This window comes from Chiloscyllium punctatum, chromosome 6 (assembly GCF_047496795.1).
Source record: "Chiloscyllium punctatum isolate Juve2018m chromosome 6, sChiPun1.3, whole genome shotgun sequence".
NCBI lineage: Eukaryota > Metazoa > Chordata > Chondrichthyes > Orectolobiformes > Hemiscylliidae > Chiloscyllium > Chiloscyllium punctatum.
The window spans coordinates 34,794,217-34,912,511 of NC_092744.1; the positions used below are offsets into that span (position 1 = coordinate 34,794,217).

A 118,295-nucleotide genomic window follows, 5' to 3' on the forward strand; every position below is an offset into this window, starting at 1 on the left:
CATGTACTGGGAGTCATCTGGGAATATTTGTAACCAATTAGACTGAAGGATTGTAAAATGAACTGTTTGAGGACTGGGAAGGAAATGTTAAGTTAGAGTGGGTGAATCCAATGTCAAATTGGGTACAGATAGAGAAATGAAAAGAGGAAAAATAAGGTTCAATTAAGATAGAGAAAAAGAGATGGAAAAGGAAAATAAAAGTAAGTTAACACTTCAAATAGAATCATAGACTTTACAGAAGGAGGCCATTTGATCCAATCTGTCTGTACCCCAGCTCCAGAAAGAACTACCCAGTTAGTCCCACTCTCCAGCCCTATTTCCGTAGCCCTCTAACTTCATCACTTTCAAACATATATCCATGCTCTCTTTTGAAACCTCCGATGGAATCTGCCTCCACCACTCTCCCAGGCAGCACTTTCTAAATCCTAACAACTCTCTGAGTGAACATCTCATTCCTAATCCTCTTGCTGACTATTTGAAATTGTGACCCATAGTTACTGAAGGACCAACTATGAAACAGAATGTCCTTCTTTACCCTATCAAGATTGTTCATAACTTTGAACACCTCAATAAGGTTACCCCTTAAACTTCTGTGCTCCCAAGGATAATAAGCCTAATTTCTCTAATCTTGGTTTGTGTCTAAAATCCCTCATTCCTGATATAATTCAAGCAAATCTCCTTTGAACTGTCTCCAGGGCTTTAATATCCTTTCAGTACTGAATGCAGTTCATATACCTATCGTATAAGTCTTTTTAGCTCCTGTTTAATTTGCCTGGCCACTCTCAGAGAATGATGCACTTGAAACTGCTCCTATACTGTCCTCAAAGTTGTCCCATTGAGCTTGTATTATCTCTCCATGTTCCTCCTACCAAAATGTATTATCTCACATTTAGACCTTAGAATCTCTACAGTGTGGAAAAAGGCCCTTCGTTCCAGCAAGCCCACACCGGCTCTCCGAAGTGTATCCCACCCCGACCCATTCCCACATTTCTCTACATTTCCCCTAACTAATGCACCTGACATTACGGGCAATTTAGCATGGCCAATTCACCTAACCTGCACATCTTTGGATTGTGGGAGGAAACCGAAGCACCCAGAGGAAACCCACACAGACATGGGGAGAATGTGCAAACTCCACACAGACAGTTGCCCAAGGCTGCAATTGAGGCTGGATCCCTGGCACTGTGAGGCAGCAGTGCTAAACACTGAACCACTGTGCCGTCCTCAATTATCTGCATTGAAATTCATCTGCCAGGTTCTGGATTAGTGGTGCTAGAAGAGCACAGCAGTTCAGGCAGCATCCAAGGAGCAGCAAAATCGACGTTTCGGGCAAAAGCCCTTCATCAGGAATAAATGCAGTGAGCTTGAAGCGTGGAGAGATAAGCTAGAGGAGGGTGGGGGTGGGGAGAGAGTAGCATAGAGTACAATGGGTGAGTGGGGGAGGAGATGAAGGTGAAAGGTCAGGGAGGAGAGGGTGGAGTGGATAGGTGGAAAAGGAACTCGGCAGGTTGGACAAGTCCGGACAAGTCAAGGGGACAGTGCTGAGCTGGAAGTTTGCAGGGCAGAGGAAATGACCTGGGAGTTGCAGTGGGAGAGGGACTCCCTCCCCACCCTCCTTTAGCTTATCTCTCCACGCTTCAAGCTCACTGCCTTTATTCCTGATGAAGGGCTTTTGCTTGAAACGTCAATTTTGCTGAACCTCGGATGCTGCCTGAACTGCTGTGCTCTTCCAACACCACTAATCCAGAATCTGGTTTCCAGCATCTGCAGTTATTGTTTTTACTTCATCTGACAGGTGTCTGCCCATTTATCCAAATTGCCAATGACCCTCTGAAATCACTCAACATCATCCCCACAACTCACTATTTTCCCGAGCTTAATATCAAGTATATATTTGGAGATTTTGCCCTTGATACCCATCTCCAAATCATGTACATAAATCAGAAAAAGCAAGGGTCACAACATTGAATGTCATTTACAATTTGTCTCCACACTGAGAAACGCCCATCTATATTTACTTTCTGTTTCCTATCTTTGTGCCAACTTCTAATCAATGCTGCAAGGATCCATCAATCCCAAACATTTCTAATTTGTTAACTGATCTGCTATGTGGCGCTGTGTCAACTGCTTTCTGAAATTCCAAAAAACACTTCCACAGCACCACCCTTATCCACTGTTACCTTGTCAACATTCATATCTGACATGGTTTGCATTGGCAAAGCCATGTTGACTGTATAGTATTAACTTAGTTTTTTCTAAGTGTATATTTACCTTATCCTGTATTATGGCCTCCACCAGTTTTCACACTATTGATGTCATCTTTAATATTTCTGACAATTAAAACCTGAAGGAATGAGATCCTACATTTGGAATTGTTAGGTTTCAATAGCAGAAATGCTAAGAGGCAGTGGTTGTCGTATTCTGGTCTGGGTAGTTTGTTGTCACAAACGCTGCTTTCTCTATGCTGAGTCTATAGCTTTTCTAATTATTGATAGTCTGGATAGACTACTGGTGAAGTTAAACAGAAGAAGCACTTCTCTTCTATAACAAGGTTATTTATTGCATAATAGAAGTAGGTAGAGCTTATATTAATTTGCCAAGTATAATTACTTGGAACTATCAGAGCTGTGCAGAATACCCTTGCTCCTCTAAGAAATTCATGCAGATCTTAACTGCCTTCATACAAAGACTGTGTGATGTCTTTAGAATGAGTGGAACTCAATGCAACACAATATTAATTCCTTCATAACCATAGCCTTATATAACAGTTGACATTTATCAGCTATTGCTCTCACAAAACTAAGTGAGTGGTGCAATTCAGATTTTTATGTTAACTGTCGACCTGTGCCATTTCTGAAGTTGCTGTAGCATTTGTGCTCAATTAACAATGAGCTCCAGTAACCTTACAACTAACTTTATAGCACATTATGAACAATTGTATGAAAGTACCTCTGTCAAACTTGTACCAGTCATGGAATCACATTTATGAAGTAATAAATATTATGAACTTACATTTACTGTATTGAGAAAGATAATTATAAATAATTCCCAAAGCATTCCTAATACAATGTTTGAAATAATGAGGTTGTGTGAAATTGCACAATTCTTGCAAAATGGTAACTTTGGTGTCCCAAACCTTTACTTCTAAGTATATTTTTTGATCACACATGTTAATAGAACAGGAAAAGAAACATGTTTTACACCTTATCATCTTCCATGTGTTTTGAAGCACATTGGTTTGTGACAGTTACAACCCCATTAAATATTTAAGTAAAACTAAAAAAACTAATGAGCATAAAATTAAAAAATAAAATAATATCTGTACTCTCTCTCATTTCCTTCTCCACCAAGTTTCTGTATGTTCACGGGGAGTCAATTTGATTAATGTTTTCTTGGAACACACAACATTTTTCTAGCAGACAGGAATCCAATAGTTCCACTGCCAAATGGAATGTTCTTTTTTTTACAATTTCCTGAGAGCATAGACCTGAAGTCAGTGCCCAGACAAGGCACATAATGTATCATGTTTAGAAAGGCAACATGACTGGAATGAGGAGAAATATATTACTAATTCTTCAAAGTTGTTAAGTGAGTGACCCAGAACATGACCAGAACCACAACCAAACCAATAATGTTCTTTTGCTTACTTTTGAAAATGTAATGAACTGGAGTCTTACAGCATTCTGGAACCAGTCAGTCAGGTGAATCTTTTGTGAAAGTAATAATAAAATGAAGGATATAAAAGACATAGACATGGCTAAAAATGTGATTGCGCTGTTATTCAGGCACAGGATTGCAATTGTGGTCTGCCCACATTGCTCCCCATTTCTACATCCTCATTTACATGATTCTAGTATGCAGCTGAGGATGATATGCAGCAATGTAGTCTGGAGAGCATATGAGGCTAACCCATGTTTTAGCTAGCTTCCAGTCCTTAAAAAGATTATAAACGTGTGATATACTGGATGCATTGAGATGCCTTCAAGCCACTTCCTCCTAAGGGAGTGCATGAAAACTGCAAAAACTCTTGCCCACAAGATGCAGCATATCAGGAGGATTTTAAGGACCTCATCTGGATAGTCAAGGTCAATGACTGCATCCCACATCATTCTTGATAATCACCAAATCACCAGCTCCTTTCACTGCTCAATGAACATAACATCCACAACTCACTCACTCAGAAGCACTCCCCAGCCTCTAGGACCCAGGCCTACTGTTTGCAAAATGAACCACACACACGCTATGACAGGCACATTACCCAAACACAATTACTGACATTCCACCCTCTCTTTTACAGGAGAAAGTGGATCATTGCCATGAGGAGACAGAAATCCAAACCAATGATGGTTGCACCATCATTTGACCTAACAATCACAATCACCAGCTCAGATGCTGGCATGCATGTAGAAACTTTTATAAAGTTGGAATTTGTAGGTGGTAAGTCATAGACATGTAAGGTTTGCAGCAAGACCAGAAGGAAGGGATCACTCATGTACTAACTCACTGGAAGAGGTGGCTGACTCAATGACAGTTATGGTCTGCACTATGGAGCAGTGTTTGGTTGGTGCTCTAAGAGAATTTATTTGTTTATAAAAGAAAAAGAGTAGCTCAAAGAAATGTTTCCTCATTTACAGTAGATACAGGAGAAATTGTCTCAGGGAATAAGAACATAGATCAGACATTGCACAATTACATTTTTGGTTGTCTTCACAGCAGAAAATGCAAGTTCATTCCAGACCAGATTGCAAATGGGCTAAAACAAGTGAAATTATTAAGGAAATTAATATCAATGGAGAAAATGCTTTGGAGAACGTTAAAGGACTAAAATCCAACAAAAATCCAACTCAAATCCCCAGAACCTGAAGTTTTAAAAGATATACTTATAGAGATAATTGATGCACTAGTACTGATTTGCCAAAATTCCTTAGGTTCAGGAACAGTCCCATCAGGTTGAAAATTGGCAAATGTTACACAAATTTTCAAGAAATGTGTGTACATTTCAGAGAGACAGAGAGAGAGAGAAGCTGATTCACAGGCCACCTAGCCTAACATCAATTATTGGGAAAATATTGGGATGATTAGAACAAGTCAACATGATTCTACAAAAGGAAGATCCTCTTTGACAAATTTACTGGAGTAAGATAGATAAAGGGTAGCCAGTAGATGTGGTATACATAAATTTCTAAAAATAATTTGGTACATTCAGTTAAAATGGGAAAGCTAAGAGCTCATGTCGTTGGGGATAATACATTAGAATGGATAGAGGGTTGGTTAATGGGCAGGAAAGAGAAAGTAGGCATAAACAGGGCATTTTCAAGTTGGCTGTTGGTGAGTAATAGGGTGGGGCCATAATGCTAGGGACTCAGGTATTCACAATATATATTAATGACATAGATGATGAGGTAGAGATTAATGTATCTAAATTTTCTGGTGAAAAAAATGAGGTGGAACGATAATCTATGGAGGAGACAAAGGAATTGCAAAGAGATATAGACAGGTTCAGTGAGTGGGTGACAAGCTGGTAGGTGGTTTCAAATCTAGGATAGTGTAACATTATTCATTTTGGTATAAGAATAGAAAAGCTGAACATTGTTGAAAAGGTATGAAACTCGTAAAGCTGATCAAAGAGACTTGTCCAAGATTCATAAAAAATTAGTACAGCAAGCAAATAGGAAGGCAAATGTTATGAGTTGAAGCATAAAAATAAATCATTTGTGTTACCATTACCCAGGACTTTGGTGAGATCCCATCTGGAGAACTGTGTGCAGTTTTGGTCGCCATGTTTGGAGAGAGGGCCTAAAATTGGAGATGAAGTCTGTGTATTACAGCAGAGATTCAAGAACAGAGAGGCTTGGATCTTTAAGCCAGTTACAGGACATCACAGCATGTGATGCTCTGGTATAAATGTACCCACCTCACCATCAATTAGTCTCTCTATAATGGAGTCCAATGGAATCAGTCAGTTATGAGTGTGTAATGTACAGAAACATCAGGAAGTTTTGAACACAGACTATGCATTTAAGTCTATGATATTTCAGCATTATAAATAGTATTGAAATAAACTAATATCTGTCTCAACAAGAAACCAGTCTTCATCGTATGTGGTACATGGCCTAACATATAGAAAATCACAAAGCATCTTGTCATTAAAAGCTAGTCATGACACACTCACTCTCCTGTTTGGAGTGCTCACTACCCATTTCACACAATTGAATTACTTTTTGATTTGATAAGGCCCCGTGAACTCACATTAAATAGTTCCCCAGAGTCAGGTAGCAGCAATAAACTGTATTTCCTGCAACAAAATTTTGCATTTTGACCTTTAAACCTGCTCTTGTTTTCATTGTTTGTTGAGAGCCCTTCAAATTCTTTTTAGCAAATTCATGATTTGGTTGGTTTCTCTCAGAAACTTTCAACACAGATTTGAAGCATAGTTTCTGAGCTTTGGTTTATCAATATCTCATTAATCATTTTAAACAGTCTTCTCACATAATGTTGATATATCTACATATTCATGAGGTGACAAGTACATCAATTACAATTCCAAAGACTCCAAACCACAACATTAATCTCATAGATTATAGTCACTGCTGAACAGAGCACTTTCAGAAAGCTATATCAGATGCAGCAGTTGTAGCAGCTTTTCACTGGGGATGGGTGCTGAAGGCTTGGGGGATGGAAGGATGCTAATTTTAAAGAGGGAGCAATTGTATTTGAAAGGAAGGCATATAGAAAAGCATGAAAGGGAAGGATCTCCTGTGGGATGGAAGTTCATCCACGGTCCAGTGCACCCTTGCTTCAGGGCAGGTCATTATCTGATCACACATGGTCATCTCATGTGGAAAAGTGGCCAGGTGAAGGCCTATGTAGACATGTTGGCTGGGGGCTTGAGGAAGTGTGATGTCTATGGCGTTCACAGGAAGGGGTACCATGATGGAGATCTGGATGTTTGGTCCTCCCCAATGTAGAAACAGAGGCTTGAAACCACTGCCGGAAGTGTATATTATTTCACCTTCCACAATGCTGGAATTTAAGAGTGAGTATTGAGAAAAAAAATGGCTGCACCCACACCCAGAGTGTGTGAGTTAAGTGTTTCATCTGTGAGGGAAGGGGCTTTGAGACTCACTAGTGTGAGGTCTTTAGAGGGCAATAACATGCCCAAACACTGCATAGGAAATAGACCTGTGGTGGAATACCCAAGCCCTCCAACCTCTCATATCCTAGTGTACTGGCTCCCTGTTTGCTGTACAGCTCACTGCCTCAACGTCGCTGACCATTTATTCAGACCTGAGAACAAATGGAGGTGTTGTAGAGGAGGGGCAATAGTGCCAGTAGGAAGCATTGACCCATATAGATCTTATTCACTTTACTTCTATGCTGCAGCAGCCTCTCAACATAGACATCAATTCTTGGTAAGTCTTGTGTGGACATCAGATTAGGCCTTAGGCTGGCACAGTCACATGTCGGCATTCTTGGGAGTGGACACTGTTGGCCAAGAAGGTTTGGCTGGGTGAACCTATGGAAAATAAAGAACATGAAAGCATGGGAAGGGTTAAAGCATGAAGACCACTGGCAATCTGTGGTCTGTGGAAGGCAGGTTGGGATAAGAATAGTGGAATGCTCTTACACAAATTAGCAGAATAAGGTTAAGGCTGAAAGGTCGCTATGGCGAGATGAGATAACACAAGTAATAAAGCAAGCTTCTTTGTTAAGTGTTATTATGATAGGATTGGGACCATAAATATTTGGGACATGACATTAAAATATCTAATTAATAGTTAGTAAGTCAGCATGAGACAGGAGACTATTGTAATAGATGGAATAGCTAAATATCTATCATGACAGGTTAGACTTGAATGGAAGATCACTGTTAGCAGAATAGCAATAAATATCTAAACGTGACATTAGAATAACAGTAAGTAGAATGTACAACTAAAGAGATAATGGGAACTAACATCACTGGTGTATTGTGTAGCTAGAGTGAGGGACTTTGATTAATATAGTTGGACATGCTGATAAGCTAACAGAAACATGATTTTTTAAAAAATCCATGGACCCTGAGGTTCGTGGGCATCCGAGAATTTGCTTTCTCAGTGTCACAGTTTTTTGTTTGCAAATAAAAGATGTACTTATTGAAGAACTGTCTGCGTCTCCTGGTGATTCTCTATATTTTCTCCACAACAAACCCAGAGGCATTTGTGCCTAGATAGCCCACAAATTCGGAAGGTTTATTGCCAAAAGTAAGTCCACTGCACAGTTTTTAGACAGTCGTTGTCAGTAAGGCATTGAGTGTGGTCAAAGGTTGTCTTTCCTAATAAGTGAGGCACTGACCATAAGATTTTCAGCCTCATAGATGCACATAAATAAAATGTACAAACAGATGTTTGAACATTGAAGAAGGGCTTATGCCCGAAACGTCGATTCTCCTGCTCCTTGGATGCTGCCTGACCTGCTGCGCTTTTCCAGCAACACATTTTTCAGCACAGATATGTGTGCACATATACAGTGGTTTGTGTGATATATTAAGACGTAGTGGAATAAATGGAACCATGTGTTAAAGCCAGATTTCTGCTTGTTATCTTGATGACGGCAAAGATTACCATGTATACAATTCTTTATTTAGACAACTTAAGAGTCAGAGTTCTAAAGGCAAATATCTCCTTAGGACATATTTGATCCATATTTAGATTGTCTCTCATCCATTTCTGTGAGAACACATTCCTGTGAGGTTCAATTGTGTTACTGAATTTTGTTCTGGTCTCATTCATCCCAGTGATGTTTTGTATGTTTGCACCAATGTCAGATTGCTTGCCCTGACAATTATTGATTTGATAAACCACAATTGCATGTCATTTATGAAGCTTTTGATCTCATCTCAGAATCAGGATCGCAGCCAACTGTTACATTTGAACACCACAGACTGATGTGCTAAAATCTTCCAGTGAAGGTTTAAGTGACAAATGCTAATGACCTTCAAATTTGCGATAGCGATGATGGTGAAAATGCGTTTGTCATTGTTATTCCTCTGAAACTAACAACAGCTTCTGGAATTTGCATATGAGTAGTCAAATAAGGAAATCCAGAAGTTGTTCTGAAAGTTCCAGCTTCTTCATTGAGTGCGATGAGGAACTGCCCCAGGCAGGTAGATATCAAGTCAAAATCAGTGAGCTGTCAAAAGCATGTCCTTTTATGTGATGAATCTTGTTGTAAAAATCCTTGAACAAATTGCAACCTGTTAAATGAGATATAACTGGGGTGTTTAAGATCATAATTGCTTTTCAATATCTAAACTAGCCTTGGAAAGCTAATTTTACATTTGTGGAATGTCAAGTTTCTCCATTACAATAAAAAAAAATATTTTAATTTATTTTAAAAGTTTGCTTAGTTCTTAATCCCATCTGTAAGTCTAATTTTATTTTTTGCTTAGAAAGAAAATTTCAGATTTCCTAGATTGATGTGATTCGCCGCTAACTTCGGTTGATGACATCAGTTTTTTATGAATGTCTGGTGATCATTCTGACTTGGCGTTAGCTTCGAGCTGACAATGGGAAAGGGAAGGTCTCATCAAAAGAATTGCTAGATCTTTACAGATTTCTTTGAGACCACTACATCACTAACCATGAACTCTGGACCAATCCTTCTGACTTTGGCATTTAAGACCTTATTGGTGGGCCTATTTACTGGATTTCTACCAGACTTCGCAAATTGCTAACAAATTATTACACAACTGACCATTTTGAGATCGCGTAGTAGGTGTGGTAAAGTAAATTCCTAATTGTTTTGGTTCAGAATGAATGTGCCTTGTTTTAGATAAATGAACTTAATCAGCTGGTTCGAGTATGTGGCTTCATAGTTACAAAGAGGTAGTGTGTACAATTTTTATGCTGTAAAAGCTTTTCTGCCCTCAAGGACTCAAATATCACTAATGCTTACATCAGATGAGAGGACCATGTGTAAACATCTACAGATTTGTGTTGAAGTTACCAGAACATTTTAGATTTTAATTTCTTCTGCAAACTTTGGCTCAAAATTGGCATTGAATGGACTTTTTACTTGGGCACAGTCTCTGCAAATTTATATTGATAAAATAACTTAAAACAAACAGCAGTAACTAATATGCTTCAGAGTTGAAGGGCAATCAAACACAAGTGCTTATATTTTATCACTATGCAGATTGTGTTACAGGGGGCCCTAGGTAACATGGCTTCAATCCAATGTTCTATTGCAAGAACTTTTTTCTGTGTTTTGAGTGCCAATTCATGGTGCTATTGAATCATTATTGAATCATGCAGTGCCATGAGGTTATGCAGGATATCAAATTACCGATGGAGTCATTACATTAAAGCAGGAGATCATTTAACCCATCATGTCTTTACTAATTCTGTTCAGTAATCCAAATGATCAAGTTCCTGCTGTATCATTACAGTGCAGGAAGTTTATTTCATTCAGGTGGTCATCCAATTTTCTTGGGAAATCATTCATCAACTCCACTCCTAGCACTGTCATAAGCAGTATGTGAAAGGTCATCAGCACCAGTTGCATATGAATGTTCTTTTTTACATTCCCCCATGTCTCACTGGAATGTGGCCCACTATGAGACCAGCAGGCTTCTCTCAAGACTGTGTTTCCGTCAGTCAGCTTTTGCTCACTATTTCATTTTTTTGATGGAGTTGTCTGATTGTTTGCTGACCTGCTCCTTTTCTCCTGAGCGCTATGTTCCTTCTCTGACAAAGACTTAGAAACCTGTTTCCTGGCCTTAACCAATGCTCCTGAGAGACATGAAGACCTAGTTGTCCGTCCCCTATGAAGAATCACTTAGTCTTCACTCAATGCCTCTTCAGCAGGATGACTCAGTGAACTATGCACTTTATATGACTGAATGTTTTATGTGTTGTTCCGCAATAGTACAATTGGTGCAAGTTCACATTGGTGTTAAATAAAGAATTCTGCAGACAATTTAAAATTCTATGTAACTAAATGCTAGCACATCCACATCAGATACAACATTCAATTTGTAACTGCATACATGGCTGCATTTATTTAAAGTTCACCAAGTAAGTGGCTTTTATAAATAGTAAGATATATTAAACTTTCAGTTCAGGGAGAGGACAGTTCACTCTTGGCTCTTGAAACCCCTCCTTAAAGTCAGTGCTTGTGTTTACGTGTCAGGTGAGGGAGCTTCAGGTTTACATGAAATCTGGATGAAGAACCAGGACTGTCAATGCATCCAGAACCCATACTATATAAGAGTTGCTGAAGCTTCCTATGTTTTATAAGAAAAGCAGTAGGAAAATCAAAGCTATTGAAAATGATACTGTTTAGATTACTTACAGTGTGGAAACAGGCCCTCAGCCCAACAAGTCCACACAGACCCTCCGAAGAGCAATGCACCCAGACCCATTCCCCTACATTTACCCCTTCACCTAAGACTACGGGCAATTTAGCATGGCTAATTCACCTAACCTGCACATTTTTGGACTGTGGGAGGAAACCGGAGCACCTGGAGGAAACCCACACAGACACAGGGAGAACATGCAAACTCCACACAGAGAGTCGCCTGAGGCGGGAATTGAAGCCGGGTCTCTGGCGCTGTGAGGCAGCAGTGCTAACCACTGTGCCACCATGCTGCCTTGATATAACTATTACAAAATACAATAAAAAACAAGGTAATTACAGCAAAGAATCAGACAATTTGACCTGCCATATATAGTAACTGTCCATGCTCAAAAATTAAGCCCCCTCAAATTTGTTTTATCTAATCTCATCAAAATATTCTTCCAATCCATTCTCCCTCATTTTTATTTGGCTTCTCCTTAAATGCTCTAGAAGAAAGTGAGGACTGCAGATGCTGGAGATCAGAGCTGAAAATGTGTTGCTGGAAAAGCACAGCAGGTTAGGCAGCATCCAAGGAGCAGGAGAATCAACGTTTCGGGCATGAGCCCTTCTTCAGGAAGGGCTCATGCCCGAAACATCGATTCGATTCTGCCTGACCTGCTGCGCTTTTCCAGCAACACATTTTCAGCTTTCTTCTCCTTAACTGCATCAATGAATGGACCAGAGGTGGCACCTTTCAGTGAGTGTGTGCTGTGCTGGACAGCTACATTAAAATGAAGGCCCTCAGAAATATGCATTAGTCGCTGTCCCAATGAGGGATCTATCTCCTGCTTTAGAATTAGAAGCATAGAATATAGAAGAGAAGTCGGCCATTTGGCCCATCAAGCCCCACCTGCCATTCAACATGATCATAACTTTTATCTCAATGTCATATTCTCACTCTCTCTCTGTCCATAGCCCTTGATAACTTTCACTCCTCGAAATCTATTCCTTTCTTAAGTATATTCAAAGACTTCACCCTCACAGCCCTCTGTGGTAGAGACTTCTACAGGTTCACCACCTTCTCTCCGAATGAAGATATTTCTCCTCATCTAAATCCAAAATGCCCTAATGCAAACAATGCCTGTTATTGATCCCTTGACCAAGAGAAAAATCATCCCTGCACGCAGTCTGAGCAGTCACGTCAGAATTTTATATCCTTTGATGAATATGTTTCCATCTCATTTTTCTAGACTCCAGCGTGTTGCTTGGGAAATGAGGCTGTCTTAGGTACACCTTGCTTAGCTGAGCTTCTAGGCCATATAATTTATTCCTGCAATTATATTAGATCATGTGAGGTGTGTCTCTAGTAATGGTGAGGACTGTATGATTCTGCGATGTTACTGAAATGCTGGAATGAAAGTTTAAAGTATCTGTCATAGAATTCGTCCAGTTTGGAAAAGGCCATTCAGCCCATTGAGACTGCATCAATCCTCCATAGAACATTCCACTCAGAATCACCCATCTCTGTAACACTGCATTTACCATGACCAATCCATCTAACGGGCACATTTTTGGACTGTGGGAGGAAACTGAAGCACCTGGTGGAAACCCACACAGGCACAGGGAGAATATGCAAACTCCACACAGTCACAAAGGCTGGAATTGAACACAGGTTCTTGGCACCTTGTTATTTGTCACTAAGCTGACTACAATTTCATCCAAACTTCATTGTCATGGTATCTTGGTCTCTCATTAAACATTGATGATAATAGAGGTTTCTGTGAACTGTTCAATCACCAAAAAATAAACTATGCAATGTATTTAAATTCCTTATCTAGGGATGTTCAATCTTGGAAAGTGCAGTAGAATACATGCCTTGAACTATTACACCACAATGAACTATGAAACTTCTCAATCAATCACATCGTGTGGGACAAAACAATGAGATTTGTGAAATGACAAACTTTTTACTGCTACTGAATCTGATTGATGAGATGAAGGATTCTGACAAATGAGTAATTAGACAAATTATTCTCCATCAGAATTATAGTCAGAATTAAGGCCTTTTCATAATTACTCTTGCAAGGGCATCTGCATCTATAAAATCTTTATTCACTAAAATTAGAAATGTATTAAAATTTGATTCTGGAAATCAGCATAAAAATAGAAATAAAAATATCACTGGTTAAACATAGGATCTGAGCTAATGGTTTGCAGTAACATTTCAATGCTTTAAATTCTTTCCTATTTCTCACTTCTCATCATTTTAGCAGCCCTTGGGACCAAGGTTTATGTTCTTCCACATCACAGTTGTAAATCCTGAGGTAATTAAACAGTTTGATAAACCCTGCTGTGTTCAGGGAAGGGTGAACTTTTGTCAAGAGTGTCTATATAGCTTCAGTCACTGTCTTAAGTTCCTAGATGAAGAATTGCTACCTGGGTGACTAGTTATTGGGTGGGCTACTTCTAACCCTTGACCTCTGCTAAAGAAGTAAGATAGCTTGCTTTATTTTCAATCATGCATATTTTCCTATATATTTTGAATTATTTCTACTTTTATTAATTCAACTGTTCAATAAATTCCACTGAATTATACTTCAGCTAGTATCAGTTTATGGCAATTAATGGAGACAGTCAACTGATATGTGGACTTGCAAACTGGTTAATAGCTAATGATATCACACAATTCCTGGAAAGTATGCTGACTCTGATAATCCAGACTATACTTTGTAATGGTTCATTGACTTGTGTTTTATTTATAACCACAACCTCACAAGCCATTAACTCAGCTGTGTTTAAAACCTTGCAAACACGAAAATGTTAATTTATTTTAGAAAATCAGATTTACATGTTTTGCTAAAATATGATTTTGCAAAACCACAATATGGAATTCTACAAGCATAACAAACCAGCAGACACATGTGTGGTGTGTTAAGATATTCTGCACGAAGAATAGATTATCTGCATAAAACACAGCAGAATGACAATTGACTCTGCCATGGATGATGGTTGATTATAATGGAGAAACAAGCAGGGACAGAAGAACAATGTTAGTCCTACATTCTTTCAATATGGTATGCTTTAGAAGTGCTTGCATTCATTCTAATACATTCTATGAACAGCTAAAAGGAGTTTCTAATTTTTGAAAATGTAATTTTACTAATTTAGGACAGATACATGATTAGCCTTGTCACCTTTATCCTTGCTTGGAATGTATCAGACATTCTACAGTTAATAAGGTTGGAGTGTTGCCGCACTAACCTAAAACATTGTTTTCCCTGTATAAAGTAATGTAAGTTGAAATAACTGCACAGAGACCAGTATCACAGCGCACACAGACCAGTATCACAGCGCGCGCACAGACCAGCCAGCTCACAGTCAGTCCCCTGAACAAAGGAGGGTCTGATCTCCTACTTATGATAGTAATAGGGCTTATCTTATTGGCTCAGGTTAATAACCCCAATCAATGGCCTCTTGGTCAATAAGGTTAACCTGGTTCCAATCACTACATAAGCGCATGAAGAAGTACAAGAAGCTGAAATGTTAATTGCAAACTAAGTGAAATAATGAGTGAAATATTGGTCAGAGTATTGAGTACAGGAGTTGGGAGGTCATGTTGTAGCTGTACAGGACATTGGTTAGGCCACTGTTGGAATATTGCATGCAGTTCTGGTCTCCTTCCTATTGGAAAGATGTTGTGAAGCTTGAAAGGGTTCAGAAAGGATTTACAAGGACGTTGCCAGGGTTGGAGGATTTGAGCTATAGGGAGAGGCTGAACAGGCTGGGGCTGTTTTCCCTGGCGCGTCAGAGGCTGAGGGGTGACCTTATAGAGGTTTACAAAATTATGAAGGGCATTGATAGGGTAAATAGGCAAAGTCTTTTCCCTGGGGTGGGGGAGTCCAGAACTAGAGGGCATAGATTTAGGGTGAGAGGAGCAAGATATAAAAGAGACCTAAGGGGCAACTTTTTCACGCAGAGGGTGGTACAGGTATGGAATGGGCTGCCAGAGGAAGTGGTGGAGGCTGATATAATTGCAACATTTAAGAGGCATTTGGATGGGTACATGAATAGGAAGGGTTTGGAGAGATATGGGCCGGGTGCTGGCAGGTGGGACTAGATTGGGTTGGGATATCTGGTCGGCATGGGCGGGTTGGACCGAAGGGTCTGTTTCCATGCTGTACATCTTTATGACTCTATGAGCTGTTATGGGAACAGATGGTGGCATTTTACCAAAGATAAGACAATATTTTGAGTTAAATGATCTGATGTTCATGAAGCAACTGTACAAGGGAACATTACAGAATATGAAGGAATTAATCTTATTTTATGCTTCTTACCTTTTCTTCTGCCTACATGTTTGCCTCCACATGATCTTTCTCCCATCAAGGTAAGAGGAAAAGATTACTTTTCAACTGAGTTTCAGGAGGGAAGATTCCAATCTCCTTTCTGTGACCTTCTTGGGGTTAAGATAAAGTTTTTTTAAAAATTGCAACTCATGAAAGCTAAATGTAATCATAATTTAATGGGCTATAATAGATGGCTGTCATCAGAGCTACAGTTTGGCACATTCACAGGATTAGCCATTTTATGGCCAAGAAAACAGAATAGGACCAAACCCAAAAGGGAGTCTGGGTGCAGCATTTCAAGCAGGAAGTTGGTAAAGACTGACCTTCTTCAACCGTGAAGTCAGTGTGACCGTTTCAGCCAAGAAATTAGGTTTTCTTCAAACAAAAGACATGATCTTTAGCCAAGACAACAAACGGCAGCTTTCTTTATTTAGTGAATCAGAAGTCAAATGTAGTTATCGAGGGAAGCAACAAGCAATTTTATGCTGACTAATCTTCTGCACCCAGGAGGATGTTAACTTGTTCTTCAGCTGAATTATTGTTTTGTGACTTTTTAACAAGGTACATGAGGTTATTATCCACAATTTACAACCACTGGTTGCTTGAAGAGAAATACATTTCTAGTCTGGTAAGAAAATATTTTTAAATAGGTTTTGGAATCAATTGTCAGTTCAATTAATTGTTGCATTATATGTTCCCTTACTTTTGGTAGGAGGATTTATATATCAGTGAAATCCCTTGAGAGATTTCATATATTAAACATGCTATGTAAATGCACTGTAAGTCCTGATGCCGATCAATCGACTGACAGAAACAGTAATACATGGGTACTAGCCATTGCCTGTTTCTTGGATTAGTGGTGCTGGAAGAGCACAGCAGTTCAGGCAGCATCCAACGAGCAGTGAAATCGACGTTTCGGGCAAAAGCCCTTCATCAGGAATAAAGGCAGTGAGCCTGAAGCATGGAGAGATAAGCTAGAGGAGGGTGGGGGTGGGGAGAGAGTAGCATAGAGTACGATGGGTGAGTGGGGGAGGAGATGAAGGTGATAGGTCAAGGAGGAGAGGGTGGAGTGGATAGGTGGAAAAGAAGATAGGCAGGTCGGACAAGTCCAGGCAAGTCAAGGTGACAGTTACTGAGCTGAAAGTTTAGAACTAGGGTGAGGTGGGGGAAGGGGAAATGAGGAAGCTGTTGAAGTCCACATTGATGCCCTGGGGTTGAAGTGTTCCGAGGCGGAAGATGAGGCGTTCTTCCTCCAGGCGTCTGGTGGTGAGGGAGCGGCGATGAAGGAGGCCCAGGACCTCCATGTCCTCGGCAGAGTGGGAGGGGGAGTTGAAATGTTGGGCCACGGGGCGGTTTGGTTGATTGGTGCAGGTGTCTCGGAGATATTCCCTAAAGTGCTCTGCTAGGAGGCGCCCAGTCTCCCCAATGTAGAGGAGACCGCATCGGGAGCAAAGGATACAATAAATGATATTGGTGGATGTGCAGGTGAAACTTTGATGGATGTGGAAGGCTCCTTTAGGGCCTTGGATAGAGGTGAGGGAGGAGGTGTGGGCACAGGTTTTACAGTTCCTGCGGTGGCAGGGGAAAGTGCTAGAATGGGAGGGTGGATGATTTGGTTGATGCGAAGGTTTGTAGGGTGGAAGGTGAGCACCAGGGGCGTTCTGTCCTTGTTACGGTTGGAGGGGTGGGGTCTGAGGGCGGAGGTGCGGGATGTGGACGAGATGCGTTGGAGGGCATCTTTAACCACGTGGGAAGGGAAATTGCGGTCTCTAAAGAAGGAGGCCATCTGGTGTGTCCTATGGTGGAACTGGTCCTCCTGGGAGCAGATATGACGGAGGCGGAGAAGGACAGAACGCCCCTGGTGCTCCCCTTCCACCCTACAAACAAGGACAGAACGCCCCTGGTGCTCACCTTCCACCCTACAAACCTTCGCATCAACCAAATCATCCACCGACATTTCTGCCACCTCCAAAAAGACCCCACCACCAGGGATATATTTCCCTCCCCACCCCTTTCCGCCTTCCGCAAAGACCGTTCCCTCCGTGACTACCTGGTCAGGTCCACACCCCCCTACGACCCACCCTCCCATTCTGGCACTTTCCCCTGCCACCGCAGGAACTGTAAAACCTGTGCCCACACCTCCTCCCTCACCTCTATCCAAGGCCCTAAAGGAGCCTTCCACATCCATCAAAGTTTCACCTGCACATCCACCAATATCATTTATTGTATCCTTTGCTCCCGATGCGGTCTCCTCTACATAGGGGAGACTGGGCGCCTCCTAGCAGAGCGCTTTAGGGAACATCTCCGAGACACCCGCACCAATCAACCAAACCGCCCCGTGGCCCAACATTTCAACTCCCCCTCCCACTCTGCCGAGGACATGGAGGTCCTGGGCCTCCTTCATCGCCGCTCCCTCACCACCAGACGCCTGGAGGAAGAACGCCTCATCTTCCGCCTCGGAACACTTCAACCCCAGGGCATCAATGTGGACTTCAACAGCTTCCTCATTTCCCCTTCCCCCACCTCACCCTAGTTCTAAACTTTCAGCTCAGTAACTGTCACCTTGACTTGCCCGGACTTGTCCTACCTGCCTGTCTTCTTTTCCACCTATCCACTCCACCCTCTCCTCCTTGTCCTATCACCTTCATCCCCTCCCCCACTCACCTATTGTACTCTATGCTACTATCTCCCCACCCCCACCCTCCTCTAGCTTATCTCTCCATGCTTCAGGCTCACTGCCTTTATTCCTGATGAAGGGCTTTTGCCGAAACGTCGATTTCGCTGCTCCTTGGATGCTGCCTGAACTGCTGTGCTCTTCCAGCACCACTAATCCAGTATTTGGTTTTCAGCATCTGCAGTCATTGTTTTTACATTGCCTGTTTCTTCCTGAGCCTAAGCTCTCATCGTCCCTCTACTAAACATTTTCTGAGCACTCATCCAACCATCACTGCACCCCTTCTTGAGCCCTCTCCAGAGCCCCAACCCAAGTCTTTGAAGGTGCTTTTCTTGATTGTTCTTCTGAATCCTCTCCCAAGTTTTTTTGTGTCGTCCTCCAGTCTCCAGTCATTGAGAACTGCAGTCTATCACCCATCATCTTATCCATTCATCCCAGTTATTGTTATTTTTACTAATCTGTCAAGAACTGATACTCCCATCATTTTAGTTATTATTCCTTGGCAATTGTGATTTCAGATTGACAAAATAACACTGCATCTCGCTACAGGCATGGCTGCCTCGATATCTCGGATAACACAATCAGCTTGTGCCAAATGCTTTAAATAAAGATTTTTGCTGTTATCTTGATGTGTTCAGTGTAAAATTATAAACATGCTGCCTGTGGTTCATCTAACTTGCAGAGAGACATTTCAAAGCTTTTTTACAAGGTGATAGCTGCATTAAACAGGACAGAGAGAGGAAGGGAAGGTGGGAGTATTTGGATGGAAATGCAATATCATACCGAAAAGCTTCCTGGCCATAGTTGTGTGACTTATGCCTGAGACACATTCACCCAAAGCAGTTCCAGGAACTAATTGTGGTAGGTATACAGCAGACCTGTGGAGGACTCTTGTGGTGCAATGGTAGTGTTCCTACCTCAGAGCTAGGAGGTCCATCTTCAACTCCCACTCCTCCAGAAATGTCTAGTAACAACTTCGAACAAGTTGATTAAAAATATTTAGAATTGTCCTGAGCAAACAGACTGTGTGATGAATGCTCCTTAAATTCGATAGTCCATCAGGGATGGAGCTTTGACTGGGGAGTTTGTTTTATTTTCCTTGGATATGGGTATCACATTTGTGGCCCGTGAATGACATTTCAGTGAGGTGCTATGCTCCTCCCATCTTACATCTTGTGTGCTGATGTGTAGACAAAGAATGGCTGCAGGTTAACTAGGAATTTTGGAGTATCTGCAACATCTCACACAGAGAGCTGCTGAAGATGCAGATAGAGCATGTTTGGGGGTCTTGATGCCAGGAAATGTGTTTGTAGGGAAACATCATGAAAGGGAACTGGGGCATATTGGGTGCTGACCTTTTGTGAATGTCACTGTGGATGATGGTTGTCTAGTTTGAGTCAACAGAAGCTGCAAACCTTTCCTTGAAGAAAGAGATCCATGATGGTGTGGAGGGTGTAAAGAGTCCAGCAATGAAAGAGGAGGGAAAACAGCCGATTCTTTTCCCCTATTGGTCTGCCTTGTTCTCGAGGGTTATCTGGAGCATTAACCACAAATTTCCTCAAAGCAGTGTCTCCTCCATGACCATAAATTCACTAGAGGTGTAGTGAGAGACTCATATACGTGAAAATAGAGGCTTTTCAGCACATCTGAATAAGTACAGTGGTGGGACAGAAGTACCTTTGAAGAAATTTTGGATATTAAGTCATTGGTTCTCTCTGTAAAGTTAAAAATCAAACAACACCAGGTTATGGTCCAACAGGTTTATTTGGAAGCATTAGCTTTTGGAGCACTGCTCCACCAACCACCCGAGCGCTCCAAAAGTTAGTACTTCCAAATAAACCTGTTGGACTATAACATGATGTTGTGTGATTTTTAACTTTGTACAACTCAGTCCAATGCTGGCATTTCCAAATTGTTCTCTCTGTAAATACTGAGTGAACTTGTTGCAGTAACTGGTGCCATCTAGTGGGTAGACTTAGTCACTAATCTAACCATTTACATTCAGATGCAGTTAATATTCCAGTTTACTTATTTTCTCAATCATTCCTGGATGTTTTCTCATGCCTTTCTACACCTCTGAGACATTTCATGAATGCAGAAAAAAGGCAACTAACCAACCCTTCAAAATAATTATTTTTCAAAGAACCGTGTTGATTGTCCCTCTATTGGAGGATTATAAGATTTGACCACAGGTCTTCATTTGACTGAAGTAAATGGTTCTTTACCTTCACTAATCTTTGGGCATGTACGGCAGGACTTCACTGAGGGTTCTAGAATGCAGGGTTTGCTTCATTTTCATTCCTTTTCTTTGGGCCGGTCTGCCAGATTGCTAAACTCTTGCGTCTCAAAATTGAATGTTGCCCATTTGAGAGTTGAGAAAACAGGATCTGGTCGGGGAGGCAGTCTTTGACCAGTGGAGTACGGTGTCCACTCCACTGAATCTGATTTTCCTGCAGTTTTGCTTGAATTCTTTCAATCTAACTTCAATAAGAAGACCATCATTTATTTGACGGGCCTCCCAGGAAAGGAAGAGGATGCAACAGAGGCATCGCTAATTGAAATTTCCTGGTGTTCTTATGAGTTGCTAGCACACAGTCAAGGTTTCCAAGTAGCACAGTGGTGAGGTGTTGGCAGGTTCTCGTAGAATTTGATGTTTGTTGACTTGCAGAGGCCTTTATTGTCAAACACTGGCTGCAGAGTCTTTAGGAGGCTGTGTGTTCTCCACTGATCTCCATGTCAGTGGTGACCTTTCGAGAGAGGCTGCAAAGGTGTCAGAGGTAGTCAACAGATTTCAGGGTCAAAGAATATGCATCATCTGGAATGAACATGATACTGAACTGAAACAGTGATAGTTCAATGTTGTTTCACAAGTAAGGGGTTCCAGACAGATAGAGAATGATGGATATTCAAAGTGGATCAAAACGAGTTCTGAAAAGGGAGTTACATTGTTTTTTGAGATCTTTCACCAGGATTGCGAACACTTCTTATTTTATTTCAAGTTTGGTATTTGTATGTTTTCCTTTCACTTATCCAAAAGAAGTGACTTTTAAGTTAATAGATTGAATTTTTTTTTAATTTAAATGACTGAGGTTAATTGCCACTAACACTGAAGGTTGTCATTGCTTGTCTGCAAAATATATATATATATCAAAAGCTAATGGATGGATTTCAAAGAACAATAGCAAGATACAGTGAACCTAGAGATAGGTGTCACAATTTAAAACTAATGGGTTGGCCATTAAGACAGAGATAAAGAGAATTATTTCCTGACAGAGAACGGTGAGTCATGTTAAAGTTATTTCATGAGATGTAGGCATCATTCACTGCGACAGCGTTTATTGTCCATCCCTAGTTGCTCTAGAGAAAAAGTGGTGGTGAGCTGCCTTTTTGAACCACTGCCATTCATTTGTTGTAAGTAGAATCACAATGCTGTTAGGGAGGGAGCTCCAGGAACTTAACCCAGTGACAGTGAAGGAATGGCAATACATTCCTAAGTCAGGATGGTGAGCAGCTTGAAGGGGAATGTGCAGATCGTGGTATTCCCATGTAGCTGCTGTCCTTCTAGATGCAAGTGGTCATCGGTTTGGAAAGTGCTATCTCAGCAGCTTTGGTAGATTTCTGCAATGCAGCTACTCAGCATCGGTGGTGGAGGGAATGATTCTTTATGGATATGATGTGAATCTAGTGGGCTGATTTGTCCTGGATGGTGTCAAGCTTCTTGTGTATTGCAGGAGTTGCACCCATTCAGAGAAGTGGTCAGTATTCCATCACAACTGACTTGTGCCTTGCAGATGGTGGACAGGCATTCAGGTGTCAGGAGGTGAGGTACTCATTGCAGGATTCCTAGCCTCAGACCCATTTTACTGTAGCCACAGTATTTATATAGCTAGTCCTGTTCCGTTTCTAGTTTAACTTCAGGATGCTGATAGTGGGAGACTCCTCAGTGATGAAATACCACTGAATGTCAAAGGGAAATGACTAGATTCTCTCGCTGGAGATGGTAGTTGCCTGGCACTTATGTGTCATGAGTGTTACTTGTCATCCAGGCCTGGATTTTGTCCAGATCTTGTTATATTTGAGCTTGGACTGCTTCAGTAACTGAGGAGACCCATATCATGCTGAACATTGTGCAATCACTGGTAAACATCACCACTTCTGAACTTATGATGGAGGGATGTTCAGTCATGAAGCAGCTGAAGATGGTTGGGCCTAAGATATTAACCTAAAGAACTCTGCAGCAATGTTCTGGAGCTGAGATGACTGACCTCCAAGAACCATAACCATCTTCACATCTGCCAGGTATGATTCCAACCAGCAGAGACTTTCTCCTGATTCCCATCAATTCCAATTTCATTAGGCTCCTTCATGCCACATTTGGCCAAATGCAACTTTGATGTCAAAGGCTGTCACTCTCTCTTCACCTTTGGAACGTAGATGTTTCTGTCCATATTTGGACCAAGGCTGTAATAAAGTCAGAAATAGAGTGGCTACGATGGAATCCATGAGCAGTTCATTGTCAAACAAGGTCAGCAATAATCAGATCCTGGGTTTGAATCCTGCCATGCAGGTAGTGGAATTTAAATTCAATAAAAATCTGGAATTAAGAGTTTAATGATGACAAATTCATTGTCAAACATTGGAAAAACCCATCTGGTTCACTAATGTCCCTTAGAGAAGGAAACTGCCATCCTTACCTCCTCTGGGCTACATGTGACACCAGACCCACAGCAATATTGTTGACTCTTAACTGCCCTCTGGGCAATTAGGGATGGGCAATAAATGTTGGCCTAGCCTCAACTTATGAATGAATGTTTTAAAAAGGCACTCCATAGCTCTATTGATGACCCCTTCTATCACTTTACTGATGTTTGAGTGTAGACTGATAGGAGAGTGATTGGGTTGGATCTATCCTGCTGTTTGTGCACAGGACATAGCTGAGCGATTTTCTACATTATCATCTCAATGCCAGAATTTCTGACTCTCCCCCTCAAAAATGCAATGGAAACAGAGTCATTAAATATTTTCAGAGCACAGGTAGACAGATTATTGAAAAGCAAGTTACTGAAAGGTTACTGTGGGTAGGTAGGAATGTGGAGTAATCAGATCAGCCATGATTATGTTGAAAAGGTTTCGAGGGTTGAGTGGCCTACTCCTGCTTCCCAGTCGGATGTTTGTATATAATCAATGGGATTTAAGACACATTCTGATTCTGGACTTTTTCAAGGATCTATCAACAGTTGGAGATGATGAGAATTGATTTTCAAATGTTCTGCCCAATGAAGACATGGTTTACATTCCCCTCAGAATGCAGCAATGCTTGGAGAATGAAGAGAAGCTTTGTAGAGCCAGTCAAATTACTGGAAGAAATAATAGAAGTGTTGGGGATGGAGGTGAAGAGCATTCAACAGAAGATCATATCTGCTCAGTGTGCAATTCTTTGACCTGAACCTTAGTGAGTTGTCAACTGATTATTATGCTTTTTATATGGCATGTGATTAATTTAGTTTTACTTTTGTATTAGGACTGGTGACAACATAACCAGATTAGATGGGGCCTGGAAATTAAAATTCTCTGTCTTCATGTTGCAGGGGATGGTGGTTTCCAATTTGGGTGAATCTCTGCCTGTACGGAAGCAAAATACTGCCAAGGCAGAAAATCTGAAATAAAGAAGTAGAAAATACTCAGCAGGTTTGTGGAGAGAAAAATGGAGTCAACAGGTAAGAACAGAGTCAAGCATCATCTGAGGATATGAAATATCGACGTTTCGGGCAAAATCCCTTCACCAGGACCGAAACGTCGATTTTCCTGCTCCTTGGATGCTGTCTGACCTGCTGTGCTTTTCCAGCACCACTCTAATCTAGACTCTGATTTCCAGCATCTGCAGTGCTTACTTTTGCCTTGGTAAGAACAGAGACTAGCGAATGAATAATTTTGTGCCAGTGTGTCAGCGTCCATCACTTCTCCCAATCCTCCTCCTATAGTTGGGAGAATGGAAAATCTGCAACAGGTGGGTAGGAAATTAAGAATACGCCATTTAAGGCCTGTGGGCCTCCTGCTGTGTCAGGAACAAACAAACCCCCTAGAGTGGGCCTGCCAGCCACAGATCAGTGTTTTAGCCCTCCTGACAGACTTACAACCCTTCATGCCTATTTAGCTAATACTGCAACCACGGCACACCCTGTGCAAGGTTCTCCTTCCACAATGGTTTCCTAGCAAATTTGGTTTTGATTATGAACCTTTAAATCCTTACCCAAAGTACTGCATACAGCTCCTTCCATAGAGATGGACATTGTAATGACCCTCCAACTTCAAAATCCCATTTGCCACACTGCCCATTTATTGACCAATTCAGGGAAACTCGCTGCAGGATGACTGTTCTCAACAGAGAGTAGGATCAGGACTCTCATTTGATCCTCATTTTGAGGATCTTGTCCGAGGTTTCAGTTTGAAGTGATTTTATCAGTGTTTCTGATGAAAGAACATAAATCTGAAAGGTCATACATTTCTATGTCCTCAGATGTTGCTAAACCAGCTGAATATTTACAGCAAATTCTATGTTTACTTTAGTATTCTACCACTTACAGTCATAGAGTCCTTACAGTATGTCAGAAAGAGGCCATTTGGCCCAAGTCCACAGTGATTCTCTGTAGAGCAATTCAGTTAGTCTTGCTCACCTGTTCTGCAAGTCTATTTCCTTTAAGAACCATTTAATTTTCTTTTGAAATCATTCGTTGCCTCTACTTCCACCACCCTTGATCCTATAAGTTCTAGCTACTTGTTCCCCAAATGCTTGGGTCCCTGTATCTCTTGCTCAAAACCTTAAATCTGTGTGCTGTATTCTTCATACCATCCCTTATCGAGAATGTGATGCTGGAAAAGCACAGCAGGTCAGGCAGCATCCGAGGAGCAGGTGAATCAATGTTTCGGGCATTAGCCCTTCATCAGGAACCATCAGTTATACCCTAATCAACTTGTCTAAAGCTGTCACTGTCTTGTATATCTCTGACAAATCTCTTCAGCATTTGTTCCAAGGAATCCAACCTCCATTTCTCTAATCAGACTTGGTACCTAAAATTACTCATCCCTGGAAGCATTCTGGCAAATCCTCCCTGTTCCAGGGACTCAGGTTCAAATCCCACCATGGCAGATGGTGAATTTTAATTCAATTTTTTAAGGATCTGTAATTAAGAGTCTAATGGTGACAATGAATCCACTGGTTGACTGATGTCCTTTAGGAAAGGAAGCTGCCATCCTTACCTGGTCTGCCCAACATGTGACTCCAGACCAAAACAATGTGGTTGACTCTTAACTGCCCTATGGACAATTAGGGATGGGCAATAAATGCTGGCCTAGCCAGTGACGCCCATGAATGATTTAATTTTTTTTAAATCTCAAGGACATCTACAACCTCCCAAAATGTGGGACTGATCACTGGAGGCAATACCCCAATTGTAGCCTAAATAGGGCATGATAAAAATTCAGTGTAATTTCCTTTCTTTTATACTCAGCATCTTTATGAAGACCAACATCCCACATAAGTTGTTAACTAATGCTTCAATATGCATCAACATCGATTTCACCAGTTTCCTTGTCTCCCCTCCCCTACCTCATCCCAGATCCAATCTTCCGACTTGGCACCACCCTCTAGAATGGTTCTAGCTGTTCATCTTCCTTCCCACCTATCTGCTCCACCCTTCCCTCCGACCTATCACTCCTACCTCTATCTACCTATCACCTTCCCAGCTACCTTCTCCCCAGCCCCACCCCCACTCTCCTATTTATCTCTCATCCCCCTTCCCCCACCTCCCAACATTCCTGATGAAGGGTTTATGCCCGAACCGTCAATTCTCGTGCTCCTTTAATGCTGCCTGACCTGCTGTGCTTTTCCAACACCATACTTTTTGACTTCAGTATGACCTTTCAACTTCAAGAATCTGTGCACATGAACTCCAAAGTGCATCTGTCCCTGCACCTACTAGACCTTCTGCAAAGATCACATTCTCTTTATAATCTTGGGAATGATTGTATGTATATAAATAATATCTAGACAATTAAATATTTCTTTTTACCAAATATTTTTAATTGTTGTAGCTGATAAATAGTTTCCAAATTTCAAAAATTTATCTGCTACAGCAATTAAAAATACCTGGTAAAAAGAATTTAGAAACTATTCCTGACTTGATATACTTCATAATAAATAAGATATACTTCTTACTGTATTGCAAGACATAGGTATTAAACTTTTGTTTGCATTTTAATCCAAGCTTATTTCATTATAGTTTGACAATCTAGTCTTAATTCGATCATTTGAAAAGAGTTGATTACTTATAAGTGAGGTAAAATGATTTAGTTGCTCATTCACCCACACTGATATGTACCACCAGCATCTCTTCATACCAATTCTAAAGCCATGATGTGATGGCTGTGTGTGGAACCAAAAGCCCCATGTGAATATGCGTCAGCCACCTGTCTCCTGCTGGGAAAATATTGCAATTATTTCTTTGAAAGGGTGCAGTCTGAGGTTTAAACCAACCATGAGAAAGTTGGGCTTGATTAGACTACATTATTCTGGTTCTGTGCTAATTAAAATAATATGGACAGTTGTCAGTTACCTGATCAGCGTTAAACTGTATGAAACAGAGTTTACAGTCACAGATTGAATTAACACTGAACTTTATTTGAACCTTTGAAATAAATTTACATCCCAGAGATAAATTCTTCTAAATGTGTGATATTAGTAAAGAGCAAGTAATTATAAAAACCTACAGAACTCCAGGCCAAGAGTTTATGCATTACATTTCTTACGTTTTGAAACTATCTTCTGAACTTGTTATATGTTAGGCATATTAGAACACACAAAATTTTATTAAGACTCATTACAATTTCAGCTGTGATATGTAATACAATGGAATATTGTTGTTTATTTTGGGTGGATTGATGAAAAATAGTTAACAAATGCGACCTCTTTTAGCTTCAGTGTTTCATAAAAAGTAAATAAGATGAGTAGCCAGATATGTTGGCTTTGAGGGAAGAATGTTGGTTTAGACAGAAGGAGAGCAAACAGGAAAGTGATTTTTCATTTTGCTTTTATTTATCTTTTCTAGTGTAATCATTTTTCAGATGATCTTTCAGCAATATGAAGCACTTGATTATATTTGTAAAATAATAAAACATATTCTTACAAAACTGATTTGTGATTTTCAGGATGATTCCATGACACAAACAATGACAGCATTTCTTGTACTATGTTTACAAACTCAGCAAATTGTGTAAAGTTTAGCTAGATAACAGTACTTCTTGTACAGGAACTTGACCTTTCAAAGAAAACAAATGCTGCTTAGTTAGAATAATTCTTATCTAAACTCTTTTTGTTGTTATTAACTGAGTTAAAACTTCACACTCTGAAGAAAAGTCTTTTTAGCTTTCAGCTTTTAAAATATCACATTTAACATGGCATAACAATAATATTTTACTTCACGATTAGAAAGTAAACGTTTATTTCACTAACAGTAACATTGTAAACTGTAACTGCATGTGTTATTGAAGTGAGACCATATGTCGTTTTGTAATCATCTTCTCTGAATAGGCTTATAACACATTCTGAGTTTATTTTATGTGACTATAAGTCATTAGTGGCTGTTTAATGGAACAAACTGTGAGATGAAAGGTTCAAGGTCACAATAGATCAATGAGGTCATACCATGGCTAAAACAAAACACGTCTATAAGTAGAACAATGTCCTTTTGTCAGAATTTAGTGCTGGAGAAATTATTTTTTGAGTGTGTATGATTTTAACAAATTCCTTTGATCTCTTCAGTTTTATTATCTGAATTTTATGGTGCTTCTGTAGTCCTTTTAATATATCTTTACACATGTCCTGTCTCTATGTAAAACTAGGAATCTAGAAAATATAGCTGAACCTCTCCAATCTTCACCATCTTTAGTATTTCACTTTTTTTTCTCGAGGATCTCCCTTGGTGAACTCCCTTTCTTTGTAATCCATAGCAAGTCCACATCATAGTTTTCAAAGAGTGTCACTATTTGTTTCATCTTTAATATTTTGAACATTAAGATGATTGCTAAATGGAACTTTTTGCTGCCATGTTGAACCATGTAGATTCAATGAATTCAACATGTGTCAATCAGCTGAGCTTCCTCATCCATGTATAGTTTCCTATTGCTTGAAAGCAATTTTAAAAATTCTTAAATTGTATAACCTCACAGTTCTCCCTTCTCAAAGACATTTATTAAAATAAAGAGGCTCAGAACAGAACAAACTTTCTCATGTAATTGTGAGGATGCAAGATTTTACGATAGTCAAAGTGATTAATTAACTGATGCTGTATGTCCTGGTCACAGTCAAACAAGTGTAACTGTTTGGGAAAGCTGATTGGAGAGCTGAATGATACTAGTGATTCCTCATTCAAGTTATCATAATTATGTACTTATAGAAATAGCAATAATGAACCTTAACTAAAACAAATATAGTTGTTTGTGCAATTGAAAATTTGCCAAATTATTTTTATTTGTTTTATGTTTAAGGAGTTTGTTGTTTTAATGAATATAGTGGGTCAAAATCTCTTCAGAAAGATTATCCTCATGCAACTTAAGTAAAATAAATGTTTAATTTTCCTTGCATTCGCACTTGTATCTATGTTTACAAAATTTGAAATGCAATCTTGACATACTTTTTTTTATCAATACATAAATGACCTCATATTCTGAGAGATGAAAAAGTACTTAAACATATATCTTCTCTGAAAGGATGTTTAGAAGCTTTTAACAATAACTCTTTATCTGTTGAAGGAGATGTACACAGTTAATATGGCAAAAGCTAAAATAGTGCTTTATGGAATGTGTTCTGAATAAAATTTTGTGTACTTTTGCAGTAGATAAAATTCTACAATACAGTTTTGTCTCTGAGAATGATTACTTTAGGCTTAGCACAATAAACAAAGATTACAATTACAATATTACAACACAATATGGTGACATCAGCCAACAACTCTCTTAAATTAGTGTAGACGATGATTCTTTTCATATCATCTTTAATTACCAGGGAGTGTGCACGACATCCCAAGCTGAATATTCTGCATTGACGAATGCTTTGACATAGAGGGCCTCTCTGTCTTTGATATTAGCTGGAGTGGCTGTACATTGTCTAAGGGCTCTTTGATAGATAAACTGTAGCTGATGCTGTGAGTTCAACCATGAATGGAGAATGCCAGACCAGGGGAATTGCATTGGAGTTAGAATATGTGAGACAACATGGCAGGAAAGTTATAAAATAAAAGCCTTAGCAATGATTTTCCTATTTTTGGTTCGGCGGCTGTTGAGTAATTCTCCGCAATGGGTACATTCTATCAAATTAATTGTAATTTTTGGCTAAGTTTTATCCCTTTCTTAATTTTCTTCCTTTAATCAACCTTTTATTTATTTTAATTAATACATTCAGTGATATTATTACACACCTCTGGAGCAAGTGAAACTTGAACCCAGGTCTCACTCAAAGGCAGGAATAGCACCACTGCCCCACCAGAACCCTTGTTTAACCCTTGACATACATCAATCCTAATGGGTTTCATATGGTTATGATTATTCTGATGCTCTGGATGTTCATCTTAGCTTCTTAAATTAACGAGCTTTGATTTCCTGTTGCTGAATTTATCTCACTAGTTTTGTGTCTTGTCTTTAAGCCCCTGGCTTTGATAATTCTTTAGGACTGGAGGCCTTTTGTCAAGATAAGTTTAATTTATTAATCTATTAATGTAAGGTTTCCCTTTGTTGAAATCATGAGACTTGAGAGTTATACTATGGACCTTCAACAATGGCTCGGCTATTCTTTTCCAACCACATGCGTTAATACAGTTTTGGGGAAGGTTGAAAATGTTAAAGTATGGAGTAGGTGCTTTGCTCATACATCATGTTTGTTTACATTTTTGCTTAAAGCTTGTGACCTTGAAGCTAATTGGTGACTGCTATGATTGCTATGTGCCCGAAGATGGTAAATTGGAGACTGAAACATTTATCAGTAAAGTGCAATCTTCCTGGGAAGTATGTTTCTTCTCTTTCTTGGTTCCTTGGATATGATAGTGACTTGCTGCCATCCTGGTTCAGTGGATTCTGAAATGGCTAATAAGTCCAAACACAATGTGGACACTCTGCCACATTCTTGGCAGATAGTGCTCAAAGGGTCAGGCAGGTGAATCCTTTTCAGGTTTGCCTCTGCATGTTCCCAGCGAAATCTACCTCTGCCTGAATGACTCAAACTCAACAATGCCCAAGAAGTTTGACACCATCCAGGACAAAGCAGCCTGCTTGATCAGCACTGCCGACAAACATTCACTCCCTCTACCACTAATGTTCAGTAGCAGCAGTGTGTTTCATCTACACATGCATTGCAGAACGTCATCAAGGCTCCTTATTTAGCACCTTCCAAACCCATGACCACTCTAATCTGGAAGGACAAGGGCAGCATACATGGTAACAACCTGCAAGTTCCTTTCCAAGCCATGTACCATCCAGTCTTGGAATTATATTACCGTTCTTCACTGTCGCTGAGTCAAAATCCTGGAATTCCCTCCCTAACAGAATCGTGGGTCAACCTACAGCACATAGACTGCAGAGGTCAACTCACCACTGCCTTCTCAAGGGCAATGAGGATGGGTAACAAATGCTGACCCAACCAGCAAGGCTTACATCCTGTGAGTGCTTTCAAAAAATGAATCTTCTCCATTTTGGTCAGCCATAAACCAAGAATTCTCCAAACAAGAGTCAACAGGGAGGTTTCACTTCTTCAGGGATGCTTTGAGAATATCTGTGAAGTATCTCACTGTGCTCCACAAATCTCCTATCAGGCATATTGTTATAAAGTGAAAGGTGGGTAATGTACCCTGACTAACCTTGACCGGTTTGCAGTAACCCTTTTTAACTTAGTCACGTTATATGGTGAGATGGACAAAAGCGTTAAGAGTCAGGGGACAACTTTATTGAACACTTTATCAAGGAAAACCAGCTTTATCAATTCCACTATTTTACTTTAATTAAGCTTTATTGATTTTTTTACAGAACTCTTCGGTTAGATGTCTTAAATCTCTAAGTAAACAGCCTCAAATCCACATTAGTTGTCTACTTCTGACACGCACTTCCGAGGATTCGTTACACCCAATCCTTAGGTCACTATCTCTGTATTAGAACTGTTGGCCTGAAAAGACAATAATATCCATCATTAAGGTTGTCCCTGAATCGTTGAGGAAACCCATGCAGACACAGGGAGAATGTGCAAACTCCACACAGTCAGTCGCCTGAAGATGGAATTGAACCCGGCTCTCTGGCGCTGTGAGGCAGCAGTGCTAACCACTGTGCCACCGTGCTTGCCACGAGGTACAAGGAGCTCTAGATGCTCAGCTGCCAATCAAAAGGGTTCTCTGGAGACACCATTGCAGAAGTTGCAAAGTAAGAACCAGCTGGATCTCCATGTTGCCCCTTTTATGCCCACCTTCATGACCTTCTCTAAGATTCTGTGGCCTGCGTCCAATTCCAGCATCAAGTGGGGGCAGGAAGATCCAATGAGGTGACTATTTTCCATGCTGGGAGATTGCAGAACATGATTTTGAACCTTGAACTGTCAAGTGCTGACCTTGTCATGCTGTGCCTCTGGCCTCCTAATGAACTGAGTGCCACCAAGTCTATGTTGTATTCTTCTAACAAAACAGGTTCACTGGAGGGGTAAACAATGTAGCCATTAGCACCTGGTCAGGCAGTTCCAGATCTGTCTGGTTTCGACAGGCAGTTGGTTGTCCAAAGCATGGATACATGGTTACTTTGATCACCTCTGCAGTTTGCAAATTGCAGAGTCCAGCTCGGTTTCAACTTGGCTTTGAATGAAAAGAAAATCAATAGTTCTGTATCAATCTTGGAGGTCATGGGTCCCCTGACCATAATATAAACAGTAGGTTCTGTGCAACAGAGTAATAAACACTCGGAAAGAGTGGTCACAGTATGATCGAATTTTGGATAAAAATGCAGGGTGAATTAGTATCATCTAAAACCAGGTCATTATGCTTGAACAAGGGAGATTATAATGGGATAAGGAAGGAGTTGGCTAAATTAGACAGGGAACACAAGTTACGTGGTGGAACAGTCAAGGGAGATTTTTCACAGTGCTCAAGGAAAGTATATTCTGGTCAAAAACAGGGATAGCAAGGGTAGGAAGAGTCAGCCTTGGATAACAAAGGAAATACAGGGAGTTATCCAATTAAAACCCCAGGCTTACTAGTAGCCAAATTATAGTGGGAAACAGAAAGACTGGGACAACTTTAAAAAGCAACAAAGAACCACGAAGCAAGCAATAAAGAAAGGACAGAGATAATGAAAGCAGCTGAAAATGTGTTGCTGGAAAAGCGCAGCAGGTCAGGCAGCATCCAAGGAGCAGGAGAATCAACGCTTCTTCAGGAAGGCTCATGCCTGAAATGTCGATTCTCCTGCTCCTTGGATGCTGCCTGACCTGCTGCGCTTTTCCAGCAACACATTTTCAGTTCTGATCTCCAGCATCTGCAGTCCTCACTTTCTCCCAGAAGATAATGAAAGCAAACTAGCACAGAATATAAAAACCAGATAGGAAAAGCTTTTATAAAAATTAAAATGGGAAAGGGTGTCTTAAGTGGATGTAGGTCCATTGCAGGATGAGAAAGGAGAATTAATATTGAGTAATACTGAAAGGCCGAGGCCTTGAATAACTATTTTGTGTCAGTCTTCACAGTGGAAGATGTGTCTAACATGCCAAAGAAGGGTATGCTATTAAGAACGTTAAGGATAAAATGGGAAGTGAGGATCTCAATTCAATTGTTATCACTAAAAGGGTAGTGTTGAGCAAACTTAAGGGTCAAAAGATAGATAAGTCCCCTGGTCCTGATGGAATGCATCCCAGGGTGCTGAAAGAAATGGCAGAAATTATAGTGGATGCATTAGTAGTAATTTACCAAAATTCACTGGATTCTGGGCAGATCCCGGTGGGCCGGAAGACAGCGAATTGTCACACCACTGTTTAAAAAAGGGTGTAGGCAAAAAGCAGGTAACAGTAGCCCAGTTAGCTTAACATGTATAGTCAGGAAAGTGCTGGAGACTATCCTTAAAGAAGAAATAGTGAGATACCTGGATAGAAAGGGTTCTATCAGGCAGACACAGCATGGATTCAGAACGGGAAAGTCGTGTTTGACAAACTTACTGAAGATCTTTGAGAAAGTAACAAGGTGGGGAACATGCGGATGTTGTATACTTGGATTTCTAGAAGGTGTTCGATAAGATGCCACATACTAGCATAGATAGAGGACTGGTTAACCATAGAAAGCAGAGAGTTGGGATAAATGGGTGTTTCGCTGGTTGGAGATCAGCGGTGAGTGGGATGCTGCAGGGGTTGGTGTTGGGCCCTCAAATGTTCACAATATATATAAATGATTTGGTGACCAAGGTAATGTATCCAAATTTGCTTATGACACTAAATTGAGTGGAAAGGCAAACTGTGCAGAGGATGTGGAGGATCTGCAGACAGACCACTGTTTAAGAAAGGCGGTAAAGACAAGCCAGGGAACTATAGACTGGTGGGCCTGACCTCGGTGGTAGGCAAGTTGTTGGAGGGAATCCTGAGGGACAGGATGTACATGTATTTGGAAAGGCAAGGACTGATTTGGGATACTCAACATGGCTTTGTGCATGGGAAATCATGCCTCACAAACTTGATTGAGTTTTTTGAAGAAGTAACAAAGAAGATTGATGAGGGCAGAGTAGTAGATGTGATCTATATGGACTTCAGTAAGGCGTTCGACAAGGTTCCCCATGGGGGACTGATTAGCAAGGTTAGATCTCATGGAATACAGAGAGAACTAGCCATTTGGGTACAGAACTGGCTCAAAGATAGAAGACAGAGGGTGGTGGTGGAGGGTTGTTTTTCAGACTGGAGGCCTGTGACCAGTGGAGTGCCACAAGGATCAGTGCTGGGCCCTCTATGTTTTGTCATTTACATAAATGATTTAGATGCGAGCATAAGAGGTACAGTTAGTAAGTTTGCAGATTACACCAAAATTGGAGGTGTAGTGAACAGCGAAGAGGGTTACCTCAGATTACAACAGGATCTGGACCAGATGGGCCAATGGGCTGAGAAATGGCAGATGGAGTTTAATTCAGATAAATGCGAGGTGCTGCATTTTGGGAAAGCAAATCTTAGCAGGACTTATACATTTAATGGTAAGGTCCTAGGGAGTGTTGCTGAACAAAGAGACCTTGGAGTGCAGGTTCATAGCTCCTTGAAAGTGGAGTCGCAGGTCGATAGGATAGTGAAGAAGGTGTTTGGTATGCTTTCCTTTATTGGTCAGAGTATTGAGTACAGGAGTTGGGAGGTCATGTTGCAGCTGTACAGGACATTGGTTAGGCCACTGTTGGAATACTGTGTGCAATTCTGGTCTCCTTCCTATCGGAAAGATGTTGTGAAATTTGAAAGAGTTCAGAAAAGATTTACAAGGGTGTTGCCAGGGTTGGAGGATCTGAGCTAAAGTGAGAGGCTGAACAGGGTGGGGCTGTTTTCCCTGGAGCGTCGGAGGCTAAAGGGTGATCTTATACAGGTTTACAAAATTATGAGGGGCATGGATAGGATAAATAGACAAAGTATTTTCCCTGGAGTGGGGGAGTCCAGAACTAGAGGCAAAGGTTTAGGGTGAGAGGGGAAAGATATAAAAGAGACCTAAGGGGCAACTTTTTCACGCAGAGGGTGGTACAGGTATGGAATGGGCTGTCAGAGGAAGTGGTGGAGGCTGATACAATTGCAACATTTAAGAGGCATTTGGATGGGTATATGAATAGGAAGGGTTTGGAGGGATATGGGCCGGGTGCTGGCAGGTGGGACTAGATTGGGTTGGAATATCTGGTCGGCATGGACGGGTTGGACCGAAGGGTCTGTTTCCATGCTGTACATCTCTATGTCTCTATGACTCTATTTAGATAGGTTAAGTGAGTGGGCAAGGGTCCGGCAGATGGAGTGCAATGTTGGTAAATGCGAGGTATCCACTTTGGAAGTAAAAATAGTAGGTTAGAGTACTATTTAAGTGGTGAAAGATTGCAGCATGCTGTTGTGAAGAAAGATTTAGGAGTGCTCGTACATGAATTGTGAAAAGTCGTTTTGCAGGTGCTCCAGGCAATCAGGAAGGAGAAAGGAATATTGACCTTCATTGTGAGAGGGATGGAATTGAAGAGCAGCTGGGAGGTTCTGCTGCAATTGTACAAGGTGTTGGTGAGACTGTACCTGGAGTATTGTGCTTAGTTCTGGTCTCCTTAATTGAGGAAGGATATAGTGGCTTTGGAGCTGGTGCAGAGGAGGTTCACCAGATTGATTCTGGAGATGAGGGCGTTACCCAATGAGAAGTTGAGCTGCCTGGGACTGTGCTCAGTAGAATTTAGAAGAATGTGAGGGGACCTTATAGAAACATATAAAATTATGGAAGTGATAGATAAGATAGAGGCAGGCAAGTTGTTTCCACCCGTGGGTGAGACTAGGACTAGGGGACATGGCCTCAAGATTAGCACGAGTAGATTTAGGATAAAGATGAGGAGGAACTGTTTTTCCCAGAGAATAGTGAATCTATGGAATTCTCTGCTCAACGAAGCAATAGAGGCAACTTCATTAAATATATTCAAGACGCCGTTGGGTGGGTTTTTGCATGGTAGGGGAATTAAGGGTTATAGAGATAATGCAGGTAGGAGGAGCTGTGATATGCATAGATCTGCCATGATCATTATGAATGGAGGAGCAGGCTCGATGGGTCAAATGGCCTACTCCTGCTTCTGTTACTAAGAAACTATGCTGGCCATGTTAGCTCAGGAGAGGATGATTTTTGATTGTATTTCTTGTCATCAGATTTGGAGGATCTCAACAAGGCAATGTTGGAGATACTTCTTAGTGCTTTGGGGTGTCTGCTGTAGGTTGTTCAAATCACTGAAGGATCTAGGAGCATTGGATTCACTGCTGCCTAGTAAACCATGGCATTAGTCTCTGGTTTGAGATCCTGTTCCTCAGATATTCTTTTTGTCAGTTGGCCAAAGGTTGAGTTTGCACTTTGGAGGAGAAGAAAAGTTCATAGACAAGTCTGGCTTCATTACAGGGAGATTTCCAAGTTATGAAAAGTGAGCCATATTTTCCTGGATCCCACCATTGATCTTATTAAATTGAGTGTTGTTATGCTGTGGAAACTGCTTAGAAGAGAATGGTTTAATTTTGTAGGTGTTCAGTGAAAGGTCTATTTTCTTATATGCTTGGGAGAAGGAGCTGACTTGGACCTGGAACTGAGTTTCTGAGTGTGCATCGTCTGAGCACCGCTTGCAAAATGAAGCTCAATGACTGACGTTGGAATGGTTTTAGGTTTGAATTGAAGCTGATGTAAGTTGAAAAAATTCCCATCTTTTCTGTAGTTTACCTCAAGGTCTGTGGGTATTTTGCTGAAGGAATGTTATCATTGTGGTGACAATCTTATTGCAGTAACTACATAGGCGTATCCCAGCTGAGTTCTACAAGTATGATCATTGCAAGAGTTGCCCTCCATAAACCCCTCCTAGGTGCTGAAGAGCTCCTTTCAGAGGTGCAATACAGTCTTCAGCCTTTGAGAGGCACCACAGATATGACAAACCACAGCAAATCCAAGAAAAATGCAAGGAACTGCACCAGCTACAGAATTTTGACCTTTTTCAATTTCATGATCTTGAAGACATATAGATTTTTGTTATAATCTGAACTGATGTTAATACTGAGACAAGTCAGGTCCCAGAATGAAATCTGGCATGACATATTTTCTTTTTCTTAATTTAATGATTTAATGTGGCGGTCTATCACTGAAACACAAATGTATAAGGTTTAACAATAAAACGGAATTATACTCCGGAAGAGAATTAAACATAAAATAATCAAACCAAGCTATCTAAATGTAATACAAGTTGAAAGATTTCGAAACACATGACAATACAAAGCCTCTGCAATGCCATCATTTCACAGTTATTCATAAAACAGAGAAATTTCTCTTCCCTGTCAAATCTATAGGTTTAATTTAGCTACTTGCTTCCTCCCAGTTCCTGTTTTGTGAGATGCAAAGTCTTTTCTTTGAATCCCCAAACAACTGAGATTTAAGACTTTCTCAGCTTTGAGTTGCTGAAGCAGACTTCTAATCAAACACTCCTGGCCTGAAAGTTTCCACAAACCACATTCCTTCATCAGGTGACTTATTTCCTTAACTGTTCTGAGCAATCTCCTTTTATTTTTGGACAGCCTATGCACACTTCTAACTACGTTATGTATCCTTTGAGCTAGCCAAGAGCTTTCTAATCTCTGAGTTCTCTCTCTTTTAAATCTTCAGCTATTCTAAACCCAAAAGCAAGTTCATGTCTTTTGATGCTTTCTTTCTCCTGTCTTCAAACCCCACAATACAAACAAGGCTGCATTGGCTGACATCCAGTGCTTGCATAGTGGCAACATTTCTGAAATAATTGAAAATAAACTATCAAACCCTTAAAAATGAAAGAAAAATGAGAAGGGAGATAGGTAACAAAATAACACTGTGATCAAAGTAGATTTTTTTTAAAAGTTTAAAAATTGGCTTGATAGTGCACATGTGTATGCAAATGTGCATTTAAAAAAGTCAGAGATAAGCATATGCAGTCAGAATTTATAATCAGATCATTAGTGTCAGTGGATGTTACATACAAAAAGAAATTAACACTCAGAGAGGCATATCCTGGTTTAAAATCCAGAAAGATTGACCTAGTTAATTATTAACATGTTCACAAAAAGAGAACAACATCCTTATGCCACTAGTTTAAAATCTAAACTCCAAAAGAAAATGAGGTTAAGATATATAAGTCACACATCTTTCATCACAGTATCCTTCTTGAATGTCACTGCCCTCAGATATTTGTCACTGTTTTTCCCCATTGATAAAGGAATACAATCAATGATCCTCCCAGTGAAACCATCACAGACTCTATCTCAGGGAATACTTGGCCAAACCAGGTTGTGTTACTGCACCAACCCTCTTCTCCATCTTCTTTGCTGCAGATCTGCACCTTTTTTCCAGTATATGTAGCCTTCCTACAAACACTATCATTGATGGTATGAACTGCCCTGTCTGACAGACAATGACATATATCAGGACTGGAGGAGGATGAGGAGGAGGTTCTTAGATGGAGGAGGTTCAGAGGAACAGAAGACCACAGAGAAAAATAATGTAGTTGATATAGAAAGAAATAACTATGGAGATCATAGACACTGCCCTGAAGACATGTCACCAGCACAGCCAAAAATGCAACAATTTGACATGAGTAGTTGCGATAATATCCCATCTCACAAATATACTTCAATGCACCACCACCTCTATCACAACTCCAACACACTTCTTTCAATTTCTAATTCTATTCTCAAATTTACACACCTCACACCAATACATCCTTCTGAAGCATGCATCACATAGTTCACAATGATCTTGAACTATGTGAGACATCGCATACATCTACTATAACATTCATTATAACCATCACCTTTCTCATTCAGAACAAAACAACATGTAACAGGCATTTATAGGCTCTGACTGGGGGGAAGGGAAGCTCAACTGCATGACATCACTCCCCTTGTAATGGTAGTGCTGGCTGTGATTGAGATTGGACTAGAGAAGATGTGGCCAGAGATAGAGTAGAGGGTATTTCACATAGAGGTATGTGGTTACTCCAATTTATTTACATATCCTTAACGTTTCTTCGTCTTTGTTCCACAAACCTATATTCACAAGCTTCAAATGGTTTGTTGCAAAGATCTATTTACAATGATCACACATACTGCCCCCTAATTTGTCTAGATTTTTTACTGGAGGCTCCCAGAGTCAAGATCCATCTCCACTCCCCTGAGAGGGATTGGAAAAGGAAGAAGAGCCACTTTGATCTCACAGGAAGAGGCAGAAGAGGGTGAAGAGGCACTTATTACCATTGTGACAGGCAGCAGCTCATGGACAATCATAATTGAAGCTTAGAATTCCTGCTCTACATTAATCTCTACCATTGGGCACAAGTGGGCAAAAGCTAGACTGGATGTAAGGAAGATTGCTGTAATTATACCAGAGAAAAGATTGCAATCTAGTTCTGCTGTACAGGTGTCAGATGCAAACCTTGTAAAGCTAAGATTCAAAATAAGGCTGGTGAATTTAACAAAGTAAATACTTGGTATAATGGATAATCTGCATGAAAGGTTATGGGTCATAGTTTATGAAAATATGGATGTTCCTTGACTTATGGTGACCAGTCAGTGACTAAGATCTGACTGAGAGTGTGACCCATGCTTCTGGATCTACAGTATTCCAAATGTAAATTGCTGTCTGCAGCTGATGGGTTTGGTGAACTGCTTCAACCATTGCTGAGATCTATTTATTGACAGCCCTTGGTGCTTTAGCCTGAGTGTAATGCCTTGAAGAAAATTAGCTGCACTGGATTAGAAACTTGACCATTTGTATCAAAACCAGCTTCCCTTGGCACTTCAGCCAGACTACTCTCCATCCTCGTCCCTTTATTCTCCCCCATCCCCTAAACCTACCTGCTCATTCTTTATTACCATGTTCTGGTTCCTGTGTGACAGAAAAATCTATGCCTCAGCCTGGATAGCTCTGGTTAAAGGTTCCCGTCTGACCCAGGGTTCAATCAAGTCTGCTACGTATCTGGATGTACCTCAATGTTAAATGGGTTGGCTGTAGTACAACCTGGCACATTAGTAGCTACATTATTGACACAATGCTTTATTGACACATGAGAAACACAAAATAATTCCTCTGCAGGAACATAGAAACAGTCTATTTCATCCTCTGTTACATGGACTGATCTGTATCTCAACATCATTGACCTACTTACTTTCCATTTCCCATTAATCTTTACAGGTAGCATTTTGTGATATATAGATATGGATATCTAAATACTTTTGAGGAATTCTATCTTATATGTTGGATTCCTTCTCTTGGCCACGATAGCTATGAAACAACAAAATAACTTTCTTTGTAGAACTGCAATAATGATTTCAATTTTTGTTTAAATACCCAGAAAGAGATGCAGATTGCCCTTGCATTATAGATCCCTTTGACCACAGGATGATGTCAATGGTTTGGCTGAATGGGTGGCAAAGTGGAAAATGGATTTCAATCTGATGGATTGAGAGTTTATGCATTTAAAGTGGACAAACAAAGCTGGGGAATACAGAATAAGTGGGAGAATATTAGAAGGATATAAATGCAATGAGAGCCCTTCATGTGCATGTCCAGAGATTTCTATGGGACTGGCAGAGAAGTGTTGCTGGAACAATATAAGACACTAGTTAGACCAGTGGAGTTTTGTCTACAGTTCTGGTCATCACCTTACAAGAGGAACATAATTGCTTTAAAGACAGTATAAGACTTGAAAATGCTATGAAGAACGATTAGATAGGGTAGAACAGAGAATACTGAGGGGTTACTTAATTGAGGTATACAAAATAGCGAGGGGCTCAGATAGAGTGGGCAGGAAAAACTGTTTTCCCTCAGCAGAAAGTTCAATTACCAGATTTAGGGTCTTAGTAGAAGGTTTACAGGGGACATGAAGAAAAACATTTTCACCCAGAGGGTGGTTCATGTCTGGAATTTGCTGCCCAGTTTGATCGATGAGGTGGAAACCTTCAACTCCCTTGAAAAGAAACCAAATCTGCAATCTGTGAGGCTACAGATTGGGAGCTGGCAAGTGAGATTAGAATGGATAGCTAGTTCATTCAGATGGCATAGGCATCATGGGCTGAATGGCCTCTTCCTGACCAGTATCTTTTCTGTGGTTGTTTTTTCTAGAAAATGAAAAACTTATAAAAGATGGTTAATTTGCTTTGCCAAATTACTGTCCAGCTGGTGAAAATAAAATTCCCCCCTGAAGATATATGTCGTATGTGTATTGGGACTGCACACTAAGTTTTGAGATGTGTAAACTACAACTCCCCACTCTCAATAACTGAAAAAGAATTCTGTTAAATGAAAAGTAAATAGAGATAAAAATGTTTATATTAAAGAAATTTCTGTACTTTCACTGAATGAAGAATGAGCTTCAGCTGTGGAATATTTCCTTGTAACACATTGTAAACATATAAGCAAACTGAAAATTTCACAGACACATGTTGATCATATGATAAAAAGAAATATTATTTGACTGTGTCTGGTACTGATGATGAATTGTTAAATACTGGTAAATATTTTGGGGATTAACATTGCAAATAAGCCAGTGGGGTTTTAATTATATAACCCAGTATTGCTTAGCAACAATACAAATTCCAGAATGATTTCTAACAAAGAAAATCCCAAATATTAAGAAACCCCTGCCTGACACAAATTTTCACAGTGGGGAAGATTTTAAAATGCCCACAAACAAAGGATTTCCCTGTGAGAATACATTATAGGAATTTGGGTATGTGAACAACAACATTTTCAGTCCTTTCAAGGGTGCAAGGACACTGAATTATTAACATGCACCTTCATTCAACATACACTTGGACCCTTTGAAAAATATACCAAATAATCAGAGCATGCTACTACCCATGCCTTCAGCATTATAACATATGATAATATTTATGATAAGTTTATGTTATCAGATCAATATGCTGACTAGAACTGTCTGTGAAAACTTCTGAAAATTTCTGGATTACAGCACAACTTTCTCTTTCACTGTTCTCCCTCAATGGGAAATTTCATTTTAAGCACATGCTGGTGCTCTGTTTATCTCAGTTTAATTAAGAGTGAAGGAAGATAAACTGATCATTGTAACAGCTGGCCATATAGTCAGCAAAGTGGTCAACACCACTCTGTTTGCTAGTAGTGTATAAAATTAAACCTGGAATAAAATATCTGGTAACTACACTGGAGATGAATATCCACCAATTGTATGGCAAAGATATTAAAAGTTAACAGTTACAGACTGAACAAGTAATAACTTTATTATTGAAAAAAATCAATGGTACAAAATTTAAAAGAAGATATTGAATATATGCTAAATTTAAATTTAAAAAAAGGAGAAATAGGCAGAATATGCAGCATGTCTCTGATCTGGTGCTGCCATTTTGTCACCTTATACTTATTGGCTTACTATTCTCCTGTGTGCCAGCCATATACATTTCTGTATCCTAATTAGGCAAAATATTATCTGAAATATTCTACAGCAGTATTAAGGTAAAACTGTCATAAATTGTTTTAATAATCCAAATAAAAGTGATAATACATTCTATTTAAAATTATCTCCCTCTGTTTGAATAGAGGTCAATACAAAATAGGGAATTCGTTCTGAACTGTGTAGAGGAGCAAAAGGACATGGATGTAGATGTGCACAGATCACAGAAGACCATAAGACCATAAGACATAGGAGTGGAAGTAAGGCCATTCGGCCCATCGAGTCCACTCCACCATTCAATCATGGCTGATGCGCATTTCAGCTCCACTTACCAGCATTCTCCCCGTAGCCCTTAATTCCTCTAGACAACAAGAACCTATCAATCTCGGAAGATGGCAGGGCAGGTTGATAGAGCAAACAAAAAAGCACAATGCTGTTGTCCAGCTCAGGTCAATGTTGTCATGAACAGTGGTCAAATCCTCCAGTGAAAAATAGAGCACATCCAATTTGGACATGAACAAGTGTCCATCATGCAAGATGATGACTCTGAAACTGAAAGGATCATACCAGTCAGCAACCAGACATTGAGAGTAAGATTCAAATCCTTTCACACCACAGATTGACATTAAATAACTGAGTTAAGCAAATTATACGTGGATTAACTCCACATGCGTGTCCATCAAAGTGTTATCTTAATGTATAAAAGATAATGTAACGATGTGCATCCTAATGTATATTTACCATAGCAGGTTTCCTTTTCATCAAAGGGATAAAGAGGGATATTTTATTATTGCACAGATCTCAGGTAGGCAATATACCTTAAAGACAGCTTAATGACATTATAACATGACACACTAATATAAAAGGTTCCATCTTTTTCTTTGTACATACAATTGGTAGTCAGCCAGTCAACTAAGTTCATAATGTAATAGTAACCCACATAAGAATACAATCCAGACAGTAGGGCTCTTGTGGCAACAGTGGTAATGTGGGCCAGACGATCTGGGTTTGAGTCTCACCAGTTCCAGATTGTGCCATAACATATCTGAATAGTGTCGCCTGTGATAGCTAGAAGGCAGCATGACAAAGGTAGAGTGCCATTTTGAAATCTATGCAATATTGCATCACAATTTGATAGATGCTGCTGTTGGGAAAGAAATGCAGGTGGTAGAATTCAACTTCAATTGGTATGCAAGGAATATGTTAGCAACCAACCAGCCTGTAAACAATTCATTTGAGCTTGCATTCCATTGTCAGCACTCCAAAAATTTTCAGCATCTGTGTATAGAGGAGATACTTCCATCCCTTCAATCTGAACTGACTGCAGAACAGTTTGAGAACTGAAAGAGTTCTATTGTATCATTCAGTCTCCTCACAAAGGCTTCTTAAACAGGAAAAGGATAGTTTTGTTATTTTTGACAGGTGTCAATGGAGAGATATGTTGACAATGCTCTTCGTCTTACACTCATCAAGACAAATGAAGAATGCCGAATTACAAAGTTAGAATCAATTTCCAGGATGGATGGTTGCGGTTATGGTTATAATTGTACACACTTTGTACAGCCTAAAACAATGAATATTTTAAGTACCCTACTAAAAATACACTTCTTAACAGAGAGACTATAAAACTTGAAACAAAAATGTAATATTTTTCTCTGGCAGAACTGCCATCTGAAAACTGATAGGGTATGTCTTCTAATTATTTAGTCAATCTACTTGGCTCATAGAGCTGAGCATTAACTTCAACTTACTGCTACAACCACAATTGTTTTTTTAAAGGCTCATAGAGCCAAAATCTGTGGTCCTGGTTATTGTCATGATTTGCTTACAAGACCTAGGATATGATCCAGCAATGCATAGCCAAAGAGCAAAGTATTACACAAAATACAGCATTCGTTCTTCTGGCTTGTAAATTAGTTATCTAAAACTGCAGGTATTTCTTTATGCACTGACTTGTTGCTCTCTCCTGTGGTAAATTGTGTCATTAGAATATCTGTACACTGAAGCTGCTGTATAAATCGCAGCTGGGCTGCCACTATGATTGAGAAATTTGCTGACACATGGATTCTGAATTTCCTTGTGATAAACGGCACCATATTTGCATCAATGTGAGATGTGGTGCACCTGTACAATCTGCACAAAAGAAAATCACAGGTCAGCTCATTGTGTATACATTGATGATGTGGCTGGTGTGAATCCCAGGTAAAATGTGTACAAAGTGTTAGGATTGCTAGAGTGCACCTGTACATAATCACAGAATCACAGAATTGTCAGTGCAGAAGAGGACCATTCAGCCCATCATGCCTGCATTGGCTCTTCAGTGAATGTTATTATCTGTAGCCAATCTCCTGCCTTTTATCCATACCATTGCAATTATTTCAATCCAACTAGTCATCCAATACTGTCTTGAATGCTTCAATTAGCTCTGCCTCCACCATACCTTTGGCAATACGTTCCATCCCTAACAACTCACTGTTTGAAAATGGTTTGCGTCATATCACATTAGTTTCTTTTGCAACTCAGAGTAAACCTGTGTCCTTTGGTTCTTGACCTTTTTTTGAGTGGGAACAACATTTCCCTATCTACACTATCAAACCCACTCACAATCATGAAAACCTCAATCAAATCTCATTTTAACCTCCTCCTCTTCAAGAAGAACAGTCTTAACTTCTTGAATCCATCCTCATAACTGAAATTTATTATCTCTGGAACCATTCTTGTAAATAGTTTCCACACTCCCTACATTGTTAATATAACTTAGTGTCCACAACTGTACACAATACTCCAGCTGAGGCCTAACAAGTGTTTGGTACAAGTTCAACATCATCTCTTGCTCTTGTTTGAATGCTCTTGTTAATAAAACTTTTGAATTGTTCTCTCAAACTGTCCTGCCACTATCAGTGATCTGTGCATTTACGCACCCAGGTCCTGTCCAACCTTTGGAATTCCAGCCCCTGTTTTATACTGTCTTTCAATGTTCTTCTTACCAAAGTGCATCATCTCGACATTGAACCCCATCTCCCAACTATTTACCAACTTCACTAACTAGTTTATGTCCTTTTTGGAGTTCTACACTAACCTCCTCCTAGTTTACAATTCTAAGTTCTGTGTCATCTTCAAACTTTGATATTGTCCCCTGCATACCTAGATCTAGATCTTTAATATCTCTGGATTGGCAAGGTTCCAAATACTGTACCACAAACCTTCTAGTTTGAAAAATATCTATTGACCATTACTCTCAGATTCCCAACCCAGCCAATTTTGTATCCATATTGCAGCTTCAATTTTATTCCCTCACCAAAAGCTTTCCTTACATGTTTATTGTTTATCACTGTACTAAACCCCTCCAGAAGGCTTTGTACACCACATCAATGGTGTTACCCTCATCAGACATTTATGTTACCTTTCAAAAATCTCCAAGTTAATCCAACTTTCCCCTTTAGAAATCCATGCAGACTCTTCCTGATCAACCCACCTAGTTCTGTGTGACTCCTAATTCTATCCATAATAATTGTTTTTTAAAAAAATACTTCACCACTACTGAAGTTGAACTTGGCTTAGCTGAGAAACCTTTTGTGAACAGGTCCACAATGTTTTACAATGTTGCAGGCTTCCGGCACCTCCCCTGAGTCTAGTGAAAACTGAGATTATGATCAGTAACCTATAAGTTTCACTCACTTCTTTAAAACTCCTTCATGCATCTCATCAAACCTGGTGCCTTTCAACTTGAAGTACCAATAGTCTATCCAACACTTCAAACTTACAAATCTTGATTCTTTCTAGTGAGATTTTTCCTCAGCCACCATGGCCTGGGTCAGATATCCCTCTTTGATAAACGCAGATGCAAAGTATTCATTTAACATCTTAGCTTTAATAAAGAACCAAATGAGTTGGGAATAGAAAGTTATTATGAACAACGCTACAAAATATTTGAAGTAACTTTTGCACATGAAAAACTCAATTAAAGCTGAGATGTTCCTCACCTGCAAATCATTTTTGATCAGTATTTTACGTATTACTAAACTTTGCTTAACAAGTATAAGATTAAAATCTTTTTTGTTCAATGATTTAGCAGAGTCTTAATACTATAAAGTTTAAGCAGTCTAATTTAATGACACAATTTATTCTTCAAAGCTGTTTGTGATTACCACAAAAGTGGCCTGTTGGTTCTTCTATTATGTTTTGGTGATTACATAAAGTTTGGAATAAGAAACGATTCTAGTGTTCATTTGAAGTGCCTTTTTAAAACAGTTGACCGCTAGTAATTAATTACATATGTGTGTTTCAGATCAGGCTAGCATGCTTAATGATTTGTTCGCCTTAATTTTTCTGGCAGAATATTCCCCTGACAAAAGCGATCCAAACTGACAATATTTTATTCTCGAAGACAAAAGCATGAAAATGATCAATGCGAGCGCCCAGCCTCTTGATCATTAGTTTAGCTTTGATGCTGCCGTTTGGGTTGTGTTCTGAGCACAATGCAGCTATTCAAAGGAGGACAGACACCCCACAATCAGCCAGCTCTACAAACTCCACTCTCTGCAGTAATGAATTCAATTGTTTGTCTGTAATTCATGGGAAACTCCTGCTCCCCCTCAGCCTATATGTATATATAAAACTCTGCAGTCCCTACTACCATCTAAACCAGTGCAAAGCAAACTTCAGCAACAAATAATAAGAATCATTTGCCAGTAGAAAGGAACTAGAATCTCAAAAGTTTTTAAAAATCAATCTGAAGGAATCAAACCCTTCACGAAAGTTTATGAGGAGGATGTTGCTGTATTTCTTCCTAGCTGTGGATCTTAGCTTGGCTGCTCCACTGAACAGAGATGTATATAAGCTGCCACCCAGCGCCTTGGAAGGTGAGGCTATCCTTTACTTTGTGACACTGCAGAGACATGTTGACATGTAAATTATTCTGTGCTTTTATAAAAGAAACTTTACTTATAACTGTTGTGTACAAGAATTCTTGTGGACTATTTGTACAGGTACACGTGTATATATTCATTTAGAAACATACATGAAAAATACGTGAGCGTGCATAATATTGCTGCCAGTACTCATTAACTGAAAACACAAGCAATTCAGTAGATACAAATTAATACTGTAAATGTGGAAACCCAGCTAACATTTCAAAACACTTATACATGACTGTATGCATCAATGCATCACCTTTCAGTCAGATATTTAGAGGTGAATTGCTGTAGGTGTGGGGGAAAAATGAAGTTATTGAAAACTTGAGTCCTTATTTGCTTGGAACCAAAGTGAAGATGCTATTATTTAAAACATAAAAGGAAGCAATAACATTCAAGCCCTTAAATACCTGAGACATTTATGAATGAAGGAAGGTGCTGATCTATTCTTGTGCAGTACAAAGTGTCAAAATTTCCCACTGACATTAAGACTCAGGACCACACTTGATATCTGCAGTTTTTCAGATTATTACAGATAATTACATGTCAATCTTTAACTAAAACATCACTTAATCAAAAGTAATTCACATGTTCAGTCCCTGAGTTATAAATCCTCATTATTAAGAATGATTCTGATTTGTGTTGTGTATTGTACAGCAGACAGATAACATGTTGTTTGAGGTCAGCTAGGCTAAGGGAAATGTTAACCATGTCTGTTGTAGAATAGTAGGAGTTCTTCATCTGAAAATATCTCAGAGGTGAAACTAACAAATGTAAGAAGTGAGAAGCAGGCTTGTAGTCAATTGCTACTTGACTTTTCACCATTCCAATTTCTGTTTTCATTGACCTAAAAAATATTGCAAAGATTTTACATTTCAAACCATGTATAAATTATCACAAGACAAGGAAATGTGTTTGAACAGCAGTTCCATGAACTTCAGCAGAATAACAGGTTGGTGTGAAATGTCAGCTGGCAATTTGCTACGATCCCATTCCATGATCCTGGTGTGGATCAACCTTACCCCCTACCCCCACCCCACGCACACTCCCATGTTTTGAATAGTTCAAGGTTCAAAGGTATTTAAGACTGGTTTAGAGACATGTGGAATGGATTGTGTAACACCAGTTTAACCTTGAAAATGTTTAAAGTAAGCTTTGGTGCAGCACAAAACCATTTTTATGAGTTAATGATACCCCAAGTGACATTAGTTGTTGAGTATTTTGAACATAGGAGTGGGAGTAGGCAATTCAGCCTTTTGCACCTGCTGCATCATCTAACTCAATGACATTATCCTGACCTATCACCACATTCTTTGATATCATTAGTATCTAAAAATCTATTGATCTCTTTCTTGAACATCCAAGTAGCTTCAAATTCTAACTGCTGTGCTCTTCCAGCACCACTAATCCAGAATCTGGTTTCCAGCATCTGCAGTCATTGTTTTTACCTCTTTCTTGAACATGTTCAATGACCAAGCTTCCAGAACCTTCTTGAGTCTTGTTATATATTGAAAAATATTAGGCTTTCAGTTTTAAAGCACAAATTTTGTCAAACAATATCAAAATAAAAAGTAAAAAATGGTTTGGATTTGCAGTGCCTTCCATGATCTCGGATGCTCCAAACATTTCATAGTTAATGAAGTCCTCTTGCAGTGTTGCAACATAGGACAGTACAGTGGAGTATTTCACATAGCCTGCCAGAACATTTTTTTAAAATCTTGAAACAAAACAGATTATGTTGCTTTAAAATAAATGTCTTTTTTTCCCTGTGTTTCTGTAGAATTGTCCAAAAAAGGCACAATAATTTTGGAAGCAGCCCTGAAAAATGCTTTATTGAAGTTAGATGAAGTGCTCAGGAACAGGAATCGCCACTTGGAAGAATGCAATTACTGCCCAGCATGTCTGTTTAACAACTGTGGAGATAGAACTACTCAGTGTGGTAGGTGGAACTTTTCACTCCCAATCGAATCATGAAACAGTCTGAGGAGGTTCCTGAATATGAAACGAAAATAAAATTAATGAAGAATAATTTATATAAAACAAACCGAAGGCATGAAGCTTTTGTGCTTTTAAACTAAGTGAGTGCTATGTTCTGAACTAAGGTGATCTCGGCTGTGACTGCAGGAGGGACTCTGATTTGCATCAGTGTCCAGTTTACAGCACGAGGAATGGGCCAGAAATCGTTTACAATTAAAAATGCTGCACGCATTTGAATATAAATACTGGATAAGGACATGCTCAGATTATGAAGATGCTCCCTCAGATAAAACAGGCCTGCCAAGTGCCACAGTGAATGACTCATTGAGTGTGCGGCATGCCCCTGCTCAGAGCTGAGCTGGATTTCCAGCATCAAGCACACGCAACGAACTGAGCAGGGGCACAGTGTCAGAGTAATATCGCCCTCTTGAGCCCAAACTGCAATCTGTTGATTATCTCGCTGACAGCTCAAGAAGGTCATAGCCAACAGCAAAACAATTTCTCAATCACCCTGCTTGTGCAGGTTTCTCAGTGACAGTATGAGAAGTAAGCCTTGTTTAAATAGGAAATAGGGTCTGAATTTTTCAACCTTGATTTTTAAAAGAAATGCAGCTAAATTTCCAGTTTCATAAGCAGAGTCGAAAGTAGTGAGGCTTCCAGTTTCATCTTCTGTAAGATGCCTGATTAAGATCCCAGCTCTGGAAAGGCAATGCATTTCAGAACGGCAGGCAGGTTGAAGAGGGCAGGAGGATGATTAGGAGATTGAACGATAGTCTTCACTGTGAAGTTGCTGTTGAAGTGTGTGATGCGTAAGAGAGCAAAGTGAAATTAATTGGTATGAGTTAAAGATGAAGGAACTGACGACAGTTTCTTCACCCTGAGCGCTATTCATGACAAAAAATCTGCAGGGGTTTGTCATGCATTGCCCAGCCTCTGCCTGGGGATGATCAAAGACTTACTGTTTTCCCCATATAATATTCAGTTGTATCACACTCTCCTGCCTCTCTGGCTTCCCATGTAACACCATGAATATTCCACGGTTTGCTCAATTGAATTCCTGCCACCACTGCAGGGTTTCTGACAGTATGTACAGACAGCTGCTGGAAAGTGGATATGAGAAGGCATCAGCGTACCTGTCCCAGGCATTTTGTAAAACTTTCCCAGCCACTTCCACATCCGTGGCCTGGAAATCTTCCTCTCAGTTTCAATGAACCTGAAGCACATTTCACTATTAAATGTTGAATGCACTGATTACCCAGTTAACGTTCTGGATTCTGAATAGGTGTCAGTGCCCTTTAATTTTCTACCTTGGCATCGACAATGAATTTCCATTTATGAGTTAATATTATACACTAGTATAATATTATACAGCTAGGCTAAGGGAAATGTTAACCATGTCTGTTATGGAATAGTAGGTGTTCTTCATTTGAAAATATCTCAGAGGTGAAACTAACAAATGTAAGAAGTGAGAAGCAGGTTTGTAGTCAATTGTTACTTGACTTTTATCTGTGTGCTAGTTGTCAGTATGATGATTTATATCTTCAGGACATAGGCCATTTGTTCAGTACTGTAATCATGAGATTACTGTATCTGATCAAATCGTGGCTTCAAACCCCTGCACTTTTGGAGAGGTCTTTTTTTAGTCAGGAGTGACCTGGAGTTGTCACAGTATTCCAGGAAGGTGCTCAGTGTTTGTGCCTTACGAAGCAAAATGTCCAACTAAATAATCCATTTTTAATTGGAGGCTGGGGATGAATCTTAGGACCATAAAGTCATACTTCACAGAAACAGACCCTTTGGTCCAATGCATCCATGCCAACCAAGTTTCCCAAGCTAAATTAGTTCCATTTGCCTGCACTTGGCCCATGTCCTTCTCAACCTTATATTCATACACATATCCAAGTGTCTTTTAAATGTTGTAACTGTACCTTTTCTACCACTCTGTCTGGGAATTCATTCTACATATGAACCACCCTTTGTGTGAAAAAGTTGCCCCCAAGTCCCTATTAAATCTTTCTCCTCTCATCTTAAAAATATACCCCCTCATTTGGAACTCCCTAACCCCAGGGAAAAGACCTTTGCTATTCACCTTATCTATGCCCCTCATTATTTATAAACCTCTATAAGGTCACCCCTCAACTTGCTACTCTCCAATGAGAAAAGTCCCAGCTTTGGTACAAAATCTAAAATCACATGGGATTGAGGGTGGGCTGGCTAGTTGGATACAGAAGTGGCTTGGTCATAGAAAACAGAGGGTAGCAGTGGAAGGGTGTTTTTCAGAATGGGGACTGGTAACTAGTGGTGTTCCACAGGGATCAGTCTTAGGTCCTCTGTTGTTTGTATTATATATAGATGATCTGAAGAAACATCTGGTTGGTCTGATTAATAAAGTTGCAGATGCCACAAAAATTGATGGAGTTGCTGATAGTGCCGATGATTATGAAAGGATACAACAGGACATAGATTGGCGACTTCAGCACAGAAATGGCAGATGGAGTTTAATTCAGACAAATGCGAGGTGATGCATTTTGGAGGATTGAACTTAGATGTGAATATATCGTAAATGGCAGAACCCTTAGGAACATTAATGTACAGACGTATCTGGGTCTGCAGGTCCACAGTTCCCTATAAGTGGCAACACAGGTGGCCAGTATAATTAAGAAGGCATACAGCATGCTTGCCTTCATTGATTCCTGATGAAGGGCTTTTGCCTGAAACATCGATTTTCCTGCTCCTCAGATGCTGCTTGACCTGCTGTGCTTTTCCAGCATCACTTTAATCTTGAAGCTTGCCTTCATTGGTCGGGGCATGGTGTACAAGAGTTGGCAAACCATGTTGCAGCAATATAAAATCTTTGTTAGGCCGCATTTGGAGCATTGTGTGTAGTTTTGGTCACCACGCTACCAGCAGGACATAGCCACCTAGAAGAGAGAGAGTGCAGGGAAAGTTCACCAGGACCTTGCCTAGTCTCGAGGGCTTTGGCTATGAGGAAAGGTTAAAAAGACTAGGATCATTTTCACTAGAAAGACAGCGACTGGGAGGAGACCTGACAGAGATTTACAAAATTATGACAGACATAGATAAAGTGGATAATTAGAGGCTTTTTCGCAAGATTGAAGTTTCAATTACAAGTGGGCACAGGTGAATGGGGGAATGTTTAAGGAAGATGTGCGAGGGAAGTTTTTCAAGCACAGAGTGGTAGAAGCCTGGAATGCACTGCCAGAAGAGATGGTGAAACAACGCATGGCGACATTTAAGAGGCATCTGGATGGTTACATGAATAGGGAGGGAAGAGTGGGATATAGATCAAATAAGGGCAGAAGGCTTGTTTTTCAGTTCAGTTAGCGCATGATGATTGGCACACTTCCTGTGCTGTATTTCTCTTTTGTTATTTGTTATTATTCTCCAGCCACTCCGTCTAACTCAAATCCTGATAACATCCTTGTAAATCTTTTCTGCATCCTCTCCAAATAATATGCTTCCTATAACAGGGCAACCAGAACTGCACACAGCACTCCCAGTCAGAGCAATGAAGGCAAGCATGCTAAATGCCTTCTTAACTGCCATGTCTACATGTGTCACAAACTTCAAAGAACTATGTACCTGATCCCCCGAGGTCTCTCTGTTCAACAACAGTTTCCAGTGCCTTGCCATTTATTGTGTATGTCCTACCATTGTTTGCCTTACCAAAATGTAGCACCTCACATTTATTTAAATGAAACTCTATTTGCCACTCATTGGCCCATTGGCCCAATTGGTGAAGCCAATTTTGATGTCATCCACAAACTTACTATATTCTCAACCAAATCATTTGGATAAATGACAAACAGCAGCGGACCCATCACTGTTCCCTCTGGAATGCTGCTGGTTGTAGGCCTCCAGTTTGAAAAACAACTCTCGAGCACTACCCTCTGCCTCCGACTGTCAAGCCAATTGTGTATCCAATCAGCAAGCTCTCCCTGAATCCTATGTGATCTAACTTTACTAACCAGAGTTGAAGAGTGTGGTGCTGGAAAAGCACAGCGATCAGGCAACATCCAAGGAGCAGGAGGGTCGATGTTTTGAGCATAAGCTCTTCATCAGGAATGACAGGGTGGCCTAAGCGGACTGAGAGATAAATAGGAGAGGGATGGGGCTGTGGGGGGGAAGGTAGCTGGGATTATAATAGTTAGATGAATGTCGGGGTGAAGGTAATAGGTTGGAGAGGAGGATGAAGCAGATAGGTAGGAAGGGAGATGGGCAGGTAGGACAGTTCAAGAGGGCAGTGCCGAATTCGAAGGTTGGATCTGGGATAAGGTGGGGGGAGGGGAAATGAGGAAACTGGTGCAATCCACATTGATCCCATGTGGTTGGAGAGTCCCAAAGCGAAAGATGAGGCATTCATCCTCTGGGCGTCTGGTAGCTAGAGTATGGCCACCAAAAGTCCAGACTGTGCTTTTCCAGAGCCACATTCTTCAATGCTGATCTCCAGCATCTGCAGTCCTCACTTTCTCCTAACTTTACTAACAGTCCACCTCATGGAACCTTGTCAAAGGCCTTACTAAAGCCCACGTAGACAATGTCTACCACTCTGCCCTCATCTCTTTTCTTGATCACTTCCTCAAAAAACTCAATCAAGTTTGTGAAACATGATTTCCCATGTACAAAGCCTATGCTGACTATCCCTAATGTCTTTGCCTCTCCAAATGCATGTAAATTTTGTCTCTCAGAATCTCCTCCAACAACTTACCCACCACTGATGCCAAACTCACCGGTCTATATTTCCCAGGCTTCTCGTTGCAGCCTTTCTTTAATAAAGCCACAGTATTAGCCAATATCCAGCCTTGTGGCACCTTAGCCACAGTCATAGATGATACAAATATCTCTGCTAGGGGCCCTGCAATGTCTTCCCTAGCTTCCCACAATGCCCTAGGATGCACTTGATCAGGTTCCAAGAGATTTATCTACTCTTTTTTTTAAGATCTCCGGCATTACTTATTCTCTTCCCTAAAGGACATGAATGAATTGGATGTGGCTTTATAAAATCAAGCAAGTTTACAATTCTGTTAGCTTCTAAAAAAGAATTCAGATTTTTTAAAAATTGAATTCAAATTTCACCATCAGCCATGATGGAATTCAAACTCAGATCCCCAGAACGTTACCCCAGGCTTCTGAGTTAATGGTCCCATGACATTACCACTTATCAACACCTCCCCCTGTATCCTATAGCAGTTTGGTTGGCTCCTAATTTCCTTACCCTGGAAACAGAGATTGTCATACACAGTAGGGCTTTTAGACACACCCATGTCTTCATGTGACTTGTGCACAAGTGGTTTTGGGAACTTTTTAAAGCTGCTGGAGCACCACTCCATTAACATGACTGAAATATCAGTTATAAATGACATTGTGGTCAGGAATGGTGACCGTGGAATTGATATTTAAATCAATACTTCTTTCTCTGCAAAAATCATTTTAAGTTCATAACTCTTAACCAAACGTTTAGGTGGTAGAGCCAATTTCTGTACAGCATTTAGCAGTGGATTAGCACCATGTTTAAAAGGAGATAATTGCAAGAAATTTCTGATTAAGAACGTAAAACTCCGCATCGTATCTACTACATAATAGGCTGAAGAACAGCTTTGACAATATTCTTGAATAATATCAATTTTAATTTGCCTCAGGAGTTGGGCAGGTCAGGTTCACTCTCAAGTAAAATCTGTTTTACTGATATTGGTACTTTCAATGTCACCTTCTACCATCATTGGTTCTTGGTTTTTATTTATTTTTTGTTTCAGAAGTCATGCCTACCTCTGAGCCCAACTGTGAGACTATTTTAAGAGCAAAATTGGCGGAACCTGAGTCTGAGCGTCAATGGGAGCTGAGTAAGGCCTGTTGGTATTATCAGACGTACTGTCCAAAAGGAGGGCATCGTAAAGTGAGCTGTCTGAAACAGATGGTAGAACGCTGTCATGCCCGGATACTTCAGTGCAGTATGTATAAAACTAAAAATGCAGTTTGCACCAGTATCACTATGCCAGGCATTTGGACGGGTGGTTTGGATCTGCTTGGATATGTATCCCACTTATACTGAGACTTCTCGTACTTACAATATAAATCAATATTTGTTCAGGTGAATAAACTCTATGTTGAATTTGTGACCATTTCTACACAGATGAGATGATGAGAAAGCAGTTTAAATAAAAGTATACACAATGGCCAGTAAGTACTAGAGACAATCAATTGTTATAACAAACGTTATAGTGTGACTGTGTTTTTTTACAGGTCAGACAGACAACAAGAGCCTGAATTCCATGTTAAAATCAGAAAGGAAAGGTAAGAATTAAGTTCTGAATATTTGGAATCACAATGCAGGAATAGGTCAGAAGTCACAGCAGATTATAAACCAATCGGGTTATTTAAAATCACAAACTTTCTGAGCACTGCTGCTTCATCAGGTTATGAAGGAACAGCACGACAAAAGCTTGTGATTTTAAATAAACCTATTGAACTATAACCTGGTGTCATGTGACTTCTGAACCTGTCCACACCAGCAGTCCAACACCAACACCTCCACATCAATGCAGGAATATAGCAGCAATTAATCTTGTAGCCTATTAAATTATACGTCACATTGCAATGGAAATCCTGGTAAAATGGATCTCTGTTTACCTGAAATACCAAAACTTATATCTTTGCCCATATCTTTATTATGTTATTGATCTGAGAAACAATCTATTAAAAATTGCTTAGCATGTAAATGAAGGTACAAATATAATCATAACAAATCGAGAAAGAAACAGCAGCACAATAAAACAATGTTTTCAGTAATAAAAAGCAAATAAATATTCCTCCTCAAAATATGGGAAGTATTAAGCAAAGTCTCAAAACTAATTAGACGTGAATGGTTTCCCTTCACAATTACTCTCCGTCTGATTTAAGTTATAATATCCTGTGGAACATAGCAACTGGAGTAGACCATTCCACTTAAAGACAAAATACTGTGGATGCTAGAAATCTAAAATAAATACAGAGAATGCTGGAGAAATTCAGCAAAGTTTGGCAGCATCTGCGGAGAGTGAAACGGAGTTAGTGTCATTCCTCATATCACTTCTTCAAAACTGAAATGTGTTGGAAAATTGTTTTAATAGTTTTGAAAAGGCAGAGAAGGACCAAGAAAACAGACAGTATAGAGGCCCATTACAAAAGACAAAAGCCTGATTAACAGAGCAGAGAAAGATATAAAAAGGGTGTAACTAAAAGTGTGAAAGGGAGAGAATGGCTCCTTGTTACTAAGTGATAAGTAATATCACTTGTTACTAAGTGATATCCTTAAACCTGTTCTGCCACTCATTCACATCATAGCTGATCTGTACCTTTACTCAACCACCCTGGTCCCCCACTGTACTTCTTTTAGATTAGATTAGATTCCCTACAGTATGGAAACAGGCCCTTCGGCCCAACAAGTCCACATCGACCTTCCGAGGAGTAACCCACCCAGACCAATTCCCCTACCCTATATTTATCCTGACTATGGGCAATTTAGCCAGGCTAATTCACCTAACCTGCACACCTTTGGATTGTGGGAGGAAACCAGAGCACTCGGAGGTAACACACACAGACACAGGGAGAATGTGCAAACCCTACACACACAGTCGACTGAGGCGGGAATGAAACCTGGATCCCTGGCGCGGTGAGGCAGCAGTGCTAACCAGGGAGCCACCATGCTGCCCAGAAAGATCAAATTCAGTTTTGAAATTTTCAAGTGACCTACCTTCTCTGGGGGAGAGAATCCCATGGTCTTACAGCACTTTTTGGGCAGAAATATTTCCTGTTGTGAACCTTAACAACATAACTCTGGTGTCATATTATGCCATGCTCTGGGTTCTACCACCAGAGGAAGAATTTACTCTCTATTTGCTCCATTAATTTCTTTTTTCATCTTAATCACTTTAATTTGATCACCTTTTATTCTTTTATATTCAAGGGAATAAGAATATTGTCCATGAAAACTGTCTCCATAATTTTATTCTTTTAGGCCCAGTATAATTCTGTTGAACCTATGCTGCTTTCCCTCAAGAGCCGAGGTAGGTTTTCCAGAACTCAACTCAGTTCTGCAGATAAAATCCAAATGGAGCTTTGTGCAATTAACATTATACCACCTCATTGCATTCCAGACCCATGAGATAAACATCAACATTAGTCATTTCAATTATTTACTGCCTCTCTCCACTGATCGCCTCACAGCCAGCCATCTAAGATAATGATTAGGTTGGTTACTAATGTTGCATTGTAAAGAAAAATCACCAAATTAATCCAGCAATTAACATGTTCAATTTAAAGCTGAATCTAAGCAATATGAGAATTTGAAATGTTGCCAGGAGCACGCTGTCAGACAGCAAAGCAGGCAGTTAGGGAGGTGTGATTGCAAATGACCTTTTACATATCGGAGCATTTACTCCAACAAGATTTATTAAAAAAAGAGATTATTGTGATCCACCAAAGAACATCTGTCTTTCATACAATCTGACAATAAACAATTGCAGACTATTTCTTTATAATAGAGACAAGATTCAAATTTCTTAAAGGTAGAATGAAATAAAAATAGCACACACACTCAGACTAGGACAGTCATAATCTGTGATTACACAGTAGCTGAGTCTTACCAGAGTGTCAATGTTGGTGGGTTTCATGAAGGGTTTCTTTCACAAGGCTCAGCAAGTTCTTTCACACTACCTTCCTAAACTCATCTCATTACCTCAATGGTGCTTCACTTGTATTCTACTACTTACTGTGGCCACGTGTTTTTGCCACTGACAGGATATTCCAGGATCTCTTGCGTTAATGCCATCTTTAAACCTCAGCTGTTACCTGGTCAGATGTTGGCAGTCCAGAGGTACCATTCATTGTGCACGTGGTGGGAGAATGACCACAAACTGATGTTTCCTCAGGGCACAGAGGTAGCACAGTTGACTCTTTGTTGCAAATACAAGTGCACATTCATACTTCTATTGCTATTTAAGAACCAAGTGGCACAGCCTACCTGTACTTAGCCTGATCCCATTTTATAGCCATGTCTACATCGTCTTGTGGCCGAGGAGCAGTATCCCTATCTTTGGGATAGAAATCCCTGGTTCAAATCCCAACTGCTCCAGAAGTATGTTATACCAAGAATGACAAGGTTGTAAAATGTCTACAATCGTGACTAAGTTAGTGTTACATAGAACATAGAACATAGAACATTACAGCGCAGTACAGGCCCTTCGGCCCTCGATGTTGCGCCGATCAAAGCCCACCTAACCTACACTAACCCACTATCCTCCATATACCTATCCAATGCCCGCTTAAATACCCATAAAGAGGGAGAGTCCACTACTGCTACTGGCAGGGCATTCCATGAACTTACGACTCGCTGAGTGAAGAACCTACCCCTAACATCAGTCCTATATCTACCCCCCCTTAATTTAAAGCTATGCCCCCTTGTAATAGCTGACTCCATACGTGGAAAAAGGTTCTCACTGTCAACCCTATCTAACCCCCTAATCATCTTGTACACCTCTATCAAGTCACCCCTAAACCTTCTTTTCTCCAATGAAAACAACCCCAAGTGCCTCAGCCTTTCCTCATAGGATTTTCCTACCATACCAGGCAACATCCTGGTAAACTTCCTCTGCACCCGTTCCAGTGCCTCCACATCCTTCCTATAGTATGGCGACCAAAACTGCACACAATATTCCAGATGCGGCCGCACCAGAGTCTTATACAACTGCAGCATGACCTCAGGACTCCGGAACTCAGTTCCTCTACCAATAAAAGCCAGTACGCCATATGCCTTCTTCACTGCACTATTTACCTGGGTGGCAACTTTCAGAGATCTGTGTACATGGACACCAAGATCCCTCTGCTCTTCCACACTACCAAGTATCCGACCATTAGCCCAGTACCCCATCTTTTTGTTACTCTTACCAAAGTGAATCACCTCACACTTAGCTACATTGAACTCCATTTGCCACCTTTCTGCCCAGCTCTGCAGCTTCTCTATATCCCGCTGTAACCTGCCACATCCTTCCTCACTGTCTACAACTCCTCCGACTTTCGTATCATCCGCAAACTTGCTCACCCAACCTTCTAACCCTTCCTCCAGGTCATTTATAAAAATGACAAACAGCAATGGTCCCAATGGTCCCAAAACAGATCCTTGCGGAACACCGCTAGTGACCTCTTCCTGATGTCCAGTGAAGCCCAGCACCTTCTCATTTCCCAATGTGGGACCATCACATGTTGAAAAGGTTCAAAACGTTCACTTTTATTCAGGTAGAAGATGATGTTCCTACTGCACAGTGTCCTTACCTTCCTCCATGGAAGGCTGCTACCAGTCTCCCAGTCCGTCCACCTCTATCATACCCCCACGTAGCCTGCTCCAGTTGTAAACAGCCCAGCATGCTGTCTGGATTGTGCTGTCAGCATTCACATCACACAGAAATGACAAATTAACATATTCCAACAGTGAGACATGCAGCACTTCAACAAGGAGTACCATGCAAAGCTTTTTCATGGAACTTTGACATAGGACCCCTTACTTTGCTGAATGCAGCATTATTTATGTCATAGGATATTGTGAACGGACATTGTCAGTGTTGTATGAGTAATGACACATTCTCCTCTCAGCCTCACGTCAGTCAAGAAAGGCATCATTGCATATAAGGGCAGGTTGGCAAATACTACGACTCAATTTGAGAGGAAATCAAAGTTAAAAATCACACAACACCAGGTTATAGTCCAATGGGTTTAATTGGAAGCACTAGCTTTCGGAGTGCTGCTCCTTCATCAGGTGTTTGTGGAGTACAAAATTGTAAGACACAGAATTTATAGCTAACATTTACCATCTCCAAATGATGAGAGGAAATCAGTTCTGTGCCCCTGTGCAGCCTATGAGTTTTGCATTATGGTCCTCAAATATCTGTGATTATTTCACAGAGATGACTAGCTGCAATAACCAATGAAATGGTCAAGATAGCTTGTGTGCAGCATTTACACCCCATAGGGACACTGTTTGCATTTCCCTTACAGGGTGCAATGCTTTCACCATGTTCTGTGCGAGTAATTGATGTAATTGTCCCTTGAAGCTACCTGGCATTGCATCCGCTGTAAAATGCAAGACAAGTCAGAACAATTGTGGGCACTTAAAGCCTGACTGAGAGGGCAAAGTGCAAAAAGGCAAGACAGGGCAAGGCAGGAATTCTGTGAGCATCAAAGTAGGCACAAAGGGAGTGAGCAGTAAGGGAGCTGATGAACACTTCTGAGGTGCACCCTGGTCATAGAGTCATACAGCTGCACAGCATGGAAAGTCTCCACACCAACCAGATATCCGAAATTAATCTAGTCCTGTTGGCCAGCATTGGCTCATATCCCTCTAAACCCTTCCTATTCATAAACCCACCCAGATCCCTTTTAAATGTTGTAACTTTACCAGCCTCTGCCACTTCCTCTGGCAGCGCATTCCATATTTGCAACAACACCCTCTTAATGAAAAAATTGCCCCCTAAGTCCCTTTCAAATCTTTCCCCTCTCACATTAAAACTATGCCCTCTAGGTTTGGACTCTACTAGCCTGGGAAAAAGACCTTGGCTATTACCCCTATCTATGCCCTTCATGATTTTATAAACTTCTAAAAGGTCACCCCCTCAGCTTCCGATGCTCCAGGGAAAATAGCTCAGTCTATTCAGCCTCTCCCTCTAGCACAATTCCTCCAACCGAATCCACGGGATGGATACCTGTCCCTATGTAGAGGGTGCCCTGGCACATACATCGAAATGAACCATGCTGGTGTTTTCCAAAGTGCAACATTGAAGTGCAGAACTGTATTGTATGTTGGTTGGATCCGTGACTTAATGATGCAGTGAGGCTGAACAAGCTGAATGGCAAAATCTATGGATGGTAGTAAAAAGTTAAAAATCACACAACACCAGGTTATAGTCCAACAGGTTTAATTGGAAGCACACTAGATTTCGGAGCGACGCTCCTTCATCAGGTGATAGTGGAGGGCTCGATCGTAAAGTGTGTGTGTGTAGGAGTATCTGTGTGTGTGTATAGTGCAATGGTGGTCACCTGTAATGTGACATGAACCCAAGGTCCCGGTTGAGGCCCTCCCTATGGGTACCGAACTTAGCTATCAGCCTCTGCTCGGCCACTTTTCTCTGCTGCCTGTCCCGAAGTCCACCTTGAAGGATGGTCACCCGAAGGTCTGAGGCTGAATGTCCTGGACCACTGAAGTGTTCCCCAACTGGGAGGGAACCCTCCTGTCTGTTGATTGTTGTGCGGTGCCCATTCATCCGTTATCGTAGCCTTTGCTCGGTTTCCCCAATGTACCATGTCTCCGGGCATCCTTGCCTACAACGTATAAGATAGATAACGTTGGCTGAGTCACATGAGTACCTGCCATGTACAAGGTGGGAGGGTTCCCAAACATAACAGTCGTATCTATGTCCACAATCTGACACGTCTTGCAGCGTCCACCGTGACAGGGTTGTATGGAGTTGTCCTGAGAGCCGGGCAGTTTGCTACGAACAATGATCTGTTTGAGATTTGGCCGTTGTTTAAAGGCAAGTAGTTTAAAGGCAAGGGAACACCTCCCACCTTGTACGTAGCAGGTACTCATGTGACTCAGCCAACGCTGTCTATCTTATACGTTGCAAGCAAGGATGCCCGGAGGCATGGTTCATTGGGGAAACTGAGCAAAGGCTACAACAACAGATGAATGGGCACCGCACAACAATCAACAGACAGGAGTGTTCCCTCCCAGTTGGGGAACACTTCAGTGATCCAGGACATTCAACCTCGGACCTTCGGGTGACCATCCTTCAAGGTGGACTTCGGGACAGGCAGCAGAGAAAAGTGGCCGAGCAAAGGCTGATAGCTAAGATCGGTACCCATAGGGAGGGCCTCAACCGGGACCTTGGGTTCATGTCACCTTACAGGTGACCACCATTGCACTACACACACACACACACACACTCACATACACACGGACACAGGTACACACAGACACGCACACAGACATCCACGCACACCCTTATAGACACACACACTTCCACACTCACACATGCACTCCCTCACAGACTTAAGACACTCTGCACTCACTACACACACACACACACACACACACTTTCTTACACTCACAACCCCCACCCCAGACAGACACAAACACACAGACAAAGACCCACATGCACACATATATTTTGTGGGGTGAATTTGTACTTGCAGAGTTACGTTTACTTTGCTCAAAAACTGCATGCATTCATGTAGAACTCTGAGCTCAAAAACTGCATGAATTTATGTAAAACTCTGTTATCTCACTTTTTAGATTAGAATCAATCTAAACTTCAGGTCATAGACAGAGAACACAGGGGGCTAACACCTTCAACCTATTGTCTAGCTATCACCATTGTTAACAGCTAACCCGAGAATGCAATTTTAAAAAAGGTTTTGTAATTTACACATGAAAGAAGTGAAACTATCACTGTATTCTAACAGATGAAAGGCTCAACAGACAATCAATTTTTCAATGTATAATTTCAGTTACATCACACTAAATTTTTGCTATAAATTCTGTGTGTTAGGATTGAGCCCTCCACTACCACCTGATGAAGGAGCGTTGCTCCGAAAGCTAGTGTGCTTCCAATTAAACTTGTTGGACTATAACTTGGTGTTGTGTGATTTTTAACTTTGTACACCCCAGTCCAACACTGGCATCTCCAAATCATGGATGGTAGTGTGTGCAATCATTGCCCTAGGACCATGCCTTGAGATGCTGATGTCTGGTGTCCAGGATGGATATCGGGGAAGCAAGTGGTGAGCTGGATTTGCCAAGTAACTGCTCCGACTTTTAGGTTGGGAACTGTTGCCTTTTAATTTCCATCTGGTGGGTGGGAGAATGAGAAACTGCATATTAACGAGGTGAGATTAGATAATAATGAGAGTTTAATACATGCTAATACATGCAAAAATGCCTCTCACTGCTCACTAACGGAAAATCTCATCTCGCTGTTGAATCATCCTACCAAGAAATTACACTAAACTGTGACATATCTTTTGGAATATCTAGTATTTTCACGAGTGAATTGGAAGATTGTGTGTTCATTTAAAATAGAATTATCAGGCTATGAGTATCTTTAATTGCTACTAATTCTATAATACATATTCATGAGTATAATGTAATCTAGAATTGATTCTTATTATAAATATTCATAAGCAAACATTAAAACACACTTAAATCCTCAACAACCCACAAATAGATAACAATATCCTAGAATTCTTAAGTTAGGATTCTGTGTGCTGATAATGTTTAAATTAAACAAGTTGGTTTCAGCTATCATATCCTATTAATATTGTTAGTCTGAAAACTCTTCAGGAGAGAAGGACTGTTGCAGGGCCCGTACTAAAAACAACAAATGCTGGAGATCATAGCAGGTGATCACAGCATCCATAGAGAGCGACAGGAAGCTAACGTTTTGAGTCTAGATGACTCTGTGTCAGAGCTGAAATTAAACGTGGAGACAGCAGCATTTATGCTATAGTTAGGGGTTGGGAGTGGGTGTAGAGTGCTGGGGAGAAAGGATGTTGATAGTTTAGATTAATGTGATCAGAATGTGAGAATTGCAGAACAATGGTGTGTCAAATTGCCAGACTTGAAAGAACAGACAGTCCTACTCGTATGGGGGAGGGGAGAGAAGACATGGTGACAAATAATGTAATGAGTAAAGCTAAAAGAAAGGGAAGAATTGGGAGTTGGTTCACAATTTGTAGATGTTGAACTCAATATTAAGTCCAGTAGGCTATAAAGTGACCACTTTGCAGAACATCTCCTGTCTGTGCACAATCATGACCCTGAACTTCCCGTAGCCGATCATTTTAACATAGAGTGGGCTCACATGCCCACTGAGGAAAAAGGGTTACATCCAAAACGTCAATGCCTCCACCTCCTGATGCTGCCTGGATTGCTGTGTACTTCCAGCCTCCTGCATGTCGACTTTGGATTTTAGCATCTGCAGTTTTTTTGTTTCTTTACTTGTCTGTCCTCGGTATGCTAATGTTCCAGTGAATCACAGCACAAACTGGAGGAACAGCATCTCAGCTTCAAATTAGGCACTTTATAGTTTTCTTGACTTAATATTGAGTTCAGCACCTACAAATTCTGAACCAACTCCCACTTCTTCCCTTTCTTTTAGCTTTTAGGGGACACCCAAACCAACCAACCCCAACGCCCCATGGCCAAACACTTCAACTCCCCCTCCTACTCTGCCGAGGACATGCAGGTCCTGGGCCTCCTCCATCGCCACTCCCTCACCACCTGATACCTGGAGGATGAATGCCTCATCTTCCATCTTGGAACACTTCCACTCCAGGGCATCAATTTGGACTTCACCAGTTTCCTAATTTCCCCTCCCTCCACCTTACCCCAGTTCCAACCTTCCAGCTCAGCACTGTCCTCATGACCTATCCCATCTGTCCATCTTCCTTCTCACCTATCTGCACCACCCTCCCCTCCTACCTATCACCTTTACCCCCACCTCCATCCACCTATTGCACTCTCAGTTACCTTCCCCCTAACCCACCCCCTCCCATTTATCTCTCCACCCCTGAGGCTCCCAGCCTCGTTCCTGAAGAAGGGCTTTTGCCCGAAACATTGATTCTCCTGCTCCTCAGATGCTGCCTGACCTGCTTTGCTTTTCTAGCACCACCCTCTTGACTCTAATCTCTATCATCTGCAGTTCTCACTTTCGCTTGTCTGTTCTTTCAAGTCTAGCAGTTAGACACACCATTGTCTGCCATTCTCGCATTCCGATCACTTAATCTGAACTATCAACATCTTTTCTCCCCCAGCACTATATACCCCACCCCCGCCCACTAAATGTAGCAAAAATGCTGTCCCCTATACACTTCACTTCAGCTCTTATGCAGTCATCTATACTCAAAACGTTAGCTCGCTCGCTCTCCATGGATGCTGTCTGACCTGCTGTGATCTCCAGCATTTGTTGTTTTCAGTACAGATTCCTGCATCTGCAGTAATTTGCACCTGCTGCAGGACCCAGTCTGTATCTAGTAACATTCACTTAGTTTCCTTAATGATCCGAAGTGTCTCTGTTGATGTTATAAGATGACAATAGCTTCAACTGGATGCATTTACCTCACTATGGTGTAAAGATAACAAAACCATTAACAACATGAAACCAGCATATAAAAATGGGTTTCCATAATCTGTGGGAGGAAGTAAGCTACACTGTTGGGCTTTTTTAGGTGAGGTGGGGTTGGGGTAATTTTTGTATTAGGATGGAGCATGTTTGATATGTTTATGGAAGTATTCTCTTCCTTTCAGTTACTTGTGGTCAGAAAGCAACGACGACTAATCACACTGTTGCCATGGGGAGGATTGTTGGTGGGAACAGAGCAGCTCCTGGGAGCTGGCCATGGCTGGTATTGTTAAAACTGAATGGGAATGTGATGTGTGGAGGCGTGTTGGTGCAGCATTCATGGATTATTACAGCAGCACATTGCTTCACAGGGTGAGATTGTTACTGATGCTATTGAGAACAACCAGAAATAAATTTAATATGAATCAAAAGCTGATAAAGAACTATTATTTATTGATATCCCTGTAACTTTGTAAGTTGATTAATGTCATTTACCAGTTTACTAACATTAGCAAGTTTACATGGGGAGATGGTCTGGCTGGTACAGGTACCTGTCCAATGGAAATTTCCGAGGTTACTTACCCATCCTGGAGTCTCCATGAGTTGACCTGGTCCTAGCTTAAACTGCTGTGTTCAACAAGCAGCAAGAACCCAACAAAGCCAACAGGGATCCTTTTTAACATATACACGTGAAAGAAATGTGACCCGACTGCTGTTTTACTCGGAGCTGTGAATGAGATGGCCAATTACCAGGCCAACCCAACAAACAAGTAGATTAGGGATCAAAAAGACAAGTTTACACTTTTTTAAGCTATCCTGCTATGGATACATAATAAATATTGTGGCTCCCAAGGCACAATGTCTCCATGTTTTTATTGTCATAGGACATCTTTGTCATGACAGATCAATCTTAGAGGGCAGTCTCTGGAATACATCAATTGCTTCTTGTTGATCTTGAATGTGGCATCTAAATGAGTCCTGAGATTTAGAGAATATTTAATGTCTGAACATTCATGTCTCACTGAGGTAGACAATTCCCAAGGTTAACAACCCACTGATATCCCCACATCACAGTTCTAACCTGCTGTCTCCTTATCCCCTGACTATGCCCTTTGTTCTCGACTCTCCAGCAAGGTAAAGTGCCTTAGTCTCTATATTGTCAACCCCTTTAGGAAGGCCATATATTTCCATAAGGGCATTTCTCCTTTTCTTAAACTACAGCAAAAAGAGCCCTATTCTGTTCAATAACGTATATATCCATTTGTCCTATGATATCTCCAAACTTAATAAATTCTCCATTGTCTGTCAAGTAGTTTGGGATATCCCAAAATTGTGAAAGGTGCAACATAAATGCAAGTCTTTTGTTTGCTTTTTCATTCAGGAACAGAAATGAGAATTACTGGCAAGTAGTCATTGGTGAATATGACTTGAAAAAGCAAGATACTGAGGAAAAAATTTTGCAAATTAACCGGATTATCACACACCCGAAGGTAAAGTGGTTCATTCAAAGTTTGCACCCTGAATTTTATTGACTTGAACACTAATTCAATATTTGGTGGGAAAGCCTCTAGTCAGATATGGGGAAGAGTTATAGGTAATTGGGAATTGCAGGATTGCTTTTGGAAATGCAGGTTCTGTGTCACTAATTTGGTTGAATATTTTGGAACCTTCATTAAGTTGTCAAATGATTGTAGCCCTACATCTGTCTTTACTTCCAAAATGTATTTGATAAAGCAGCCTATACAAGGCTATTAAGGTGAAATTTCAGCTGGAGAAATTAATGGGCAGAGTTTCTTTCTGCTGGATAGGTTGTACTCTGGTAGTCAGAAGACACAGAGCTATGAAAGCAGATTTGCAAATCTGGCCTTTTAGTGTCATAGAGTCAGAGAGACACACAGTACGGAAACAGACCCTTCGGTCCAACTTGTCCATGCCAACCAGCTATCCCAACTTAATCTAGTCCCACTTGCCAGTACCCGGCCCATATCCCTCCAAACCCTTCCTATTCATATATCCATCTAGGTGCCTTTTAAATGTTGAAATTGTACCAGCCTCTACCACTTCATTTGGCAGCTTATTCCACACATGCCCCACCCTCTGCATGAAAAAGTTGCACCTTAGGTCTCTTTTATATCCTTTCCCTCTTACCCTAAACTTATGCTCTCTAGTTTGGACTCCCCCACCCCAGGGAAAAGCCCTTGTCCATTTATCCTATCCGCTCGAGGATCCCTGAGTTTTTTGACTGTAAAGAAAGTGACCAATCTGACCAATTTAATGGAAAATTTCAGTTGCTAATTAAGTGAAAAGGAATTGGGGAAATAAAATGCACTGCATGTAGAATTTGAATTAGTGATAAGACGTTAAAAGAAAACACTATAAAGAAAAGCATGGCACAATTAGGGAGCTTTGAGGCTTTATTCTAAGAGAAACAACATTATCAAAGTAATGGTGCTTGATTTGTGGACATGTAATGAACAAGAAAAGCCTTTGTCATTGCCAAGCATGCATACTATAAGTTTAAATAGCAACACATTATATACACAGAGAGAGGAAGATCAGCCATCTTAGTACAAAAAAGGCCCTTTGAAAAGTTGAGAAGACTTTGCAAAATAATTACACTATGTGTGTATGTTTCTTTTTAAGTCTTATTTGATTGACTACCCATATGTTAATGATGTGCATTAAACATTATCAATATATTTGGAGTAGAATATTTACAACTATCACTGATTGACTATATCACTACCATTCAGTATCAAGAGAATACAACATAAGGCTGCTGAACAGGATACAGAAATGAGGATTAGGTAGGTAAAAGCAATGCACTCACAACCAGTGTCTCCCAGCTGTTTGAAAAGTGGGCTTTAGAATTTAGGCCCATAATTGTTAAAAATATTCCCATTGCACAAAATAAAGTTCTCCATGATTACAATTTACAGAACAACAAACCTGGGGAAACTTAATGGACTCAAAGCCAGCAAATCCCCAGGACCTCAGGCCCTTTACCCTAGGTTTCTATAAGTGGTGAATGCTGAGATAGTGGATGCACTAGCAATGATTTCCAAAAGTCCTTAGATTCTGGAGCACTTCAAGCAGATTACAAGTTAGTAAAAGTAATACCACTGTTCAAAGACAGAAAGGAACTATGGGCCCCTTACCACTGATGTCAATCATTGGGAAGGTGTTGGAATTTGATGTCTTAACAATGCACTTAGAGGAGCATACTTTATTTAAAATAAGTCAACATGGTTTTATGGTAGAGAAATCAGTTTGACAAGTTTATTAGTTTTGCGAGGATGTAACCAGTAAGATAAAGGGGAACCAATAGATGTAGCAAATGTGGACTTTCGGAAGGCATTTGATAAGGTACCACACAAAATATTAATACTCAGGGTAAGGTTTGTGGAGTTGGGAGTTATCCATGAATAGAGGATTGTTCACAAACAGGAAATAGAAAGTAGAGATAATTGGGGCATTTTCAAGTTGGGAGCTTGTGACCAATGGAATGCTGTATGGATTGGGGCCGAGGCCTTTGTTAAATCTATATTAAATGCTTAAACTAAGAGATGGAGAGTGATGTAATAATGATACAAAGCTAAGTGGAGGCACAAGCTGTGTGAAGGGCACAAAAAATAACAATTTAAATAGGTGGATATAAGACAGATGGAATAAAATGTGGGAACATGTGAAGCTATCCACTTTGGTCTCAAAACAAGAAAAGTGATTTTTAAAAGCCTGAACTTGTAAATGTTGATTTTCAGATAGAGTTAGATGTAACTCAGGCAAGGAATCAAAGAATTGACCTTTATTAAGAGGGAATTGCAATGCAAGAATAGAAAGTCTTTTCAGAATGACACAAAGGTTTGCTGAGACCATTACCTGAAAACTGTGTGCAGTTTTGCTGTCCATAATGAAAGGAGGAATAACTTGTACCAGAGGCAGTGCAGCAAAGGCTCAATAAATTGGTTCTTGGGATGTGACAGTTGTCCTATGATGAAAGGTTCAGTAAATTTGGTTGTTATTCTCTAGGGTTTAGAAGAGTAAAAGGTGATCTTATGAAGCACCCTGACAGGACAGGTACCAAACCAGGGGGCCAATCATTGAGGAATGATATAAGACCAAGTTTCTTCACTGGAAAGGATGCAAATCTTATTGAATCTGTACTCAAGCAAATTGAATGCTTCATTACAAATATATCGAAGGCTAATAAAGACAGCTTTCTGGTCTCATTGGGAATCAAGAGATACGGGCAATAGGGAGAAAACTGGAGTTAAATCTCAAAATCATCCATGTTCTTATTGATTGGCTGAACAAGCTAAATGAGATGTCTGGTCTTCCCTGCTCCTTTTTCTCATGTTGTTACTTTCTCATATTCTCATAAAAGGTCTAGGATGGCATATCTGAATTGGAATTTAAAAACGAAAGTAAGTTTGGACTTTTCATGACTGTTCAACCCATTCACATTGAGGTGACATATGAGCGGAGCATAGATACTCACCAGCAAAACTTGCTTTGAAAACATTATATTGACTGTCCTTGATTATTCCCAGCAACTTGAAATATTCACTCATTATCCATCACACATGATTCCATAATAATAACCACATAATATCCTCTGTTATCTATGACTTTCTGAAAAATAAATGTAGTAATCTTCCACATCAAAAGGTTTCCTAATTCATTGAACCCAACAACTGTGTATTGCTGTGCACCATATTGTTCAAGTTTGATGTTTTACATATTGAAAAATGTCTTCGACATTTTCACAGCCCATTAACAAATAACTTATATGGAACATTAATTGAAGTCAATTAGATTTCTGACTTCACCAATTATCTTGCTTTGAAAATTCTAAAGCATTCCAGAGATGTCAGGGCATAGGCGTGCCAGCCAGGAGGGTAATTTTCAAAGCATACCATGTTTTCTCCCATTTGGCAATTGAAACTCCTTTCACAATGTCTGGATTAAGGTTAATAGCATTAAAGCTAACTCAGAATGTGAGGAAACAGTTCATGTTCATGGAAAATGCTGAATTCAGAGTGAGATTCACCACAAATATTCAATGTATCTACCTTGTTATATGTTTATTTATTCTAGTTTAATCAAAGGACATTCAACAATGACATTGCCCTCCTGGAACTGACAGAATCTATAACCATATCAGAGCATGTGAACTTTGTGTGTTTGCCAGAAAGTGTTGGAGAGCTTCCTCCTGGGACAATGTGTTACATTGCTGGCTGGGGGTCACTTTATGAAGGTAAGTTGGAAAAGCAAGATCAAATTGTTGACGGACTTTTTTTGGTTTAATTCTCATAATATTCACTGCTGGAAAATGGGATTAGTGTAGTCTGACTTTTGTAGAACAGCACAGACGCAATGGCCCAAATGGCCTCCTTTTGCTATGTAGACATCTAAGGACTTACGAGTTTATTCTTCTTGTGCTGTACTGATTTAACAATTTCATTTAATAACATATTTGCTGTGTTCATTGTTATTTCAAAGTCATTACGTTAAGCACTGAAATTACAAATACCACTGGATCTGTTCAAATGTTCATTCTTAGTTATCGCAATCCCATTCATGTAGTACCTACATCAGTCATTTGTTTTTCATTGTGAAAGGACATTTTTCATATTAATTTTTATCCACAATGGCTGCACCCACTTCCAAATCATACTTTTGCTGCATCAAAAATTATTGTTGAAAATAAAAGTTCATGGTGTTGAAGGCAACAAATTGGCATGAGAATGGCAAGCAGGAAACAAAGAGTAGTTGTAAATGGGTCATTTTATAGTTGGTAAGATATAACAAGTGGGTACTGCAAGGATCCATGCTGTGGCCTCAGCTCTTTAGAATTTACATAAACAATTTGGATGAAGATACTGAAGGAGTAGTTGTTAAATTCTCTAAATATCTAAAAATAAATAGAAAAGTAAGTTGTGCAGAAGATATAAGGATACTACAACAGGATTTGTGAGGTCATGTGAGTAAGTAAAGATCTGACAAATGAAATATAATGTGATAAAATGTGAAATTATCCACTTTGACAAGAAGAATAAAAAAGAAGTGTATTATCAACATAGAGAGAGATTGCATAGCTCTGGAATGTAAAGGGTTCTGGATTTCCTTATGCATAAATTACAAAGGGCTAGCGTGCAGATACAGAAAGTAATTAGGACATCTAACAGAATGTTATTATTTATTGCAAATGGAACTGAATACAAAATTAGGGAAGTCATGCTTTAATTGTACAGGGCTTTGTGAGACCACATCTTAAGCACTGTAAAAAATTATCACCTTATTTAAAAATGGATGGAAATGCATTAGAAACAGTTCAGAGAAGATTTATTGGAGTAAGGCTGGGAAGGCAGGTTGTCTTATGAGGAAAAACTGGAGAGGTTGGGCTTGTATCAATTAGATTTTAGAAGACTTGAATGAAACATAAGATCTTGAGAAGCTTGACAGGATGCTTATGGAAAGGATGTCTTGTTTTGTGGGAGAGTCTAGAACTAAAGGTTACTGTTATAATATAAAGCATCACACATTTAAAACAGATTAGGACATAAGTCTACCTTTGGAGCTTTATTCCTCAAAAGGCAGTATAAGCAGAGTCTGTGGATATATTTTAGGCTGAGGTAGATAGACGTTTATTAAGCAATGGATGACAGGTTGTTATAAGTAGGCAGGAATATGGAGGCTTTTGCCTGAAACGTCAATTTTCCTGCTCCTCGGATGTTGCCTGACCTGCTGTGCTTTTCCAGCACCACTCTAATCTAGACTCTGGTTTCCAGCATCTGCAGGCCTTGTTTTTAACTAGGAATATAGAGTAATCAGATCAGTCGTAATCTTATTGAATAGCAGAGCAGGGTCAAGGAGCTGACTGGCCTACACCTTCCCCTGGTTCAAAATTTTATATGTTTATAAGTGCTATAAGGATTTGTACATTATAACATAATTTTGAGAGTGGTATTCAAATAAAGACTGTTGATCTGCTTTCTGCCCCCTTCCTAATTTTTTCCCCCTATATGTCAGTTGTAGTGTAACTTTGAACACCTGCCTTCCTCCTTCTCCCAACCCACTTACTCTTTGGAAATATTTGTTTGCTTAAATGTGCGTTCTGATTACAAAAATATGTGAATCCTTGACATCATTGAAGTTGGTTATATATTAAAAGTGCCATGAACTGAAGGAAAATTTCTGAAAAAAAAAATTGCCAACACTTTTTGTCACATACTCTTCAGGATGCATGCAAGAATGGCAAATTTCAAATGACCACAATTTATGTTGGAGGAGAAACTGACTGGATGGCAAATTGAATATAATTGGCTGAGATGTTGCCATGGAGAAAGCAACAAGGAACCATAGGATTCCCAAGTTTATGCAATTCAGTAAAGGCAGAAAGCTTGAGCATACTCTCTTTGCTTCCCAAATAGAGTCATAGAGTCACAAAGATGTACAGCACAGAAACAGACCCTGCGGTCCAACTCATCCATGCTAACCAGATATTCCAACCCAATCTAGCCCCACCTGCCAACACCTGGCCCATATCCCTCCAAACCCTTCCCATTCATATACCTATCCAGATGCCTTTTAAATGTTGCAATTGTACTCGTCTCCATCACTTCCTCTGGCAGCTCATTCCATAAATGTACCAACCTCTGCATGAAAATGTTGCCCCTTAGGTCTCTTTTATATCTTTTTATTCTCACCCTAAACCTATGGCCTCTAGTTCTGGACTCCCCTACCCCATCTCTATTTATCCTATCCATGCCCCTCATGATTTTATAAACCTCTATAAGGTCAACACTCAGCCTTGGCTCCTTGCACATTATGTTTCCAGAAAGTATAAATGAGCCTGTTATAAATTCAATGGATTATTTTCAATTCTAACTCTCTGTGTTATAAGACTGGCCTTATCAACAATCTTGTTAAAACAAAAACACCATTTGCTCACCTTGTCAGCCTGATGCAGAATTCCGGCACATCAAAGCTATCCTGCAGATCAGTGGCTGTCCTGATCACATCATTGTTTGCTGTGAAATTGTACAAACTTGCAATGGACCAAAAGGTTGCTTCTTTTTATGTGTATCCAGTCATCTCAATTTGCCCTGGAAAGGCAAAACAACTCAAAACTTTCCAAAAGATTATGCAAGATGTTCCATGCTGCTGCGATGCAATTGTTACTTGAGTCAATGTTCCATTACCAGGATACTACCATCAGACCAAAAAAATGTTTTGCTAAACACACAATAGAGCCAGACCATACATATGAATTTCAGTGACAGTATAATGCTAGGTACTAAGGAAAATTTCTGAAAAAAACATTGCCAACACTTTTTGTCACATACTCTTCAGGATGCATGCAAGAATGGCAAATTTCAAATGACCACAATTTATGTTGGAGGAAAAACTGACTGGATGGCAAATTGAATCTAATTGGCTGAGATGTTGCCATGGAGAAAGCAACAAGGAACCATAGGATTCTTAATGGATGATTGATTGTTTGGTTAAATCAAATGGGATGTTTCTTTAGTGGTAGGTAATGTACAATACTCAACCAGACCATTTCACAAAACCCAAAGCAAAAGGTCTCCTGTTAGATGTAAATCTGTACTTGGGCAACATTTGTTGAATACACTGGGACCCATTCTCTGCAAATTAAGGAAGAATGTTTAACCCTTGTGCCTTTTCTGAATTACCCATGAGTTATGAGAACACATAGTTTCCATTTTTATCTCCATAGTAATGTCTCCTGTAATCAACACCATTTTCTCCTGCTGTATGAGTTATTGTGATCATTTGAAATTTGATATTCTTGCATTTGTCTTTGTGAGTGCAAACAATCTCTATTTTTAAAAATATTCAAGTTTTGTACTTACAACTAACTTCAGGAAAATTGTGCACCTGGATTGACAATTCTCCATTAATGAAACAGTAAACATGTTTGTTGAATTTGGTTCTCTTTTATTCACATAAACAGATGGACCATATGCAGATGTGCTGGTAGAAGCAAAAGTGCCTTTGCTGGGTCAGAGTATGTGTAAATCTGCACTAGGGAAGGAGTTGGTCACCAATCAAATGTTCTGTGCTGGGTATCTATCCGGCAATGTAGATTCCTGCCAGGTAAGCTGTCAACCATCAAAACACAGGATGCTGGAAATGTGCAATAAAATCAAAAGCACTGGAAGTACTCAGCAGGTCAGGCAGTGCCTGTGGAGACAGAATTCACACTAATAGTTCATCAATCTGAAGCTAAACTCTGTTTTCCAATGATACTGCCTGATTTGTTGAGATTTTCCCAGCATCTCATAGTTTTAGTTAAAATATCAAAAAGGTTGGTTCACATGTGAGAGTGGAAGGTGAAAAGGATGTAACTACACTTTTCATTGCATTAACATTTTTAAAACCTAACTGTTAAAGAGTTAAATGGGATTAAAATGGATAGTTCTAATGTGATGTTAGTGGTAACACAAAAAATCAGCATAGTGGTCTTGTTTAGCATTGAAGAATCTTTTCTAATTAATACAGATTTACGTATATGTGCAAGTCCAGGTTTCTGTCAAAATATAAAGAGGGTTCAAAAAAGAAAGTTGATTGGATAAAATACCGTCCAGACTGAGAACTTTGGTTATTGGGAGCACGTTTCAGCAAATGAAGGGCAAGCTCCCCAGGATCGATTAATGGATTGAAACTATTGGGAATGCACAGGTGCAAGTAAGGTGCTGCGTGAATTACTTGCCAAGTCACATGATGAACAAGGTGGGTCGAAGATTCAGATGCCAATTGGACACCACTTCAGATGCTGCAAGCCAGGAACTTCCCCTCAGTCTGCCCCAGAGATGTCTCCTAAGAAATCTAAGCCAGCCTCCTGCTTCATCGAAGCTGGAGGATGTAGCTAGATGGTGTCACTAACAGAAGGGACACTTTCTTTCAGGGTGACCACATTAGAAAGCCATTCCATCAGATCCATCCAACCTGGGCTGAGATTGCAGCGTGGGTCAGTGCTACCGGCCACATAAAAGGGTTGGAAAACAGTACCACAAGAAAGTTAATGATCTCCTGTGCTCCACAAGGGTATGTGGCACCATCTCTGCTACCTCACACCTACAGAGCATCACTTAGTCTAACTCTGCCACTGCACAGGCATCTCACAAATGGTCATAGCCTACAAGCCTTAGCATCACAGAAGTCCTCTCAAGGGTTCATACTCACTCAATCTTCTCAAACTATGAACCCTTCCTGCCCATAATGCTTCCAACAGATGGCTCATCATGTCACATGATTACATATTCTCACAACTTGCTCTCACACCCATTCCCATCACACTCAATCATACTTCTTATCTTTCCTTGCTGGAATAGCTGGCCCGCAATCAGGCCAAAGGAACCTAGATGGAAGAAGATGGTTGGGTCACCAGTTATCAAGTTTGAGTAAAGAGCTGTTGGGTTGTTGAAGGAAGACCAGAACCATTCCTGTTGAAATGAGAAGATACCAATGGGTCAACAATCAAGTAAGCAAGGTTATGCTCTGCTCTTCTTGGATGGACACAAAGGCAAATACTTTGCTGTGCATAAGCAATTCTGCATCTTCACTAACTAATACTTTGCATTCTCTTGTACAGGCACAAGTAACACCCAGGAATTCTCAATGTGTAAAAGACCATTGCCTGAGCCTCTCAGTGCCAGGTTCACCTCAGAGGAGGAAGCCTGTGAACCCTCAAGGATGCACTGGGATGACATTCATATGCAAATGCCAGCAACTCAGACTGTCACTTCAATGTATAATCTACCTAGATTAAACAAACTGGTGAGCACGTCACTGACAGCTATCCACGGCCTGTGGTGGAATAAATATCCATGGTCTCTGACACTGTCGAAGACCAGGCATTTGCTCAGCCTGAAGTAAATATGCCTCTTTATATAGCCATGACTGACAATGTGCAGGATCCAAGTTCCAGTCTCTAAGGACATGTGGGGGACTCTATTCCTGATGAAGGGCTTTTGCCCGAAACTTGAATTTTCCTGCTCCTCAGATGCTGCCAGACTTGCTGTGCTTTTTCAGCACCACTCTGATCTAAAATGTGCAGGAAGAGGCAGGGCATGTGTGGCACAGACCCTCGGCAGGCTGGACTGAAAGATAGAGGATACAGTCCACATTTTTACTGTTATAGTGACTCCAATACTTGGCTGCCTCCATTGAAAGGGGGACCCAGAGCCAGTAGAATGTTCAGTGGTTGTTAGATATGCACCCGAATTTGCCCACCATCACTTTATCCATGGGTGCTCAGTTCCAATCTCACTCCAAGTGGACCATCTTCTCAAGGAGTCAAACAAACTTCAGAGGTCACATCAATGGCATAGAGTCATAGAGATGTATAGCACAGAAACAGACCCTCCAGTCCAACTCATCCATGCCGACTAGATATCCTAAACTAATCTAGTCCCATTTGCCAGCACTTGGCCCATATCCCTCTAAATCCTTCCTCTTCATATACCCATCCAGATGCCTTTTAAATGTTGGTGTTCAATTGTTGTGCAGAATAAACAAATTTGTAAATATATATTCATTTGCTGTATTTTACCATCTATTCTGGGTTTATTGTGTAAGTTGGACAAGATAAGGTTCTCCAAATTGAAATATATGGAGCAAACTTCAACCAGAAAAAGGCTTTTATTATAACTGCCACATATTGGAACCTCTGTCCTAAACAGCAAAGTGGGTGACTAGAGATCGACTCATCCATCAGCGAGCCACACACCTATTTGGTGGGGATTGCAGTCAAGGCACTACAGATGAATCTCAGGAACAATGAGTGTAACAATACAGTCTTGTGGAGGAACCAGACTTTAAGATGCCCAATCATTGAATGCCGCACACACATCCTATGAGACAACAGTGGAATCCGTCATGTATCTACTGGCTCAAGGAAGGCAAGGTCTGTCATGTGCCTGGGGTTCTCAGAGGCATGTTAGAACATTAGGCAGTGAGGTGGGCAATGGTAAACTCACATGAATTTATCATTATTGTGGAGCTAAGTGGAAGAAACAGGTGCACACTTTGCAGCCCATTGTATTGGAAAAGTTGTCAGTGAGAGTTTGCACAGGCCTCATTGCAGTCTGTCGCACTGCAGGGTGATTGAGGATGTAAGGTGCAAGGAAAAAGGCTCAGGATATGAAACAACTCTGCAGTATCCACCATGGAATATGACTCAAACATCCTTAATGCAAGAACCATTTTTGCAGCAACATCCAGGAGGCAGTGAGTGAAAGACACTAAGTATGTGCTTAGTTTTTGCACTTGGGTTTCTGAAGCACCATAATCTCAAGTGGGCAGCAGTTAATTGGGAAGCAGAATTTAATTTTGGTGAGAAGGCTAATTATGAGATGCAAGAATATGTATACAGTCTTCTTGCAACCTAATGACAAGACATTGATCTCTCCATATGATGAGGGAGGGCTTAATTGTGAAAGCTTGACTTGAAAGCCAAAATCTGACTTTTGCACACTTGCCTGAATAAATCATTGCACTCACACCAATCTCAATCTGTGGAGGGGAAAATTGTGCCCATCATTTTCTAATATTTCCCAGTGATTGAGGCTCCAGGCTTGGGGTGTGAAGTCATACAATGAGCCGTAGCCTTCATTCACAGATAGTGGGAGAAAGTGAGGACTGCAGATGCTGGAGATCAGAGTCGAGAGTGTGGTGCTGGAAAAACACAGTAGGTCAGGCAGCATCCAAGGAGCAGGAGAATCGATGTTTCGGGCATAAGCCCTTCATAAGCCTTTCCTGATGAATGGCTATGCCCGAAACATCGATTCACCTGCTCCTCGGATGCTGCCTGACCTGCTGTGCTTTTCGAGCATCACATTTCAAATAATGGCCTAGTGTGCTTTAATGCACAAAAAAAACAACATTTGTATTCAACAATGAAACACATTTAAGAGACGGGCAATCTCATTAATCTCAATTTTTTGTGAATTTTAGTTCGTATCTGTTTGTTCGGTCTTTTTTTTAATTAATGAAGAAACATATTCAATTTTCTTTGTCCTGATCAAATTTAATTTTAATTTCATAAATTGGGCAATTCACCAGAGCAGTCAACAAACCTGCAGTGAAATATTAAGGAGCCAGAAAGGCTCCCTGTCTCGTCAGCAGCAGACTGCTACATTACAAAGTTCAATAAACCTCATAATCAATTTCAGTTTGCATTGAGTTTAAAACTGTGCACAATTGCAAGGTAAAGACATATTTGAAAACATAGTGGGCAAAGGTTTCTTAGAAGGAGCTGAGATACTGGAATCTGAAACAATACTACAGAAACGAACCCAAAAATGTAACACTTTGAGACCACATTTCACAACCTAGTGTTCAAGTTTCATGCTATGAAAGTTAGACACTTGGGCAAGAGCATTCCAGTTTCAAACACTTACTGTCAGGATATAGGTGTTGCTGGCAACCTCGTACTTTTACTGCCATTGTCAGTGACCACAGAAATGTAGTTCTGGTCCTTCTCCAGGAATCACTGCAGTCCTTTTGTGTTGGTGCTCCCACAATTGTGTTGGGAAGAGAAGGGGTTGCCCTGTAATTTTGACCCAGCTTTAAGGAAGACACAAAGGTGTATATCAAAGTCAGGGTAGTGGGAAGTTTGGAAGTGCTGACATTCCATGGGATTGCTGCTGTTGTTTTTCTTAGTGGTAGAAGTCACAAATCTTGTCTAATATCATGGGAGACATTTATTTGCAAAGGATATAAAAGGAATTCAGCAGGCTTTGCATCCAAATTCTCACAATGGGCTCCCATCCAATAAAATTTTACATTGCAAAGCATCAAGCATAAAATCCATCACAATTTAAATTGTGCAGTAGAGTCATTGGAAGATAAATTGAATTGAATGTGTTGCTCAACAGCAAGTCATATTATTTCTGAGAACAGAATGTTGATGTAAATTATGTTGCTAAAATAGTATATACTTGACATAAATTTACTGTTAAAAATATTATTGTTCTGAATAGATGACAAGATTGAGTTTTCTCTACATTTTTCAGGTTTGGTGACCAGTTGAGTTATACAGACCATAAAGATTCAGGATGGATTTCTGTTCCCTACTGAGTTAGCTGTTCATAACGAATTGCCAAAATCACCACCAGAATTGATATTAACAGCTCTCATTTGAGACAGCAAACAGGGCTCCTGGTTACACAACTGCAGCTTTTCCTGGAACTGTGCACATCTTTAAAGATAGTTAAAGGGCAGTTCCATGTTAAACTAAAACTTGAATAGACTCCTGACAATTGCTGTCTGGGCTCCAATACAAATAACGTGGGCGAGCCATGGGATTGTAAGATAATTGTAGCTTGAAGAAATAATTTATTTTTAGAAGTGGAAAGGAGGGAAAAACTTGATTTGAACAAAGATTATTTCTAAATCTTTAAGAATTATTAATGATTGAATAACATATACTGTTGTCTTGTCCTTTTATAGGGAGACTCTGGAGGACCACTGACCTGCATAGATCCTGTATCTAATCAGTGTTATCTGTATGGGATTACATCATGGGGTGATGGCTGTGGACAGCCAGGAAAACCAGGGGTCTACTCCAGGGTACCAAGTTTTATAAACTGGATCAACAATGAAATAAAAAGTAAATATCTTTATATTATATCACAAGCTTCTTTTACAATTATTCTAATCTAAACTCTATTGTGAGCTGTGGAAAAAGTTGTTTCTGATGAATATACTGTTCCAATGACATATGGAAGAAGCCAACGTGCTATAAAAGGAGAAATGATGCAGGCCTTTGGAAAAGACTGAGAGTAGGGCTAATTGGATAGCTTTTTCAAAGTCAGTACAAACATACTCGGCCACGTAGCTTCTTTCTGTGTTCTAAAAATTGATTCAATGTCAGCCTAGAAAAACATCTGAAGGTAGCCGAGAGTTTCAAAATGTTGACAGCATCTCTCAGAAAACTGACAAGAATAACCTGATTACAAGCTGATAAATGTAAAGTAATTTTATATATAGTATGTCCAATATTCCTCAAATTGCAATAAAGCAAAAAGACAGCAAGACATGAAAACCTGAAATGAGAAAACTGAATGTTCAATGTACAAACAAGCAATGTATTTCTAGGAGAATCTGATGGCATGCTCCTCTATGTTTACATTAATTTGATACATTCTGATTCATTTTAGGTGCTGTTATATTTCATATTTAAATAATTATGTTTGGAATTTCAACTAAACAAGCAAATTATAATATCCTAAAGGTTTCTATAACAGACAGCCTCTCACATCCAAGTTCCCCCATCATTCCCTTACTGCTCCAGTGCTCTGTCCCAACTAACCACCGTTCCCTTAAATTTTCTTACCAGCTATGTGAGCCTCCAAGGCCTGTGTGTGACATCGATCTCCAGAACCAGAAATCAGTGCTGCATTGAGCATCTGCACAGCTTATAGGGAACATTGCAACCACCCACTTGTATTTCACTCCTCTTTAAATGTTTGAATTCATATCGGCAAATTTCTCCCAGTTGTCCTTCAACTCAATTTTATACTTCATCCTATAACCAGGTTTCAGTTGGTTTTCATCTTCTTCCATGCAAGATGGCAGTCTTCTTTCCCATAAACTGTTCAAGCTCACCATCTCCTTGCTAAACCTCCTCAACACTTCTTTCACATACTCCATTCAAAATGGCAACTTTTTCCACACTCTGTTCAACCTTGCTCTCATCTTCCTTACACTCTGTTGAAGATACAACTCTCTCTCCTCAGTTCAAACTGACATTTCTCTCCTACTCCTAGTAATATTGACATTCCTATTCTTTCCCTAACTTCATTCTGCATTCTTCGTTTTTGCTTTAGCTTCTTTCTCATTTTTTATAAGCAATTATTTTCTTTCTTCTATTTCTATCAAAAATCCCATCATTAGCATTATTTTTATTCCCCTCTACCTTCTCCTCACTCCTTCATTACATCTATTCTTCTTCACCAATATCCAGTTCCCTCTTCTTTTGTATCTTTTGTACTGCCTATTTTCTCCCCTTCTATTTGCAACTTCTCCCTCTTCATTTCACTTTTATTTCCAAGTATTGACCCTCATTGACATCCATTGTCCCAAACATTTTCTTTCTGCCATCCACAATCACCTTTTCTTTCCATCCAAATTATTTCTACTTCAGTTTCTTTATTGATACTCATTGCTTCCTTCTTCTTCCATTCTACCCTTCCCCCTCCCTTACTTGAATCTGGCAGCTTCTTGTCTGAATTGGCCAATGTTGCTTCTGCTGCTAATATTAGAAGTGCAATGTGTTTGTAAAAGAGGCAGGGCTAAGAGATTGTAATGTTGGGAGAGTGGACTGGTCTGAAGGGGCGGTTGTCAAAAAATCATTAATGTACTGACTGGGCACCCAAACATTGATCAACAGCAGGAAATACTGAAGATTAAAGTGTATAAATGTACAAAGCCAAGCTGTGCAATCAGAGAACTATTGTAGGTTATAATAGTTTCATATTAATGTGCACATACTACATACCTGTTGTAGAAGGGAAAGAGAATACAATTAGAAATTCCAGTCAAGACCTTAGGAGTTGATGCAACATTGTTTTGTTTACTGTTCATTGGTTGCCCTGGCAACTGTATGAATCACAACCATTGGGAGGAGAATTCTGTTATTCTGCTTAGTTCTACATGACATTTCCACTTTGTTAGGTATTTAGTCTGTATCGTCATCTAATGATGAATTAGGCAATGCTTAAACTTCTGCTCACATCTGAAGAGAACTGTTCTGTAATCTTCAATGGGTGTTTGCCTTTTGCCTGTAAAACATTAAAGTATGACTTCAGCAAAAGACCAAAAGCTAACTGAACTGCCCTCTTATATTCTTGTCTTGCCACTGGAAAGTAAGTGAGCTAGTACAGTGAATAACCTGCACTTAATGTACGTTTATCAGACAGAATAACTAAAACACTTTACCGTGACCACCAGAGGTCAATTTCTTTACCTCTCAAAACTGCCAGAGCATATTTCAGAACAATTTATAATTCCTATGTTTTACAATACAGAGTTTTTAAAAAACTGATATTAACATGAAATGAGTTTTGATATGTGGATAGTTTTAAGAAATATGAAAACTGCAAAACTCAGGGATTAATTTCATCAAGCTGCAACTCTTTTCCACTGAGTATTACAATTTAGGAAAGAAACGACTGTGAGTAAAAATTATTTCTGTGCTGGTTCAAGATCCAGTTGTAACAGAAAATAAATAATTGCGAGGAACCAGATTTTTATACTTTGCAGTGGTAGAAGATTCTGCTTATGGTATGCTCCTGCTCTTGTAGGGATTATTTCAGTAAATTAATGTCCTGTCTGGTGTCCTTCCAGAATCTCCTGGAAGCCGAGAGCCGACCTGCTTTGACTTTCAAAAGCTCTTGGAGCTGCAGAATGCACAGCGAAAATCTGAAGTTACCCGACTCTGTGCATTCTATCGTAGGTTCTGCCCACCTTTATCAGAAACAACAGCTTGCAGCCGATACATTGAGGAAAGATGCAAAGTGAAAATGAAAAAATGTGGTAAGTAGGTTTCTGCATTTTAACTTTTTAAAAAAAAGGCAAACTGGAACATAGGTGTATTTTGATATTTTCCGATGAGTGGGAGGGATGATTGAGGAGATCAAAGGTTACAGAGGACATTGACACTTAGAACATTTGCAGGTATATGGAGATCCTGGAGAAGCTGGATTGTTCTCCTTGAAGTTGGGATAGTTGAGAGGCGGTTTGACAGACATGCTCAACATTATGAAAGGTTTTGAGGCAATATATAAGGAGAAATTGTTTCTAATTCCAGAACTGGAAATAACCAGTGGAGAGTGATTGAGTATGATCGACTAAAAGCAAGAGGAAAAATAAGGAATTTTTTTTAATGCAGCAAATTACTTTGATCTGTAATTTGGCTGAAAGGGTATGATAGAAAACATAAGCATTCAAAAGAAAATTGAATAAATACAATGAAGGGAAAGATCTTTTTGTTTCAGCTATCAAGACGGAATAGGGGCAAGGGAAGAGTTAGATAGCTATGCCAAACAGCTGGTGCCACAATAATAAGCCAAATGTCTTCCTTGTCTGCTTATGATTCTATGATCATGTCAATTTTCATCTTTATAACTTGAGCCATAAACTGGTGAAATGGAGCAATCACTCAAGATAGAATCTATCTGATTTTCAACCCATCAAATTCAATTATTCCATTGAAGCCAATAGATTCTGTACCAGCTGAGGTCAAAATGAAGGATTCTCTTTCATAATCTGCCTGAGGCATAGTGACACTCAGGTTAAACCACTACAAGTCACATGTCTCTAATAGGAGAACAGCTCTATGGCCTGGTAAGAATATAGGAACTTTACATTTGTAATAAATAAATATGTTCCACTCGATTACTGCCCAGGTAGTTAGAATAAAATTCCTTTATATATTTACTGTTAATAATCTACCTTCAATGTGAAAGTCAAAGCATCCTGGCCAACTTCACTCTTTTATTATGGGTTTAACAAAGCACAGTATGAGGAAGGCCAATTTTCACGGTACTAGGCAATTCAGGTCATTAGTAATTATTGCTGTGACTGTTGATAACTGAAGTTGGTGTTACTAGTTTTAATTAGTAACTTTGACCTAGCCATGGACACAAGCTGAATGATAGGAGGGTGAGAGTATAACTGTGCTCAACATCAAGGTAGCAATTGTCTGATTATGGCAGTGAATGGGGAAACTCCAGTGATTGGAGCTATAACTATCAAAAAAAGAAGGTATTTGTGATTGATAGAAGCTGAAACCTATCAATGAAGGGTTTTCAAATTACCAAATTCACCTGTTTATTCATGTTTTTCCCTCTATCATAAGGTCACGAGTGGGGGTGTTCATGATTCCTATATTCAGATTCATTCACAACTCCATTCGTAAAGAAGTCCACATTTGCTTGTAGCAGGACAAGGATAACATTTAACTTGGTGTGACAAGTGACAGACTTTAAAGTTGTAAGTGTCTAGTAATGATCTTTAACTAGAGAGAACCTATTCACTCTTCTCTGACTAGCAACTCAACTGGCTGAACCACATCAACTCTGGTTGTGAAAGTATTGCTCCTTATCCTGCAAAATCTCTTAACCATCTACAGGGTTCAAGCCAAGAATCTGATGTAATACACTGGTCTGGAATGGTGCAGCTGATCACACTGGTTCATGTGTTTAGCAATTCAGCTATTCAACAGCATGAGATGTGGTATGGTGGCATGAATAAATAAGTAATTAAGAAATCCAGCCTATGCATGGGTTCATGGCCGTTGATGGAATTTAAATTCACTGGATAAATCTGTAACTTAAAGCTAGTTTTGGTTATGGTGACCAGAAACTGATCATCAGTTGTCAAAATATGTATGGTTCATTAACATACTTTTAAGGAAGGAATTCTGTTGTCTTACCTGGTCTGGCCTAGATGTGATACTAAATTCACAATAATGTGGTTGCCTTTTAACTGTGCTTTCAAGTGGCTGAGCAACCCATTCAGTTTAGGGGTCTCCAGGTTTGTCGAGCAAATGCTGGCTTTGACAATGGAACCCACATCTCATGAAAGAATTTTTTAAAGTATTTGGGGTGAAGCAGTTTTGGTGATTTTATCAATAATTTTATCGTTTGCAGCAATACTTTGCCAGCAATTCATATTATCCCCAGAATATGCTGCAACTAAGTTTATTGGCTAACACTTCCCCTTTGAGCATTTAAGAAAGGCAGTAACATGGCCAAATCTTACCACCTTTCAAGTTGTACACAATCCTGACAACTTGTCAGAATTCCTCCGTTACAGCTAGGTAATTAATCCTGGAGTTCATTGCCCAGCGACATTGCAGGACATTATCATTAGCAGAATTGAGATTGTTCAGGAAAGTTTAGTAATATAATTTTCAGATGAACTGAGGATGAGCATTAAATGCAACATTGGGCTGTCGTGCTACGTCCAAAAAACTATTTAAAATGGTAAATTTTAACGTCTGCTGAAATACTAACCTGTAACAGTTAATTAAGTTTTTTTCACAAAGAATAATCTGCATTTTGACAGTGGTCTTTCACCTCCTTGGTATTTCAGAGTGAAGTGTAATGTAATCACTGTTATAATATAGAAAAACACAGCAGCCAACCTGCAAACAATGTAATCCTCACTAATTGCTGTGAGGCATTTGAGGAGACAACCTGTTGTGGCAGTGCAATTGTTGTTCATGATCATAGGTCTTCATGTTTGAATAGTGTTAAGGCATATTTTGCATTCGTCTAAGAACTTTCAAAAGCTGATCGGGCGCTGATGTTCGCAGGTAAAGGGACGCCTGGAAAATGGGAAGCCTTCAGAAATGAGATAATGAGAATCCAGAGAAAGTATATTCCTGTTAGGGTGAAAGGAAAGGCTGGTAGGTATAGGGAATGCTGGATGACTAAAGAAATTGAGGGTTTGGTTAAGAAACAGAAGGAAGCATATGTCAGGTATAGACAGGATAGATCGAGTGAATCCTTAGAAGAGTATAAAGGCAGTAGAAGTATACTTAAGAGAGAAATCAGGAGGGCAAAAAGGGGACATGAAATAGCTTTGGCATATAGAGTTAAAGAGAATTCAAAGGGTTTTTATAAATACATTAAGGACAAAAGGGTGGCTAGGGAGAGAATAGGGCCACTCAAAGATCAGCAAGGCGGCCTTTGTGTGGAGCCATAGGAGATGGGGGAGATACTAAACAAGTATTTACTGTGGAAAAGAACATGGAAGATATAGAATGTAGGGAGATAGATGGTGAGATCTTGAAAAATGTCCATATTATACAGGAGGAAGTGCTGGATGCCTTGAAACAGATTAAAGTGGATAAATCCCCAGGACCTATCAGGTGTACCCTAGAATTCTGTGGGAAGCTAAGGAAGTGATTGCTGGGCCTCTTGCTGAGATATTCACAGGTGAGTCACAGGTGAGGTGCCAGAAGACTGGAAGTTGACTAATGTGGTGCCACTATTTAAGAAGGGTGGTAAGGACAAGCCAGGGAACTATAGACCAGTGAGCCTGATGTTCATGGTGGGCAAGTTGTTGGAGGGAATCCTGAGGGACAGGATTTAGAAAGGCAAGGATTGATTAGGGATAGTCAACATGGCTTCATGCATGGGAAATCATGTCTCACAAACTTGATTGAGCTTTTTGAAGAAGTAACAAAGAGGATTCATGAAGGCAGAGTAGTAGATGTGATCTATATGGACTTCAGTAAGGCGTTCGACAAGGTTCCCCATAGGAGACTGGTGAGCAAGGTTAGATCTCATGGAATACAGGTAGAACTCGCCATTTGGATGCAGAACTGGCTCAAAGGTAATGGAGGGTTGTTTTTCAGACTGGAGGCCTGTGACCAGTGGAGTGCCACAAGGATTGGTTCAGGGTCCACTACTTTTTATCATTTATATAAATGATTTGGATATGAGCACAAGAGGTATAGTTAGTAAGTTTGCCGATGACACCAAAATTGGAGGTGTAGTGGACACCGAAGAAGGTTACTTCAGATTACAACAGGATATTGATCAGATGGGCCAATAGGCTGAGAAGTGACAGATGGAGTTTAATTGAGATAAATGTGAGGTGCTGCATTTTGGGAAAGCAAATCTTAGCAGGACTTATACACTTAATGGTAAGGTCCTAGGGAGTGTTGTTGAACAAAGAGACCTTTAAATGCAGATTCATAGCTACTTGAAAGTGGAGTTGCAGATAGATAGGATAGTGAAGAAGGTGTTTGGTATGCTTTCCTTTATTGGTCAGAGTATTGAGTACAAGAGTTGGGAGGTCATGTTGCGACTGTACAGGATATTGGTTAGGCCACTGTTGGAATATTGTGTGCAATTCTGGTCTCCTTCCTATTGGAAAGATGGTGTGAAACCTGAAAGGATGCAGAAACGATTTATAAGGACGTTGCCTGGTTTGAGGATTTGAGCTATATGGAGAGGTTGAATAGGCTATGGCTGTTTTCCCTGGAAAGTCAGAGGCTGAAGGGTGACCTTATAGAGATTTATAAAATCATGAAGGGCATGGACAGGATAAATAGACACAGTCTTTTCCTTGGGGAGAGATAGTCCAGAACTAGAGGGCATGGGTTTAGGGTGAGAGAGGAAGGATATAAAAGAGACCTAAGGGGCAACGTTTTCACTCAGAGGATGGTACAAGTATGGAATGAGCTGCCAGAGGAAGTGGTGGCAGCTAGTACAATTGCAACATTTAAAAAGCATCTGGATGAGTATATGAATAGGAAGGGTTTGGAGGGATATGGGCCAGGTGCTGGCAGGTGGGACTAGATTGGGTTGGGATATCTTATCGGCATGGATGAGTTGGACTGAAAGGTCTGTTTCCATGCTGTATATCTCTTTGAGTCTATGTGAATGTAGTTAATCATATTTACTCCTGCATGCAAATCTTTTGTTAACCCGATCCATGTATAGCATATTCAACTTGAACTCTGCCCCACTGATAATGAGGAATCAACCACCTGGATTTACAATGCAACAATCTAGTTCTACAACCTGGCTGTCTCTAGGGAGAACATTTTAATCGCATAAATTTGTGTGTTGGGATCAGATCAGATGTTAACATTTTGAAAGTCTCACATCGAACACCAAATATTGCGACTACAAGAGAAGATCAGAGGCTAGGAATCCTGCAGCAGGCACCTCACCTCTTGACTTCCAAAAGCCTGTCAACCATCTACAAACCACAAGTTAGAAATATTGTGGAATATTTCCCACTTGCCTGGATGAGGACAGCTCCAACAACATTCAAGAAGCTTGGCATCTTGAAGCCCACTTAATTGGCACCATATCCACAAACATCCATTCCCTCCACTAACTTCACACAGTAGCAGCAGTATGTACCGTTTATAAAACGCTCTGCAGAAGTTTGCCAAAACTCCTTAGATAACACCATCCGAATCTTTGACTGCTACCATCTAGGAGAATGAAGACAGGAGATAGATAGCAACATTACCCTTCCAGACATTCACCTCCAACCTTGGAAATATATCACCATTCTTTAAGTGTTGCAGGATCAAAATCCTAAAATTCTCTTCCCAACAGCAGCTGGGTGGTCGCTGCACCAAATGGACCGCAATGGTTCAAGGAGGCGCATCACCACCATTTTCTTGAGGGCAATTAGGAGTGCAATAAATGCTTGCCCAGCCCGTGATGTCCATGACTTTGAATGAGTAACCAAAACTACCCACTTCTGAGTTTGTCAGAAGTTGGTCAGCTGTCAGACAACCAACCTTGCTTCCAGGTTGGTTATTTAAATACTTTAATGAGGATGGTTGCCTCTGACTGAAAACTTCTTTTCTAGTTTAACACTGGCTGAAAAGAGAGACTTTTTGCTGAGGCTTTTGATTTAACACTTAGGACAAACTCAAGAATGGCAAATTTCAAACAGTTACTACAATTTATACTAGAGAACAAGGGTTCTGATTGTTTGGCAGGGTGACACTGATTGACCAAAGTATTATCATGGAGAAAGCAAGTGTTGTTCTTTTGGAGAATCACCTCCAACAGTAGATATTTTGTCTTGGGCTTGCAAGTACAAATTGATTGTTTACTTTATTCAGTTATGAACTGAAAAATGTGTTGCTGGAAAAGCGCAGCAGGTCAGGCAGCATCAAAGGACCAGGAGAATCGATGTTTTGGGCATAAGCCCTTCTTCAGGAATGAGGAGGGTGTGCCAAGCAGGCTAAGATAAAAGGTAGGGAGGAGGGGCTTGGGGGAGGGGCGTTGGGAATGCGATAGGTGGAAGGAGGTTAAGATGAGGGTGATAGACAGGAGAGGGAGTGGGGGCGGAGAGGTCGGGAAGAAGATTGCAGGTCAAGAAGGCGGTGCTGAGTCCGAGGGTTGGGACTGAGAAAAGGTGGGTGGAGGGAAATTGAGAAAGGTGGAGAAATCTGCATTCATTCCTTGTGGGTTGGAGGGTTCCTAGGCAGAAGATGAGGTGCTTTTCCTCCAGGCGTCGTGTTGCCATGTTCTGGCGATGGAGGAGGCCAAGGACCTGCATGTCCTTGGAAGAGTGGGAGGGGGAGTTAAAGTTTTCAGCCACGGGGCGGTTGGGTTGGTTGGTGCGGGTGTCCCAGAGGTGTTCTCTGAAACGTTCCACAAGTAGGCGGCCTGTCTCTCCAATGTATAGGATGCCACATCGGGTGCAGTAAATGATGTGTGTGGAGGTGCAGGTGAATTTGTGATGGATATGGAAGTATCCCTTGGGGCCTTGGAGGGAAATGAGGGGGGAGGTGTGGGCGCACGTTTTGCATTTTTTGCGGTTGCAGGAGAAGGTGCCGGGAGTGGAGGTTGTGTTGGTGGGGGGTGGGGACCTAATGAGGGAGTCACGGAGGGAGTGGTCTTTCCGGAAGGCTGATAGGTGAGGGGAGGGAAATATATCCTTGCTGGTGGGGTCTGTTTGGAGGTAGCGGAAATGACGAAGGATGATACGATGTACCTGGAGGTTGGTGGGGTGGTAGGTGAGGACCAGTGGGGTTCTGTCCTGCTGGTGATTAGAGGGGTAGGGTTCAAGGGCAGAGGAGCAGGAAGTGGAGGAGATGCGGTGGATAGCATCGTCAACCACGTCTGAGGGGAAATTGCAGTCTTTGAAGAAGGAGGCCATCTGGGTTGTTCGGTGTTGGAATTGGTCATCCTGGGAGCAGATGCGGCGGAGGTGAAGGAACTGGGAATATGGGATGGCGTTTTTACATGGGGCAGGGTGGGAGGAGGTGTAATCTAGGTAGCTGTGGGAGTCAGTCGGTTTATAATAAACGTCCGTGTTGATTTGGTCGTCCGAGATAGAAATGGAGAGGTCTTGGAATGGGAGGGAGGAGTCTGAGACAGTCCAGGTAAATTTGAGGTGAGGGTGGAAGGTGTTGGTAAAGTGGATGAACTGTTCAACCTCCTCGTGGGAGCACGAGGTAGCACCGATACAGTCATCGATGTAGCGGAGGAAAAGGTGGGGGGTGGTGCCAGTGTAGCTGTGGAAGATGGACTGTTCCACATATCCGACAAAGAGGCAGGCATAGCTGGGGCCCATGCGGGTGCCCATGGCTACTCCTTTGGTTTGGAGGAAGTGGGTGGATTGGAAAGAGAAGTTGTTCAGAGTGAGAACCAGTTCAGTCAGTCGAAGGAGGGTGTCAGTGGAAGGGTACTGGTTGGTTCGGTGGGAAAGGAAGAAGCGGAGGGCTTTGAGGCCTTCGTGATGGGGGATGGAGGTGTATAGGGACTGGATGTCCATGGTGAAGATAAGGCACTTGGGGACAGGGAAGCAAAAATCATGGAGGGGGTGGAGGGTGTGTGTGGTGTCCCGAATGTAGGTGGGGAGTTCTTGGACTAAGGGGGACAGGACCGTGTCAAGGTATGCAGCGATGAGTTCGGTGGGGCAGGAGCCTACTTTATTCAGTTAACCAATCATTGGAGTTAGGGTCAATGTGTTGGTATTGCACTGACACTGAAATTTATACTTGACTTTGCTCAATTGTGTGGTAGATAGAACATTTTTCAGATTGATAGTTGCATCTACTATTCATGTTTTTCACTGTACTATGCAGTGACAACATGTTCATTCAACTTATCATAAAAGGCAGAGTGCAGACTGTCCTTGAGCTCTTGTAATACAATATACTGTGATTGTTTGAAATTTGGCATTCTTCTTTATGTCCTGCTGAGTGCAAGATCACACAGATTATATTTATCTTGCACATGATGCATACAGGGTGAGTTGTGGTGAGTTGTTGTCTGAGCTTGGCTGTCGAATTATGAGCTGTCATGAATCCAAGTGATTGGAGTGTATGTTTGGGTGGTTGAGAGATGCTGCATTAGGACCCTGTTCAAAAGGGCCACAACACACTGCAGCACTCCCAACTTGCGAAGAGAAGAAGAATACCTCTGCAGAATGTTCACCAAGAACTGATATCCCTGCAACTTCCTCCGCAAATGCTTACCAGACAAACAACATGACGAGAGCTTGCCACGACCCAACGTACTAACCATTCTACTTACATAAAAAACATCCTGGAACTGACAGCCAGACTTCTCTGACCACTCAGATTCATGACAACCCATGAACCGATAGTCAAGCTCAGACAACAACTCACCAGTTCAAAAGACCCTAAACCCATCAAGTGCAAGACAAATGTAATTTATAAAATTCCATGCTAAGAAGCAACGAAACACTATATAGGACAAATAGGCAGACAACTAGCAAAACACATCCACAAACACCAACTAGCCACTGAACGTCCTGACCAGCCGACCTCAGTAGTGATAGACACAGATGAAAAGGACCACAAATTTGAATGGGACCACACAACAGTTCACAGGAAAAGCAAAACAGAGGGCAGACAGAGAATTCCTAGAAACATGGCACTCATCCATGGACTCCATCAACAAACACTTGGACATAGACCCAATATACCGGCCACTACAACAAACAATGGGAACCAGCAACTGGAAGCAGCAGGAATGGAACCAAATAAATTCCAGAAGGCGCAGTATGGCAGCACTTTACAGTGAAGATATCACCTAGACAGGGGACAAAACATCTGCAAATCAACTTCCCAACTCAGCAAGCATACCCACAACCACGGCAACCAACACCCAAGCTACAAATCTTTACACAAACCTTGTGGTTTAATTGTTGCATGTCTGGATTATGTACTAATGTGATTTATAATTGAATCTTCAGCCCCTGATGCAAGTGTACTTGGTCAAAGTTCTTACTTTGTGACATGACCCTTTGATTTGAGAGTCGTTGAGAATATAAATTGGCATTTCTGAATGGACCCAAGCCTCATAGCCACTTAATTCAACATGTGCCAATTGACAGAATGAAATAAGATGGCTTCCAAGTGAAATCAAATATTATGATGGTTGTTGCTCCCAGACTGGGGTGGGTGAGGTTGCCCAATCTGTTATGGTTCCAGACAGCATGCCCCAAATGGTTAAGCTCCCGGGTGAACTGGCCTCCTTGTTTATTCACCCATCACTCAAGAATAATTAGTATTGCAACACACATAGATACAGATTAGAAATAAGAGGTAAGTCCAAAAGGATAAAGTTATAAAAAGCAGATGTATGGATCAATCTTTGAAGTGATTGTGAAAACAGATTAATACTGTGGCCATTTTAGTGGAGCTTCACATCCTTACTTGTGATATTCTATGTATCTATCTCTTCAGAGAGCTACCTTATTTCCATATCCTCACATATTTTGGAATTAAAAATTTAAAATGTCCTTAGTATTTTGGGATTTTGACCTATGGTCATGACATTTACATCGGCACAGTTTACTAAGGGTGCAATCATTTATGTATGCCAAGACTACATTTCATTGTATTTATAACACTAAGAATTTAGATTATGAGAAGGCTTTCATGAATTGACTTTAATGTCAGCAAACATAACGGAGACATTCTAACATACTTGGGTTGTAACACGAGAATTTGAATAGCAGCCTCTGCATATTTCTGGTAATGCTATTGATTTTTGGCAATAATAGCAACGGTATTTTCTTGTCTGTTGCACTTCCTGTAATTTTCAATTCAAAATGTCTATTAATGTACTTTCACAAATTTTATGAATAAGGTATATTTTTGGAAAAGAATATAGTCATGAAAAGAAATAGGTACCTATTTTAAATTATTGTTAGCTTTAGTCTTCTTGCGGTATTCAACTCATTCAACATTATTTATTTCAGAACTCAGGACATTTTTGCAGAAACTGCTGGACCTGCTTCACCCAGTGGAAGAATTTATCCGCATTCGAGACAGTTTCTCCTTCTTCACAGAGACAGTTCCAAAATTCATGGAGAACATTTACACAAACATTTTTCCATCCCAAGGACAGCACTTAGCAAATCATGAGAAAGGTATACAATGAAGTGATGGGATTGTGTGGGTTATCAAAGTTAATCTTTGTTTTAATTCAGATTTTGCACATTAATTGCACAAACAAAAGAGCTTCTCTGATACTTTTACTAATCATTCACTGGATGTAGGTATGCTCACTAGATCAGCATTTATTATCTGTTCCTAATTTCCCTTGAGAAGGTGGTGGTAGGCCAACATTCTGAACGACCGCAGTGAATGTGGTGTGCGTACAGAAGATGCTGTTAGGGAGAGTGTTCCAGAATTTTTCCCTAGCGATGTTGAATTAGTTGGATAATATCTTTCTTGTGTTATAACAGAGAATACACTTCATAAGTATTTAATTGGCTGTGACGAATTTTGGAATGCCATGGGTCACAAAAGGCACAATATAATTGCAATTCTGCCTTTCATTAAGGATATCCCTTAATGTGGCAATTGGTGAGTTTGTCCAGGGAAACAATGCATTAACAGCAGGTGAGGGAGGATGCCATGCCACTTGGAGGGCTGGAGGGAAGTTCCCTGTCATGTTTGGTAGTGTGAGTGTGTCGATTAGAGCTGGTGGGAAAGTATGACTTGGAACACATACTGCAAGAAGTTAGTGTGCAGGTTCAACATGTAATTAGGAAGGTAAATGGAAAGTTGATCTTTCTAATAAGAAAGACAAAGTCTTAAAATAGAAAGGTCTTCTTATAATTGTGCATGGTATTTGAGACACGCCTTATATCTCATGTACAGTTTTGGTCTCCTTGCCTGAGGAGCGAGGAGTATTAGAAGCAGTTCAAAGGAGGCTGATCCTCTAAAGGAGTTTTCATTTGAGGAAAAGTTGAGCAGGTTGGGTTTATAATCATTGGAGCTTAGAAAACTGAGAGATGACCATAATGAAAAATATAAGCTTCTAAGTGGGCTTAATGCAGTAAATTTTGAGATGAACTAGAGACACAATTTAAGAATAAGGGGATTCCCATTTAAGACTGAGATGAGGAGAATTTTTTCTCTCAAAGAGTTATTAATCTTTAGAATTATCTTCCCCAGAGAACAGTGGAGACTGCATCAATGAATATAGTCAAAGCTGAAATGGAGAGACTTTTGATCATCAGTTTAATGGACACAAGCAGGAAAGTGCAGTTAAAGCCACAATCAGATCAGCTATAATCTTATTGAATGGTGAAGCAATATTTATGGCCTATTCCTGCTCCTATTTCTTATGACTTTATTGGTGAGCAGGGGTGTGGAAGATCAGAAATGTCTGAAGGGCATATGACAAGAAATGCTGTTCCCTTGGACTTTCACTGTAGGGTTTCACTGGACACTATGTACAGTAATGACAAAGTTGAAACTGCAATCCCAAATGCATTGTGAGAACATGATATAAATATATTAATGAAGCATCCTTTCTCTCCACAGCAGGATGTTCAGATACACCAAAATCCAAACTTTAAAATAAGAGCTCATGGTGACTCAGTGGTTAGCACTGCTACCTCACAGCGCCAGGAACTCGGGTTCGATTCCAGCCTCAGGCGACTGTCTGTGTGGAGTTTGCACATTCTCCCCATGTCTGCGTGGATTTCCTCTGGGTGCTCCGGTTTCCTCCCACAGTCCAAATATGTGAAGGTTAGGTGAATTGGCCCCGCTAAATTGCCCATAGTGTTCAGGGATGTGTGGGTTCAGTGCATTAGTCAGGGGTAAATGTAGAATAGTAGGGCCGGGGAATGGGTCTGGGTGGGTGTGAACTTGTTGGGCCAAATTGCCTGCTTCTACATTGTAGGGATTCTATAACATCTGAGGCATGCACAGAAAGGCCATTTTGACCAGTGGAAACGATGAGAATATGTAACAAATGTATTTCCCACCTTTGTCATTACACAATGCTAGGTTCAAAGGCTTCCCATGCATTTGGGAGCCAATATTGGATAGTAAAGTCAAGGATTGAAATGTTAAACACTCCAAGTAAGTTGAACTGATAATTGGCCAATCGTTTTCTCCTCCCTGTCCCAATATTTGGAATAATTTTTAAAAGGAACTTTGTCCTCCAGCTGCCCAGAGTTGGGTGGCTGATAAATAAATTAGAGTCCAGAAACTTCTGTATGATCTGAAAGGACCTTTGCTATAATTAGAACCAGTAGCCATTCCATCAGTGCTTTGGCTGAGCTAAAGAATTAGGTTCTTATTTGTAATAGCTCATTGTTACTAGGCCACCATACAATCTAGTTTCAAATCCCAGTTACCAAGTTATAAAGTTTATTAAGTGAAATTATGCTTCAAGTTTGATTTGTTAATTAATATATACATTTTAAATAATTAAAAGAATGGATACAAACAAATGACCTGTTAGAAGAAAGACATGGACGGTCGCTGGAAACTAATTTAGAGTCAAATATTCAGCAGAATATCAGCAACAGGTGAGCACATTTTTCTACTATTTAAATTCCTTTCCCTTCCCAAACCTCTCAAATGGCCCAACAGTATTTCTTCATGTTTGAATTTAGACTGCATATTCAGTAAGTTATTTAATGATGTAGGGCATCCCAACAAAGCCTGATCTTGTTGGATTATATGGATTGATTCTGATCTTGTTGGATTTCAGAAGGATCAAGGGACATAGGGATAAGATGAGAAAGGAGAGTTGAAATAGGTCAGCAATGATTTTATTGAGAGGAGTAGGTTCAACGATTCACATGGCCTTCGGTAGATTTAAGTTGTGATGTTTTTATGTCCTTTTATGATGTTCACACAAACTAACTTTCCAACAGAAGTGATTGGATAGCAAAAATATCAGTGTCACAGGTACATTTCCTGCCTCGTTGTCTAGAAAGTTGTAGTTTCCTATTGTTACTTTCACTGAGCTCAGCAAAACCAACAGAGGTGAAATCTGAGATATTTCCTAGTTTCAAAATACTTTTGATATATCAGGTGAAAACATTCCTTTTCACATTGTTATAGGCATTATTTAGTTTATGGATGGTAAATGTACTAGATGAGGGCCATGGGTTGCCATAATTTGTTGGTATACAGATCTCAACTGGTGAATGGAGGAACATAAATTGACATAGAATACATGTGGGGTGTGGGATGTGGATGGTTGGGGAGAGATGTACCTTGGCATGGAGGATATGAGGGGCAGTACAAGGTGGCATGGCCTGGCCTTGAGAGCATGGCACCCATTGTGGCTCTTTAGGGGAAATACTTTGACATGACTGACACCATGCTTTGGAGCAAATAGGGGCATATGGTGTAAGTGTTAACATCAATAGGGTATGAAGAATGTTGGTAATGTAAATAAAGAGGATTGGAGGGATGTTTCATGTTTTATTCTTTATTTCAAAACTTAAGACACAGGGCACAATTCCCAAGTTAGGTCTGCCATGTAGCCAGCCTTCAAACCTCTGGGGCCCTCATCCCCAACTTCCCCTGCCCCTCCCACCACCCTACCAAAAATCCAATGTCCAGGCAGCCATTTTTAAAGGTCAGACTCGTGGAGCCAAGCTCTCTTCCATCTCTCTGCAGTCAACCTGGGTCTGTGGCTGCTGGAAATCTGAAATAAAAGTGAAAGATGTTAAAGTATTTAGTAGGACTGGCAGGTTTTGTGGAGGGAAAAACCGTTGATGCTTTTGATATTTGTTCCATTATTTGGGCTGAAGTTTTCCAGCCTTGTGGAGCTATTTTCTGTAAGGGGCAGACACAATAGTCATTTCTTTCAGTGATTTGTGTTGGTAGTGTTGATAGTACTATACTATTGCCAGTTTACTTTAACTATGCTAAATCGTATCTCTGAGAACCATTCATTTGAGTTATTGGGACATAAGATATGGTTTTATAGATTCTTTGTGGTCTGGTATTTATAATAAATCACAGATTTCTAATTTTATAAATAGAGTGAATAGCTCAAAATGTACAAATGAACATTGACCTGGCTGCCTGTGAACGTGCAAATGGTGATGTCAATTACTGACAACATATATGGAATAGATCTGCACGTACTGGGCTATGCCACTGTGCTCTAAATGTAGAGGTTGATTAGGGATTGTCAACACCGTTTTTTTGAAAGGTATGTCATGCCTCACAAACCTTATTGAGTTCGTTGAGGAGGTGACCAAAAAAGGTGGATGAGGGTAAAATGGTTGATGAGGTATATATGGATTGCGGTAAGGCGTTTGATAGGGTTTCCCATAGTAGGCTGTTGCACAAAATATGGAGGCATGGGATTGAGGGTGATTCAGTGGTTTGGATCAGAAATTGGCTAGCTAAAAGAAGACAGAAGGTGGTGGTTGTTGGAAAATGTTCATCCTGGTGTTCAGTTACTAGTGGTATACCGCAAGGATCTGTTTTGGAGCCACTGCTGTTTGTCATTTTAATAAATGACCTGAATGAGGACGTAGAAAGATGGGTTAATAAATTTGCAGATGACACTAAGGTCGATGGAGTTGTGAATAATGCTGAAGGATGCTGCAGGTTACAAAGAGACATAGAGACAAAGAGCTGGGCTGAGAGGTGTAAATGGAGTTTAATGCAGAAAAGTGTGAGGTGATTCATGCTGGAAAGAACAACAGGAATGCAGAGTACTGGGCTAATGGTAAGCTTCTTGGTAGTGTGGATGAGCAGAGAGCTCTTGGTGTCCATGTACGTAGATCCCTGAAAGTTGCTACCCAGGTTGATAGGGTTGTTAAGAAGGCATATGGTGTGTCAGCTTTTATTGGTAGAGGGATTGAGTTTCAGAGCCACGAGGTCAATGCTGCAGCTGTACAAAACTCTGATGTGGCTGCACTTGGAGTATTGTGTACAATTCTGGTCACCACATTACAAGAAGGATGTGGAAGCGTTGGAAAGGTTTCAGAGGAGCTTGACTGGGATGTTGCCTGGTATGGAGGGAAGGTCTTATGACGAAAGGCTGAGGGACTTGAGGCTGTTTTCATTGGCGAGAAGAAGGTTGAGAAGTGACTTAATTGAGACATGTAAGATAATCAGAGGGTTATATCGGGTGGACACTGATAGCCTTTATCTTTGGATGGTGATGACGAGCACGGAGGGGAACATAGCTTTAAACTGGGATGATAGATATAGGACAGATGTCAGAGATAGTTTCTTTACTCAGAGACTAGTCGGGTCGTGGAACGCACTGCCTACAACAGTAGTAGACTTGCCAATGTTAAGGGCATTTAAATGGTCATGGGATAAACATATGGATGAAAATGGAATAGTGTAAGTTAGATGGGCTTCAAATTGGTTTCACAGATTGACGCAACATCGAGGGCACATTATTACATAGAACATAACTGAGCTGTAATGTTCTATGTAACAATGTCTCAGTAGTAATGCCAGTAACCCTATTGAGGCCAGCATCTCCAGAATAGTGGCAGAGATCCAAAGCAGGGACAAAGACCACCCATTTTGGGTGAGAAAGAGAGGTATCAGCTCCAGGCTGAATTTCACTTACTGACTTCACTGACCTTATGAGAACTGGCACAATGGACTACCCTTCCAGTTGGAAGGCAGCTCCACCCATTGCTTAGCAATGACCATAACACTGTGAGGTGGAGTTTCTTTGCTTGCACCTAGAACTTGCAATCTGATGAATCACAACCTTCTACAAAAGGTTTTAACTTATACATAGAACAATGATCAAAGATTGCTCTCCCAAAATTGCCTGCACGGAATTCATTTACACTGAATATGTCATTTTCCTATGCAGAAAATGCTGTGTACACAACAACTTATGCAAGTTTTACTTTTGTTATATGTAAGTAATTTCTATGTTGTCTAGTGGCATAAAGTAGAAGACTGTTCACTATTTTTATTTGGTAACTATTGGCTAACACAAACACACATTTACCTGAATTCCTCTCTTTTCAAGAACTGTAGAAATGGGAACAATAGAAGTTCAAAACTTGTTCAAAGGTATTGGACCTGATTTGGACAATTGGATCAAATATTTTACTGAGAACATAGATTTCACTGATGAGGACAGAGAACGGGACAATACAGGCAGAAAAGAAAGGCAACTGTTTTTCCAGGTATAGTAGCCAGGAATTTCATAGTTCCATTGCAGTAGTAGTATTGAACACAAATAATTCTACAAGTATAGAGTACAGCCAATATCTGGCAACATTGTACATTTTATAGAGACTAGGTTTATAGCATGCAAGACGGATATGTCTGCCTTGGCACTGCTAGTATTGGCTTTCCTCATCCCATTTCCTTTTCTTTTCCCTCTATTATTTCCTAACTCTTCATTATTCCTTTTAAGTGGTAAATGGAGTGGTTATTCATCACAAGATGTTTGCGAAGGATGTTTGCCAATATTTTCTTTTAAAATTCCAAAAAAACAGATGGAATCACTGAAAGGAGATCTTCAAAGTCTGTTGAGGAGCTTGAGCTCCCAGCCTGAGATAGATGAGATACTATCCTATATGCAGAAAATTCCATATGAAGCAGAGAGTTTGTCTCCAACACTTTTGAAGGATAATGGTATGTTTTAAAAACTTCCAGTCACACTATTTGTTGAACTTAATTCACAACTCTACATTTACATTCTTTCTCTTTTGTGAGATTGCCTCATCCACATAAAGATAAGATGGTTTGTGAATTTAGCAGTCTGTATTATTGTTAGGCAGAAGGAAACAAGTTTGAATACGGCAAATGAGAAATCAGAAATTAAAACTGCACATGCTGGGAAAAGTTAGTACAGGTAGAAGATCCTTCATCTGAACATCCAAAAACCAAAAAGCTTGGAAATCTGAAGGTTTTTCTGAAGTGTTTTTCTCATTAACAAGGTTGTTTGGCAAGCAAACAGTTAACCCAAGTCGACACCCACTCTATGCTTGTCACTCAGATGTGATGTGGGGGTGTGGCCAAGCACCAACAGGCCTGGGGTTTCTCTGAATGCCCCCAAGTCGACACCCACTCAATGCGTGTCACTCAGATGCGACATGGGGGGGTGCATGGCTAAGTACATTCTTACTTGGAAGTTTGGTCCTCCAGTCAGATTTTTAAAATTTCACCATTAACCTCACTTATTCTAAAAACTGAAAAATTCCAAATTCGGAAAAACAGCTGGTCCGAGCATTTCAGATAAAGGATTTTCTGTCTGTTGATCTGCTTATATTTGGGAAGACAGAGAGACAGACTTAACATTTTGTGTCATCACTATAATGGGAATACCAACACCTACAAGTTCCACCAAACCATACAGCATCCTGACTTGGACTATGGTGGTTCACTATTATTGTGTCAAAATCCCTTCCTTACAAACGCTGTGGGTAAAGCAGCCCAATAAGACTGCTCAATACCACTTTCTCCAGAACAATTAGGGTGGGCAAAAAAGTCTGTCCTAGCCAGCAACACCCACATCCCAAAAATTAATTTGAAAAGGTCAAATGTGACTCTTCTTCAGAGTGAGGTATCAGGACTGTCCACTTAGATTTGACACTTTGTTTTAATAAAGCATGCAAGAGGTTTGCACACATATTAGTGAACTTCAAAAGACTTTATTAAACAAAGGTATTTACAATGTGTGGTATTAGGCAATATGCCTCTGATGCCCTACAGACCAAAGTTTCAGTTCCGTGTGATTTGGCATTATGATGACATGCTTCCGTTTGCATATACTCAGTGGTTATCCTTACAGGGAAGATAGAATTAACCCTTTACCCTTTGCAGCACACCAACCTGTTACCTACTTATAACAGAGTGAGAAATTTTAACCAGAAGAGTGAGGAGACTATCTTTGTCTCATCTGTGTTCTCAGATTTGATGAAGTTAGTCATCCCTCTCTTCAGCTGGAGGACAGTATGGGTTGTTTGGCCTCCTCTCCCAACCAGAGTGGTCTCCATCCACTTGTCTTTCGAACCAAGAGAGAAACTGTATAAAGAAAGGTTGTGGCCACTTCTCTGTCCTTTAAACTGCAGAAGTGAAATGATATGAAAGCAAAAGGACTAGCAAGTTTAGTGAAGTTAAATTCAACTCATTTGCTGACTTGAAATAAAAGCCATGGCTTCATTATTTCTCAAAACACTTCAGAAATGCTTATAAAAGAAATATAACTGAAAGCAACTATTTTTAATAGGACTGAATTCATCTAAAAATGACTTGAGGGTGAAGAAACAAGATGATTTAAATGTTGTACCAGACTCTGCAGTGTTTTTGAAAGCCAACGGTGAGTTGTCAATTTGTTTTCAAACAAACATGTCAGCAAATTTTGAAAGGGATCATCACTTAGAGGAAAAGGTACTTTCACCGAAATTCAAATCGGAATGTAATCTTTGCTTGGGTCTGAGTTGTGAGACTAGCATCAAAGTTAGACATAAACTGGAGAACAACATTAAATGTGAACTTGAGCATGGCTTTTCTACTTAACTGAGAGGGAAGCACAACTAATTAGCCCCTAAAATGCAGGAATATTTGAATTTATTTGTTTTAAAGGCCTTTCTAATCCAATACCTAAATCCTAGAGAACATTGTGGCTCACAAGTGTCAACCAGTGACCACTTCACACAGCCTATCCATCTTCCCTTGATAAGGTGAATGGAAATGTCATCATCATGTTTACTCCATGTCACACACCACTGGGATTTCACCATCCTTTTATCTTTGTTGGATAAAAATCCTGAAAATTCTTAAAAGTAGGTGGCCAATCTTGTCGGGTCAGATCAGTGGGCCAGTGGTGGTTGGGTTGGGGCCAGGTTCAGGGGCAGAGGGTTATTGAATCAGTGGGTCAGGTTGGGATCGAGGGTAGTGAGAGGTTAGCTGAGGAGGGTCGGGTTGGATGGGTACATTGGGGATCGGATTAAGTGTGGTCAGGCCGGGAGGGTAGGTAGCAACTGGATTCAGTGGAGTTGGATCAACGGAAGAGGATGGGCGGTGGTGGGAGGGGGTGGTTGGTGGAGGTGATGTGATGAAGGACTTTTGCCCGAAACGTCGATTTCGAAGCTCCTTGGATGCTGCCTGAACTGCTATGCTCTTCCAGCACCACTAATCCAGAATGATGATTGGGCCCACCTGAGTCAGGCTGGGAAAACATTGGCTCCAAAAGGATTGAGTCAGGCACAATGGTGGTTGGACGTAGGGAAGGATAAAATTTAGAGGAGCGTTAATGGTGTGTCAGGGACCTCTTTAGCAGTTACCCATAAATTAGACAAGTTTTAAATCCTCTACCTTTTCCTGGGTTATTGTTAAGCTTAATTGTCAGAGCCCTCTGGAACCTTCAACAATGACGGGCTATTTCAGATGATTATCGAGGTAGAGGAATTAATCATTGGAAAATTCAACTTCCTTCGGAGTCAGTAACTACCAAGAACTGCTGATAGTTCACAATATTTTTTGTGATTCATAACAGATGTTGGTTGACCAACCAGATAAATGTGTCATTTCTGCAAGAATGGATATAGCTATAAGATCAGAATTTGTAGGAGCTAGAGGAGACAATTCAGCTCAGTCATTGGGTCTGCTCCATCACTCAATGGGATCATAGCTGATCTGACAATCCTCAAACCCACTTTCCTGCCTTTTCTCCATAACTCCTGGTTACTTTACTAATTGAAAATCCATCTATCTCAGCCTTGAATATATTTAATGACCCAGCCTCAACAGAATTCCACAGATTCACAAATCTGTGAGAGAAGAAACTCCTCCTCATCGCTGTCTTAAATGTCTAACCCATTATTCTGAGATAATGCCCTCCGATGCCAGACTCTCCCACAAGAGAAAACAACATTTCTACATTTACCCTGTCAAGTTCCCTAAGAATCTAAGATGCGTCAATAATGACTTCTCTCATTCTTTTACATTCCAACAAGCCAGGCCCAATCTACTCAACCTGTCCTCACAGGACCATCTGTATCAGCCCAGTGAACTTTCTCTGAACCGCATCCAATACTCAGATAGGGGTCCCTAAATTGTTCACACTATTCTAGCTATGTTCTGACCAGTAGCCTGTATAATGGCTAGTTCGTGATGCAGATTGACACCAAACAGCACAGGATCAGTTCCCATACCAGCTGAATTCACCATGAAGGTTCCATCTTCTCAATCTTGCCCTTTGGCTGAGGTGGGGTAACCCTCAGGTTAAACTTACCAGCAGTCGTCTTTCTCTAATAAGATATTAGTCTGATGGTCCTCTGGGACTAATGTGACTTTACCTTTATAGTTTCAGCAAAACCTGGGTTTAGATCAGAGTGGTGCTGGAAAAGCATAACAGGTCAGACAGCATCTGAGGAGCAGGAAAATCGACGTTTCGGGCAAAAGCCCTTCATCAGGAATAGAGACAGGAAGCCTCTAGGGTGGAGAAATAAATGAGGGAGTGGGGGTGAGGGGGTGAGGTGGGGGGGGGGGGGGGGGGGGCGGAGGTGGGCTGGGGAGAAGGTAGCAAAGAGTACAATAGGTGAATGGGGGTGGGGATGGAGGTGATAGGTCAGAGGGAGGGTGGAGCGGATTAGGTGGGAAGGGAGGTAGGCAGGTAGGACAGGTCATGGGGATGGTGCTGAGCTGGAAGGTTGGAACTGGGGTAAGGTGGGGGGGAAAAATGAGGAAACTGGTGAAGTTTCAACACAACCTCCCTACCTTTAAACTCCATTCCATTTGCAATAAATGTCAACATTTCATTTGCTTTCCCTAATACCATCTGAAATTGGATGCAAGTTCTTTGTGATTCATGGGAAAGGACTCAAATCCCTCTGTTCTATTGCTTTCTGCCACCTTTCTTAATGTAAATAATATTCAGCTTCTCTATCCTTCCTGACAATGGACATTACTTGGCATTTTCCCACAATATATTCCAGCCAAGCATTTGCCCACTCACTTAACCTACCTATATCCTTCAGACTATTTTGGTCATCCTCATCGCTGGCCTTCCCATCTACTTCTGTCATTTGCAAACTTGGCTATAGGTACTTTCACTTTCCTATTCTATTTGTAAGTGATTGTGACTTCAGCACTGACCCCAGTGGCACACCACTCGTTACAAATTGTCATCCTCAAAATACCTCTCTCATCTCAACTCTGTCTTCTATTAGTTAGCCAATCCTTTGTCCATGCTAATATACTATCTACAACATTATGAACTCTTATCATATTAAGTGTGGCATCTTATGAAGGGAGTGAAAATCTTAATGTATTATATGCAACGTTTCTCCTTTACCCATTGTTCTTGTTATCTCAAAAGAATTCCAGCAACTTTGTTAGGCATGTAACCTCTCTCATGAAGCCACGTTGATTCTGCTTTATCATGTTGAGCATTTCTAATCATCACATTCTTTATAATAGACTCTAAGATAACTAGTCTTCTTCCCTTTCTAAATAAAGGTGTTACATTAGCAAGTTGTCAATTCTATGTCTTTTCCAGAATATCAGGATTTCAAGAATCCTAGGATGCATCCCATCAGGTCCAAGGGACTTATTAGCCTTTGATACCATTAGTTTCCCTCTCACGTTTTCACTAGAGATAATTGGTGTACTCTCCCATTTGAGTCAGTAACAAAGAATAATCATTTTAATTTTCTCACTGTTTAGATTGTCAGAGCCTCAATGAGTCACTGTTCAATGTCAGTTTATTGATGGATGAATATAAATGGATTCTATCTATACCAACAGAGAAATTGTCAATGAGATTTCAAGAGGTATGTATCAATTTTAATGCATAAAAGCTTTAATTGACAGGATTTATATGTACAAATTAAAATTTGAAATATTTATATGAGTTTTTCCTGTTAATGTGAAATGGTAAAAACTCCCTGAACATGGAGGGATATAACTTACAGCCTATTTTCTGCCAAATGCGTGGCTCTCCATGTCTTCTCAGGGCTTACGATTTAAGCACCCATCTAAGTCAAGTGATAGGTTTACAGTGGGTAAGCTTAATTCCTGTGACATATGTAAGGTCTTGATTAGAATTCCAGCATGATACTGTTCGTCAGATATTGGTCACTTTCTCCACTGAGCCAGATATTCTGGGTTCAATTCCAGCTCCAGAGACTGTGGTATGGAGGGACTGCTGCATTGTTGAAGGTAGCATCTTCCACAAGGGATGTCAGAGCAAGGTCCCCTCAAACAAAAATAAAAGATTCTGTGATATTATTCAAAATAACAGTGAAGATGTTACGCCCAATATCCTGAGCAATACTCATCCTTCAACTAACTATAACTGATGTTATAGTCACCATTAAATTGTTAATTCTGGCACTGCCCTGTGTTTAGATTGGCAGCTATGTTCTTAAATTACATCAGTAAATCCACTTGAAAAGCACTTAATTGTGAAGTATTTTTGGACATCCTCTGATTTTCTATATAAAGTATTTTCTGTTACTGGGTCTAGTGTACCTTACACACTCCATCCAGTATTAACTGAAGAGGATTCCTGCAGGTAAGTTTTCATTTACATTTGTAGGGCCAAGAGCAGCATAAATGGACAGCCTGTGAACCCTACAGCAAGTGAATGCCCTCCCCAAAACCTGCAACCATACCTCCCCCCTCACCTCTATCCAAGATCCAAAACGATCCTTCAACATCCGACAGAGATTTACCTGTACCCCCACACACGTCATCTACTGCATCCATTGCACCTGATGTAGTCTCCTCTACTTTGGAGAGACAGGACGCCAATTTTCAGATTGTTTTAGAGAACATCTCTCGAACACCCACACCAACAATCCCACCGCCCTGTAGCTAAACTCTAACTCCCCCTCCCACTCTGCCAAAAACATGCACGTCCTAGGCCTCCTCCATTGCCAAACCCTAACCACCTGATGCCTGGAGAAAGAATGCCTCATCTTGCATCTTGTGACCCTCCAATCACACAGGATCAATGTGGATTTCACCACCAGTTTCCCCATTTCCCATCTCCCCACTTTATCCCAATCCCAACCTCCCCACTCAGCATCGCCCTCTTGAATTGTCCTGCCTGTCCATCTTTCTTCCAACCTATCTGCATCACCCTTCTCTCCAACTTATCACTTTCACCTCCACCTTCATCTACCTATTACATTCCCAGATACCTCTCCCCCAGCCCCACTCACCCTCCCATTCATCTCTCAGTCCCCTTGGCCCACAAGCCTCATTCCTGATGAAGGGCTTATGCCCAAAATGTCAACTCTCCTGCTCCTCGGATACTCCCTGACTGGCTGTGCTTTTCCAGCACTATGCTCTATGACATCATAGCTCTCACTCAAGAAGCTGGACACCATCTATGAAAACCATTCTGCTTTACTTGCACCCCATCCCTTATTTTAAGCATTCACCTACTCCATTACTGATGCACAATGGCCACAGTGTGTGCCATCCACAAGGTGCACTATAGCAATTCACCTTTAACAGCACCTCCCAAATCTATGAATTCTACCATCTAGAACATTGTGGTGGGAAAACAATAACCTACAATTTCCTCTACAAATCGCAACCCTTCATGACTAGAAAATATGTCACCTCACCATGTCACTGGGTCAAAATCCTGGAACCCTTCCTCACAGTTCTGCATATATCAATACCTCAGACGGTAGCTGTAAAGGAAGGCAACTCATTATCACCTTCTTAAAGGAGTATAGTGGAACCTCGATTATCCAAATATTGGATTATCCGAAGGAGATCTTGAGGTCCCGACAGAAACATTACATCAAAGACGTGTTTCCAACACTGATCGCGTCTTTAGGTTACAGTGATTAAAAGTGCACTCAATGCTGCCAAGAACAATCCTAGACTGATGGGAGTGCAGGCTCTGTCTCTAAATGACTGACCTCCCACCCTCTTTCTCTCCCCACACTTTCCCTGGAATTCTACACAGGAGTGTACCCTAAACCACCCCTTCCCCAGATAATCTCTCAACATTGTCCTGTACAGGGCAAAGGTGGAACCTGTCAAAAAGTTGCAGTAAAGTGTGCATGTCTGTGTGTATATACACACTATTTGCAGACTCACCTTCCAAAAGGCAGTAGCAGCAGCAGTAGCCTTGTTGTTGGCGTCCAGTCCGGCTGCCCTGGAGAGGGAGTGGATTGGGGGTGGGGGGGTTTGGAGGGGCACATAAGGTGTGGGAATGAGGATGGAGGCGGATGGGGGTGGGAGGCACGGTGTTGGACAGGGTTGGGGGGCAGGCTGGGTCAGTGTTGGACAGGGTTGGGGGCGGGCAAGGAGCAGGGTTGGGAGGGTGGGTAGGCGGGGTCTGTGTTCGACGGTATGGGGAGCAGATGGGGTTGGGGGGGCAGGGGTCAGTGATGGAAAGATTTGGGGCGGGCAGGGGGTGTTGTTGGACGGGGGCGGGGGTGCGGTGGGGGGTCGATGTTGGACGGAGGCAGGCGGAGGGGCAGTGTTGGATGGGGTTGGGGGCAGGTGCTCACGCGCGGTGTGCTGCTGCTTAGTCTGAACAGGGAGCAGACTTTACAGAAAACTCTGAGCCCCAGAGGAAAGGCATTGAATCGATTAACCAAATAAATCGATGATCCAAACGAAACAGTGCCAGATCATCTCTTTTGGAGAAATAGAGGTTCCTCTGTATTAGGAATGGGCAATAAATGCTGGCCTTCCGAGCTACACTCATGTCCCATGAACCATGAACAAATTCAAAGCAAAACGTTGTCTAATGCATACAAAACATGTATTTAAATACTGACACATGGCGCTGTATTGTATCATGGCATAGAGTGAATTACAATGATCATCACTGTACATTGTTAGTTTATATATTCATCATTTTGTCTTTCATCACTTATAACAAGCTCAAAACAATCAAATATACCTTCCCTTATACCCACTCCTTTTCAGATTCTGGATTAGTGGTGCTGGAAGAGCACAGCAGTTCAGGCAGCATCCAAGGAGTAGCAAAATTGGCTGCTTCCTCTCAGATCCCTTGCTTTTTCTTCTCTCATCATGATTTCTTCTTGCTCATCATCTGGCACCTTTCCATTGCATTTATAGCTTTTTTACTGAGTGACAAATGTGTGTATGCACTCTCCTGTGTTATTGTTTCCCTTTTCTAGTAATATAGCTTTGTCTGATATTTCTACAATCCTAGACTGAATTAGACACTAATCATCTGGCATAGATTCTTGTGGACAATAGCTATGGTTCTCTCAGTCAGTTTTATATTAATTAAATAGCAGTTGATAAATGCATTTTTTGCTCAATGGAACTTTATTTGATGCATTTGTGTTCTTGTCCAGGTTCTGGTAGACATGGATTCTAAAAATGAGAAAGGGCTGTTTAAGGCACGGGTGAAAGCTATGGTTGGAGATCGGCCTACAACCTTTAACAGTCTGATTGGATTGGAGAATGACTCCTTTTACAGAAGCATGGCATGGGTTATTGGCCAGGGCTTGGATGCTTTACAAACATAGTGCAGTGCTGTGAATGGGGTATTTGCAACTCTGTTTCTCTTGTTGGGATTCTGATGTTAACATACGTGTATGTTTCCAGTAATATGAAAAATTCAACAATGTAGGGAGAATTTACTATATTGTTTTGGTTGCAGCACCTCCACAACTTTTAGCAGTTGGAAAATGAGGAAGGAATTAAAACTTTCATGAAACATTTCAAAGCCTTTCACGGAATTACTTTCAAATGCAGTGACTGCTGTGTGGTCAAAAACAATGTACCAGCAGGTTTCGTATTAAATTGAAATGTTTGGATTATCTTTTCAAAGATTTTAGAACTTCTCAGTAACACAGACTCAGTTTTGGAACCTGAAGGAGTAAAGGTATTTATGTTGTTGACCAAAATTCAAAAATTGAATATCTTAAATATCTCGTTTTTGGTCCTGATAAGTTATGAAAAATGTCAACTGAAAGAAAAGCCACCATAGTCCTGCCTGCTCATTTGAGAGTGACAGCTGATGGTGAATTTAACCTGAGGGCCATTACTTCAGCCAAGGGGAGATGTTGAGAATAAGAGTCCTTTATGATAGCTTCAGATGGTATAAGAATTGAACCTAGGCCATTAGCATTATTCTACATTGAAAGGCAGCTATCCAGCCAACTGAGCTAGTCTACCACCCAACAAAACCCATTGGGTAGCCATCAGAAGTTATTTTGCTGGAACACCAATTGTGTTCATTTCTTTAGTCACAAAATACATCAGCTGTACAATAATTTGTCACTAGAGATATCTTGTGGGAAGAATTAAGGGAAAGGAAGAAATTAATATGGCACAAATTTAAATTTAAATTCAATTAAATGTCTTTTGTCAGAGCTAGTCTTCAGTATTGTTAGTTTTCCTAAAACAAGTACTGTTACAAGCTTGGTCACCTTGATATGAGAAACATAACTTCATTGTGTGGAGTAAATTTGTGATTAATATATTTCCCCTGCATTTGTACTTAAATACAAGAAATAGTGTGGAAAATAGTTGGTTAAACTTGGTGACTTAGAAGACGATGGGGAATCTTTTGTAGTATGTTTCCAAAATGGTTAATCAACCTCATTCTGTAGAATAACCCTAAGTTTTTGACAAACTTCAAGTTATTGACTACAAATGGTGAAAAAAAAATCTACCTGCTACTTTAAATTGTAAATGCTTACAACCCACATATTCTGACATTACTAATTTTTCAGATATTTTGGGCTATCTACATTGTACAAATATAACTTCTTGTATATTTATAGTTGGTTGATGAGGTTAACAAGTCAAAATGCATTCAAGTACAATATAGTAACATTAATGTTGGGTTAAAAAGTTTTAACTTGTGTTAATCTCAGGCAGAATTGAGGGAGAATAATCATGTTAATGTAAGTGGAATTTTAAAAAGTAGACCTTTTGGGGTGTGTTTGGAAGTTGTCTTCCTTCACCGCAGGACGGACGGACAGGGACACACACAGACACACACAGACACACACAGACACACACACACACACACACACACACACCCCTCCCCAAGACGATTGAAATAGACCATGGTCATGTTACTCGTCCATCTGCATTTACACCTGAAAATTGCATCAAGTAGACCCCCTCTTCACACCTTAAACTGGCAACCACATTCATGCATGTGAAAATCAGTCAGTTGCTCCATAGATTTCTGATGATCACAGGTAACATATCCAATCGAAGTAGACTGTAAGACATCAGATCATTAACTCAAAAGGATGTATATATTTGAGCTTCCTCAACAAATACAAATCCATAAAACAAGTCAACTTCAATCCTCAAAACAGCTCTGGATTATAGTTTGGTTTTGCCAGAAAATTAGTCCCAGTTTATGGTTTGTTTACTTTTTTCTTAGAAAGCTGCTAAATTCTTGCCACTTTGAGAAATTTTGAAGTAGTAAATGCAATAGTCAGCACAGGCTGGGCAGCGCAGGGCAATGTTTCTCAAAGCATTTCTGCCTTCTGTAAAAAAAACTGTATATATAAATATGTATAAATGGTACTTATCCATTCTATTGTTAATAGATTGAAGTGCAACATGACAGAATCACTGCTGCTATGATGGTATTGCTGTGAAGACATTTATTTATTATTTGTTCAATATATTTGATGCAATTTCTTTACATTTGTGCTGAAAAACCATCATAACTGAAAATAAAGGGGTTAGTAAAGCAAATGTCCTCAGTCTTGATAATTTAATTGACCTTAAATTTCACCCAGACCAAACTTGATTATTCCTTAAAATAATGCTGCTATCTCAGTTTGCCACTGACTTGCATTTATATTGCTTTGTGTCGTGGGAACCATATTCAGATGCCTTACAGAGGAGACTTTAGGCAAACAAATTACTTTGCAGCATAGTAGGAATGTTTACTGAAAGTTTAGCTCCAGATTTGGATATTGAAAAAGTTTCTTCATTCAGAACAGGGGTTACAGATTCTCATTTATTCTCCACCCTATTGACTCTGGAGTAGTTGGATTTGATCAAGAAGAGTGAGGTGCACTGATGATTGACAGTCAAGCCAGATTTGGTGGTGGACAAGATTGGTTGTTCATCAGAATTTATGGAGTACAGGTAGAACACTTATTCCAGGAACTCCATAATTTGGAGGATCTGTGTAGTGATTGGAACCAGATTGACATTATCGAATGCAAGATCATTGATTGGAGGCAAAATCTGGAAAGCCCTGACTGACTATTATAACCAGATGAGAATCTCCTCAGTTGAGGACTGACTCTGAGCTGGCTGGTAATAAATATAACCAGGTGAGCATCTCCTCAGTTCAGGTGACAACTTCAAGCTGGCTAGCCGCAGCCAGTGTGCTGTGCACAAGTAAATAAGGGGTGACTTTGTGATGAGATACCAGCTTCTGTGCAGTTATTTCATTCTGATTAAGTGGGGATGCAGATTTCAAAGACTGAAGTAGGGAAGCAACTTAAAGAAGCAATATGCATTTTATTTTCCATCTCAGAGAAAATCCATCACACTGCATATGTCATCACATTCAATGGCATGTATAAAGGATATGACAACACATATTTGGATAAGTTTGCATTTACAAACATTCCTGCAAGGAAATGTAGAAGACTGAGCACAGTACGGGCACTGGAATCTTGAAATCAAGAATTTTCATGGAAGCTTTTTTTATACTTCTAACATACCACCAGGATTAAATTGTGAATGTAATTTACTTTTTTATTTCAGATCTAGCTGATCTGAGATGTGATCAGGATCCCCATTATCTATCTGCACTATAGGGATTCTATGGTTCTATGATTATTTTCCAATTGATACAAATACTGCCATCAGATACAGAAAAAAAAATCTAATCCATCTCTTTCTTGACTTTGTTGTATTCTCTGTATATCTAATTAGTCATGAGGGGAAAACGCTGTTGTGGAAGAAAACTCTCGATTGTACCTATCACTGTCTTCACTTTGATGGAATTCAGGCTATTTGTCCCATAGCTGAAAGACTGTTATCAAAATACATTAATAATCTAATGCTATTTTATTTTACCTTCATTTAGGAACAAAGGATCAGCAGTGGGCCATTCAGCCCCTTGATCCTGTATTACAATTCATTGAGATCATGGCTGATCTGCGGCCTAATTCCATATATCTATTTTTGGCCCAGGTCCCTAATAAAGTCATACAGCATGGAAACAGATTGGCATGGACAAGTTGGACTGAACAATCAGTTTCTCAAACTAAACAGAATCAATCTGCTGGTATTTGACCCTCTAAACCTTTCCTATTCATGTATCTGTCCAAATGTCTTTTAAATGATGTAAGTGTACCTGCATTTACCACTTCCTATGGCAGTTCATTCCCCATACATACAAACTACAAATACTTTTGCTTAGCAATCAGTTAGCTATCTCAGATTTAAAATTAACAGGTGACGCAGCATCAACTACCAATAAGTGGAAAAGAGTTCCAAATCTCTACTACCCTGTGTTTAGAAGCAAAACCAGAAACGGCTGGAAAAGCTCAGGTCTAGCAGCATCCATGGAGAGAAGTCAGAGTTAACATTTTGGGTTAAGTGACCCTTCCTCAGAACTGATGGTAGCTAGGAAAATGTCAGTTTATATGCAGAAGGTATGGCAGTGTGGAGGGGAGTTGGGGTGGGGGGAGTGTTAGGGAGTAAATGATAGGTGGGGATGGAGCCCAAAGAGAGGGGAGAACAGTTGGACAGAGAGTAGATAACAATCTGATTAGAAAAGGTAACTATTAATGGGGACTGTTAGTGGCTAACAATGGTTTGTGTATAGTAGCAGGCTGTGTCAACAAGACCTGATGTGTGGGTGTTGGGCTAAGGACATGGGAAACCTCAAGCCCAAAAGTTACTGAACTCAATATTGAGTCCAGAAGGGTGTAGGGTTCCCAAGTGGAAAATGAGGTACTGCAGCAAGCCTGAGACAGAGATGTTGGCCAGGGAATAAAGGTGGTGTGTTGAAGTGGCAGACAACTGGAAACACAGGGTTTTTTTTGCGGACAGAGAACATAGGTCTATGGTTCGTTTCCCCAGTGTGGAGGAGATCACATGTGGTAGACTAGATTGTGTGAAATGCAGCTAAAAAGCTGCTTCACTTGGAAGGTGTATTTGGGCTCTTGTATACTGAGGAAGGAGGAAGCAAATGGGCAGGTGTTACAACTTCAGCAGTTTCAGGTGAAGGTGCCGTGAGGCTGTGGGGGTTTGTTGGGAATGAAGGAAGAGTGGACCAGGGTCCCACGAAGGGAATGGTCCTTGCAGGAGGCTGAGAAAGGAGGGCAGGAGAATGTGTGTCTGGTAGTAGCATCTCATTGGAGGTGGCAGAAATGGCAGCTAATGACACTCTGGAAGTGGATGCTGGAGTGGTGATGTAGGTGAGGACGAGGGGGAACCTATTGCTGTTGCAGTATGCAAGAGAGGTGATAAGGGCTGAAGTGTGGGAGAGGTTGGACCTGGTTGAGGGCCCTGTAAACAATGGTGTTGTGTGTAGAAATATTTCTTAACATCTCTCCTGTATGGTCTGGCCCTAAGTTTTAGACTATGTCCCGTGGTTCTAGAATCCCCATCCAGTGGGGACAGTTTGTCTTTATATACCGTGTCATTTCATGTTAATATCTTAAGGATTTATAAATTCTAGATAAAAATCAGACTAATTTGTATAATCTCTCCTCATAATTTAATCCCTGAAGTCCAGGCAAAATTCTTGTAAACCTGTGTTGTACTCCCTCCAGGCCTTTTTAATATATCCTTCCTAATGTGTGGTGCTGAGATCTGCTCATAGTACTCTCAGTGGGGACAAACCAGGGTTTTGAGTTTCTGCAACATAATCTCTGCTTCCTTATCCTCCAGATAATTTTTTTGTTGTGTCTTTCCGAAGAATTTAACAAAACTCATTGCAGCTGTGAATGATTAAAATGCCAGACTCTATGATTTCAAAACGTAACCATTTGAGTTAGGAATAATATTATGATCAATTCTGTTAAAAATCACCCTGTAGTTTAATCTACAGTCTGTAAAGCCTTTCCAACTAAATTCCACAATCAAATTAGACATATTAGAGTCTCTACAGTATGGAAGCAGGCCATTCAGCCCATCGAGTCCACACCAACCCTCCAAAGAGCATCTCACTCAGACCTCCTCTCCCTCCCATCCCTCTTACTCTATCCCTGCATTTCCCATGGCTAACCTGCACAACGCTGGACATTATGGGCAATTTATCAATTTAGACAATGTGAGTAAGATTCACCAAAACCAACAAGAATTAAACATAAGTTATTAACCTTCAAGATGAAAAATCCTAACATCAGAATGTTTTTCCTAATTATATGTTGCTATAATTTTAATTGTAAGAGTTTACTGCAATCTATAATTGAATAATGTTCCAGCCTGGTTAATCCCAGAAGAAGGGCCCAGACCAAACCCCATGATTGGAATTATATGGCTCAAGCATATAAATAGAAATAATTAAATGGAATTCTGTTGTAACAAACTATATTTGACATCAAAAACATTTGAGAATTCACCTTTACATTTATCAAAAGTTTTAGGACCATTGCATGCTTTCTTTGGCATCTGGCTGGCTTCTTCCAGTCCATACAATAATTAATAAAATGTTCTATGAACAGGTTGAAGAAAATGCAGTGATATTAGAACCAGATTCACTCAAGAAATGAATATTGACACAATCTCACATAAAGCTATCACTATCGTAGATCACTGCAGGATCAGAATTATTGCATGCAAGTAGAATATTATTTAATGTTTCGATTTTCATGTTTGTAAAATTTTATCCTTGTGGGCAGGATAATTGCTCATCATGTAATATAAAAGAGTGATAGGAAAAACTGTTTTGGGAATTTAGATTGACAGGAACAGCAGATTCACATGTATATAAATAAATGCCTGGAATTTCCGTGCTGAATGTGTGCAAGCATCTCACTTTCAAATGAAGTATTGCTATCTAGATGTGGCTTCCTTGTATAATTTCACTTCCGATTGAAGTTATATGCTACAGTGATAATGCCTAAGTGACAGGCTTCTTAAGTTCTGAACAGTAAAAATAATCTGATTCTTGATGTTAATGTCCATAATGTGGTTAATATATTGTAAGATAACAGGATATGTATGCTCACAGGTCATTAGTCAATTTGAATCATCCATCTGGAAAAAAACTATCCATTCGCAAAATCGATTAGTTCCTTAACTTATATGTATTCAGGCTTTTGTTTTATGGAATACAATGTTTGAACATGGAATTATGCAGTCCAGTAGGTGGCCATTCATTCTATCATGTCTGTACTAGCTCTTTGCAAGAGCTATCTCGTTATTACCAAACAGCTGCTCTTTATCCATTTCACTGCAAGTGTATCATTTTTGACTTTTTAAAGTTTGTTCTGACCAGTAAGAATAAATCACATTATTATGCACCTGGAGTCAAATAAGGACAGCAGATTCATTTCCCTGTGTTATGGACCAGACCAAACCCCTCAAAATATTTTAAGAAGGCAGCCTAGACCCTGACTTCTCCTTATTTTTAAGGCAAATATAAATGTAAATGTGATTGATCAAACTACTCAACATTAACCAAGAAAACAATTTATTTAAAAACTAGAGTTAAAATACAAGCAAAACAAATAAGAACTCAGAATAACAACTCTGTTGGAAAACTTAACCAAGGAATAGATACAGTAATTATTAATTAACTGTTCCAATATTGTAATATCCCATAAACACCTGCTTGGGGAAAAAAAAGGCAAATTAAAAAAAAACAGATTTGTCTGACAGGTAACCAGCAGCAGAAAGAAATCCCAGCTTCTAGCTGTAACTGAGAAAGGGATAAAATAGTTTCTACTTCTTCAAGCCCAAAACAGCAATTGCTTAAAGCTAAACCTAAAAACTAAATAAAACTAGAAATCCTGGTCTGAAAAAGCTGGGCACACCCATCTAGGCCGCCTCCATTGTTCCAACTTTTTAAAAAAACCCTAGGCCTCATAAGCTGTTTACACCAGTGGTTTTGATAGACTGCTCAACACCTTTGCCTTACAACCTCACTTCAAACAAAAGGAGGAAGTAACTTCTTAAAGCCACCTCATAACCATACTTGTAACACTTAACAATGGTCACCATTTGACCAGCTTTTCATGAATTCAAATTTCACCTAGTGGTGAAATTTGCTTTGTTGGGATTCAAACCCAAAATCACCAGAACGTTAATCTAAACCTCTGAATTACGAGTCCACTGCCTTCCCTTAATGTCTAATTCCCTCTTGAAATTTTCTATTTAATCTGGTTCTATCTCCTTTCAGTGAGTAAGTTGCAAATTAAGGAGGAATCAATCTTTGTTAATTGTCTTGTTGACAGACAACTTGCCTCATTAATATTAATATTTGTATCTTACCAAACAAGCCTGACTTGAAAATTCAAAATGGAAACCAGAACAGTTACCTGGCTGGTGCAGCTTGCTGTTTGCTCCAAACAACTTCCATGTTGATTGCAACCAAACTGCAGCCGAGGGCATGATCCATGGGCAGTAGCCACATGCACGCCTCATTCACAGACATTGGCATGTCTCAGGTACTAATCTCTCATCATCAACATAACATCTCTGCTATATACATGTAAACCATTTAGGAAGCACAGACCTGTTCTGCAGGGTACACCAGTAGTGAGTATTGAAAGGCTGCTGTAAGGACTAATTGTACACAGGGATAGATACTCAGATCAAGTATTGGGCCAGGCTTCATTTCAAAGCTGCCCACTTGGTCTTTTAGCATCTTGTCACTTAACATCTATCTGCATGCTTGCAGCATCTCTTGCCTGGTAGCATGTTCCCACTTCAGCCAGAGCTGAAGGCTATCATTACTGCTGTACTGAAGTGTTTTTCTGTGCAGCTACACAGATTGGTTGCTTGTGCTGGTCAATAGGTACGTTTCCATGGAAGGGGGACTGGGACCCATCTTGATAAGTGATACAAGAACATCTATCTAACAACAACAGCATTTGCCAGCTGCCTGTCTACTTTTTTGTGTTCAGATAACCAAAGGACCATGCCAGAAGCTGTTGGGGCTCGTCGTCTCTCCAGTTAAATAGAGGCCACTATTGATCGGATCCTGTTACTAATCAGTCATAAGCACAGTCTGTGCACAGTCCAGGGGCTTGACGTCTGACTGGGATGCTCATGGTCACTATATCAGTCAGACTACAGTCCAGTGGGTGGGCAATAGTCAGTCCTGTAGAGTCAACGTAAGCAGCATGGGGAATCATGTACTGTCAGTTGGGAAGCTGCAAACATAGCAGTCAGAGTCTGAGCAAATAAGGATCTGGGGAACTGACTGTTGATACTTCAGGTAGATTCAAGTTTCACCACATCCTTCCAATAGGAAGGTGACCAGAATTGCATGCAATATTCCAAAAGTGGCCGAACCAATGTCCTGTACAGCCGCAACATGACCTCCCAACTCTTGTACTCAATACTCTGACTAATAAACAAAAGCACACCAAACGCCTTCTTCACTATCCTATCGACCTGCAACTCCACTTTCAAGGAACTATGAACTTGCACTCCAAGGTCTGTTTGTTCAGCAACAGTCCCTAGGACCATATACACTTAATGGTAAGTCCTGCCCTGATTTGCCTTTCCAAAATGCAGCACCTCACATTTATCTAAATTAAACTCCATCTGCCACTCCTCAGCCCATTGGCCCATCTGATCAAGATCCTGTTATACTCTGAGGTAACCTTCTTTGCTGTCCACTACACCTCCAATTTGGGTGTCATCTGCAAACTTACTAACTATACCTCCTATCTTCACATCTAAGTCATTTATATAAATGATGAAAAGCAGTGGACCCAACACCAATCCTTGTGGCACAACACTGGTCACAGACCTCCAATTTGAAAAGTAACCCTCGACCACCACCCTCTGTCTTCTACCTTTGAGCCAGTTCTGTATCCAAATGGCTAG

The 118,295-nt window shown here is 40.4% G+C and overlaps 1 protein-coding gene across 1 annotated transcript; it reads left to right on the top strand.

Annotated features, from left to right (window-relative positions):
* The first annotated feature begins 47,097 nt into the window (after positions 1-47,097).
* On the top strand, positions 47,098-110,992 carry prss56 (serine protease 56). The gene is made up of 17 exons (XM_072572404.1): positions 47,098-47,378; positions 49,210-49,368; positions 55,181-55,375; positions 55,668-55,718; positions 65,758-65,944; positions 66,954-67,062; positions 70,670-70,829; positions 74,553-74,695; positions 80,054-80,213; positions 82,952-83,140; positions 93,335-93,505; positions 95,812-95,905; positions 99,355-99,514; positions 99,830-99,968; positions 101,566-101,655; positions 105,006-105,112; positions 108,641-110,992. Exons 1-17 carry the CDS (start codon positions 47,279-47,281, stop codon positions 108,812-108,814), a joined length of 2,388 nt encoding a protein of 795 aa, XP_072428505.1. The 5' UTR covers positions 47,098-47,278; the 3' UTR covers positions 108,815-110,992.
* Positions 110,993-118,295: the final 7,303 nt, after the last annotated feature.

Bases quoted from the DNA above. Each gene is read 5' to 3' on its own strand.
- prss56 (XM_072572404.1), top strand. From the start codon at position 47,279: ATGAGGAGGATGTTGCTGTATTTCTTCCTAGCTGTGGATCTTAGCTTG. The intron at 67,063-70,669 runs GTAAAGTGGTTC...TATTTATTCTAG, and splicing joins GGATTATCACACACCCGAAG to TTTAATCAAAGGACATTCAA. The intron at 99,969-101,565 runs GTATGTTTTAAA...TATTTTTAATAG, and splicing joins AACACTTTTGAAGGATAATG to GACTGAATTCATCTAAAAAT.